General features: G+C 23.2%; 2 protein-coding genes across 2 annotated transcripts; both read left to right on the forward strand.

Moving 5' to 3' along the window:
- Positions 1–3561: 3561 nt before the first annotated feature.
- LOC145833324 (transducin-like enhancer protein 4) lies at positions 3562–18981 on the forward strand. Its single transcript, XM_082940511.1, has 8 exons — positions 3562–3646; positions 4729–4858; positions 7927–8184; positions 9419–9546; positions 15221–15418; positions 17726–17841; positions 17966–18042; positions 18868–18981. Exons 1-8 carry the CDS (start codon positions 3588–3590, stop codon positions 18970–18972), a joined length of 1071 nt encoding a protein of 356 aa, XP_082796637.1. The 5' UTR covers positions 3562–3587; the 3' UTR covers positions 18973–18981.
- Positions 18982–28853: 9872 nt separating this feature from the next.
- On the forward strand, positions 28854–69882 carry LOC145842844 (transducin-like enhancer protein 4). The gene is made up of 13 exons (XM_082950326.1): positions 28854–29009; positions 43023–43124; positions 46297–46391; positions 55048–55159; positions 55507–55597; positions 56282–56438; positions 57172–57301; positions 60573–60830; positions 62598–62725; positions 68197–68394; positions 68810–68925; positions 69058–69134; positions 69771–69882. Exons 6-13 carry the CDS (start codon positions 56287–56289, stop codon positions 69873–69875), a joined length of 1164 nt encoding a protein of 387 aa, XP_082806452.1. The 5' UTR covers positions 28854–29009; positions 43023–43124; positions 46297–46391; positions 55048–55159; positions 55507–55597; positions 56282–56286; the 3' UTR covers positions 69876–69882.
- The last annotated feature ends 74297 nt before the right edge of the window (positions 69883–144179 follow it).

Consider the following 144179-nt stretch of genomic DNA (forward strand, 5'->3'; position numbering starts at 1 on the left):
AGTTGTTTATGGAAATTTTGAGTTGTGTTTTCATATTATATGCTATTGTCTTAAGCTAGCAAGTTGTTAAAAAAAGTTTTTGTAAAAGTTTTCTTAAAGAAAACATAATGACGTTAATAAACATTTCAAATTAGATTACATTGAAATTTATGAGAATAAATAATGTATGGATGTATACAAAATTCAAACAAAATTAACAAAGTTAATCAAACTCATAGTTTTTTAAAACATAAAAATAAAATAATGATTTCAATTATAAAACTAAGTTTATGATTTAAGAAAACGTGGAACATAGTTTCATTTATTGAAAAGGTTTTGTTATATTTATTGAGTAGGTAGTAAAATGTTTCCTGTTTAAATATTACCATTAAAAAATCTATTGTATTTCTGTGAATATTTTTACAGTAAAACATTGCTGTTATAGTTTATACTGTATATAACTGTTATATTGTAAATATTTTTTCAAATAAAATATTTCCATTAAAATTTACATAGACTTATAACTGTTACTTCTGCGAATAATTTTAACAATAAGAAACACTTTATTGTGTTAGCTTTGAAAAACTTTTTTCTAAATAAAAACTAAGTTACAATTACCCAAATAAAACAAACAAAATTAAAAGTTTTCTATGTATTTTTTTTATTCTGACCAAGATCTGGTTTAATTTGATAAAGTGTATGAAAAATTATTTAATTTATATCAACATTTATTTTATAGTAGAAGTTTTGTTTAACTTATATTAGAAATTAGTTTAAAATGGAAGTTATGTTAAATTTATATAAAAAATTACTATTATGTGGAAATTTTGTTCATTTTCAATAGGAAATTATTATTATGTTGGAAGTTTTGTTCAAATTATATTAGAAATTATTATTATTTTGGAAATTTTGTCTAATATATATAAATAAATTTTATTAGGTTTGAAATTTTATCTAATTTATATAAAAAATTACAATTATGTTTGAAATTTTGTTCAATTTATAGATGAAATAGTTATAAATTTAGAAATTTTGTAAAATTTATGCTATGAAATTATTATTATATTGGAAATTTTGTTCAATTTATATAATAAACTATTATTATTTTGGAAATTTTGTTCAGTTTATATAAGAAATAATTATTATGTTGGAAATTTTGTTCAATTTATATAAGAAATTATTATTATTTTGGAAATTTTGTTCAATTTATATAAGAAATTATTATTATGTTGTAAATTTTGTTCAATTTATATAAGAAGTTCTTATTATGTTTGAAATTTTATTCAATTTAAATAAGAAATTATTATTATTTTGGAAATTTTGTTCAGTTTATATAAGAAATTATTATTATGTTGGAAATTTTGTTCAATTTTTATAAGAAATTATTATTATTTTGGAAATTTTGTTCAATTTATATAAGAAATTATTACTATTTTGGAAATTTTGTTCAATTTATATAATAAATTATTACTATTTTGGAAATTTTGTTCAATTTATATAATAAATTATTATTATGTTGGAAATTTTGTTCAATTTATATAAGAAATTATTATTATGTTGGAAATTTTGTTCAATTTATATAAGAAATTATTATTATTTTTGAAATTTTGTTTAGTATATATAAGAAATTATTATTGTGTTGGAAATTTCTTCAATTTAAATAAGAAATTATTATTATGTTGGAAATTTTGTTCAATTTGTATAAGAAATTAATATTTTTTTTGAAATTTTGTTCAAGTTATATAAGAAATTATTATTATTTTGGAAATTTTGTTCAATTTATATAAAAAATTATTATTATTTTGGAAATTTTGTTCAGTTTATATAAGAAATTATTATTATTTTGGAAATTTTGTTCAATTTATATAAGAAATTATTATTATTTTGGAAATTTTGTTCAATTTAAATAAGAAATTATTATTATTTTGGAAATTTTGTTCAATTTGTATAAGAAATTATTATTATTTTGGAAATTTTGTTCAGTTTATATAAGAAATTATTATTATTTTGGAAATTTTGTTCAATTTATATAAGAAATTATTATTATTTTGGAAATTTTGTTCAATTTATATAAGAAATTATTATTATTTTGGAAATTTTGTTCAATTTATATAAGGAATTATTATTATTTTGGAAATTTTGTTCAATTTATATGATAAATTATTATTATTTTGGAAATTTTGTTCAATTTATATAAGAAATTATTATTATTTTGGAAATTTTGTTCAATTTATATAATAAGTTATTATTATTTTGGAAATTTCGTTCAATTTATATAAGAAATTATTATTATTTTGGAAATTTTGTTCATTTTATATAGGAAATTATTATTATTTTGGAAATTTTGTTCAATTTATATAAGAAATTATAATTATTTTGGAAATTTTGTTCAGTTTATATAAGAAATAATTATTATTTTGGAAATTTTGTTCAATTTATATAAGAAATTATTATTATGTTGGAAATTTTGTTCAATTTATATAAGAAATTATTATTATGTTGGAAATTTTGTTCAATTTATATAAGAAATTATTATTATTTTGGAAATTTTGTTCAATTTATATAAGAATTTATTATTATTTTGGAAATTTTGTTCAATTTATATAGGCAATCGCCTCGTGACAACAGAGTAACTTCGAGCACTCAAAATGTTCCAACCACAACCAGAAACTCACCTGTAAGCCCCAAGAAGGAAGTACTGAACAACAAAATTAATGAGGTTTGAAAAGTAGTGCACTTGTAACTATAAACTTTTGATTTTCGAAACTAGGTAGACAGTTATTATATAATTCTAAACGTTCTTTTATGTTTTATTTTTATCTTAAAAGTTATTGAACATCATTCTGTCTAGTCTATTAAAAAAGTGATACAATATATTTTTAAGTTGAATTTTTAATTTACAGTAAAAGCAATACATTATCTATATCTTTAAAAAAAAACTGTATGATTCTCAAGTTGAAAGAACTTTATTTTAAAAGTTCTGATAGTAGTCTGGATTAAAACTATGCTGAACATTTTAAATCATAAAAAGCATTCGATCAACAAAATATTGTTCTGTTTTAGGGGATTTCACCTAAACCGCGAACGAATAACTCAATTGTATCAAGACCCAGTTCTGTGCACAATCCAACAATCAACCCAGATCATAATTCTGGTAAGATTAGTTTGTTGAAATACTTTTGTGAACTATTTTATAATCTTTCTATTACAAATTCAATATTTATATTTTTAAAAAACCTACAAGTTTTAACATGTTTTTTTTAATAAAATTATTATTTTATTCATATAAACTGATGTTTTGATCATAATAATTTCTAAAGGTACTAGCGCTAATAAATGCACAGGTATTAATAATTATTCCTGCCTTTTAAATTGAAATAGTTCAGCTAACTGCTTTAACAGTATATTAAGACATCGCGTTTAACCATACACTTTTTTGTATTATTATCAATTAAATATTAACAGGATTAACCTTATATTTTTTATATTATTAAAAATAAATATTTTCAGGTATAATGCAGCCAACAGCTTTGAATAGTAAATTGAGACATCGAATTTCTCCATACATGACAAACCATTACAATTACCCACACCAACAAAATAGTGGAATGAAATATAACAATGTTGATTTACAACACCATCTTCATATGAGAAGCCCTCAGAATGAGTTAGTTTGAATGTTTTAACTAATTGTTTATCATTATTATGGAGTATAATAATGTTAATCTACATAATAAACTTAAAATGAGATAGTTTTATAATACTTTATTATGCATAGTATTTAGGTACTAAGATATATGTATGTTTGTTTATCAATTAAGTTTGTTGTACAATTCAATGTCTTAACTTTTTCTGTTTGAATAATATTTTCTTTTTATATTATGAAAAACAAACTAAATTTTCGTCTGTTAAAGTGATACATTAATAAGTTTTAATACTTATTTTTGTTGACAGCGATTAGACAAGGCTTTCCCAAAATTATCATAAGGTCCCATATGAAGAAATAAAAAATTATACGGCCCCCTCCGTCAAGACTTCTCAGAAAACTTACTTTAAATAAGCCTTAGACTTTTTTTTTTTGCACTTCACTATCAACTCCAGAATATCTAGTGTAAGTTTCAAATTATGGCCTCATTGCCCCCTGTGCCCCCTTTGCTGATTATGGCCTTCAGGGGACCACATGACTTAAGGAGACCCCGGATTAGACGATACATTTTATTGGACCATGTTTGTATAACAAGCTACTTCTTATGTTTTGCTTATTTTTTATAAATTCCTTAATATTTCTCTTGAATACCTGTGCACATTGATTTAACAAAACATGTTAAGTAGTGAACTTTCGATTTGACACAAAGTATTTGCCATATAGATAAAAAATTTTGTTATCGTCAAATTTTTTTTATTACAATACAAATTAAAAATTGCTTAACAGTGTAGTTTCAATGTTTGTATACTATTTAACAGAGTTTTTTACGTAAAACTTAATTTTAAAATAAAAATAGACACAAAAGTATGTACTTTTAAAATCTTGGAAGAAATTTTGAAAACCTTGAGAAAATTTGCCCAGTTAACTACAAAACTTAATTTAATAATTAGTATAATACGTCTGTTCAAATTGATTTAACAAAACTTATTAGTATGATAACTCACAATTGTATACCAACAGAACGCCGTACTTGTTTAAATGTATTATATTATGATTAACTAACAACTTTATTTCTACAAATTACAATCTTTTTTTACCAACAGAACTCCGTACTCATTTCACAAGAGCGGTTTCAACGGTGAATTTAAACCGTTTCAATTTCCCCCAGATTACATGGCCGGTGGTGACATTCCTACTGGCTGCAAACCAGTAATGACACTTTTGCATGGCGAGGTATGTTCATGTTTTACTATTCAAATATTTAGTTTATGCAAAATTTGTTGTCATTGCTGTATTTGGTGCAGAAGAATAAATATCTTGCTACTTATAAACTAAGATATAAAATTTAATTATATTAGTATTGACATTCTATTTAAGTAAACCAGTAATGTCATTATTGCATGTTGAAGTATGTTTATACGTAATTGAAATGTCATCATATAATAACGACGAAGTTAAATAGTTTGCTACAACTAATTGTAGTTTATAACGTTATTGGTAATTTCTGTTTTACAGCCACTTTTTTCAAAAGTATGTTTAAAAGTTTTAAATACTATTCAATGATTGACTCACTTAACATTATTATAAGCTAAAGTTCTATAAACTTAATAAATTTAAATTTTATTTATTTTATAGCTAAAAAATATGATCTTACAAACGATTAGAAGCAGTTATCTTCGTTAGTGTGTGATATGCACTTTAAAGCTAGTGATAATTAAATAAAATATATTAATATTAATGTCTATATTAATTTAGATTTTATAAGACACAGATATAACTTGTTGGTTACTTATAACTAAAATGCGTTTCAAATTTCATTATTAAATTTAAGTTACTATCTATTTGTTTTGTATATTTCTAACTTAATTTAATAAGGTTATCACAAAAAAAAACATTTTTAAGATGACTGTATTGTAATGAACTTATTATTTATTGGCTTCCATTTATAACGTTATAATAAAATTGCCCTTTAAAGAACTATTTGAATAATTAATGTGCATTTAATAGCATTATAAAATTATAGCACCACTTTTTTGAAATAAAGATAAATCGGATTAGGATTATGTATAAATCTTTTGTTTTTATTCAAACTTTTCTAAATGTTTAGTTATTTCACCACTAAGTTGCTTATATTAAATATTTAATGAATAAATTATTGTTTTAAAAATTCATAAGTTTCCGAATTTCTTTTCAAGCAGTTTAATTCTGTCTTCGAAATTATAGGTAGGAATAGCTATATATTTTATATACAATGATTTCCAACAAATTTTGTTTTGTAGGAAACAAAACTAAAAATCAACAAACTAAATAGAAAAAATAGGATAATTTTAAGACGGTTTAATTAAGTTGAACGATTTGTTATCAAAAAACTTTTAATATTTAAAATTTTATTTTTTTAATTTCGGGCTATTTTTAAAACAACAAAAACAGTTTTGTTCAAAACTAGATTTTGTACCACAAAAATCATATTGTTCCAATTTCAACAACAATTTCAATAAATAGTTGGTTATTGAGGTGGGTACTTAATAGGTACTTGTTGAAACAATTCAATTAATTAAACTTTTTCAAATTATATCAAGAGTAGTTATAAACAACTATTACCTTTCGCGTATTGAAGCTTTATTATTTTGTAATATTTTAAATTTTAAAAATGAAAAAAAAAGTTCTGTATTAATGTTTAGGAATCAGTAATTCGTAAATAAAAAGTTTAAAACTTCTTTGCTAATTTACATTCTAATTATTGTAGATGTAGTAAATACTTTTAGATAAAATTTTTTATTCAATTTCGCTAGCCTATTTTATTTTTTTCTCCAAGTATGAATAAAATTAACCTAGGTTAAAAAAATATTTGAAAACTCATTTTTCAGACAAAATTCTTGATAAATATGTATATTTGAACAGTTTGTTTTGTAATTTGCAAACGTTTTTAATAAGAAGTATTATGTAAATGTTTATTTAAAAACATTATTAGAAAAAAATATGTTATGCATAATTCGCCGTGCTAAATTGATTTTAGCGTATATTATATATCAGTTTTTTATGTAAATTCTGAATCATCTTGTTTTTAAATTGAAGAAATAGAAAATTTTGTTTTTTAATGGTTTTTACTAATAAACAACTTTAAAAATAAAAAAAATTTAAAAGTATTTATTATAATATTATTTTAAAAAATGTCATCAAATGAAATTGCAGCTTTTTTTCTATGTTTTCTTATAGCTCTAGTAGTTATATTACTTTTTTAAACTAAATATTTTTTATTTCTACTTTATTTTGTTGTGACGTGTGAATTAACAAAAGTAGTCTGAGAAAAATAAAGTTATTAAACTATTGCCTATATGAAAGAAATAAAAATAAATTAGTATTTAAACTATAGTTTGTACATTTCTAGTTAGTTTTTCATACAAATAATAATTGAATTAGTTTTCTTTTTTAATAGTTTCCAAATTGGGTCACTTACCCTATATAAAAGTTAATAATCTTTTTTAAGTAAACAATTAAATTACATTGTTAAGTTCAAAGAAAAATGTGGTTTTTATTAGTATTTGAACCCATGAATAAAAAAAAAAACTTTCTAATAAACAATGTGACTAGCTATTATTTAGTGTATAATCAATAAAATAACAATTAACCTCATTATTAACTTTATTGTTTCCGAATTGTAATAGTAGCTTATTAAAAAGAAAAATAAAGGGTTAAACAGTATTTGAACTTAGTTCAAACCAAGTTTATTGCTTATTCAAATCCTATACGGTTACTATAAACTGCATCATAATATGTTTTGATAAAAATCTTCTAAAAGTTGGTATAGCTAGTTAGTTTCATTTACCTCAAAAACAATTACAAACAAATAATTGTGAATACACATAAATTAGTTTATAATTCAATTGTGAATACACATAATTCAATTGTCAATACTCAAGATGTTTTTTTTTCCTCTTCAAACAAGTATTAATCCAGCTAGTGGTTAAAAAAATCAATAATTAACTTACTGATAGATTGTTTTATTTTCTATTACTAAAAAGCACAGTTACAAGAATAAAAATAGTCCGAATTAAAATCGAAATTTACATTATATGTACAATTTTAATGGCTTAGAATCAATTAACAAAATTTTTACTACTTTATCAAACAGCTTGGCTCCTAATGACCTAATCTAATTATTACTTTTATGCTATTAATATTTAACGTTTTATTTAATTTAAATAAATTTTTATATCTTCATAACAGGTAGCATGCGCAGTAACAGACAACTGTTTATTATTTTACATACGTCATTTATTTATAATAATATTTTTTTATAGGTAGTATGCGCGGTAACAGTTACAGACAAGCACATCTACACCGGAGGTAAAGGAAGTGTTAAAATGTGGAACATTCCAACAACCAATCAGCAGCCGGCATCTGTCGTCAGCAAGCCAATCACAACACTGGATTGCTTGCACCACGACTCGTACATAAGAAGCTGCAAACTACTTCACGACAATCAGACGCTTTTGGTCGGCGGTGAGGCTTCCAAGTTGAGTGTGTGGGATCTTAATCAAGCTGGTCCTAGATTGAAGGTTATTATTACTTTATTTATTTTATATAATAATTAAATGTATGAAGCTTCCAAGTTGAGTGTGTGGGATCTTAATCAAGCTGGTCCTAGATTGAAGGTTGCTTGTTTGTTTGAATCATTAATAACTAATTAGTTTTTATTTTATCTTTATTTGTAAGACTAGCTTCTGAGTAATATCTTATACTTTTAAGTTATACGTTCAATTTATCAATAACTAAGTAGTTTTTATTTTAGGCTTTTTAAAATTGGCTTTTGATTCATACCTCATAATGAATTTTGAAAACAATATCCTAAGTTAAATCACATTCTGAGTTAAATATGTACAACAATTAACATAATTCTCATTGTTTATTGACCATTATCTATCTTGATCAATAGCTGCAACTTGTAACATTAACAATTGAGTAACTGTTTTGCTCAATTTAAAATGATTAGGTTCGCTGAGGTAAAAAGTAAAGTTTGTTAAATTCAAATTAGTCGATGAGTGATGTATAAATTTCCAGATTATCGGCTACTAGCGCATTTGTAGGTTAATCAGCTTTTATTACGTCATATAGAAAACTATTTAAACTTTTAAAGGCTACCAGTAATACCTTGAAGAGGTCGAAGTTTATATTTAATATAATATAAGTTAATAATTTTTGATTTTACAATTCTCGCTAACAGACCTAGGACATAAATTTATGAAATTATAATTAATAAACAATGTTTTAATAGTAAAATTTTCATTATGTTTTCCTATAACTAAGCTTTGCATTATAGTTCTTGATATATCTGAATGTAGACATTATTGTTATTTTAGTTAAATTAAAAAAAGGTAATAAAACAGTCTTTAACTTTTTAACTATAAAAATATGCCTCAATATTTAAAAAACGTCTATAATGTGTATTTATGATTTATATTTAGATTTATTAAATTACAGTCGTATGTATATTTAATTTTAGTGTTGTGCTAATTTCAATTTTTAGTTGTTTTCGTTTTTTTCTTTTATGATATCACAATCAAGTTAATGAGGAAATAACATCTATTTATTATTATTTATATTAATAGGAAAAACTTAAATTTTATTTTTACGTTAACAAAAAAAATCTTTATTATTATTTATTATTTCCAGGCTGAACATACATTTATTAATTATCATTTATTATTTCCAGGCTGAACTTAAATTTGTTAATTATTATTTATTATTTCCAGGCTGAACTTACATTTATTAATTATTATTTATTATTTCCAGGCTGAACTTACATGTACTGCACAGGCTTGCTACGCTCTAGCGATTTCAAAAGATTCAAAATTGTGTTTCAGTTGCTGTTCAGATGGTAACATTGCCGTATGGGATTTGCATAACCACAAAATTGTAAGGTGAGTAACAAAATTGAAAAAAAAGTTTAAGTTATATTGAATGAGTATAATCTTTAAAGATAGCGCTATAAAATTGAGAGTTATATCATTTGATGTAAAACTATTTTTCTTAGCGGTATAAACAATCATAAGATTGAAACGTATTACTGTCACATTTTAGATATTATTAATATGTATGAGTTTAAACTTGTTACAAAACTATATATAAATTGTCTTCACTGAAGGAAATAAAAAATTAGATATTAAAATTGAAAGTTTGTGTTGTTTTAGCTAAACTAACACTAAGAATTTGTTTTTACTTAAAAAGTGTAATTATGTGGTTAGTTTCCATCGGTGTAAAGAAACTTGGTTTAATATTTATAGTTCATTAGCAATAGATTAAAAAGCTTTACGTTTTAATGGCTGTGTAATTATATTTGTTGTTTTATCTAATAAAGTTTTGAAACCCTGTATATCGACAGGTGTTAACCAACTTGGTTGAATACTTTAATCCAGCAGTCGTTGTAATTCATTAAACAAAGATTAAATCGCTTTAAACTTTAACTATTGTTTAAATCTATACTTTTAACTAAACTGGTTTTGTGGTGCTTAATTGTTAGTGTAGAGAGCGATTTGTTTTGTAGTATGTAAAATGCTTAAAACTGTTCATTGGAATTTTTCATTTAAAAATACAAAAAAGAATTAAAATTATCAAAATTAGTTGTTTTATCGAAGGTAATAAATTAATTTAATCACAACCACAGATATGTATCAGTTAATTGCCAGTTATTTTTGTGGCTAAAATGTTCTTAGAGGTACCCATAATTTAAACCGAAATATTACCACAAGTGTATATATAAATATTTATTGGTGAACCACTAATTATTATTAACAATCATAGTTAATTACTTCTTAACAGGATTAGCTATAACCTCAAATAATTTTTAAACTATGACCGTAAAAGGTAATTATTTACTCATTAAAATGTAGGATTTTTTCAAGTTTATGTAAAAAATTGAGAGCTTTTAATTAAAAATGTGTAGAAAATCATCAAGTCTAACAATAAAATTATTTTTAAATTTAGTTTATTTTGTAAGGTTTTAAAATCTTTTCTGTAAGTAACTTGTTTATATTTACTTTCAATTGTTGTGTAATTATATCAGCAGTTTTTTTGTATAAAAAATTGTTTTAAGTTTCTAGCTTTTTTACAAATTTTTATGTTTACACATAGTAAACTTACAGTATTAATAAAAATACTCTTTAAACTTTTTAACTTAAAAAGTTTGTTAACTTGAATAAACTTCACGGTATATAATGTTATCTAAAATAAAAATAAAAGTAAAAAAAAATATTTTTAAAATGTAGTTTTAAGCTTTGTTAAAATTTATTTCAATTTAATATATAAATTAAAATGTACAAGCTATAAATAGTTATTAAAAAGTTTTAAATTAAAAACACAATTTAAAGCGTAATTTGTTGTTAAAAGGTGTTTTGTTAGCTGAACAAATATTTATGTTTAAAATTTATTTCTAAAAATTCACCTAAATATTTGTTAACTTTTGTTTTCGGTTAAATAATAAACATATGACAAGCTAAAATTTTTAAAATTTTACATTACAACATTTTTGTTGATTTTAAATATTTTAAATATATTATGTTCTGCATAGAAATGGTAAGTTAATTTTTCAAAACATTAAATTAACTTAAAATAAACTTAGCATAACTAGATTTTTATTAGTATCAAACAAAATAAAGTTTTAATCTTTTGGTTTTATAACAACTAAATAGAATAGAAAGTTAAATTAAGTTATTTTAAAGTTTCGATACATAAATACATGCAATAGTAAAATTAGAAAAAGTTCACAGACCAAAATTAAAAAATTAAGAATATATAAACTTTAAATTGATAAAAAAACTTTATAAGCTACTAAAATTAATACATATGATAGTGTAAAGTTTAGAAAGAGGTAACATAAGAAAAAAAAAGGTAAACTCACACAATAAATTTCAACTAAATGTGTTTGTTTTTACACAAAAGTTTAAAGAAACTAACTATCTTTGAGAAAGTTTATGTATAAATAAACATTTAAAATAAAAACACATCATTATTTGGTTTATTTACAGAAAAAACTGTTTTGTCCAGTGGGTTAGGAATTTTAGAGATATTTTAAAAATTTACTAAAATAGTAATTAGAGCAAAAAAGTAGTTATTTATACTCCAAATATTTTTATGTGTTTCTTAAAATAAGTATCCGTTGAACTTTTTTTTATGTAAATAAACAAATGAAAATATATTACCTTGTTTTTGTTTACCACTAAATATCAGTAGAAAATTTCGTATTGATTTTTCTTGTATATATGTCAAATAATGTATGCATATAAATATATTTATATTAATAATATCTGATAAATATATTTGTATTAATAATATCTGATAAATATATTTGTATTAATAATATCTGATAAATATATTTATATTAATAATATCTGATAAACATATTTGTATTAATAATATCTGATAAATATATTTGTATTAATAATATCTGATAAATATATTTGTTTTAATAACATTTATACTACTATCTTATAAGGAAATGTAAAAGGTAAAATAATTAAAATTGATAATGTTTTCATTTATTTGGTATCATATGTTTTATTGTGTTAAGTAATGTTTTTAGTCATGATAATCAGTAATTAAAAAATTATGAAAAAAAATGAAAGTAAAACCATTAGTTTTGAACTTATATATTGAATTTTTTAATATGTTGATAATAATATATTGATTAGTTTCAAACAAGCCAATTAAAATTAAATATTATCTACCTTAGGTTAATTAGTTTTGTATATTTGCTATTTTTAACAATATAACTTTACATTTATTTTAAAATATCCGATTTTTTACAATATTTGTTATATTTTAAAATATAAGATATAACGTCTTTTAAAATGCATATTATATACTCCACAAAAGAAGTTCTTGCTAATCAATTATACAGAATTCGAATTAGTTACAGAAAATAAATAATTCATAACAATTTTTATAGATGTGTTATACAATTTTTGTGTCTATTTTTAACCAGTAAAAATAACTTTAAATTTAACATAAAATAAACTTACCTATGTGATAAATTTAAACAAATTCTTTTTTCAAAATATGTTCACCAAACTAGAGTTTGAATAATTTATTCGCGTTTCAGAACAGTCATTAAATATTAATTTACTAACATCAAACACTAATCATAAACCTTGCCACACTTTGAATGTTTCAACAGGAATTTTATAAAATTAACCAAATATATTAAGTTTCTGACACAATTCATTACTAGTTTTAATTTTATAAACTTGTTAAACGCATCGATTATTTTATCGTCGAAGTTTATTGATCTCATTCTAAAGCTCTCTTTGGAGGGTTGCGGTTTTTTCTAATTTCTCGTCAATTTTAAGTCAATAAATCAATACACTTGCGACAAACTTCTTTCGAAATAATTCATTACGAATTTACACTTTTGTTTCAAATTGATTTCATTATTTTAATGGTATTATGTTATTATTTGTTTAACAATTGTTGAGCTGTATATATATTTTTTAAAATATATTTTTTAGAATTGTATTATTATTTTAAAACTTTGAACACAAAGTAAAATATTAGAAAAAATCTAGTTTAAAGATTGTTGTAATTAGTTAAACTTTGTATACATTTACTTCATTTTCTTTATCTAAAGTTTGAAATTTATTTATCTTTTGACAAATTTTTTTATGAAAGTTTTAACATTTTTATTATGACTCTTTACACATATTAATTAATATAAGAAGATAATGACATTTTTAAGGTCTAATTTGAAAACATTGAAAGCTTTTATTTTATTAGACACACTAATGGGTAACAGACGAATTAAATTAAATACCGCAAACATATGTAAATATTAAACATTAATACAAATTTGTCTGGTGCAAGATATTACAAATTTAATTTAATTGTTATTATTTAATTCTCCCTGTGGGGTATCAAGCATCTATAGTATAAACTGTTTTTTTAATTTTTATTAATGTTTTAAGATGTATTTGTTTTTTAATCGCATAAGGAAAAAAATAAGTTTTTGTTCTAGTAAAAAACTGTAAGTACTTTACTTAGTTCAGTGTGATATAGAGTTCGTTTAAAAAAAACTTGTTTAAAGTTTAGTATTTTAATAGACTAAATTTTTAGTATAAGGTATTATTTTTAAAATGAACATTTAACTTTAACAATTTAACAAAACAGATGTATTAACAATGCTATTCAATTTAAAACTATAAAAGCTCAAATAAATACATTAAAATATTTGAGTGATTATTTTATGAGTTTAATAATTTAAACATCAGGCTTAATTTTATAATTTTTTAATGAATAAAAGAACACTCAAATTTTTTCATTCCAATATATTTCGTCAAATTTTCTTCAGGGAAACTACAATTGAAACAATAAAATAAAACACAACAAGTATATATACAAAAATTTTTTTTTTTACAAATTAATTGACTGATCAATTAAGTAAACGTAAATGTAATCAACGAAAATGTAATCAACAAAGCTTTAAAAATCAACACAAAATGGTCTTAACTAAATAAGGCTAGGGTATAATAAAATTCTTTCTTTTTGCATAAATTTGGTTTGTTTAAATGTATTAAAATGGCTTCAAGTCTTATTAACTCCAATGTATTTGAACATTGTCGCATTACACTGAAATTAGATAATGCAAAATTTTTTCCACAACTTAATTTTATATTTAGATATATCTACTACTAACTGTGGCGACCAATTAAAAATTCTCTGCACACTAGATAATAACCAATATTTTTTCATCTAAAATACTTGTATATATTTATCTAAAATAGTTTTAATTTATGTTGTAATTATTATCCAAAATATAAATATAAAATTATAAATATAAAATATATTGCCTATTTTTAATATAGCAATATGTACAGTAAAAAACTTAGCACTCTGATAATCTAATAAAGAATATTAAGCTATTGCTGATTATTTTATGGTTTGATTCTGAGGGTATACTTATAATGATAGACATCTGTGTAATATGCTACTTATAAATTTATCTAATTATTATATGCAGACAATTTAGCTTGCTGGTTATTGTATTACTTGGATGAAAATGAAAAATTTAGTTAACGTATTTATCACAAGTGTGTAAAGTAAGACATCACATTTTATTTGTATTTCAACAGTTTCAAAGTATATTATATATATATATATATATAGTTTTAAAATAAACATCGGTGGCAAGACTTTCGTATCCCTTGTGGCAAGCTAAAGTTCACATAAAAGTTTGATAATAATTCAATCATCACACCACAACCTTTCAATACAGTGATACCTGAGTTTCGTTCTTTATGTTTTTTCATAAAGAACATTTTACATAAAGAGCGAAACATAAGTTTCAGTTTATTTAAAGGTTGTGGTCTGATAATTGAAATGGCTCAAAAATTTATGCAAACTTGATAATTTTAACAGTTAATTTTCGTATCCTACTAGCTTATAATATATTTATATTTATCATCCAAACAGACAATTTAGAGGTCATACAAATTCATGTATAGACATATCAAACGAATTATTATAAAATAGTATAAGTAAAAACATCAAGTATATTAAACAATTAAACATAAAACAATTAAAATAAAACTTCTACTTACTCAACAGGCAATTCAGAGGTCATACAGACGGAGCTTCATGTATCGACATATCGAACGATGGAAGCAAATTGTGGACCGGAGGTCTGGACAACACGGTCAGGTGTTGGAACGTTCAAGGAGACGACAAGCAAATATGTCAGCACGATTTCACAAGTCAGATATTCAGTTTGGGTTGCTGCCCCACACAGGACTGGCTCGCTATTGGGTTTGTATTTTATTTATATTAAACGATTTCACAAGTCAGATATTCAGTTTGGGTTGGGTTGCTGCCCCAGGACTGGCTCGCTATTGGGTTTGTATTTTATTTACATAAACGATTTCACAAGTCAGATATTCAGTTTGGGTTGCTGCCCCACACAGGACTGGCTCGCTATTGGGTTTGTATTTTATTTATATTAAACGATTTCACAAGTCAGATATTCAGTTTGGGTTGCTGCCCCACACAAGACTGGCTCGCTATTGGGTTTGTATTTTATTTATATTAAACGATTTCACAAGTCAGATATTCAGGTTGCTGCCCCACACAAGGACTGGCTCGCTATTGGGTTTGTATTTTATTTATATTAAACGATTTCACAAGTCAGATATTCAGTTTGGGTTGCTGCCCCACACAAGACTGGCTCGCTATTGGGTTTGTATTTTATTTATATTAAACGATTTCACAAGTCAGATATTCAGTTTGGGTTGCTGCCCCACACAAGACTGGCTCGCTATTGGGTTTGTATTTTATTTATATTAAACGATTTCACAAGTCAGATATTCAGTTTGGGTTGCTGCCCCACACAAGACTGGCTCGCTATTGGGTTTGTATTTTATTTATATTAAACGATTTCACAAGTCAGATATTCAGTTTGGGTTGCTGCCCCACACAAGACTGGCTCGCTATTGGGTTTGTATTTTATTTATATTAAACGATTTCACAAGTCAGATATTCAGTTTGGGTTGCTGCCCCACACAAGACTGGCTCGCTATTGGGTTTGTATTTTATTTATATTAAACGATTTCACAAGTCAGATATTCAGTTTGGGTTGCTGCCCCACACAAGACTGGCTCGCTATTGGGTTTGTATTTTATTTGTATTAAACGATTTCACAAGTCAGATATTCAGTTTGGGTTGCTGCCCCACACAAGACTGGCTCGCTATTGGGTTTTTATTTTATTTATATTAAACGATTTCACAAATCAGATATTCAGTTTGGGTTGCTGCCCCACACAAGACTGGCTCGCTATTGGGTTTGTATTTTATTTATATTAAACGATTTCACAAGTCAGATATTCAGTTTGGGTTGCTGCCCCACACAAGACTGGCTCGCTATTGGGTTTGTATTTTATTTATATTAAACGATTTCACAAGTCAGATATTCAGTTTGGGTTGCTGCCCCACACAAGACTGGCTCGCTATTGGGTTTGTATTTTATTTATATTAAACGATTTCACAAGTCAGATATTCAGTTTGGGTTGCTGCCCCACACAAGACTGGCTCGCTATTGGGTTTGTATTTTATTTATATTAAACGATTTCACAAGTCAGATATTCAGTTTGGGTTGCTGCCCCACACAAGACTGGCTCGCTATTGGGTTTGTATTTTATTTATATTAAACGATTTCACAAGTCAGATATTCAGTTTGCTGCCCCACACAAGACTGGCTCGCTATTGGGTTTGTATTTTATTTATATTAAACTATTTCACAAGTAAGATATTCAGTTTGGGTTGCTGCCCCACACAGGACTGGCTCGCTATTGGGTTTGTATTTTATTTATATTAAACGATTTCACAAGTCAGATATTCAGTTTGGGTTGCTGCCCCACACAAGACTGGCTCGCTATTGGGTTTGTATTTTATTTATATTAAACTATTTCACAAGTCAGATATTCAGTTTGGGTTGCTGCCCCACACAAGACTGGCTCGCTATTGGGTTTGTATTTTATTTATATTAAACGATTTCACAAGTCAGATATTCAGTTTGGGTTGCTGCCCCACACAAGACTGGCTCGCTATTGGGTTTGTATTTTATTTATATTAAACAATTTCGCAAGTCAGATATTCAGTTTGGGTTGCTGCCCCACACAAGACTGGCTCGCTATTGGGTTTGTATTTTATTTATATTAAACGATTTCACAAGTCAGATATTCAGTTTGGGTTGCTGCCCCACACAGGACTGGCTCGCTATTGGGTTTGTAGTTGATTTGAATAAAATTTTAAATACAAAAACACTTTTCTGCTTAATTGTACATATTATGTGCTATGGGGTTTGTAATTGTTTCGATGATTTATGTTAAAAAGTTGTTTTTTGCTATAAACTACTAAATTTATACTTTGTTAATAGGTCCACTGTTTTTTTCTTATTAGACAAAACTAAATAAATTTAAGCCTCTTTGAAATCTAAAACCATATCTTAAAGCGTGTTGGTTCAACTAATCCAATAAAATACTGAGGTGTCAAAATCTAATGTGTGTAAAAAAATTATTATTACGTCATAGCAGTTTTTAAAACATTATTACGTCATAACAGTATGGAGAACAGCACAATAGAAGTTTTAAATGACACACAACAACCCCACCTTGTGGAGAATTACCGAATGAATTTGCACCAATCTTGCGTTTTATCACTAAAGTTCGCTAATAGCGGTGAGTTCTAAATATGATGAAAAATAAATGTATATAAATAATGACAAGTTTAATTTATATAGAGGTAAATTGTTTTGTTTGAATGGCAAGGACATATAACAATAATAATAATATTATTATTCAGGTAAATGGTTCTGTAGTACAGGAAAAGACAATATGCTTCAAAGTTGGAAAACTCCGTATGGTGCAAGTCTTTTTCAAGTTTGTTTTGTTATTTATATTAAATTAATTTTACTATATTAAATGTTAAAAGAAATATATGGTGCAAGTCTTTTTCAAGTTTGTTTTTATTATTTATATTAAATTAATTTTACTATATTAAATGTTGGTAAAATATATGGTGCTTCATTGTTTCAATATGGTTTGATTGTTATTATCAATATTAACATGTTATATATTGTTCTTATAAAATTTAGGTTTATAACTAGATAACAATTAAAAATTTGAAGCTATTAAGTTAGCCATTAAAAGAAATTATAAAAATATTAGTTTAATGTCAAAAACAAATTCAAATCCTAAAGGGTTCAAAGGAGATTTTAAAACGAAAAAAAATGTTGAAGAGAACTTCTGCATAGTTGAATTATATGATATAGTTTGTAACAAACAGCCAACCTTAGCAAATATTTTTAATTTTATTGTTGTTGCTTCCTTGTAACAGAATTGTTCTAGAATATCTTTTATTACTTTCTAATCACATTCTTATAATTTACATTACTGAGTTATTTTACGTTTAATAAAGCAACATTGTGTATTAAATAGTGAGTATTTATAAAACTATATTCATTTGTATATATTTAAACAGACAAAAGAAACATCATCAGTACTTAGTTGTGACATTTCACTTAATATTTAATAATAAACTTTATTTTAAAGACTCAAAAAAAACATCATCAGTATTGAGTTGTGATATTTCGCTTTAACAATAATTAATTAATATTTATTTTATTTTAGACAAAAGAAACATCATCAGTATTGAGTTGTGACATTTCTCCTAATATTTAATAATAATTTTAATAATTAAAACAGACAAAAGAAACGTCATCAGTACTTAGTTGTGACATTTCTCCAGATGACAAATATGTAGTAACTGGCTCAGGCGATAAGAAAGCTACTTTGTATGAAATTATATGACAAAAAGAAGTTCAAAAATATAAAAACTTTGTATGAAGTTATGAAAAGAAACAACTTTATATCAGTTTGTGTGAAAAAAGGTGCTTTTTATGAGAAAAAACTGATTAACCATACACTTACTTAGTATTAAATTTATTTGGAAAAATACTTCGTTTTTGTAAGAATTTCAATATAATTTCTTTCCTATGTAATTTATGTATAGATGAGAGTTGTTTGTAAAGTGCAAAACACTTTCATTAATGGTGCAAATTTATGTGATTTTTTTTTCATTTAAAAATCAAATGACAATACTTTGTACAAACCTCTTTAATTCTGTCAGAAAATTTTACTTTTGACTAAAACAATTAATAAAAAGGTTTCAAATAATTCAAATTATATGTGTTTATGGTTATCATTCACATTAATCAATTTTCTTTTGCTAATAAAAACTTCTAAAGTATTTTGTTAACAATTTCTCATATAAATGTTTATAAAAAACTTTGATCTGACAAAAGCAAGATTGATTGTTTTTCCAATTTTCTTTTTGACTTTGTTAATGTTTGAGTATGTCATTATTTACTTGTGCTTTCAGTGAAAAAACTGTCATTAATTGTTAAACTTTAATAAACAAAACTTTAAAACATTTTTTGTATTAAGTGTTCTTTTTTAATCATTAATAAGTATAAAACTTTGTAAATAATCAAAACTTTTTGTAGATAACAAAGTGTTTGCTGTTTTATATTTCTTTTTAAACTTTTTGAATTATGGTTCTAAATTATTTTTTTTTGAATCGTGTCATTTATTATAAATTATCTCGTGTCATTTTGATATTGTGTCATTTAAGTGAAGCATCTATTTTAAAAGTTGTATGTTTATTATACATTGCACATTAATATAATCACTTCATGTTATTTACATTAATTTAATTTATCAATCTTGTATATTGAATTTTTAATTGTTTTTTATTGTAATGCATGTGTAGACGTAATTATCTGTTTATTTTTTTTTTGAACAAAACCTGTAAAATGCAAGCTATGCTTTGAACTATTTTTTATAATTTAACTAAATAAGATGTTTTTTTCAATTTGCAGTCTTCACTTTATTTCACTGTGTGTAAATAATATTAATATTTGTTTGAACTTAAAAAGTAACAAATTATTTAGTATTAAGCTAATTATTTATTTTAAAATGTGTACACCATTTTTATTATGTTTTTTTTTTGTAAACTACGACTTTTAAACTTCCAGTATTCCTAATAAAAATCGAACTTTGTAGATATTGTCTTTTAAATTGTTGATAACTTTGTCGATAAACATAAAGTTTATAAAAGTATAAAGCAAGTCGATTAAAAAAACACATTAATTCTAATTAAATAAACATTATTAGTTAAATCTGCTGCCCAAAAAAAAACATTTTGGTACTTTTTTTAGTCCCTTAAATTTTTTAGCAGAGCTTCTAATTATGTTTCATTCATTTTAATGTTTAAATTTCAAGACTGACAAATGTTTTTATTGTACTTTATTCTTTTGTATTCTTTATTTGAAAGTTTTGTCTTATAAAGCACCAACTAACGTTTAAGTTTTCAAAAAATTTAAGTTTCTTTGGTTTGTAAGTATAATAGTTTTTGAACTGAAAAGTTTTATTTCTTAAAACAATTAAATTTAAACTTTCTTAAAGTATTATGTTAATAAATCAACTGTTTAAATTGAAATTGATACTTTTCTTATGTTTTTTTCTTTTATATTAAGAACAAATGAATGTCTTTATTATTTGTTGATGTACTTATTATATATGTTGGCTTCATTATTTGTTTGGAATAAATTTGTTCAGAAATTTTGACTTACTTATAATTAAAGCTATTTAATGTTATAGTAAAATAAAAATATTTTTTTAACTAATTTTGGTAACAAAAGAATTATAAAAACAATTAAGTTTTGTTCAGCTACAATATTTTTATTCAGATATCTTTTTTATAAAACTTGGATAGGTTATTAGACAATTAATATAGGAAATAAGTTTTAAAACATTTAAACAGAAGTTAAAAAAAGTATATATATGTATTAATGCGCTAATAATATTGTTAAAAAAAATTAACTAAGAAAAAAGATTAGAATTATATTAAGAACTTCAATTAAACTATCCCAAGTAAAGATTTAAACAACTACCTTTTTATCAAAAATTTAGATAATCTATTTGTATGTTTTAGATAACCTTAAAAATTGTTGGTTTATAAGTTATAAATTTAATATCGATTTTTTATTTCAATATTTAAAGTATTAAAAAAACCAATAATTCAAAACAAGTAGATAATAAACTTTTAAGCTAGGAAGTTTAATACTTTTTGGAAATCTTTCATTAAAATTAATAGCATGTTCATGTCTCTTAAGGTTAAATAGCAATGTTCAAAGTAACATTTTTTTTCAAATCAGCAATTTAAAAGTAATACGTTTGGTGGGTAGTCAGTTTTTGAGTTGAAGTGTTTCCAAATTATAATTAAATTTGCAATATGCTTAAACATTACACTTTGCTTCGGATTTTTCAAGTCAAAATTGAATCATAGTTTTTTTTTTTTAAATCAGCGACGTTTGTGATAAATTGGATGGAAAGTAAAATTCCTTAATGTAATGTTTGAAAATGAAAATGCCTTTGCCATATGCTTTCAAATAATTTCCAAGATATTTGAAAAAAAAAGATAAACCTGATAGCTAAATCATATAAAAGTTATTTAGATGCTTATATTTACAATGAAATTACTGAAACCTCATAAATTACATATTTAATCTATATTGAATCTAGAGGTCGTTGTTTTGAAATTAGATATTTAGTATTATACATGAAACTATTGATGTGTTTTTGTTTATTGAAATTTATACCTAAGTGAAACTTAATAAACTATAGCCAAACCTGTATTACCTTCCAAAGTTGTTATTATGTGTGAAAAACAATTAAAATATTTAGTTTCAGATATTTGATTTATTTATTTAAGCTTATATACAAACAGTATTAAAAACAAAAATGCCTTAGTTACAGTTAATACAGCAAGATCAATATTTTATGTACATAAAATTAATCCTTTGAAGTGTAAATGTATATGTAAGTAAATATTTTGTTTATTAAATGCCAGGAACTCTTATATAAAATATATAAAACACAGGATGTACTTTTTGATTATGAATATATTAAAAATAAAGATGATGTTTCAAATATATGGTACAGTAATAAATATACAGGAAATAATTTTTAAATATTAGATGAAAAAATATTACATAGTGCAGGGTTGCCACTCGGTCAGGAAAAGTCAGGAAAATTCTAAAAAATGTCAAAAGTCAGTAAAAGTCAGGAAAAAATGGGGGGTTTTGAAAAACTGTCAGGAAAAGTCAGGAAATTTGATAAAATTAAAAAAGAGTCAGATTTTGTCAGTTTAAATTTCAGAATTCCTTGTTTTCCAAAGCCTTCAAAATGTAAAAATTAATAAAAAGTCCTTTAAAGTCAGAAAAAATTCCAAAATTTTCCTAGAAATTTCAAAAATACTTAATTTTATTTCCAATGCCTTTATCTGGTATAAATTAGTAAAATATCCTTTATAAAACTGCAAAAATTTTCTATTAACACATTGAACAAGTAGCTTACTTGAACAAGCAGATTTTCTAAGCTTTTTAGTATTGATGATCTGTAGCAAGGACACTTTAATATTGAAACTGTGATATATACACAAAAGTTTATCTAGCATAATTTTAGAATCAAAGTGTTTTTTGTTTAAGTTAATAATTGAGTTCTTTATAACTAATCAGTTAGATTAGTATTTTATGTAACTTTACCTCTTTATAAGTTTTAAATTTAGTGAAATAACAAATTTATAAAATAAGTTATAAGAGAGGTATATGTCAAGATTAAGTTTACTTATTGTTTGTATTTTTGTAGAGAAACTGAAGTTTTTAAAGTATATAAGAGTATATTTATTTGTTACAAATTTTATACTAAATGATAAGATGAAATGTTTTATACAACAGATATATAGTTTAGTTTTAAGGTTTCAACTGTAAAGTTTTATTGTTGCTTTAAGATTTTAGTTGTGAAAGTAAATTATTAATTCAAGGTTTTAATTGTAAAAGTTCCTTATATGTCATTTGTTTATCTAGATACATTTATGCTAGGAAATGCTAAAAAATTGTGTCTTTTTTCAGACAAGCTGTGTTTATAAGGTAATAATACAAGTATTTTGCTGATAGAGCTGTTTATTACAAACATCAAATGGATGGTTTAAGTGATGTACTGGAAGTTTGATGATAGAATTTAGCAATAAAAACTGTCTATTTTAACCTGTATTAAAATAAGATTGAAAGCTTTATTTCAAGTGTTAGATTATGTATTTTAGAATAGGTTTAATTAAAGAGTTCGATTTAGAAAAGTCAGGAAAGTTTTGATAAAAAGTCAGAAAAAGTCAGGAAATTTTTCTCAGCTTGATCAGTGGCAACCATGATAGTGTTTATAACACGCTTGGAATTAATGTGAATACAATATGCAGGATATCCTAGTTGTTTCTTTTTCAAAAATGGAAAAGATCCTTATATCTCAAGAATATTTAAGTCGTAATAGTAAAATGTTCGGGTCTTTTAAAATTAAAAAATGTATTTTTAATAATTGAATTTATTTCTCAGTCTGAAGTAGTGAAGAGATTAAATCAACTCTGTTCACAAATAATAAAAATAAACAAATATTTTTACACACTTATAATAAACTTGTTTTAATAATTGAATTTATTTCACAGTCTGAAGTTGTAAAAAGATTGAGTCAACTCTGTTCACAAATAATTCCACTTCTACCACCTGAAGTTAGTTTAATACAAGTATTTTTATTTTTTGTTTTAATTTACTTAACTGTATTACTTTATTAACTATAGAATTTTTGAATCTGTATCCATAGATCTCATAGTTTTTTTTTATCAACATAACTAATAATAAAGTGTGTGACTTTATTTATAAATAAAAGGTTTGATTATATCAATTCGATCATCAGACCACAAGCCTTCGGTAGACTGAGACCAAAGTTTTGTTTTTAACATCAGTCAGTCAAAACCGAAAAACCGTCAATCTACAAACAGTTTATTATATTTTACCGAGAAGGTTTGGTCTCAGTCTGCCGAAAGCTTGTGGTCTTATGATCGAATTGGTATGATCAAACCCAATTTAACTTTAGCTTGCTTTACGGCATATGAAAGTCCAAGCTTTGGCTTTATAGACTTTTGCTGATACTTTGTTCTGTGTATAAAGACATTCGTACACAACTTTGTTGAAAATTATTAAATTTTAATGTTTTCAAGGTAAGTTTTTTAAGGTAAATATATGTTTATAAAAGTGCAAACTGAATAAGATTATAGTTTATATATATATTTTTACAGCAACAACAACAGGCCGGGCCAGCGTTGGAAAGAGCAAAACAAGTTACTACAAATGAATTATCACATATTATTGGGGTATTTATTTATTATTTGTCAAAACAAGTTACTACAAATTAATTGAGTCATATTATTGGGGTATTTATTTTTTACATTAATAGTATTTTTCGTTTTTTTGTAATTAACACAAACTAGCACTTATGATAACATCAACCAAAAATTATATAAGGATTACTAGTAAAAACTGTATTACACTATATATACTAACTAATAACTCTCCATAGCAACAACTACACATGCACAATATGATGTCACAGCAGCCTCCAACCCAACCTCCCAGCAACCCCCCTCGCATCAGGGAAATCCCCTTCTACAAAATCAACCAATCAACATGCAGCATGCAATAAACGCAGTCATGCATGCTGCAGCTCTTCACAATGGGGGAATTCCCAACGTGCCGCTTTCGCTTCATCACCACGGCAACCACCCCTTGTTTCCGCCCCCTCACCCCCCATCGCTGCCCCCATCGCTGCCCCCACCGCAGGTTCAGGTCGGTAACCATGGTAACAACAATGTTGCCAAGCAACCAGTGAGACCAAACACTGCTGATCACACCACTGCACAACATGCTGGTTTGTTTGTTTATTTGTTTAATTAATATCAAAAAGAATTATATTAAATGTTTAGAATATTTTTTTAAAGTTGGTATACAAGTTATTTATTAACACTTTTTAAACTTAACTTATTTTATATTTCTTATAACTTTAACACATTATAAATATATTTTCAAGTTTCTAGATAACTTTCTATGTTTATATAACTAACATTTATATAGTTTTTAAAACATTGTCTTTAATAAAATAACTTACTTAGGTTTTCATAGAACACATTAAATATCTAATTCATCTGGGTAATATTTTCTCATTACTCATTTATCCGATTTAGACAATTTTATCCAGACATTTAAATCATCTTGTAATGGTTTCAAATGATTCATTAATTAAGAATGCTTACAGCTGTGAGCTATAAAAATAAATGTGGACACAACTTTTCTATTGATGAAGGTTTTAGGAAAAATGACAAGTTAAATATAAATACTTTTAGTCCAGAGTTATTCATATAAATTGCACAATTATCTTTCAAGTATGACAATTACTGTCACATAATTAACAAATTATTTAATTAGCTGTCAGCTCTTCATGAGATGAAAGTTTTAACTGAACCGCATCTTAAAATCATTAATCTTTAAACTTTTATAAATTCAAAGTTTTTATTTTCAAAGTTTCCATTTTCTTCATGAAAGCTTTTCAAAATTTTTTAAAAGAATAAACATAAAATATGTTCAAATATATTGAAGTTTACAATTATATTCATAGATCTTTTCGAAACCTTAAAAAAATCATATATGTAATGGTCATTGTCAAAATATATATTATAATATAAATGTTTGAAATATTCTTCCATTAAACTTAACGTGTCAATTAAGTAATAGTTTACCACATAAAGATAGTAAGTAGGTTCAACTCCAAATGAGCTGTAACATAATTTATAAAAATAAAACGTAAAAAAGTATTTATTTTGCTTGACTACTTTTACTTTGCTAATGAATGCTTGAACACTTTACAAGAAGCAATCATTTAATTAACAAGTTGCAGCAGCTTTTTATCGCTAAGAAAAGTTCAAAGTTCTGGTTAACTGACTATACATCTCAATAAACCTGAAATGTTACAACTAACTAACACTTGATTAACAAAATACCACAAGCTTTCTGTGGTTTATGAAAAGTTTAACTTGTAGCAAACTAGATCTGTCTAAGTTAAGTCTACAATTTAAAAAAATAGTATTTAACTAGTTGCAACAGTTTCAAGTTAAAATTTCACAAGTAGCGATCATTTAATTATCACCACAACTTTGTATGGTTAATTTTGTTGTTTGTAGAAGCATATGGTTCTTTATAAACTTTCTATGATGTTTTTAAAAACTGTTTTAACTTCAAACTTAACTTAGAAGAAACATAAAAAGCACAACTTTACCTTCAAATTAAAACTTTGTTCTGAATGACTTAAAAAGGGATTAAAAACTGTTTAAGTTTCAGGTTTTCAAGTAAAACAGTCTGTGTTTTTTCTATTTTAAAATTAAAAAGAAAAAACAATTCCTTGAAAGCCGCTAATTATTTGTTCAAATAAACTTGAAACTCAACAAGAATTGCCTGTTAATTAACAGAAACCACATTTTTAACCACAAATGTTCACTTAAAATGTTGAAAGCCTTACAACTTAACTGTTAAGTTCTTAATATATACAAGCTTTTACAAATCTATTGAAATTAAGTATTGGCTACATATGAATGCACACTTTTAAAATAAAATTGTTATCATTTTATTAAAAAGTTGCCACAAAGTTTTAACAATAAATCTGTGCAATTTTAAAAACCACAGAAATATCTGAATAGTATTCCTAGTACTTAACAATCACATCACTAAATTTTGAAATACCACAATTCTTTTGTAGTTTATTTCAAATTGATTTTATAAGCTAACCATCATAACTCTAATGTATTTCAACTTCTTTAAAAAGCAATTATCAAATAGCCTTGTATTAACCACAAAAATATCTAAATTAGACTCAAAATACTTAATAATCACATAACTAAACTGTTAAACACCACAATTTTTATGTAGTTTGTTTCAAACACTGTGATAAATCAATCACCATAGTAGACTTGCAATAACCACAAAAATATCTAAATAAAGTTCTAAGCAAACAGTTGCATCTCAACCCTTATAATGAACACTTCAAATAAACTTGAGATGTTTTACAAGTAGCAATTGCTTAATTGACAAGTAACCACACAACTTCAAACTTCACAAATAATATAAAGTTGTACCTTCAAAACGTTTACATAGTTGTATTCTAAAACTGTTATAAAAGTATATAAAACTAATAATTTCCAATTTTTTAACTGAACTAAATATTAACGCATGAAAGACTTACAGACTTTCCAAAATTTAAAACAAGTTAAACCACAATAAATAGTGAATAGAGTTTCATGTTTTAAATTGACAATGCTTTTCAATAAAAATGTCAATTAATTTTTTACACGGCTATGTTCTAATGTTGTTGTAAAAACATCAAAACCTTATAATTTTAACTGTTTTAATTTTAATAACACAATATTTGAGGTTTATTTTAAAGTTTTTACATTTAAACAATCTTATTACCTGAAAAAAATTAAGACGTTTACAAAACTGAGCAGTGTAAAAATACAATTTATGAGTTTCCTAAAGTAGCTTAAACTTAATTAAAAAACAAAAAAAAAATTCAACCAAGGAAGTATATAAAAAGTTTTAAGTTACTGTAAGCCTACTATTGATTTTTCAAATAAACTTTGAAAATTTAAAACTTTTCATAAGTTAAATAAAAAAACTTGAAAAATTTCTAGTTAGTTGAAAATTTAACCCAATTTTTATGACTAAGTTTCTTGTAAATTGCAAAATAAAATTAATAAAGATAATAACTGTAAACTTTTAAAGTTAAGTACTTTCAAAATTTTCACACATAAGTGGTTGTCACTTAATTAACAAGTTATAACAAATTTAAAACAAATTACAACATTTCAACCGATGTGTTGCGGTTATTAATGTCAACTCAGAGTAAATGTTGTTATTTCAACAAAATTTAATGTTTATATAATCAACCAAGTTGTTTTTATAAACTCTCATGTTGACGTGTTGAAGCTTTTAAATTTGATGGGAAATGTTTTAATGTGAAATTTTGTTTTAAGTTATTTAGTAGTTGTCAATGTGAATTTAAGCTAAGTTAAATCAGAATTTATGGCTTGTTTAAAACTGCTTTGTTCAATTTTTTTTCAGTATTTAAGTAGTGCACGAAATAAAACAAATTGATAAAAAATCACGTTTTCATACAAAGCAAAATATTTTTTACATACTCAACAAGACTTTTCGAAAGCAGAACTTATTTACATCTAAACTTCTTTATTGAAAATTATCTTATTTGTATTTTGCTTTAAATTGTACAATTATAGTTCGAAACTTAAAGTTTGGGAATACTAATATATAATTGACAATATATATATTGTTATTTTGTAATGTACTGTATTTCCAGGCTTCACTCAAAGAATTAATCAGTTATAATTCTAGATTAAAATATAGAATGCTGTTTAAATAAAAAACGTTTTGACGTTAAACTCACAATATTGAAAACACATTTCAGATACAAAATAAAAAATTTAAATAAATTTAAATAACATGCATTAAATATTTTCATTTCAAAGAATAAACGTGTTAAAATTACAAGCATGTAGTTACTTTTGCGGTACAAAACTTGATGTAAACTTTTTAGTGACATATTTAATTCATGTAAATGCGGTGACATATTTAATTCATGTAAATTCGGTGACATATTTAAGTCTTATAGTTGCGGTGACATATTTAATTTATACAATTCGGTGACATACTTAATTCATGTGAATGTGATGACATATTTAACTGGTATAAATGAGATGACATATTTAACTCATATAAGTTGTTGTATTGACATATTATGACATTTTTACCAAAACAAACTTGTATTTAGCAGCTGGAGACAAGCACAATTCTTTGAAAGACAACAGAAATATAAGAAGACAGTCATTTAATAGGCAGGTTAGTATTTGATTGTATAAAAAATAAACTTATTTTGTAACTTCAGTAAATTTATTATATCATGTATTTGGATTATTTTTTACTGTTTAGGTAAAAATTTAATTAATATCTGTAAAATAGCCACTTTATTGTAGTCATAATAGTTGTTATTAAATAGTTAAATGTTATATTGTATGTTTTATTTATGAGTCTTGAACATATTCCTTAGGATGTTTAGATGTTAAGTACAAGTAAAAATTGTATTCAAACTAATAAAGTTTGAACAAATGTTATAAATATGCTAGACAAAACTGTTAAGTTTTTACTTAGTCGGGTTATTGATCTTTTCAATTGCTTTAACGTATCATATTCCCAAATAACTTTTTATTATTGTGTTTATAAAACCATAATTGACATGTAAAAACTAGGTGTCTTCATATTAGGTTTTATACTTTTATATTGTTTTAAAGATAAATAAATAATTGCAATTTGTTCAGTGTGCTATAAGGAGACGGGTGAATTATTTATTTAATCAATAAATCATTTTTGAAACCACTTTTTCAAAAAGAGAGGCATCTCGTGTTTATAATGGAATTAATTTAAAAAATTTATTCCCATTATTGTTTGTTTGTGGTTTTATATTTGACTTTTAGTATTTTCTATTTAGTTTATTTATGGATAATATTAGTTTAGCAATTTAAAGGTAATAAATACTATGTGTTTTGTAATTATAAAATCAACATTTTGTTACAAAATTTGCAAAACAACAAGGACTTACTAACAAAAAAAAACAACAAAGAAACAACAAAAAAATATCGTAAAAACCGAATGCACTTTTTATTAGTACTGGTACACAATTTAAAATAACTATACAAACCCAGTATTTCAAAAAAAAACCTTAGTCAGAAAGCTTAGAAACATTTCAAAGATAAACATTGTAATGAGACTTAACAAGAAAGAGTTTTGAGAAATAATAATCAGATTAAATAACTGCTAATACCACAGACTACAAAAGACGGCTTATAAGATTTGGCGCAAAAAATCCGAATTAGTTTTTGCCATAACGTAAACTAACATTTTTGTTTTCAACAATGGCGAAAATGTATTTAATTTTGTTAAAAAGTTCTTAGGTTTTTTTTCAGATTTCATTGATAATGGTTTAACTATATTGTTATGTTTGTTATTGTTAGTACTTATTAGGGGGTTGTTTGAATTCTAAATAAATTAGTTTACAAGTCACTTAATTTAGTATCTTTGGTTTAATTTAAAAAGGCTTTAGAAAACATAATCTCTCAACACAGTTAATGAATTAAAGTTAAGTTTGAAATTTACTTATGAGACTAAATAATGAATATTTTATAATTTAGAGGATAATTTTACCATACTTAAACCATAAGTAACTTATAATTCGGAAGTCTAGCTTGTGTAATATAATGCGATTATATTTCACTTGTATCAAATTACAATGCTTCTGAGAATTGAAACTTTGACTTTTTACAACTTTGATAAAGTAGCATTTGTTTTAATTTTTAAAAGTGAAAAGAGTTTTTGATAGTTTTACTTCAAAAAATAAATCTTAATTTGCTCAGTTACACACTTATAAGAACAAATTTGAACAGAAAGTGATGTTTTGATTACAAAAAGTAATCATTAAACAGATTGAAAATAATTGTGCAGACTAATCTGTAAATTTACTGTGAACTTTTGCTACTTTCTAAGCGGATTAGAAAACACTGTTACCTCGTAAATCACTTTTTTCTGGAAAGTAGAAAATAAAGAACTTGTGCCAAATTTTGTTTCCTTAAAGTTCAAGTTAAAGCTTCTATCCAGCGTTTTGTTATTGAACAAATGTTAATTTTTAAGAAAGTCTGTTTAAGTTGCACCTAAAAAATTGGCTAAAATTTTGTGCCAGCAAATTATTTGTAATTTATTTTATGCAACTTTTAATTCTATTTTGCATTAAAATAACAATTTTAAAGCGCTATTTGGGTGAAAAAATTTAAAGAAAAGGTTTCATAAACGAAAATTATTTTCTTATCAATATTTTTTTTCAGGTTTTTTATTTTATTGACAACATGATTGTTTTAAATAATTAAAAATAATAGTGAACACTTATAAAAGTGTGTTATTATTTAAAGAGCAAAGTTAATAAGCTAATTAATTAAAAGTTTTCATTTTGGCAAATGGACAAAAACAAATTTAAATACTGATTGTGTATTGTAGACGCGTTTTAATTCAAAATTAGGCACAAACTAAATGTAGGTAAAAAGTTAACGTAAAACAATTAAAGTTGTACATTATTGTGTTACAATACTTCAGCCAAAACTCGTTTAAATAAATTTTAAATTTATTAAAACTACAAAGACCTGCTGAATTAGCGAAACCACTAAAATATATATATGTATATATATGTATATTCCTTTGAACATTTAAAATTTTGCACAATGTGTAAAAGGTCCTGCTTCAAATTGTTTGCAACAACATTCCTATGTTCCAGTGTCCATGTGTTAAATTTTTTAGGGATACATATATATACAGATTACTCTTTAAAAATATTTAGTATGTTAATAAGAGTCTACTGTCAAAAAAATCTAGCCTTTTAGAAGCTTAAGATATAAATTTTCAGCTAACGAAATTAAAAAAAGTTGCAAAACTGTTTAAAAGTTTTAGTTTGATTAGATAACCATTTATATTTAAGTCTCCACAAATCTAAAGCTTGACAGAAACTACATTATATACAATTAAATCTAAGTATTAAATCAAAGCTATATAACATTTAATGCTTAATATTCTAAAGATCGATTATTACAGAGCAATCTAAACTCAAAAAAAGTCTTATAATTTGTCAAATAATTATGTCTTTACCAGTTTCAGTTGACTAAGTAAATCTTTGTATAAAAGTGTAACTGGTAAACACATATATTTTTAAAAAAAAGTGCAATATGAAATGTAGTATATAATGTATAATATATATAATGTTAAACTATAAAATAATCAATGGTAAATGCGTTGTTGTTGTAGATTTATTTAGTTAGCAATTAAGTATCTTTATGCATACAACTACAAAGTTTGAAAATTTAAAAAAGTTGAGTTTAATTTTCCATCTACAGTGTTCTACAGTGCTGTGATTTTTATTTACGTATTTATGTACTTAAAGCTTTCAAATAAAAGCTAAAATTATTTTTTCTATCAAATGTGTTGGACCCCCTTCCCCCTATGGCCTTAAACCATAGTATTAAACAATTAAAAATTATCTGTATAAATAACTTTTTAAATAAGATTCAGTTAAAAATTTCAAAGTTGACTGTCAAATAAACTCACTGTAGAGATAGAGTTGTAAAAGGTTCCCCACAGAGAACAACAGTTGTTGGTGGAATCGATATTATTGATTATTAATCACTTTTCAATAACACATGTGTGTGGGTTTCTTTTCTGAAAAGTTTCACCAATGATTAATAATACTTGTCAATTTTCACCACAGTGTAACTTGTTACTTAATTACAAGATTTTAATTAGGTTTAAAATGTGTCTTTTAATTCGCTTTAAGTTTTTATTCAAAATTTTGCTGATTGTTTATTGAAAATATCTACTTTAAGAGTTATATAAAATAAGGGTGCACGACTATTCAAATTCGGACAATTCAAATTCCGACAATTCAAATTCTTAATAAAAAATTGAAACGGCTAAAAATAAAAAAGTAATGTATATTTGTCTAAAATAAAAAATGTATATGTAAATCATATTAATATATACAGGCCATTTTTTTCTTTTTGCAAAAAGTTAAATATTTTTTGAGATATGGCTTTATTAAACTAAAAAGTATAGTTATTTTTAGTAGTTTTAAAATACCTTGAAAAAAATTTAGATTCAAAAAAAAAGATAAAAGTGGCTTATAGATATTAATAAGATCTACATTCACGTTTTTATATTTTTTTCAAATTTATATTACTTTTTGAAATATAGTCTTTTAAATATTTTTTAAAGAATTTGAATTGTCGGAATTTGAGTTGTCCGAATTTGAATTGCCATGTAACCATAAAATAATATATTTAAAACTTGTTTTCAATTTACCTCTGGCCCACAGTGTTTTATATAGTATAAACCTTTATAAAATATTTAAAATGATTATAAAAAAAAATATTAAGTTATTTTGTTTCAAAGTTGTATTTTACAATTTGCTTATTTTATCTCTTTTTTTTCGAATTTAGCTTTCTAGTATAATAATTTAAACATGACAAGCGAATTAAACTTAGTTGACTTAATTAAATTGCCTCATAGACTTCTTATCTTCATAACTAATTAGCATCAATTAATACTTACCTTTCAAATATTATCAATCAAAATATGTTAATCTTTTAAGCGGCTATGTGGGGTTTGTTTTATTTAATTTACATTTTAAAATGTTAAAAAGAACTGAATCAAAGGTTTTTTGATAAAATTAGCAGTTTTTAAAGTTGTTAGTATGTATTTATTTTAATTTTTGAAATAAATACAAATTATAATAATAAAATTTAATTCAAAACTCAACACTTTTGTAAAATTATTGTTTTTGATCTATGAAGTCTTAAACTATTGTGAACTAGTATTAAATTATAAGAAAAATAAACTCTTGTAACAAAATATTAAATAGAAATTGTGAAAAATAATACTACTAGATATTATGCTGTTTGTTTTGGTATTATTTATATTGATTTTGAAATATCCAATTGTCCAATTAATGTTTATTACATGCAGCTTGAATTTATTATTAAATTACAAGGAAATATAAGCAGCTTTAAATTTTAACATGTCTCAATCACATTTGTGTATTATTTTCCAAATTGATAAATGTTTTGAAATTAATTACTACGACGCAATAAAATAAATTCTGTTATATATATATATTAAAGTTATAAAAGGTAACTTTAATGCGTTTCTAAAAATATTTTAAAAAGCTGTTCAAAGTTAATTGTACACAAACAACTTCATAATTGTTGTTAAAAACTTATTTTCGTTTACTGTTGGATCTCTATGTTTATTTATATATTTGTCTCGAAGTAAATGTTTTAAGATTTTATTAACAACATTTGTAACTGTAAACGTCTTGATTTATCTCTAGTAGCCATATTTGTTTAGTAAGTTTATCAATTATACCAATTAATAAGAAGTAAGCTGTATATACAAATGAAACCCAGAACCATAAAAAAGTGATAAATGATCAACATAAATCAAAAATATATTTTAAAGTTTAATTTCAGATCACATTTAAGCTATTTTAAGATTGTTGTTTTTAACAATTACCTGTAGGAATTATGAAGTATATACTGAAACCAGTAACAATTAATCAACATAACATATCACTTCATAAATACACATGTATATGCAAATACATGTCTGTGAAGTAAATTATGAACGTGCTTTGGTTAATTTGCAACCGGTAAACAGTAATAAATCAAAATAAAAATATTTTTAAACGTTTGTATATATCTGCCAAGTAATCTAATATAGCTCTTCTAGGAAGTATTAAAAAAAAATTAAGATGCGTGATTGGAGATGTATGTGGTGTAGATAATTAAATTAGTAATTTATTCAACATACAAAAGTTTAACTATCTATCTACATAATTTATATTTTATTGATTACAGAACAACATGTTAAAACAATGATTTTACTTTTCATTGTCTTAAATTAATAAAATATTAATAAAAAAAATTTTGAGCAAAACAATTAATCAAGTTGACCAGCTACTGGAAATAGTTTATCTAAAGTTAAGTTCACAAACAACAGTATATTGGTTTCTAAAAACAATTTATAAAAACAGCAATTAATCAAAATCCTCTTCAAATTTTTGACTTGTAAAAACAACATAATTACTGTGTGTTGGTTTGTAAAACACTATATTCCCTGTACTAACAGTTATGCTATAAACTCATTTTAAGTTTGAAATAATTTGCATATTTAAGATGATTTTTTAAGTTTTTTATCTTGTAACTAGAAAATAAACTAACAAAAATAAATCATAAATAAACATTACTTTTTTAAAGTTTACAAAAACAAATCATTATTCTGCTTACATATATAAGTTTTGTTTAAAGCACAAAATAATAACTATTTAGTTTTCAAATTGTCAACTAGTTTCACAACTTCTATGTTATATTGAAAATCTTATATATTCACCACTAGTTAACTGATTAACACTTTTAAGAACTTAGTATTTTTTTCGGACAACACAAGATTAAGACTTACTTATGGTTGTTGTATTGATTCAATTTTTAAAGTTTTATTATCTAATTACACAACATTATTTTAACTTTTTTGAAATATACATAGTTGCTGATCAAAACTAAATATAAATTTGATTTGTTTGAAACTACATTCTCGACTATTTTCTTGCCAACAACATGTTATTTGCATTAATTTCCTTTAATTGTTTATTACGTTTCAATTGTATAAAAATGTATTTACTGCTTTGCAACTGATAAATTAAAAGTAAATTAACAAAAATCACAATTTAACAACAAACTCCCTTTGCTTGATAATGTAAGAAGAATTTGCAATACTTGTTTCCGTATATTGATTATTTTAAATTGAAACTACATTCCTATCTCACACAAAATCTAAGTAGTAATCTTGTACATATTTGTTAGAACTGGCTAATAATCGTCACTAAAAACTTTAATTTTAAGCACTATCACTCCATAACAGAACATCAATGTATATATAAAATGTTGGTTTTTATAATTATCTGTTCAAACTGTGTTGGCTCAAGTGCTGATTGAAGCAGGTAGTAATAATGGGTTTTGAATCAGTGTATATTTGGTATTGATATAAATTATCAAATATTAAAAATCTTATCAGTTTCGTAGAATGTAATGATTATCGATTTCTGGTAATGATAGACTGATAATATTTGGTGAATCTGCATCCCAATAAGTACACACAATATTTCGCAAATTTGCCACGAGCAATTAATAAAAGTCACTAGCAAACAAGCAGAACAGAAACAGACTTGCATACAACTTTATAATACAGCATACTGAATTTCTACACTCTATTGATTTTTAGGTATTTTTTATTGATTCTCGTTTGTAAGTTGATTTAAGTGTTGATTGAGTGTCAACTTATACCCAAATAATAATATATAATATAAACTGATTTACAGTTTGTTTATAATAAGTTTTCGAAATAATAAAAACTTCACTTATAATTTTTTCAGTACTCAATTTTCCTGTGTAAAACATAACAAAATGTTGCGTTGCAGTTTAATATTTTTTATTGATTGTCAACTTTTACGGTTGCAATAGAATTTGTTGAACGTCTACTCATATCAAAACAGTATAAACTTAGAACATTGATTAAAAATAAAATATTAAAAAGTACACTTATAAGTTCTTTTGTGCTATTTTCCTATTTGAAATGCAACATACTGAAGTTTCTACAGTTTTTATTGATATATGGCTGTGACATGTTGATTATCAACTTAGATCAAAAAGTTACAAACTTACAATGTTGGTTGGATTGGTTGTAAGCTGTAAAATATTAAAAACTTGCAGTGTTGATTGAGACTTTCAGACTTTGCCATTTGTGAAATTATCCAGTTTCCTAGTGTAATGCAACATACTGCAACTTCTACAGTTTGGTTTCATTATTGATTGTCGGTTGTACGCTAGTGATTGTTGGTTCATTTATTATTCATGTTTTGGCTTTCTATTCGAAACTAGAACTGTAGTGTTGCAATTTATATTTCATATAGGTGTTTTCAAATTGTTTATTTCTCTGAGTTTACCTGTAAAACTGATTGGGTGTTATGTGAGCTACTTTGTTATACTATTATTCCTGACTTAGTTGTTAATAATAATAGTGATAATCTTAATTATGGGTTGATTTATGATTTTTGGACACTATTTGTAAAATAGAGCTTCTACACTTGTGTGTAAGATTTCAACGTTTGATGTTATATTTATTTTCAACGAAAAACACAACATTTTTATTAAAGATGTTGATCATACTATATAATACTTACCATATATATATATATATATATATTTAATTAAAAGGTTTATTTCAAGATGTAAAACAAGTTTAAAATAAAACACACAAAAGAAAGGTTTGATTTATCAAGTCAAATAACTTAATTCTATATATATATATTAATATATATATTACATGTAAATTATTTAAAATTACTTTGTACTCATTTTGTATAAACAATGATGCAACAATCTACATTAAATTGTGCGATGACCTTGAAGTAATCAAGGTTTGTTTTAATTTTATCTGTTCAAAATTTTAACTTAAAAGCAACTATAAAAAAATTAATTTACCGGCATTGCTGATAATCTATTTTAACAAGCAAGATAATTGAAACTGGATAATTGAAACTGGATAATTGATCTCATAATACCCTCTAATGAGCAGAACACATTTTCATTAAATTAACTTTTGTACCTGGTCTACCGCCTTGCAGTGTAACCGCATTTCTTGTAAAACAGAAAACTGCTTCATGTTGTTATCTTCCCTCTGCTGTCAAGATAAACATCTGAAGCAGCTTTAAAAAGTAAATTTATTTATAATGCATGGGTTCTACTGTGAACATCAACCAGAGATAAGTATCTAAAAATACCTTGCTGCTTTGATAATGACTTGAAGTTATTTGTTGGTATTGTTTTAAATATGCAATCTAATGTTTTTGATCAAATTATTTTATTTATACCACCTGTGTTGCTTCATAGTGCGAAAGTGAAGTGACTGTTTAAATTGTTTTTGCTCTTGAGATGCACATCTAAAAGTTTCACTCTTCAAATGAAATTTTTAAATTATAGTTTTGCCTGAGTTTTTTGATGTTAAACACTTAATTTTGAAGTTAATTTTAAATGAATTATTAAGTAAATTTTAATATTTTAAGTCAACATTAAATGAACTTTTTGTAAACCATTCTGAACATCAATATACCTTGTAAATGACTAGAACGTTTATTGATATTGTTTTAGAACCGAATGTTTTAAAAAACCGCTTCAACACATGTTTATACATATCAATAATGTGTTGAATCAAAACTACTTATTTCAAAATTCAATTTAACTGTCAATGTAATAATTTCAATCCAAAAAATCATCAACTAAAAACGTGGTAAAAAAAAAATTCAAAATGTTTTGTGTAAAACTTTAGTATTTAGAGCCACTGCAGTGAAAAGCCACATTTCAATGTTTGTATTGTATATTGGCGTGCATTTTAAATTACTACCATCTCTTCACAAAGTGTGTTATTCAAACTACTCTGTTATATGTGTGGTTCCTATCTGTTTGTATTGTAAACTCAACAGTTTGTTTATACTCTTCATAAAAAAGATGGCTATCTTGAACATAATTTTCAAGGTTGAACTGAAACCTGTGTGTTAGATGTAAACTGGATAATTTAAAAGGTTATTAGTAAAAGCTGTGTGTGACATATGTTTGTGTGGTATTTATGGTTTATTATGTGTCGATGGTTGTTTTTAACGTCAATATTGTTGCGAAATCGACCAAATTTGTTTTCACTCAAAATTTTACATGATTTATCATTGAGCACAGCTTTTAGTAAAAATTTTATTGTTTATAAAATAACTCATTGTTAATTTTTTCTAACCACTTATTTGTTTAGTTTAACCTTTTTATTGAATGAATTTGAATATATATTTACTTTAGAGTTTGTTGGCAAAATATTTGTTTTTATGAATTATATAAGTTCTGAAGATTTATTTCAAAAATATATTAATTTTAATAGTATTTGTATGTTTAATATAGACTGAAAATCAAAACTTTACTTTTGTGCTTATTATTAAGCTAGTGTTTTTTTTGGATTGAAAGACTTGTGGTTATCATAAACAAGTACGAACTTCATTATAATGTTTCAAATGTAACATTAAATCATGTTTCTTATGTTTTATAAATACATTTTAATATGGTAACATAAAAATGTAAAAATTAACATAATGATATTTGATGGCGAAAAAAACTTATGTTATCTTTAATATTACTACTGTATTTAAGTACTCTACCCACGAGGGTTGATTGATCAAATGATATCCTTGTTATAATATACATATAAGCAACAACATACCTTGTCAGTAAACCTACTATGCTTCTTATACTTTCTAATAACAAAAGTTGTTTGATTTATTTTTTTCAACTATATATATTTACTAAATACATATTTTTTAACACCAACTTTAACACATGCTTTCATTTAAAATCAAATCATTTTTTTCTTTATGTAATCTCATGATAATAGTAAGTCATTGTATGTTTTTAGCTGTAATAAAACAGTAATACTTTTCAATACAGTATCTATACTTTTTAATTTGATAAAAAACTGTTAAAATTGTTACATTATTCTACTAAAATATGTATACTCTTGATAAAACAGAATTCAATTTTGTTAAATTTTTTTAAACATGATATGTATTTCCTTACATCTACACAAACACGAGTATTAATCATATAGTTTCCTCATTTTAATATGTAAATTAACATCAATTATATTTGAATACTAGCCAGTATATTATGTGCGGTGTATAAAAAATGTTTAGTTATTTTTGTGCTATCCACTAAAATAAAATGATTATAAAAGTTATCATTTAATATAACTTGATTTCGGTCAATTGACTAATCGTTTGGTTCAGATAAAAAATGCTGCTATTGGCTTTAAATACGGTCTATCATTATTTTTTGCTCTATTGGTTTTTTGCAACTCTTAAGTTGAAAATAACTAAAACTTGATTTATTAACTTTATCATATTAAATATTGTTTTATATTAATTTGTTAAATAATTTTTATCTATTCGATTTTATAACCTTTTGTTCACAAACAGGTGATTAAAAACAGTGATGTAGGTTGTTGTTTAAAAAACACAAAACTTGTATATATATAACCAAGCACATATAATGTATATAATAAAAACACGCACATATTTGAAGAAAATCATTTATAATTTAAACTAACGTCATAACTGTAAAGTAATTATGAGTAAAAAATTGGATCAATATAAATCAAAACGTATATGTGATTCTCTAAACTTTAAAGTAAATTTACTTGTATAAGTAAAACGATTTATGAATTTTTTTTTTCAAGCTTTTTAAATAACTTTTGACTGTAATAAGTAGATAAATTGTACTTACTTATTAAAATACATCAATTATTTTTTATAAAAGTTATAAAAAATTAATTTAAACCGATGTTAGTTAAAATTTTTTAAATTCTTTTTTGTTTTTTATTATTTTTTTCCTAACTGTAGGTTATAAAAAGTATAAAACTTTTAAGTTTTAAGTAAACAAATGTTAGTAGTAATTAGTAATTAGGTCAATATATGAGTAATATGAAAGTTAAAGTTCTCAATACAGATTGTAAATAAGGTTATTAATAGAGGAAATTACTTAATAGAATGTTGTTTATTAAAGGGGTGTTTTTTGTTAGTACAGCTTAATTGTTAGTATGTAAATAAATGAATAAAAAAACATTTGGCATAACATATGACTTTATACATGTTTACAAATTTGTATTAGATTTAAAAATGTGTTACTAAAATATAAGAGTTTATTGTTTGATTTAAGTTTTATTAATAATTCTTTCAGAAAAGTTTGAATACCGAAAACTTATTCATAAAATGTTTATATAATTTTAAAATGATAAAAACTTGTTCTTTATTATAAATCTAAAACCGCTTTTAATTAAAATATTTCAAAATAAAAATTTAAGATAGATAAATAAACAAAACATTTACAATACATTACGACTCATTTATTAAAAAAAAAAATTATTCAGTTTTAAATAAGTAAAGAAAATTAATTAAAATAAATATTGTTCACGTTAGCAAAAGTCAAATATTACATTCATTTGGCAAATATTTGTTTTACTTCGAAGTTGTTTTAAACAACTTTTTAAAACAAGTCGAACAGTTTTGACGAATTTAAAACAACTTGTTCAAATAAATTTAAATCGTCGCAAACTTTAACATGACATGTTTAAATCAATAAAAACAATAAATTTAAAATCTCTCTAAATGTTAGGTTTCTAAACTTTAATTTATGTAGGCAAGGATTTATTTAATCAAATAATTGCAACTTGCAAAATGAAATTTTAATTTTTTTCTTTTTTAAACTTGCGAAAAACCGTAAAATTTTCAAAATAAAATGAAAACCGATCGATAAGCATTTACCATGTAAAAAGAAAAGGTTAAACATATTGTTGAAGAAACTGAAAAATTTCAAAAATCATTCATAATAAATAAGCACGTCAGCACGCTATATGTAATTGGATCAATAAAAATAAGAATCACACAAACGCTCACATATTAGAAAGCTTCGCATGCGAGCTCTAATCTAATTACCACTGAGAGTCTCATATGTGCCTTATATGAATTTGTTTTTCAAATATGCGCCTGAAACGATTCAATTTTCTCTCTGCGGTGAACATTTTGACACGGTGGTTTCTGAGTCGCGTATTTCGCTGTGAGTGTTGCGGTCTCTTGTATTTTGAAGCTGTATGTTGCAATTTTTCTCTGTAGTGTGGTTTTTCGACACTTTCTGAGGCGGATATTTTGCTGTAAATGTTGTTTTTGAAACTGTATTTTTCACAATTTTTATTCGATAAACATTTACATATCTGTATAAAGCGTTTATTTAACTAGTGTAATTGGTTTCAAATTCTATTTACTTTAGGGTATATAAATGTTCTTTAATTAACAATTCAGTTTGTTTTATATTTTATATTAAAAAATTGCCCTTATTTCAAAAACTGGTGTTTTTATCTATTTTAAATATTTTTGTTTTTTCTATAAAAATTTAAATTTCATTAAAACGTTGAAAAGTTTGGGTGAATATTGTGTATTTAATATTGTAATTGCATTGTGTCTGTTAACTTTTTTTTAATAAAAAGTAATTATTTTAATTAACTAAATGTAGATAATAATTAATTAATTTACATGATATAAGAGTATAAATAACTAAAAAATATCATTTAAAGTACCAGTAATAATATATATTTATTAAAGGTAAAATTCTTCTAAATTGAATCACTTAAACTGTTGAGTCATACTTAACATAAGTACACTTGAAATTTGTTGACGAATTTTGTTTGATCAAACATTCATTTAATTAAAATACATAAATTAAAAAATATGCAAGCTAAATTGAAGTAAAGTACAAAATATAACATTAACATTTAAAAAATGTTTATTAATTTGTGTAATGTACTTATTTGAAAGCTTGGCTGTATTATACATGGAGTATGTACTTGAACAGTTTCCTTTGTCATTTTTTATTTGAGTACTTTAATTGAAAGTTTCTAATTGTATCAAAGGCTTGTATCTGTTTATTAATTTACTCTTCAAACTATTTTATAGTCGTTTATTTTTATGTATTGAAAAATTGGTATTTTTAAATCTGTAAATTGAGTAAATAAAAAATCTAAAAAATAGAAAAACATTATTTTGGTTACATGTTTTCGAAATCTGAACTTACCAATTTTATACTTAAAACAAGTAATAAATCTAGCTGCTTCAAAATTTGCTAACTTTTATCTTTTATTAAGAATTAGTTTAGTAGTATTATAATTAGTAATTTATAACATGATTAAATTTTTCTTTTCAAAAAGTTTGCACAAACTTGTTAAATTTTTTAAGATTTTTTTGTCTCAATCCAACTTTTAATTTTTAATAAAGAAATAAATTCTCAGTTTTAAAAATAAAGTAAAGTTAATCTATTACTAACTGAAAATTAAATAGTTTTGTAAGGTACACAAATGTCTTCTAACTTAACCTTTAATGACTGAACTTATATATTATTTCAGCCACTAGTTTTATTAGTTTAATTCGATTTTGGTCGACTAAACCTTCAAAAAATATATTTTTAGCTTTTAGAAGTTCTATATTCGGTTTTATTGGTCCAACTTTACTTTTATCATTCACTTATTTTTTGGTGTTTATTAATTCTAGTAAAATGCAATAACAAACTTAATATTGTTCAATATAGTTCAGCTTAAAATAGATTTAATTTAGTAAAAAATAATATTTCTTAACAGAGTTCGGCATCTCCACACATATCAACAACAAGTTTAAACGATAAAAAGAAAACTTCACTAAATCCACCAAATAATAAACGTTTGAAAACTGATGATGCTAAAGTAAGTTTATTTTTACATTTACTTTAAACACTTATTGTTCTATTACTTTGTATAACTATACAACAATATTTGCATAGTTATATAGCTGTTTTGTGGAAGTGTTAGTATTTATTCGTTATTTATGAGTTATTTTAATTAGAATACAAGTAAGTTTCAATCACTTTAAAATACAGCTAAAAAACAACATTTACACGAATATATTGTAAAAATATCTTTGTAAATTTATTATGTGATAACTATTTATAATTAATTACTTTTTTTATAACCAGCTATTTTTGACAAAAAAATTGAAACACTTTGCATAATATTATTTAATTATATCTCACTTAGTTTTTTTAAGAAGTTTTTGAAAATTTAAATTTTTGAAACTAAAACTATCAAAACAAAATTCCTTTTTTTTTTGCAAACGTATACAGCTGTTAAAGCAAAGAAGGTATAGCAAATGCTAAATTATTGATGATAATCTTTTTTTTTCACTTCAAATAGCTTCAAAGACTTGGAAAGTTTTTCTATCTCAAAATTGTTTTGTAGATTTCACAAAATATTATTTTAATCATGTTTACAGTCTACATGAACTGGAAAAATTATATCTGTCTAAAAAGATTTTTTTCTCATGATAAAAAAACCAAAACATCAATAAAGTTGATAAAATAAATTTTTTTTTTGTGTGAGACTTATTAAAAGCTGTTTTAGAAAGGTTTCAGCGAATTACATTGTGTCAATTAAACAGATAAGATAACAAGTTGTTCCAAATATATAAAATAAATCAATTTAAAATGACAAGTTTATTTTGGAAAGTTTACAGATAAGAAATCGCTGCTGATAATATTGTAAGAAATAATTGAATGAAAAAAAAAACAAAGTAAAAAGCTTATTGAAAATAAATTGCTGTAAAAATGATAGAAATAAATGTTTTTTTTTTCAAAAATTACTTATTGTTTAAAAAACCGCTACTAAAAAAATAATTTGAAAATTAATTGAACTTAAAATAAACTTAAAGAAAAAAAATGTTAAAAATATAAATTATTGTAAAAAGAATGTAAAAGTATTTTTTTTTTGTAAGCTTATTATTAACTATGGTAAACACAAGATTTTTGATTTGTATAAATGTGATAGTAGTATTAAAAATATCAATAATTGTCCTTGGATTTTATATTAAATTTAATAAACTTGTTACAACTATAATCGTTTAATTGATCAGTTTAATTCGCTTATTTATAAGCTTGGGAAATAAAGGTCATATAAAATATTGAAACAAAAATGTGAGACTACCCTTTAATTACAAAAAGGTTTAAAACATTTATTTTTCGGTCATGATAAAAGTATTTATTTAAGTAATGTAAAACCGGTTTGACAGTAAGAACTATTTTAAAGCTTGAGAAAATTTAGGCAGTATTAATCATCAATTTGGACGAATAACTTTAAAAATAGCATTTAATTAAGTTATCACAATTAAATGTGATTCATCTGTTTTGAGGTTGTCAAAAAACGTTTTTCAGTAATAAAATCTAAAAAGTTGGGCCTAATTTGTAAAACTTTCAAAAAGTTTCAAAAAAAAAAAAAAGAACTGCAGTTTACTTAAGTAGGTTTAAAAATAGCCTTAAATTTAATAAATTTAATTAAAAGTGATTCATTTGGCTTCGGGTTGTCAAAAATAGTTTTCAATTAAAAAAAAAATTAACTTTTTTGTAAAGGTTCAAGATTCAAAAAAAGAGGAATTTCAGTTTACACTAAATTAAAAAAACTAGTATAAAGTGCAATAAAGTTTACTAGCTGTTAATTCCAACTGCCAACAATCAAACAAATCCTCATGGGAATTCCAATAATAAATATTATAATATGTTGCATTACTAATAGTTGGTCACTCCAGACTACAAACAACCCATTATAACGAGATTAATTTCATAATCTCACCGTACTTGAGTTTTAATTGACAACTTATTATTGGTTTAAATTCTAGTTGTGGAGTGTTAGTATGATTAAGAACGTTAGAAATACGAATTTATTTCAAAAACTAATTTTATATTAAAAAAATTGTTAAAGGTGCCTACGATTTTTTTTAAATGTTTTAAGTTTTATATAAAAGTGATTTCTTATTTATAGTTGATTTGTTTGATGTTTTAAATGATCTGACTTAAAATAATGTTTTTATTAATAAAAGATAATAAGTATACAATTAACTTTAAAAATTTAAACTTGTTTAATCTATTACAATATTTTAACCTCTGTGGCCAAATTCAGTAAATTGAACTTCCTCTGCAGACTAATACAAACATCAATAAATCAAATATAATTAAAATAAGTAGTCAGTACAACTATTTGCACTTTTATACCGATTATTTCTAATACAACTTACAATTATTTAAGTAGGTGATTAGTTTAAATTATACTATTTTCTTTGATAAAATTAAAATGATTTGTTAGTCTTACTCATGTTTTAAGTTCAAAAACTAAAACTAAACTTCCTTTCCAGACTAATACAAACATCAATACATCAAATATCAAAAAAGTAATACAATTAATTACTAGCTAACTTTATGGCAAGTACTTTAATAAGAAAGTACTTGAAACTGTTTAAGTAGGGGAATAGTTTACAGTACCTATTGGCTCTGATAAAAAAAAATCTGGTCCATTAATTTTACTCATGTTTAAGTTCAAAAATTGTAAATAACATTACTTAATTAATTGGTATAACTTCCTTTGCAGACTAATAAAAACAAAGTACATAATTTTACTGTTTACAAGTAAACTTTGCTCACATTACTTGAATGATTACGTTGATTTAAGTCTTAATAAGTTTTTAATGGTCTTATTCTTGGTCATCAAACTAATTAGTTTTGTAATTAAATAATTTTTTACCCTTAGTATTTCGTTTTATTAAACTTCTCAAATGTTGTTTTTTTATCTTTCATTTTAGCTACAAAATAAATTATATATTTTCTTTACAATCGGTAATGGACCTCAGTGTTTATTTTACGTCGAAATATGATTTGAACAGTCTTTTTTTCCTATATATCAAAAATTATTTTTTATTTACCAACAGTCGGTGAGCGACCACAGTGATGCGAATGACGTAATAGTTGATTATTTTTATTAATTTATATATATTATTTACTATTAAAACTTTTATCAATTTTCTATACTATTGAAATTATTAAAAAAAATTTTACAGTCGGTGAGCGACCACAGTGACGCGAATGACGTAATAGTTGACGTTGAAGACGACCAGCAAAAAGCCCCTAATAAGAAAATAAACGAGCAAGAAAGGTATATTGATGTCAAATATTAATGTATTAGTGTGTTAGTTAAAAAAAATCACTAATAAGAAAATAAAGGACTTATAGATATATATTGTTGTATATTAATAATGTATGATTATTTTATTTAATGTGCTAGTTAAAATTGTAGTTTTTTGAAATTAGCTCTACAGTTGTTTTAATTATTAAGAAGTTTAAAGTTTTTGTAAAGCTTCATCATTCAGAACCTAAAACATTCTCAAAAACTAGTAATTATTCAGAAAAACATATAAATGTATTACTTAAACGAGATTTCATTTAAATATTTATGAAGTGTCGTTGACAACAATGTACTGATAACAAATCAAATATAATTTTCACACATAGTTGAAGAATACGTGCACTTTGCAATTACTGAAAAATATATCAACTTTATTGTGATCAGCTTATCATGAACACAAAAGTTCAGCATTCAAAACAATATTGTTGTAGATAAGATCTGCACATGTTAAAAACGTGCTGTTTTCACATGTGCGCTTGTTTTGTAATAATATAAAATATATTCATTTTTATCACTAACCAGCCAGCTTGAATCAGATATTTTTATCTGATTTTAATTATGTTGTAAACATTAAATGATAACAATGTCGGTTAGAGTATTGTTAAAACCACATGCTTGTTTTATCAACAAATTTTTTGTAAAAAATGTCAATGATATACAAGTGTTGTTCAAATATTTTGATCTGATTAAAATAATGTTAAAGATCATTTTAGTTATAAGAAGTTTGAATTTTATAGTAGAACTCTAAAAGATAATAAGTATTCAACGAAATCAAAAACGAGTGTGCTATTTAAATTTTCAAGTGTAAATAATCATTTAGTTATTATAAAAAACATAAACTATTTAAGTAGTAAATAAAATTTTCAAACATTATAAAAGTGGTTATGTTGATATCAAGGTTTATGAAATATAATTTCAATCAAATTAAAAACGTGTAGTGGTAATCAAATATTATGAGAAATTTTCTCTTTATTTTATACTAAACAACACGTTTGTACTAATAAAATTTAAGATTTTAATTATCGAGTGTATAAAAAATTATAAAATGTATTAATTTTTAATGATATGAATGAAAAACGTGTTGTATTAACAAGTTAGGTGTTTTACCACTATTGTAGTAAATACAAGAAAAAGAGAATTAAAAAATAAATTTTCAGATACCAACTGTAGAATTATTGTATAAAACTTTGAAATAGAACAAAAGGTGTTTCTTAATATTTAGGTTTATTTTAATTTATAAAATTTTCAATCAAATTTGAAACGTGTAGTATCAACCAAATAATATGTTTAAGTAATAACAAAGCATTCTCTTTAAGTTTTAGTAAATAACACTTTCTAATCGTCTAAAAGATTTTTTTTAAGCTTTATTATAAAATCTAAATCACTTTTAAAAATAATAATTGTTAACATTTATATAAACATACATTTGTACAAGTATTTAAAAAAACTTTTACCAATTGTATAAACACAAAATTATTGTGACAGTAAATTTAAAAACCTTGATTTAAAATAAAAGTTTTTTTCCAACATGTAGAGGTGTATATAAACCTACATGTACTATACATGAGCATATAAAATTGAGTGTAAATGTTCAAATATTGTGGTGAACAGCAAACAAATACCAAATTTTATATTTGCAAACATGTATTTGCTTAAAGAGGCGTATTAAATCACCTCATACAATTTTGTACAAACATTTTAGTTGACTTTATTAAGTAAATTTAAAATATTGTTTTTTGTGGTCTCATGTTTGATTTTTATTGAAACCACTATGTTAGCTCAATTTTATTTCATATAATATTTTTAAGATTAAATTTTGATTAATTTTTGGGCTTTAGATGCGTTACAACTTAATTTGTTTTACAATTGAAATAACTTTTAATGTCTTTGAATCTTATCTTTAACATTTTATATTTTATAGAAAAAATTATGATTAATTTGCTTATTTTTTTTATCCACATTTTTTTTATTTGGTCGGGGAAATGTTTAAAATGGTTATTTATAAAAATAAATAAAAGGCTTATACAGATTGATATCTTACAGCTTTTATTTATCATTGTCAATTATTTAGGTTTTTCATACAATTTTAATGAGTTATAACTTTTTTTTAATCCATAACAAACAAACTTTAATAAAAATGTTGGTAATATTATAACTTTTATGTCGTTGGTTGGCTATTCAAATGGGTGATACAAATTGACGTTTGATTATTTTATTTTTCTGGTAGATTGTTTGATAAGCAATAACTTTTATTTAAATCATTTTTAAATGCATTTAGTTCGAACCATATTGATAGTACAAAATAAGAATTTAGAGATTGTTTATAAATAAGAAAAATTTAAATGAAATTTATATTAAATAAAAAACTATTCATACTACTTACTTAATTTTATCATTAAATTATTGTTTTGTCATTCATTGTTTTCTTAGTTAAAAATATAAAATGTTTTTGGTTTCATTTTTATCATTTACAAAACAAACTTGTATGTTAAGTTAAAATGTGTGTATTTAGAATTATAGTAATTTGAAACATGATTTTTGTAAAAGCTCTTGAAATGTGATGTTTGCCAATATATAAAGTAAACATTGAAGATTACTGTAAATAGCGATAGTACTAACGTAAGTAAATAAGTTCTGTGGTTTATCTTATAATATCAGTAAATAGCAACTAAAAATGTTGAAAAAACACGTGTAGTGTTAATAAAACTTTTAATACTCAAACAAATTAGTTTAATTTTTTGTTAATTGTCATTTAAACAAACTATGGTAGATTTTTTAAAGGCAAACATGATAAAATAAAAAGAGAAATAAATTGTTGATTAACTTGAGTTATAAGTTAATGTTTTTTAAAATTACTAGTAAAGAAAAATTGAAACACAGCATATAAAATTATTTAACGTTTTAACAAACAGTTCAAAACTACACAGTATGAAAGGTAAAATGTATTTGATCATAAAATAAAATTGAACTCACTGAATTTAATAATTGTTTGTTTAGAACGGAAACAATCAGAATAAACATTAATACTTGACTTTGAAAATTGGCATAAGTACAAGCACAACTTTTAAATAAGAAATAAATTATAAAAATTACTTCACCAACAAAAAGAAATGTATTTGTATCTGTGTAAAAATATTTATTGAGTTTTAATAAGGTAATTACTTACTATTTGTTTAAAAAGTAATTACATTAAAACTTGTGTTAATATTTAACTTTATAGTTTGTCACCAATACAGGTATATTTTTAAAACTAGAAATAAATTGTTATCACCAACATAAAAATTATATACATATTTATATCTGCGGTTCAAATCTTAATGAAGTTTTAAGCAGGTAATTACTAACTTTTAATGGCTTTAATTGTGACATTAAAAAGTATTTTATCTTCAACATCAAATAAAAAAAACAATTAATTAAAATTTACTGATTTCACACATTTTTGCAAAGACAGAACAATAATTAATAAACTTAATTATTTTGACACAAACAAATTTTACACGTTAAATCCTCTATTAATTAAAATTAAATTACAGGTTACCGAGAAATCCAAATTAAAAGTGCGAAAATAATGATCATTCATAATAAAAAATAACTACTAAGCTATTTACTAATTTCACACATATGTGTACATACAAAATAATATTTTTATATAATTATTTTGATATCAACAGGTTTTATATTTTAATCCTCCATCAATTAAAACTAAGTTATCAATTTAAAAAAACCTACAATTTTTTATGAGAATAATCCAGTACAGAGCATATTTATGCAATTGCACACCTAATTAAGTTTGTATACCAAACAAAATGTTGAAATCTTTGCAAATAATTAGGTCGCACCTCTAATAAGTGTATAATCAATTAAAAACTTTTATCTCGGTCGTTATCACCAATTAATCACGATTACTATAATCTTTTTGATGTAATCCAATTTATTTCAATTATTAAGTTGTATTTTTGTAGATTATTCTCATAAGGTATCTTTTGAACTTGTAGCAAAGTTTTTTTTAATGACTTCATTTGTTACATAGTATTTGTATGTGTAAAGTCGATTTATACATTTTATTTAGTTATACATTTTAAAATTATTTCATAAAATTATCACACTTATAATAAGTAAACTAAAAGACTAACATTTTTTACTGGAATAAAGGTTTTATTTAGGTTAGAGGTCACAAAAATCATTAAGAAATTTAAACTCATCAATTTTAAACCCATAATAACACAAAATTCAATGTAAATAAAACTCAGTATTTAATAAAAGCAGTAATTATTTGGTTTTCAAACTACGCACTTAAAAACCATTAATCCACCACTAATTACTACTGTGGTAAAAATTTGGTAGCACATTTAATTGAATTATAATTGCTGCTTGAGTTGGAAGGCGAATAAAGGTAATTTTAATTTGGCACAACATACTAAACAGGAAAATTGATAAAAAACAATTAATCTTATACAAACTTTATCTAACACAAAAGATTAAATCTAACAAGTTTCAATCAATTAAGCAATTAAACGAAGGTTAGTGTAAAATCAAACGTTTTTACTAGTAAAAATTTATTAAAATTTCTAAACAAAGTAGTCCATGTAATAGGTTTATAAACTATATTTTAAATCATACTACAATTTAGTATAATTAATATTTGTAAATTAAATTTTAATGCTTTCCACTTCCAAAAAACTTAGCAATTAGTGATTTTAGCAGTTTAACTTGTTATTAATTAAGACATCTTAGCTTATGAAATATACAGCAAATATATAATGACGTAAACTTAATATATCATCATATTTTAAACAAATATCTTCAATCTTTTGTGGTAGTAAACTAACTCACGTTTCAAAAATGTGTCTATTTTCTGTTTCATTTAAAATACAGACTTCAAACAAGTATTTACAGACGCAAATTGCATTTAAATATTGCATTTTTCTTTCTATATTACTAGTCTATAATGTTAAAAATTTATACAAACTTTATGTATCTTAAAAGGTAACACATTAAGCATATTAAGTTACTTCAGTCAAGCAATTAAAATAAGATTATAAAGGATACAAAACCTTTCAACTTGTAACAAGTCTAACAAATATTTAATCACGTACACATAATAAATCTTCATACAAACTTTTCTACATCACAAATCAATTTAATCTTTTGTGGTAACTGTGGTTATGTGTTGTTCCTATTTAAGCATACACAAGTTTTGGTGCCAAAAAATTATAGAGTTTAAATCAAACCCAAGAACATGGATCCACCAATTAATTTTTAGTACATTGCTAATCTGTTATATTAAAAAGCTAAATCCTTAGATTGAACATGTAAATTTATAATCAGTAAAGCAATTAAAAGGAGATTATTGTAAATGCAAACTTTAAACTTGTAACAATTCATGTAGAGTTTTAACAATCAACAAATCACGTACATGTAATAAATCTTCTTACAAACTTCTGAAAAATCTACTTGATCTGATGTGGTAGTAAATTAAATGAGACAGTCAAAATGTCTATTTTCTATTTCGTGTATAAGCACACAAATCTACTTACAACAAGTTGCTAAGTTGAAACATACATTCACGTAGATGTAACGCTTATCTTTTGTAACAAATCTATTTAATCTTTTGCGGTAATTTTGTGGTTATGTGTTGTTACTGCTTATTAAGTGTACAATTGTATGCAATGCCAACAAATTAGTTGTTGCAACACTACTTGATAGCTCTTTTGTAACTAATTTATTTAGTTCAATTAATAATTTTAGTTAAGGTTTTTGCTTAAGTTGTTTATAGAAATTATGAGTTGTGTTTTCATATTACATATTATTGTCTTAAGCTAGCAGGTTGTTGAAAAAAGTTTTTGTAAAAGTTATCTTGAAGAAAACATAATGACTTTATTAAGTGTTTCAAATTAGATTACATTAAATTTTAAGAGAATAAATAATGTATGGATGTATACAAAATTAAAACAAAAATTAACAAAGTTAATCAAACAACTAGTTTTTTAAACATACAAATAAAATCATAATTTAAATTATAAAAATAATTTTATGATTTAATAAAACGTAGAACATAGTTTCATATATTGAAAAAGTTTTGTTATATTTTTGAGTAGGTAGTAAAATGTTTCCTGTTTGAATATTGCCATTAAAAATGTATTGTATTTCTGTGATATTTTTACAGTAAAATATTGCTGTTATAGTTTATATTGTATATAACTGTTATATTGTGAATATTTTTTTAATAAAATATTTCTATTATAATTTACATAGTATTATAACTGTTACTTCTGTGAATAATTTTAAGAATAAGAAATACTTTATTGTGTTAGCTTTGAATAATTTTAAATAATAACTAAGTTACAACTTACCCAAATAAAACAAACACAATTGAAAGTTTTCTATGAATTTTTCTTTTTTGACCAAGATTTGGTTCAATTTGATAAAGTGTATGAAAATATATTCAATTTATATCAACATCTATTTATAATGAAAATTTTGTTAATTTTATATAAGAAGTTGCTTTTATATTGTAAATTTTGTTCAATTTATATTAAAAAATAATTATTACATTGGAAATTTTGTTCAATTTATATAAGAAATTATTATTATATTGGAAATTTTGTTCAATTTATATAAGAAATTATTATTATGTTGGAAATTTTTTTGAAACTATATAAGAAATTATTATTATTTTGGAAATTTTGTTCAATTTATATAAGAAATTATTATTATTTTGGAAATTTTGTTCAATTAATATAAGAAATTATTATTATTTTGGAAATTTTGTTCAATTTATATAAGAAATTATTATTATTTTGGAAATTTTGTTCAATTTATATAACAAATTATTATTACGTCGGAAATTTTGTTCAATTTATATAAGAAATTATTATTATTTTGGAAATTTTGTTCAATTTATATAATAAATTATTATTATTTTGGAAATTTTGTTCAATTTATATAAGAAATTATTATTATTTTGGAAATTTTGTTCAATTTATATAATAAATTATTATTATTTTGGAAATTTTGTTCAATTTATATAAGAAATTATTATTATTTTGGAAATTTTGTTCAATTTATATAAGAAATAATTATTATGTTAGAAATTTTGTTCAATTTATTTAAGAAATTATTATTATGTTGGAAATTTTGTTCAATTTAGATAAGAAATTATTATTATTTCGGAAATTTTGTTCAATTTATATAAGAAATTGTTATTATTTTGGAAATTTTGTTCATTTTATATAATAAATTATTATTATATTGGAAATTTTGTTCAATTTATATAAGAAATAATTATTATTTTGGAAATTTTGTTCAATTTATATAAGAAATTATTATTATTTTGGAAATTTTGTTCAATTTATATAAGAAATTATTATTATTTTGGAAATTTTGTTCAATTTATATAATAAATTATTATTATTTTGGAAATTTTGTTCAATTTATATAAGAAATTATTATTATTTTGGAAATTTTGTTCAATTTATATAAGAAATTATTATTTTGGAAATTTTGTTCAATTAATATAAGAAATTATTATTATTTTGGAAATTTTGTTCAATTTATATAAGAAATTATTATTATGTTGGAAGTTTTGTTAAATTTATATAAGAAATTATTATTATTTTGGAAATTTTGTTCAATTTATATAAGAAATAATTATTATTTTGGAAATTTTTTTCAATTTATATAAGAAATCATTATTATGTTGGAAGTTTTGTTAAATTTATATAAGAAATTATTATTATTTTGGAAATTTTGTTCAATTTATATAAGAAATTATTATTATTTTGGAAATTTTGTTCAATTTATATAAAAAATTGTTATTATTTAGGAAATTTTGTTCAATTTATATAATAAATTATTATTATTTTGGAAATTTTGTTCAATTTATATAAGAAATTATTATTATTTTGGAAATTTTGTTCAATTTATATAAGAACTTATTATTATTTCTGAAATTTTGTTCAATTTATATAAGAAATTATTATTATTTTGGAAATTTTGTTCAATTTATATAAAAAATTGTTATTATTTAGGAAATTTTGTTCAATTTATATAATAAATTATTATTATTTTGGAAATTTTGTTCAATTTATATAAGAAATTATTATTATTTTGGAAATTTTGTTCAATTTATATAAGAAATTATTATTATGTTGGAAATTTTGTTCAATTTATATAAGAAATTATTATTATGTTGGAAATTTTGTTCAATTTATATAAGAAATTATTATTATTTCGGAAATTTTGTTCAATTTATATAAGAAATTATTATTATTTTGGAAATTTTGTTCAATTTATATAAGAAATTATTATTATATTGGAAATTTTGTTCAATTTATATAGAAATTATTATTATTTTGGAAATTTTGTTCAATTTATATAATAAATTATTATTATTTTGGAAATTTTGTTCAATTTATATAAGAAATTATTATTATTTTGGAAATTTTGTTCAATTTATATAAGAAATTATTATTATGTTGGAAATTTTGTTTAATTTATATAAGAAATTATTATTATTTTGGAAATTTTGTTCAATTTATATAAGAAATTATTATTATTTTGGAAATTTTGTTCAATTTATATAAGAAATAATTATTATTTTGGAAATTTTGTTCAATTTATATAGGCAATCACCTCGTGACAACAGAGTTACTTCGAGCACACAAAATATTCCAACCACAACCAGAAACTCACCTGTAAGCCCCAAGAAGGAAGTATTGAACAACAAAATTAATGAGGTTTGTAGAATAGTGCATTTGTAACTAAAAATAGTTGTTTTTGTAAAATAGGTAAACGTATAAAATTTGAGACATTTTTATCTTTGCTTTATGTTTTCTTTTTTTAATCATGAAACTTATTGAATATCATATTGTTTTATTTAGTTTATCAAAAAAGTGATACAATATATTTTAAATGTAGTTTTGGATTATGACTCTTTAACTTATAGCATCATCTGTATCTACAAAAAAGCTGATATGAATACAAAAAGTACTTTCATTTAAAAACTACTAATAATACTCTTGTTTAAAACTGAACTGGAAATTTTTAAAATGTAATTCATTTGATCATTAAAATATTGTTTTAGGGAATTTCACCGAAACCGAGAGCAAATAACTCAATTGTATCAAGGCCCAGTTCTGTACACAATCCAACAATCAACCCAGATCATAATTCTGGTAAGATTAGTTCGTTAAAATGTTTTTTTTTAATTCAATTATATTAATTAATTCTATTTTCTTATATTCTGTTCTAATTCAAATTTAACTTTGTGTTTTCATTTAAATTATGTTCGTATATATATATATATATATATATATATATATATATATATATAATTTATATTTAAGTTTTGAATATAAGTTTGTTTTCTTTTTATCTTTTTGTGTGTCCTGTTTAAGTGGCTCAGGTTTTGATGCCTGAGTCCAACATTGCACAATAAACAATATAATAATAATAATAATAATATTTATATTTCAAAAAAATCTATAAATGCTAATACGTTTTTAAAATTAGTAAATTATTATTATTTATTAGAATATTAACTGGTGTTTTGATCATAGTAATTTCTAAAAATACTAGCGCTAATAATTGCACTGGTTAATGGTTAAAATATTTTAAAATGGAATAAATCAGCCAACAGCTCTGTATAGTAAATTAAAACATCGAATTTCACCATATATTTTTATGTAGTAGTAATAAATGATTATTAACACCGAATAAAATCTTATGTTTTCTATTTTATTTGAAAAATAAGTATTTAAACAGGAATAGTATACCATATGTTTTTATATTATTATTAATTAAATATTAACAGGATTGATCCTATATTTTTTATATTATTATTAATTAAATATTTTCAGGTATAATGCAACCTACTGCGCTTAATAGCAAATTGAGACATCGAATTTCTCCATACATGACAAACCATTACAATTACCCACATCAGCAAAATAGTGGAATGAAGTATAATAATGTTGACTTACAACACCATCTTCATATGAGAAGCCCTCAGAATGAGTTGGTATTAATATTTCATTTAATTGTATTTGTTATGGAATATAATAACGATGATCTATGTATAAGAAGTCCTTTAAAAGAATAAGTTTTAAAATAATTTCTAATGCATAATATTTAACTACTAAGATATATGTATGTTTGTTTATCAATTTAGTGTCTTAACTTATTCTGTTTAAATAATATTTGTATATGCTTTTTAAATGATGGAAAACACACTAAATTTATAAGTTTTAGCACTTACATTAATTGGTAGCGACTAGACAAGGGTTTTCCCATTTTTTTCTCATAAGAACCGTTTTAAAGAAATAAAAAAAGCTATGGTACCTCCGTCAAGATTTCTCAGAAAGCTACCCTTAAATAAACCTAATACTTTTATTATTATTTTTTGAATTTTGCCATCGACTCAAGAATATCTAGTGTAAGTTTTCAAATTTTTCTCCCCTTTACTACTCATGCCCCTTCCGGCCTCTTTGCTGCTTATGGCCCCCTAAGTTTCTGTAATGGCCCCTAGGGACCATGTGACTCAATTTTGGAGACCCCGGATAGGAATATTTTAACAGTACCCTCAATATTTCCATTGATTACCAATGTCCATTGATTTAACAAAACTAGTATGATAACTCACACTTGTCTACCAACATAACTAAGTACTCATGTAAATGTATGTATTATGATTAACAAACAACTACTTTATTTCAACAAACTGCATGTTTACAATCTTTATTTCCAACAGAACTCCGTACTCATTCCACAAGAGCGGTTTCAACGGTGAATTCAAACCTTTTCAATTTCCTCCAGATTACATGGCCGGTGGTGACATTCCTACTGGCTGTAAACCGGTAATGACACTTTTGCATGGCGAGGTTAGTGTATGTTTTAATATATAAATATTTAGTTTGCAGTAATTACTGTATTTGGTACAAAAGAATAAACAGCTTGCTACTTATAAATTAAGTATAAAATTTTAAGATATAAAATTTATTGTATTAGTATTGATACTCTACTTAAGTAAACCAGTAATGACACTTTTGCATGGCGAGGTTAGTGTGTGTTTTATTATTTAAATTTTTAGTTTATGTACAAAGTTTGTAGTCATTACTGTATTTGGTATAGAAGAATAAGTAGCTTTCTTCCGAGAAACTAAGATACAAAATTTAATATTATTAGTATGATTAGTATTTATATTCTAGTTAAGAAAACAAATAATAACATTATATATGGCAAGTAATGTTTATACAAGTTGTAATGTCATCATATAATAACGATTAAGTTAAATACTTTGCTACAACTAAATGTAGTGTATAACGTTTGTGATTTATACAGCCACTTTTTCAAAAAAATATGTTTAAAAGTTTTAAATACTATGCCATGATTGACTTGCTTAACATTATTAAAGTTTAAAGTATAATTATAAGCTAAAGTTTTGCAGTTTTAATAAATTTGGATTGTATTTGCTTTATAGCTAAAAAATAGATATTACAAACGATTAGATGCAGTTATCTTAGTTAGTATGTAATATGTAATTTAAAGCTAGTGTTAGTTTAATAAAATATAGTACAATTAATGTCTACATTGTTTAAGTTTCTATTAGACATATATCCTAAACTTCTAGGTTACCCAAAACTAAAATGCGTTTCAAGATTGTTTAATAAGTTTAAGTAACTATCTACTAGTCCTTCAAATTTCTATTATGAAGTTAGCTCACAAAAGAAAACATATAAAGCAAATTAAATGAAGCTATATTTTTTACACAAAAAAATAACAATTTTAAAGATAACTCTATTGTAATGAACTTATAATTTATGGCTTCCACTTATAAGGTTATAATTAAATTGCCCTTTAGAGAACTATTTGAATAATTAATGTGGATTTAATAGCATTATAAAATTATAACACCACTTTTTAGAAAGCAAAGATAAATCGGATTAGGATTATGTATAATTTTTGTTTTTATTCAAACTTTTCCACCTGTTTAGTTATTTTACCACTAAGTTGATTATATTAAATTTTTAATGAATAAATTATTGTTTAAAAATTCATAAGTTACTGAATTTCTTTCAAACAGTTTAATTTTGTCATCGAAATTATAGTTATAAATATCTTTATACTTTTTTATACTAAGATTTCTAACAAATTCAACAGTTTTAAAATCACAAATTTGTTCTGCGTTTTATTGATGTTCAGTTTTGTTTGAAAAAATAAACAATTACAAATATATAGGAGAATTTTAAAATGGCTTAATTAAATTGAACAATATATTATCAAAAACTTTTTAATATTTTTAATTTCACGAGCTTTTTGAAACAAAAAAAAAAACAGTTTGTATCAAAACTAGATATTGAACCACAAAAATTATATTGTTCCAATTTCAACAACAATTTCAATAAATAGTTGGTTATTGAGGTGGGTACTTAATAGGTACTTGTTGAAACAATTCAATTAATTAAACTTTTTCAAATTATATCAAGAGTAGTTATAAACAACTATTACCTTTCGCGTATTAAAGTTTTATTATTTTGTAAAATTCAAATTTTAATAATGGAAAAAAAAACTTCTGTAATAATGTTTAGGAATCAGTAATTTGTAAATAAAAATAAAAAGTTTGAAGCTATTTAGGTAGTTTAATTTGAGTTATTCTTAATATAGTAACTACTTTTTAATAAAAGTTTTAACACAATGTAGCTTGCTTTTTTTTCTCCAAGTATGAATAAAACAAACTTAGCTTAAAGAAATGTTCTAAAACTCATTTTTCAGACAAATTACTTGATAAATATGTATATTTAAACAGTTTGTTTTGTAATTTGCAAACGTTTTTAATAAGAAACATTATGTAAATGTTCATTTAAAAACATTATTAGAAAATATTATGTTATGCATAATTTGCCATGCTAAATTGATTTCAACGTATATTGTATATCAGTTTTAAATGTAAATTCGAAATCATCGTGTTTTTAAATTGAAAATAGTTAAAATTTTTGTTTTTTAATTTTTTTTACTAGTGAACAAGTTTTTAAATAAAAAAATTGTAAAAGTATTTACTATAAAATTAAAAAAAAAGTGTCATCAAATGAATTTACAGCTTTTATTTCTTTATGTTTTGTTAAAGCTCCATTATTTTTATTACTTTTTTAAAACTAAGTATTTTTTATTCCTACTTTATTTTGATCTGAAGTACGAATTTACAAAAGAAGTCTGGGAAAAATAAAGTTATTAAAATTTGAAAACTTGAATAAAAAGAAAATAAATTAGTTAAACTTTATTTTGTACATATCTAGTTAGTTTTTCATACAAATAACAATTGAAATAATTCTTTTTTTTTTCATTGCTCCCCAATTGGGTCAAATACCCGATATAAAAGTTAATAAAAAAGGTTGTTTTGGTAAACAATTAAATTACATTGTTAAGTTCAAAGAAAAATGTGGTTTTTATTAGTATTTGAACCCATGAATAAAAAAAAGACTTTCTAATAAACAATTTTACTAGCTACTATTTAGTGTAACAATCAATTAACCTTGTTATTAATTTTATTGTTTCCGAATTGTAAAAGTAATAGCTTATTAAAAAGAAAAATAAAGGGTTAACCAGTATTTGAACTTAGTTCAAACCAAGTTTATTGCTTATAAAACTCCTATATGGTTACTATAAACTACATCATAATATGTTTTGATAAAAATCTTTTAAAAGTTGGTATAGCTAAATATCGCTTACCTCAAAATCAATTACAAACAAATAATTGTGAATACACATATTTCAATTGTCAATACTCAAGATGTTTATTTTTGCTTCTTCAAACAGCCATTAATCCAGCTAGTGGTTAAAAAAATCAACAGTTAATTTACTGATAAATTGTTTTATTCTATTACTGAAACGCACAGTTACAAAAGTAAAAATAGCTCAAATTTAAATTTACAATAGATATACAATTTTAATGGCTCTGAATCAATTAACACAATTTTTACTACTTTAAAAAACTGTCTTGGCTTCCTATCTAGTTATTACTTCTATGCTATAAATATTTATTTTTTATTTTATATAAATAATTCCTCATATCTTCATAAGAGGTAGAATGCGCAGTAACAGACAACTGTTTATTTATTTTACATATTTTATTTATATTAATAATATTTTCTGTAGGTGGTATGCGCGGTAACAGTTACAGACAAGCACATCTACACCGGAGGTAAAGGAAGTGTTAAAATGTGGAACATTCCAACAACCAATCAGCAGCCGGCATCTGTCGTCAGCAAGCCAATCACAACACTCGATTGCTTGCACCACGACTCGTACATCAGAAGCTGCAAACTACTTCACGACAATCAGACGCTTTTGGTCGGTGGTGAAGCTTCCAAGTTGAGTGTGTGGGATCTTAATCAAGCTGGTCCCAGATTGAAGGTATTTTTTTACTTTATTTATTTTATGTAATAATTAAATGTATGAAGCTTCCAAGTTGAGTGTGTGGGATCTTAATCAAGCTGGCCCTAGATTGAAGGTTGTTTGTTTAATTAACTAATTAGTTTTTATTTTATGCCTTTTTTATAACTTACTAGCTTTTGAATCACACATTATAATGAATTTTAAAACAATATCCTAAGTTAAATCACATTCTGAGTTGATTAACCACTACAATTTTCATAATTCTTTGGTTCATTATATATCTAGATCAATAGCTGCAATTTGTAATATTTATAGTTGAGTAACTGTTTTGCTCAATTTAAAATCATAAGGTTCGCTGAGGTAAAAAGTAAAGTTTGTAAAGTTCAAATTACTGATGAGTGATGTAAAAAGTTCCAGATTATCGGCTACTAGCGCATTTGTAGGTTAATCAGCTTTTATTACGTCATATAAAAAACTATTTAAACTTTCAAAGGCTACCAGTAATACCTTGAAGAGGTCGAAGTTTATATTTAATATAATATAATGTAATTAATTTTTGATTTTACAATTCTCGCTAACAGACCTAGGAAATAAATTTATGAAATTATAATTAATAAACAATGTTTTAATAGTAAAATTTTCATTATGTTTTCCTATAACTAAGCTTTGCATTATAGTTCTTAATATATCTGAATGTAACCATTATTGTTATTTTAGTTAAATTAAAAAAAGGTAATAAAACAGTCTTTAACTTTTTAACTATAAAAATATGCCTCAATATTTAAAAAACGTCTATAATGTGTATTTATGACTTATATTTAGATTTATTAAATTACAGTCGTATGTATATTTAACTTTAGTGTTGTCCTAATTTCAATTTTTAGTTGTTTTCGTTCGTTTCTTTTACGATATCACAATCAAGTTAATGAGGAAATAACATCTATTTATAATTATTTAGATTAGTAGAAAAAACTGAAATTTTATTTTTACATTAACAGAAAAAACTTTATTATTATTTATTATTTCCAGGCTGAACTTACATTTATTAATTATTATTTATTATTTCCAAGCTGAACTACATTTATTAATTATTATTTATTATTTCTAGGCTGAACTCACATTTATTAATTAATATTTAATAATTTCAGGCTGAACTTATATTTATTAATTATTATTTATTATTTCAACGCTGAACTTGCATTTATTAATTATTATTTATTATTTTCAGGCTGAACTTACATTTATTAATTATTATTTATTATTTCCAGGCTGAACTTACATTTATTAATTATTATTTATTATTTCAAGGCTGAACTTACATTCATTAATTATTATTTATTATTTCCAGGCTGAACTTACATTTATTAATTATTATTTATTATTTCCAGGCTGAACTTACATTTATTAATTATTATTTATTATTTCCAGGCTGAACTTACATTTATTAATTATTATTTATTATTTCCAGGGTGAACTCACATTTATTAATTATTATTTATTATTTCCAGGATGAACTTACATTTATTAATTATTATTTATTATTTCCAGGCTGAACTTACATTTATTAATTATTATTTTTTATTTCCAGGCTGAACTCACATTTATTAATTATTATTTATTGTTTTCAGGCTGAACTCACATTTATTAATTATTATTTATTATTTCCAGGCTGAGCTCACATTTATTAATTATTATTTATTATTTCCAGGCTGAACTTACATTTATTAATTATTATTTATTATTTCCAGGCTGAACTCACAATAATTAATTATTATTAATTTCCAGGCTGAACTCACATGTACGGCACAGGCTTGCTACGCTCTAGCGATTTCAAAAGATTCAAAATTGTGTTTCAGTTGCTGTTCAGATGGTAACATTGCCGTTTGGGATTTGCATAATCACAAAATTGTAAGGTGAGTAACAAAATTAAAAAAAAAAGTATAAATTATATTGAATAAGTATAATATGTAAAGATAGCGCTAAAAATATGAGAGGTATATCATTTGATGTATAACTATTTTTCTTAGAGGTATAAACAATCATAAGATTTAACCGTATTACTGTCCACATTTTAGAAATTATTTATATGTAGGAGTTTGAACTTGTTACCATATTATAAAAACTATGTATAAACTGTCTTTACTGATGTAAATAAAAAATTAGATATTAAAATTGAAAGTTTAAATTTTTTAAGCTGAACTAACACTAAGAATTAGTTTTTACTTATAAGGTGCATTGTTTAACTATGTGGTTAGTTTCCATCGGTGTAAAGATTTAAAATTTATATTCAGAAAAATTTGAATTTAAATTACATTGCATTATAGTTCATTAGTAATAAATTAAACAGCTTTATATTCTAAGGGTTGTGTAATTATATTTGTTGTTTTATCTAATAAAGTTTTGAAACCCTGTATATCGACCGGTGTTAACCAACTTGGTTGAATACTTTACTCCATCTATCATTGTAGTTCATTAAACATAGATTAAATTGCTTATAATTTGAATTATTGTAAAAATGTATATTTTTTCCTAAACTGGTTTTGTGGTGCTTATTTGTTACCAGTGTAGAGAGCGATTAGTTTTGTAGTATGTAAAATTCTTAAAATTGTCACATGTAGTTTTTCATTTAAAAATACAAAAAAGAATTAAGATTATAAAAATTAGCTGTCTTATCAAAGGTAAAAAAATAATTAACCACAGATATGTATCAGTTAATTGCTAGTTATTTTTGTGGCTAAAATGTTCTTAGATATACCCATAATTTAAACCGAAATATTGCCACAAGTATATATATAAATATTCATTGGTTAACCACTAATTATTATTAACAATCAAGTTAATTACTACCAAATAGGTTTAGCTATAATCTCAAATAATTTTCTAAACCTTGACCGTAAAAGGTAATTATTTACTCATTAAAATGTAGGAATTTTTTAAGTTTATGTAAAAAATTGAGAGTTTATATTTAAAAATTTGTAGAAAATCATCAAGTCTAACAATAAAATTCTTTTTAAATTTAGTTTATTTTGTAAGGTTTTAAAACCTTTTCTGTAAGTAACTTCTTTATATTTACTTTTAGTTGTTGTGTAATTATATCAGCAGTTTTTTTATATTAAAAATTGTTTTAAGTTTCTAGCTTTTAAACAAATTTTTATGTTTACACATAGTAAACTTACAGTATTACTAAAAATACTCTTTAAACTTTTTAACTTTAAAAGTTTGTAAACTTGTTTATTTATTTTTATTTACGTCAGATAATTTGTTAACTTGAACAAATTTCACGGTATATATAGTTATCTAAAATAAAAATAAAAAGTTTAAAGGATTGTTTACAAATGTAGTTTAAGCTTTCTAAAAATTTATTTCAATTAAATTTGTTAATTATAATGTACAAGCTATAAAAATTTATTAAAAATTTTTGCTAAAAACACAATTTAAAGCGTAATTTGTTGTTAAAAGGTGTTTTGTTAGCTGAACAAATATTTATGTTTAAAATTTATTACTAAGAATTCACCTAAATACTTGTTAAGTTTTGTTTTCGTTTAAAAAAAAACATATGACAAGCTAAATTTTTTAAAGTTTTACATTACAAAATTTTTGTTGTTTTTAAATATTTTAAATATATTAAGTTCTGCATAGAAATTGTGAGTTAGTTTTTTAAAATATTAAATTAACTTAAAATAAACTTAGCATAACTAGATTTTTAATAGTATCAAACAAAATAAAGTTATAATCTTTTGGTTGTATAATAACTAAATAGAATAAAAAGTTAAATTAAGTTATTTTAAAGTTTCGATACATTAATACATACAATAGTAAAATTAGAAAAAGTTCACAGACCAAAATTAAAAAAATAAGAATATACAAACTTTAAATTGATAAAAAACTTAAAAAGCTACTAAAATTAATATATATGATAGTGTAAAGTCTAAAAAGAGATAACATAAGAAAAAAAGGTAAATTCACACAATAAATTTTAACTAAATGTGTTTGTTTTTATACAAAAGTTTAAAGAAACTGTTTATCTTTGGCAAAATTTATGTATAAATAAACATTTAAAATGAAAACACATCATTATTTGGTTTATTTACAGAAAAAACTATTTTGTCCTGTGAGTCAGGAATTTTAAAAATATTTGAAAAATTTACTAAAATAGTAATTAGAGCAAAAAAAGTAGTTATTTATACTCCAAATATGTTTATGCGTTTCTTAAAATAAGTATCTGTTGAACTTTTTTTTATGTAAATAAACAAATGAAAATATATTACCTTGTTTTTGTTTACCACTAAATATCAGAAGGAAAATTTCGTATTGATTTTTCTTGTATTTATGTCAAATAATGTATGCATATAAATATATTTGTATTAATAATATCTGATAAATATATTTGTATTAATAATATCTGATAAATATATTTGTATTAATAATATCTGATAAATATATTTGTACTAATAAGATCTGATAAATATATTTGTATTAATAATATGTGATAAATATATTTGTATTAATAATATCTGATAAATATATTTGTGTTAATAACATTTATACTACTATCTTAGAAGGAAATGTAAAGGGTAAAATAATTAAAATTGATAATGTTTTCATTTATCTGGTATCATATGTTTTATTGTGTCAATAATGTAATGTTTTTAGTCATGATAATCAGTAATAAAAAACTTATGATTAAAATGAAAGTAAAACCATTGGTTTTGAACTTATATATTGAATATTTTTATATGGGTGGTAATGATATATTGATTAGTTTCAAACAAAGTAAAATTAATTGTAATCTACCTAAAGTTAATTTTCTATGTTTGCTGTTTTCACAATACAAATTATCTTTTCCATACCTTTTTTTATAAATATTATCCATTTTATCATAGAATTAGTAGTTAATTAATTTTTTTTTAATTTAACTTTTTTCAAAATATTTATTATCATTTTTTTTGTTGAAATAAAAAAAAATTTAAAACTATACTTACACTAGTTGAATTAGTTACAGCATATCAAGGTTTAGTAATTATAACACTCTGTTATGCAATTTTTATATTTATTTTTAACCAGTAAGAAATAATTTGAAATTTACACAAACCACGAACTAACTTTATTTAAATAAACTTTTTTTTTCAAAGTATATTCACCAAACTCGAGTTTGAATAATTTATTCGCGTTTCAAAACAATCATTAAATATTAATCTAGTAACATAAAACACTAATCATAAACCTTGCCACACTTTAAATATTTCAACAGGAAAAAAATTAAACAAATAATTTCAGTTGGTTACACAATTCATAACTAGTTATAATTTTATAAACTTGTTAAAGCACATCATTTATTTTATCGTCGAAGTTTATTGATCTCATTCTAAAGCTCTCTTTGGAGGGTTGCGGTTTTTTCTAATTTCTCGTCAATTTTAAGTCGATAGATCAATATTCTTGCGACAAAACTTCTTTCGAAATAATTCATTACGAATTTACACTTTTGTTTCTAAATTGATTTCATTGTTTTTTCTTTATTGTCGTTTAGTTTTTATTGAGTTAAAAAAATTTAAAGTTGCTTATGTAAGGAATATTTTTTATTTATATTTTTCTTAAAGTTTGTTAAAAATTTAATAAAAAAGAAGAAAAATAATAAACTAATTTGTTATAAACTATAAATTTCTACTAAAGACAAATTTCATATAATGATAATGTTTTTTTAAGTTAGTTTTATGGAAAACATTAGAAAAACAATAATTTCTATATAAAAAACTTAAAAAATTGTTATACTATTGACTAATAAATTTAACAAGTATTTAAAGTAAAACTCAGTTTTAATGTAAGAAATACTGATATCGATTTATATACATAATTTGAAAGTTTTTTATTTTATTAGACACACTAATAACGAATTAAAATAAATACCGCAAACATATGTAGATATTAAACATTAATATTTGTCTGGTGCAACAAATTACAAATTTAATTTAATTGTTATTATTTAAATCTCCCTGTGGAATATCAAACGTCTGTAGTTTAAACTGTTTGTTTTTTATTTTTATTAATTGTTTGATATATGTTTTGCAATTGGATGAGGAAAAATAAGCACTTACCTTAGTATAATATAATATATAGTTAGCTTAACAAAAACTTGTAAATTTTTCATCTTTTAAGTACTACAATAGGTTAAATTTTTAGTGTAAAGTATTATTTGTAAAGAAGATTTAACTTTAACAATTTAACCAAACACAAACATTAATAATGCTAAAACCCGTTTTTATTTTCATATAGTCCTGTTATTTGTTTTGCTACAAATGGAAATATATAAAATTGATGTTTCTATTAGTGTAATAATCTAATAAAGAATATAAACCTGTTACTCATTATTTTTACTAGATTTTGAGAATATTATTTTAATGATATACATGTACAATATGCTGCTGGTAAAATAATTTAATTATTGTATTCAATTCAGATCGCTTACTGATTACTGTATTAGTTTGATGAAAAAAATAAAAATTAAATTAATGTACTTGTCACATGTGTGTGTGATAAGATATCATAGTTTATTTGTATTTCATACTTTGAAAGAAAACATTGGCGACAAGACTTTGGTATCCCTTGTGACAAGCTAAAGTTCACATAAACATTTGATCATAATTTAATCATCACACCACAACCTTTCAATAGAATGAGACTCGGGTTTCGCTCTTTATGTTTTTTCGTAATGAACATTCTACATAAAGAGCAAAACCCGATTCTCAGTCTATTGAAAGTTTGTGATGATTGAATTATGATCAAACTTTTATGCGAATTTGATAATATAACAGTTAATTTTTGTATCGTACAATCTGTTTATATATGTTCTCCAAACAGATAATTGTCATACAAAGTCATGTTTAGACATAACAAACGATTAAATACAAAATAATATAAATAAAATATTAACATTAAGTTTAAGCACTCAGTTCAGAACTATGAAATTAAAAATTTTATATATATATAAACACTACTTATTTTAAAACAGACAATTCAATAAACAAATGACTTAACATAAAACAATATAAATAACCACTATTTATTGAACAGACAATTCAAAGGTCATACAGACATATCATTTGACTAATTGAATTTAATTATGAATCAATTGAAATTAAAATTTATTCTTTAAACAGACAATTTATAGGTCAAACAAAATCATACAAAGAAATATCAAACGACTAAACATATTTTTTTAGAAAAGCGTTAACTATATTAAACAGTTAAGTATAAAATGCATTTATTAAAATTAAATAATAATATTTATTACAAACATAATAAAAACATTAATTATTACAAATATCAAATGTGAATTCAAATGACTAAACATAAAACAATATAAATAAAACTACTACTTACTCAACAGACAATTCAGAGGTCATACAGATGGAGCTTCATGTATCGACATATCGAACGATGGAAGCAAATTGTGGACCGGAGGTCTGGACAACACGGTCAGGTGTTGGAACGTTCAAGGTGACGACAAGCAAATATGTCAGCACGATTTCACAAGTCAGATATTCAGTTTGGGTTGCTGCCCCACACAAGACTGGCTCGCTATTGGGTTTGTATTTTATTTATATTAAACGATTTCACAAGTCAGATATTTAGTTTGGGTTGCTGCCCCACACAAGACTGGCTCGATATTGGGTTTGTATTTGATTTGAATAAAAACTTGAATTAAAAGAAAATATTATGTATATATGTGCTTTTGGGTTTGTTATTGTTTCGATGATTTATATTAAAAAGTTGTTTTTTGCTATAAACTACTAAATTTTTACCTTGTTAATAGGTCCACTATTTTGATTTTTTATCAGAAAAAACCAAATAAATTTAAACCTCTTTGAAATATAAAACCATATCTTAAAGCTTGTTAATTCAACTAAAGCAACAAAATACTGAGGTGTCAAAATCTAATGTGTGTTAAAAGATAATTATTACGTCATAACAGTTTTTAAATCATTAATACGTCATAACAGTATGGAGAATAGCACAATAGAAGTTTTGAATGACACACAACAACCCCACCTTGTGGAGAATTACCGAATGAATTTGCACCAATCTTGCGTGCTATCTTTGAAGTTCGCTAATAGTGGTGAGTTCTAAAATTTTTTGAAAAATATATATACATAAATAATGACAAATTTAATATATATACAGTTAAGTTGTTTTGTTTGACTGGCAAGGACGAATAATATCTAAGTAATAATATAATTGTTAATTTCAGGTAAATGGTTCTGTAGTACAGGAAAAGACAATATGCTTCAAAGTTGGAAAACTCCGTATGGTGCAAGTCTTTTTCAAGTTTGTTTTGTTATTAATTATATTAAATTAATTTTACTATATTAAATGTTAGGAAAATATATGGTTCTTCATTGTTTCAATTCGGTTTGATTGTTATTATCAATATTAACATGTTATATATTGTTCTTATAAAATTTAGGTTTATAAATAGATAACAATTAAAGATTTGAAGCTACTAACTTTGACAGTAAGAGAAATTATAAAAATATTAGTTTAATAAATTAGGATTATCAAGGAGATAATAAAAAAACAACTCAAAGAGGGGTTTCAAGGAGATTAATAAAACTGCTAAAAAAAGTTTTAGAGAGCCCCTGCATTGTTGAATCAAATGATATAGTTTGTAACAAACAGCCAACCTTAGCAAATACTTTTAATTTTATTGTTTTTGCTTCCTTGTAACAGAAATGTTCTAAAACAGAAATAATGTCTTTTATTACTTTATAATCACATTTTTGTTTTTAGAATCTACATTACTGTGATCATTACGTTAATAGTAGCAACATTGAATTTTAGATACTGAGTATTTTGATAACCATATTTACTTGTATTCATTTTTTATAGACAAAAGAAACATCATCAGTACTTAGTTGTGACATTTCTCCTAATATTTAATAATAATTTTAATATTTTTTATAGACAAAAGAAACATCATCAGTACTTAGTTGTGACATTTCTCCAGATGACAAATATGTGGTAACTGGTTCAGGCGATAAGAAAGCTACTTTATATGAAATTATGTGAAAAAGTATAAAAATTTTGTATGAAATTATGTAAAGAAACAACTTAATATGAACTTCTGTAAAGAAAAAGGTGCTTTTTATGAGAATTTATAAGAAAAAAGTTACTTTATAAGAAAAACTGTTCAATTATACACTTACTTAGTTTCATAACTATTTAGAAAAACACATTATTTTTATAGAACTTAAGTAAAATTGATTTCTCATGTAACTTATGTATAGATGAAAGTTGTTTTTGAACTACAGACTTTCATTAATGGTGCAAATTTATGTGATCTTTTTTTCATTTAGAAATTTAATTACAATACTTTGTACAGACCTCTTTAATTCTGTCAGAAAAAATTTACTTTTGATTAAAATGATTAATAAAAAGATTTCAGATGATTCAAATAATATCTGTTTGTGGTTATCATTCACATTAATCAATTTTATTTTGCTAATAAAACTTCTAAAGTATTTTGTTAACATTTTCTCATATAAATGTTTATAAAAAACTTTGATCCGACAAAAGCAAAGTTGGATGTTTTTCCAAGTCTTAATTATTTTGCTAAAAACCTTAATAACTTTTTTTGCTATGTTAATGTCTTATTGACTTGTGTTTTCAGTGTAAAAACTGTCTTAAATTATTAAACTTTTAAAACATTTTTTATATTTAGTGTTCTGTTTTAATCATTAAAAAGTATGACATTTTGTAAATAATCAAACTTTTTGTAGATAATAAAGTGTTTGCTTTTTTATATTTCTTTTAAAATTGTTTGAATTATGGTTCTAACTTACTTATTTTTTTCAATTGTGTCATTTCAAATTATTTCGTGTCATTTTAATATTGTGTCATCTAATTGAAGCATCTATTAAAAATTTGTATATTTATTAGACATTGCACATTAAAATAATCACTTTTTCATGTTGTTTACATTAATTTACCATCTTGTATATTGAATTTTTAATTGTATTTTATTGTAATGCATGAGTAGACGTAATTATCTGTTTATTTTTTCTTATTTTTTTTTTTTGAACAAAACCTGTAAAATGCAAGCTATGTTTCGAACTATTTTTTTTATAATTTAAATAAATAAGATGTTTTTTTAATTGCAGTCTTCACTTTATTTCACTGTGTGTAAATAATATTAATATTTTTTGAACTTATTAAAATAACAACTCCTTTAGTATTAAGTTAATTATTTGTTTTAAAATCTGTACACCTTTTTTATTATGCTTATTTTTTGTAAATTACGACTTTCAAACTTCTAATATTCCTATGAAAAATTGAACTTTGTAGATATTGTCATTTAAATTGTTTATAACTTTGTCGATAAACATAAAATTTATAAAAGTATAAAACAAGTCGATTTAAAACTTTTCATAAACATTAATTATAATAAAACAAATGTTATTAGTTAAATCTGCTGCCCAAAAATTAAAACATTTTTTGGTACTTTTTTTAGTCCCTTAAATTTTTTAGTAGAGCTTCTAATTGTGTTTCATTCATTTTAATGTTAAAATTTCAAGACTGACAAATGTTTTTATTGTACCTTGTTCTGTTGTGTTTACAATTTGAAAGTTTTGTTTTATAAAGCACCGTTTAACGTTTAAATTTCAAAAAACTTATAAGTTTTTCTTGTTCATAACTAAAATTAATAAACTTTAAACCTAAAAGTTGTATTAAAACAACTGAATTTAAACTTTCTAAACATATTATCTTAATAATTTGACTTTTTATTTTGAAAATTGATACTTTTTCTAATGTTTTTTCTTTTATATTGAGAACAAATGAATGTCTTTATTATTCGTTGATGTACTTATTCTATATGTTGGCTTCATTATTTGTTTGAAAGAAATTTGTTCAAAAATCGTGTCTTTTATATAATATTAATTGTTTAATGTTAGAGTAAAATAAAACAATCTCATATAAACTTTGACAACAACATAATTTTTACTGCTACAATATTCTTTTTCACAATCATATTTTGTAAGACTTGGTTAGGTGATTACATGATTAGTACAAGAAACAAGTATTTAAACATAGAAACATTTAAACAGAGGTAAAAAAGAAAAAGTTTATAAGTATGTGTGCGCTTATAATATTATAAAATGAAAAGTATAACTAAGACAACAGATTAAAATTGTAATAAAAGCTTTACTTAAACTATCCCAAATGAAAATTTAAACAGTTGTCTTTGTATCAAAAATTAAATGATATATTTGTATATTTTTGAATAGCTTAAAGATTGTTGAATTTCAAGTTATAAACTTAATTTTTATTTTAATCTTTAAAGTATTAAAAAACCTATCATTTAAAACAAGTAAATAATAAACTTTTAAGCTTGGAAGCACTTTTGGGAACTATTTAATTTGAATCAAAACCGTAAAAGCATGTTCATGTCTCTTAAGATTAAATAACAATGTTCAAAGTAACATTTTTAAATCAGCAATTTAAAAGTATTTTGTTTGGTGGGAGTCAGTTTTCGATTTGACGAGTTTCCAAATTATAATTAAATTTGCAATATGCTTGAACATTACACTTTGCTTCGAAATTTAATTATAATTTTTGTGAAAAATCAGCGACGTTTGTGATAAATCAGGTGGAATTCTTACATGTAATGTTTTGAAAATATAAAAATGCTTTTGTCGTATGCTATGGAATAATTTCCAGGGGGAATTTAAAATAAAATCTGATAGCTAAATCAAATAAAAGTTTTTTAGATGTTTATTTTTACAATTGAACTACTAAATTTTAATATACATTACATATTTAATCTGTATTGAATCTAAAGGTTATTTTTTGGAAGTTAATATTTTGTGTTATACATGAAACTTTTGATGTGTTTTTTGTTTATTGAAGTTTATTCTTTAAAAGTAACTTAATAAATTATAACCAAACCTGTACTACCTTCGGAAGTTTTTATTATATGTGAAAAGCAAAAAAATATTTAATTTCAGATATTTGATTAATTTATTTAAGCTTATATACAAACAGTTTTAAAAACAAAAGTGTCTTAGTTACAGTTAATACAGAAAATTAAATATTTTATGTACATTGAATTGTTAAATTAATCCTTGAATTGTGTATGTATATATAAGTAAATATTGTGTTTATCAAATGCCAGGAACTCTTATAGAAAACACAGGATGAACTTTTTGATTATGTATATTAAAATAAAGATGATATTTTATAGACATTGTATAGCCATGGGTACTGTAATAAGTGTACAGGAAACAGTTTTTGAGTATTAGATAAAAATATATACAGTGTTTATAACATGCTTGGAACTCTTTACAATGCAATATGCAGGATATCCTAGTTGTTTCGTTTTCTATAATGAAAAAGATCCTTTTATATCAAGAATATTTAGTTCGTATCATTATATTTTTGTTAACTAAGAAGTAATTTATTTGTATGGCATTGATAACATTCTCAATACAACAATTATACTTATTTTGGTAATCTTCTATTATTCATTTCAATTTTATAAAAATTAGCAGATAGTAGAATATTTTTTAAACTTGTTTTTTAAATGAAATAAGTTATTAAGCCGTAAATAGTAAAATATTCGGTTTTTTTACAATTAATAAAACTGATCTAATTACAAAATTTATTTTAAATAACAGTTTTTGGTTTAACAGGCTGATGAGTAAAAAGATTAAGTCAACTCTGTTAACAAATAATTAAAATAAGCAAGTACACACCTATTAATGTTATAACCTTGATTTAATAATTTTTTTCACAGTCTGATGTTGAAAATAGACTTGAAATACTTGTTAAACTTGAAATTAAGTGGAGTTTTGTATTGACTAGACATAGTTTACCTTGGGAAAAAATATTTATTTTTTTTTACCAAGTAATTATGCAATGCAGTATAGAATAAAGATTTTATTAGGTGCCATCCGATAGAGAAGGAAATTAGGGGCACAATTTAAACTGTGTATTGTAGAGTTATGAGTTCCTGTATTTAACTCCATAAAAATTGTTTTAGGCAAGTTCAGTTTAGAAAGTCCAATAGATATTACGGAAAAATTCAAGGGCGGGTTATTTTTAAACGTTAGAGGCCATAACTTTAAGAAAAGGTTACAGGGTCTTTATTTGAAACTTATACTATATGTTCTTAACTTAATGATGAATAATTAAGTATTGAGTCTTTTATGTATTGAATGATTATGTTGATTTTTTAGTTTCATCACACAAGGGTTTAGGAAACTTAGTGATAGATTATTACAGACACATTTTAAAGCAAGTCGTTTTTTTCTATGAGATTTATATATTAAAGCCCCCAGATAATCGAAAAAGGCGATATTGTCTACTTCAGGGTTTCTCAAAAAAAAAAAAATCAAATGTTCCTCTTTAAAAAAGCTATGGCCCCTTCCTACAAAGATTACCCAAAAACTACCATAATAAACACCTGAAACCTTTTTTATGCCATTAATCAGCATATCTTGTGTAAGTTTCAAGTTATGACCTCTTTGCACCCTGGAGGCTCCTTTACTGCTTATGTCCCCCAAAGGTGCCACTTGGCGCTTTTTGGGAAACCCTCGTCTACTTAAAAAACTTTAATTTCTAGACTTCGGTATTGCATACGATACATTTATTTAACTAAGGTCGGAGTAGTTTAAGTGTCACGCAAAGTTTTTAAAGTTTGCTGTGTGAGACATTGGTCAATAACGTTAAGGTATAAGGACTATCTGAACATTCAATGACATATCTACACATTCTGTCTGTATAAACAGGGCCTTCCGTATTTCATTAACAAAAGCACCATTGCACTTAATAATTACATTAAAATGATTACCCAAACTCATACAAATCCCAAATAATCATTTAAGTTTCGAATTTTACGTGAAATGCACCAACTTTACTAACATGGCTCCTCCATAACAGCTTATTGACTCTAACTTGCAAGCCATAACATCTTTCAAAAAACTCCGTGAAAATACTTTTTTGATAGTATGTAAAATTAAATCTTGCAGAAACGATTTCCGCATTGACTTCAGTTTGTAAAAAGTTTTTACTTTAAGTCTTGTTATTTAGGCTAACCTACAAGAAAAAATAATTAGAACTTATTAATACTACAAACTAGAATTTATTGGGTCAACATAAAATGATCCAGATTATACCCTGTTATATAATTGGGATTATTTCGTATTTGATTTCCATAGCCAACTATTCCTTAACCAGTTAACCTAAACAAACGAATTTCACGACTTAAAAATTACTCTATAGTTATATACTTTTGTGATAAATAAAAATACTTATCGTTATGAATACAACATTATTTTGGCCTAAATGAAAAATAAAGAACAACTTAGCGTCTATATTTTTACTCTTAAGTTACTCCTTTTTTTCCAATAACTTAAAATGTGACATTTATATTCAAAGAAGCAAACGTTCTGAACGATACAGGGTTGGGAAAAGTAATGAATACATTTTATAGCAAAAATTTTCAATAAAGTCACTAGCATTCAGATGCTGTCAATATAGTAATTATTTAAAAACATTTTTCATAACTTTAAGCCTTACTTACCCTTTTAAACTTATCTATCTAACTTACCTTACTTATAAATAAGTTATAAATATGAACAACTAAAAACAAAACTCAGGCGGATAAAAACACACAATAAACAAGAAATCATACAAAAAAAAAATCAGTTATAATACAGCAAGAAGCAACAAAAATAATTGTTGTTAAAAACATTTTGTTTTTATAAATAAATTCAAAATATTAAAATTACTACCTTATTAAAATAAGTAAATTTTTTTTTTTAATCTATAAATTAATCTATAGAACAGTGAAATTTTTTTAAGGTTTTAAACCAAATTGTTGCTGATAAACCACAACATATAAATCAAAAACTTAAAAATGTATAAAATGTTCGCTGAAATATTTTAATGAAAAACTGTTAAACTTTGCATTGGAGAAGAAAAATTCTTGTTTTAAAATTTTCTTTAGTTAAATACTTCAAAATACAGTTGATAATAAACTGCAAATCGATAAGAATGCTCAAAAAGAAGGCAGAAAACGTATTTTAGGGATGTATAGGAAGAATCTATTTATTTGCACCTTATTAAACTTACCAATTTTTATCCCTTGAATCGCAAAAATATTTTTAATTTGATTAAAATTTAGAATTAAAAACGTTTACAAAATTAAAAAAATGTTTGTAACATCAAAATGGAACCTTTATAATGTTAACTTATCAGATATTAGACTGTTCATCTGGATTAGAAGCTATGTAATACTTGATGTTTAACAAAATTAAAGCTATCAATTTGAAATAATGAACTGAAAAGTTTATAAGTTACAAAACTTTAAAAATTAACTTAAACTTGCAAAGACAATTACTCTTAAAGCCTCTTGCTGTAAAATAACAAAACTCAACTATGTACAACACAATAACAATAATGGCATGGATTGTTAAACATCAATCTCCTAAAATTGTCCTACTCCTAAATGTACTAGCTGTCAGTATCAGTTGTCTCTGGATCTCACACACAAATCATCTGCTTCTGACTACCAGCAAACGAATACCTGTAAAAAATTAATCTGAACCTTCAGACAAATGAATAAATTTTGTCATTTTGTCAGATGGCATTTGTATTTTATCTATAAAAGCTTTTTTATTTTTGCTAACAAAATTTTTAACAATACGTAAGGCTATAAACTTTATTTTTGTAAGTCTGTTGCATGTATACTATCAATGAAATAAATTTGTATTAGACGAAAAGTATCATGGTTGCCACACTTTAACAAAAACTGAGTCAGCCTGAGTAATGTTCTTTAAAATTGTTGCTTTATTTTAGACTTTTACATCAATGTATTTAATTTATAAATTATCAAGATCTATGACTGTAAGTTTGCCTTTTTTATGTTAACATAGATATATAAAACTAATTGAGCAAAAACTTAAAGTTACTTATAATTTTCAGAAAATTCTAAAAACTGCGGACAAAACTGGGACTATGCATTTTAAATTTTGGCATAATAAGTTTTAAAAAAGTTTTAAAAATTATAACAAACAACAACCCTTAATTAAAGATATATATATAGCTTTACACATACTCTTAAATTTATATAATAGTTTAGTTTCAATATAACTAAAGCATGCTACAACAAAATTAAAACAATAACTTTAACTTTGTATAATCTCATTTATTTATGCATTAATCACAGACCTTGGATTAACAGTTGAATAAAATTATGAAAGTTAAAATAAAGCAGAAGTTAAGTGCACGGAAAAAATTAAATAGTTAAAAAAAAAATGTTTTCTAAGATTAAATCATACATCCCAACTTAACTATAAATAAAACAACTCATTCTCATTTAAGTTATAACATAAAACTAGCTTCAATTAGAAAAAAATAATAGCTTGATTTTCTCAAAATATATAAATTTAACTAAATTATTAAAACACTTAAAACGAGGCTAAATGTGTGGCAACTATTAGTTATATATTTAAAACATAAAGAACTAAAATGGTCTAAACTTATTGAGAGAAATTTCAAAACTGGTTGTTGTTTTTAATTATATAAACAAGCTAAGTAAGCTTTAACATAAAAATATAAATTATAACAACGTTTGCCTAAGTTTGATATGTAATACTCAAAAGTTTGACCAGTGAGAGAAAATGCATTTAAATTTCCAAACTTAGTTTTTAAAAAATGTAAAAATTTTAGCAGTTACTTTTATTTGATTTAAGATAAATTAAATTTTAAAAATTTTAGTAAATTTATATTAGTATATTTATTTTCAAAGAAAAAAAAAACCAACCTAAAACAAAACTATTTTAAAATAATGATATTTACAAAACATAAAAAATTGTCTTGGTTGGTTACATCAGACAAAGTGATTGTAACATTATTATTAGAGTCACAATTTAAAGAAGTGCTTTAAAAGTTATACACAAAAAACTAGAAGAAAATTTAAATGCAATAAAAGTTATATATGCTTTATGCTCTGTTTACATTTACCTCAATCGCTTAGTTGCATGGATCAGAGATTGCTTTCTCTCAGTGACATTTTAGCACATCAGTGTTTTGCTCATCTATGTTGTCCCAAGCAGATTCCTCAAATAATGCCTAAATTCTCCATTCTTGACCAGCATTTGTTCGTTCAACATTAGTTTCTACAACGAAATGTAACTACTATGTGATTTGAATTACTATATGACATAACGTAGTTATCATATTTGTGATTTATAATTAAATACGACCTCTAATGATTGAATATGAGCTATTTTTATTGAAAACTATTTACAATATGAAAACATCTCAAAAATTTAATTTATTTTAACATTTAAGTCTTAATGTTATTATTTTAAGCTTTCAAAATATGGGCAATTTTAATCAATAGCCTTAATAAATCTAATCCTATGTACTTTGCCTTGAAAAATTAGAACACTAATTAGTTATAAGCAACAGTAAAAATCTTGATAAAAAATAAGTTACAAAAATTTACCTATTTATTTCAATATATTTGTTTAATTTATACTATAACAACTACAAGCCTGCAATCCATAAGACCTTATTATTTTGTTTTTCACAGATATGCAGTTAAAAGATGGTAAGTATCACTTGTTGCTTAAGTTAAATTAACTCATGAAGAACTTGAGAAAGTAGAAATTTTACTAAAAACTATTAAGTTTAAGGTATTTGAACTTCAAAAAACTGGTAAATTTTCCGCATAATTATACAGGATGTTTTTCAAGGGCAATTACTTTTTCACAGATAATCCTATCCCATTATATGACCTTTTAACTAATAAACTTTTTGACCTTCAACTACAAAACATATTAGGTAACAGTAGTAAATTTTCTTAATATAATCCAAAAGACACACTGTGAAAAAATAATCACCTTTACAAAAAAAACCTTATGTAAAACTTTTACTATGTGCAATTTCTTAGTTAGAATAATATGTAGTCAATCTTTAAAATTATATTTCACTATTTTCTCAAATTCTACATAAGTCAATTTGGTTTAGTTTACTTTAAAGCTTTTTGCTGTAAAAAAAATAAAACAACAATGACAATTACAAAAATAACTTAACAACAACTTGACATCTACTTTTGTCATCCCTTAATTAGTATTGAATTTCATAGATAGATTTGACATCAAACTTTGTTTAGAATTTCTGAATTTTCTGGAGTTCATTATAATACCTCTGTGTCTAAAAACTTACTTTCAATTCTAAAAACTGACTTTTAATGAAAAGTAATCAAGTATACTAAAATAAAATATGCGCTCGATTATAAAAAAAATTTAAGTATTTTTTCATCAAACAATGAGCATTAGACTGCACAGCACAATCATAAATAATGATTTATGTGACAACCCACGACCAAAATTACTTCTGATATCATAAAAACTAGCTGGTATATGTATATTGTTCCTGATTATTGTGCAGTGCAGTCTATTGCTTATTACTAATATTTTTTCAATTTTTTTAATCAAAATAGTATCTATAAAGTCATGAAAGTAAACAATTTTTTTTCGTCATATTTTTACTGTAAATTGTAATATAACTACTTACAATAAATTATATTAAATCAAGCAAGAAAAAGTTTCTCAAATTTTGAGGCTTTTACTTACAAACTCTTTAGAGAGCTGGACTTGCATTTAAATTTCCAAAAAAAACTGGCTATGTAAATACTTCCTCCTTAAATTTAATTATAATTTTGTTATAAAACTGACTACACCTCATTTTATTTTTACATTGTGTAAAAACTCATAACTTTTGTATTAAGCTTCAGATAAAATAAATAATGAATAAGTCTTCAAAACAACTTTAGGCACCCACCCATGGCTTAAAATTGTATCTACAATTATTTGCAAACTTAAGTTATTAATACCATAACATTATATATAGTACTAAAAACAGTTTGATAATGGCAATATATCACTCTCATTAAACATAAATATAAAACAACTACAAACTTATTCTACTAACGTCTTGTTTTTTTTTTCTGCCCAAGTATGAAGCCAAGAAGATAAATGTCATTTTTTAAAGAAGATAAATGTCATTAAAAAAAAGTTAAGTTAGTTTTTGAAGAACTGGAGAGAACACAAAAAAAAAACTTGATCGAAGACAACTTGATACAAAAAAAGACAATTCAAAAATGCAAAGTGAATTATTTCAGCTACACTTTTGTAAAGATTAATACATTTACACAGTGTTTATTTAATAGTTTCTAAAACTTAGCCCTGTTTGATTATAACAGTAGTATTTTTTTGAAATTTTACTACTAAATATAAAGGTTATGTGTACGAGATAGGAATGTCTTTGAAAATATATTACCAATAAAAAATTATACTCCTTTGACCTTCAACTACTAAATACAATCCAAAATACACACTGTGTAAAAGTTATACCCTTTACAAAACACACTCTGTGGAAAATATCAAATTAAAATTTCCTAGTAAATGCAATTGTTTAAATTTTTATTTACTATTTTCTCCAATTCTACATAATAAGTCACTTAAGTTCTGGCTTTTCTACTCAATCAGCTAATCACATTTACTTGAAGTAACTATTTTGTAAATATCTTTTAAATAAATAATTTTGATGTAAAAATTTAAGATTTTAGTTAAAAAATATTGTAAAATTCATTACACTCTAGGACAGGGGTCGACAGCCTTTTTTAACTCACGGGTCAGTTTTATAACATAAATTTACTTGCAGACCACATAATTTAGAAAAAAGTCTTTAAGGGCCACAGTTATTTAAACTAATTACAGTGATTTTAGAACTATTTCAAACTAAAAATATAAGCATATCAACGCAGCATAATAGCACTAGTAAACAGTATTAATTAAATTAAGAGCCTAATTATTGCAAAACCTTTTTGTTTTTTTATTATAACTAAAGATGATTTTAGCTGAAAAGTACCTTGCGGGACGCATATTTTAACTTTAAGGGCCACAGTTTGCCAACCCCTGCTCTAGGATATCACTGAAAAATAAAAAAGTTAACAAAAAATAATCTAAGATGGACAGTTAAATTTTTATCCTCTGTACAAACATTGCCCTAATTACTAATTCTGTAACTCAAAAAAAGAGTAAACTGCTGATTACAAATATTTAAAAGGATTTTTGTACACTTGGTCCTAGACCAAATATTATTTGCAACTTTTTATTATTTAATATATTATCTAACTAATTAGTACTTAATGATATACAAACAATTTCCTGAAACCAGTGAGTTTTTATATACATAGATGCATTTATATAGGTAGGTGATAGAACAAAGCAGCATTTTCACATGGGTGAAATTATAGCAAGGTGTTAGTTCTACACAAATAACTCTGACCTTTAATATAATTAATACTATACAAATAATTGACCCAATATTATCAATGGTAAGATTTTTGAATCTAACAACTAGGATACATTTGTTTTTTAACCCTTAAGTCCTATCTACAACCTCTAACCATAACATTAAAATGTCTAAACTTTATACAAAAGGCATCTTATATACAAGTGACAAACCATACAAAAATAAGGGTTAGAGTCACTAAGTAAAAGTTTGACAACTCTTGCAAAAAGGTCACCCATGCAACTCTGATGTGTTTTCAGTCAAGATATTCAGCAGGCCAGTGATTAAATTTACTTGTAATTTTATATAAAACCTGAAAAAATTCAATTTTTTAAAATATTTTAAAAAATAGTGATTAGTTTTCTTAAGCAGATTATTTGATGTCAAATATTGAAAACAATATCTAAAATAACTACTATTGATAGTTTCAAGTTACTATACTATAAAATTTATTTAACACTAACAAGTAGAACCTATCTATTCATTTCAATTTATTTTTGTTAAAATAATGTCACTCCACAACTTTACCGTGTTTTTTTTAAATTGTTATATAAAATAAATTTATTTTGTTTGAAATGTAATAAATATTTAATATAAATAGTTGAAATAGTCAATTTTATCAAACATATGCTTAAATTTGACTTGTTAGTTAGTTGTCATTGGGTTAAAACACATTTTTTTTTGTAATAAATCATAACAAAACAATAAAAAAAAAGTATTTTTACATTGTAAACAGGTAATCATACTATTTTCATCTATTTTTTTCATTATTAATATAAATTTTCTGTTTTAAAATAGTTTGAGAACCACTGGATTAGGAAAACATTACCTTTTTATAAGATCTTTAGTTGTCCTTAAAACAAAAGTGAACACCTGTTTTGCTATTGATTTTTCTATTTTTAAAAGCACAAAATTTAAACATACCTAGTGTTTTTTGAGTCTTAACTAACACCACAACAAAACTATGGTTTTCATGGTAAATTTGCACAAGCTATTATTTACTTATGATCCAAAATCTTAAAATATGAGATTTAGTACCAAAAACTTCAAGAATCATCTCAATCATGTTCACTTAGTACAGTTCATTTAGTACTGTGGCAGAAACTAGTAAACCTACAATAGTAATATGATTTCCTTAAAAATAAATAAACATGGGTGGTAGTTGTTAGGTAAAAATCACCTTATAAAAGTAATATAAGTAGTTTTAAATTTAAGAAAATACTTATACTCATATCCTAAAATGCAGCTTTGACAACTTTTACTTAAGCCAATTTTAGTTTATTAAAAATATGTTGGCATTCAAGGTGCATGTAAAAAAATAAAACTTGCAATTAAACTATTTGATAACTATAACCAAAGTGAATCAATCACTACCTGCTGAACTTATATTACAAGATTATTATTGTTATTTAATTTTATACACTATTTAAAATGTTAATAAAACATTGTCTTTTTGGGTGCCTATAAATATAGAAACATTTGAATACACAACTGGAAATTTAAATTTATGAAAAATCACAAAAAAACTTTAGAATGTTATAGATGATTTGAAGAAACAAAGATTAAGCAGGGTGCCACTTGTTTTTTCTAGGTTTTCAAAATTTCCTCCAGGTTACTAAAAGTACACATTTTTGGGTCTATTTTTATTATAAAGTTAAGTTTAAGGTAAAAAACAGTGTTAAATTGTATAAAAACATTGAAAAGATACTGTAAAGCTAATTCAAATGTGTTTTTTTAAATATAAAAATTTGACAATGACATAAATATTTAATTTGTATGGTAGGTTTAATGTGTCCAATCAAAATTTTTCTACTTAACATGTAAAAACTGTTTAAAATGCCAGGTTTTTTAGTTATATTTGTTAAAAATTCTAGGTTTTTTTTTCAAATTTCTCAAATTCCAGGTTTTTTCAGGTGTCAAGGTATAGTGGCAACCCTGATTAAGTCAAAAACCAACCCTAATGCAAATGGTATGGGGCCTTTAAAACTTGACCTTCGAGTTTTTGACTAAAATTTAAATCAAAATTACATGTAGTTATTATTACAAACACACATTCTGCAGAATTTAGACAACTTAATAAAGTTTAATGGAGGTACTTCTTACTTTTTTCAAAAAAACTAAAATTAACATAAACTTATCAAAAAATTACAGAATATTAAAAAAGGCCTATGTAAAATTTTAATCAATTTATTAAAACTTATCCAGGTAATTATTGCAACAATTTTCAAATACAAGGTTTATCACAGGATTTCAAGTTGAATAGCCAACCTGTAATTAAAACTTTTGTGCTGTCTTATAGAGATAAAAAAATTAAACTGTCTCAAGAATTCTAGTCATGTACTATTATAGTAAATTTTTAAAAGTGATGTATCTACCAGGGTTGCCACACACTCAGGGAACTCAGGGAATTTTCAAGTTATAGAAAATCTCAGTGAAACTCAGGGAATTTTGATTCTTTTTTTAACCTAGGGAAACTCAGGACAGTTTTAGTTTTTTTTTTTTTAATTTCAGGGAAATTTAAAGATATTTTAGAAAATTTCAAGGATTTTTTTTTTAGATCTAGAATGAGATTTAGTTAATCAAGTTTCAATATTTTCTTAAAAAAAGTTGATTTTATTTATATTTAAGTGCTTATTTAGAAATTTTTTAGCCTTGCGGCTAGTTTTTCAATATTCTTAAAATTAACATTGTAACTTTTTAATAAATAATAACATTTTTAAGGGCTTGAAAAGAAACTCAGGGAAGTTTCTGGTCACTCAGGAATATTTTTTGACTTAAAGAGTGGCAACACTGATCTACTTAGCAATCTGGCCTACATACATGATTTCTTCTAATTTTAACTTTTAAAAAATTTATACAATCTACTATCTTATTTCACTTACTACATCAAAATTGAGATCTTAATTGGCTAAGATTTTTTCTGGCTAAGATTCAAAAAAAGACTGAAAACGTTCTGCTTGAATAACTTCATCGCGGCTAATGTTGGCTAAAGTAAAACTTGGCTAAGATTTTTTTCTGGCTAATTTTGGCTAAAGTAAAACTTGGCTAAGATTTTTTCTGGCTAATTTTGGCTAAAGTAAGAATTCGAATAAGTAAGAATAAACTAAAAAAACAAATAAAAATTAATAAACTCAAGTTCAAAGTTAACAAAAAAAAAAAACAAAATCAAAAAAGTTAAGAAAATACTCTTGATTGTTAATATTTATTAAACAAAAAAAAAATTCAAAAATCTTTAAGATATCGAGTAATACATCATCATACTACAATACATTTTTTTATAATATACTTAAAAAGCTAATAACAATTTAAATTAATTAGAATAATAATAAAAACGTTATAGTCACGTACAAAATAAATGAAAAACCTTCTATTTAAACTGCGCGTTATTTGTAAAAGTATTTGTTTTCAGAGCTTAACACTATTTTTCCATAAAAATTTCCACAGTTAAACACAAATTTATTTAAAACTTTATACAAATATGTTGGATTAAAAAAATTAGAATTTTTAACAAATCACTTTTATATATTAGCTATTTTGACAAAAGAATAAACTTACAATAAAAATTAAACATTAATAACATTTTATTTATAAAATTAATCAGTTTAATTTGAAAAATGTTATTACTCAATGTAAACCTCAGTGAAAGAGGTAATCATGATGTTAAAAATAGAGAGAGTAGCTCTTTAAAGCTGTATCCTAAAATGGTTTGGAATTTGAAGAATCAGCAGAACAACAACCTAAAAAATATTATATTTTAAGTTGGTGAAACAGAATATAATTTAGTAAAGAATTTTAATAAGTAAAATAAATAAGTAATATGTATTAGAATTTTAATTTAAAACAATAAATAAAACTAATATAATTTATATACATTTAAAGTACTGTAACAGTAAAATTATAATTAATTTATACAGTTAAAAAAAAAAATTTATAATAGTCTCATAACCGAAAAAGAATAACTCTAGACCATTTCAAACGTTACATTAAAAGAGTGATAGAGTTAAAAAAGTACTAAGAGAAAAAAAAAATAGACTATGTCCTTGCCATAATCATTACTTTAACAGTTTTATTTAAAATCTTGTCAAACTTTGTAAAATCCTTTTTAAATGTTAACAAATCATCCTGTTTAAACAAAATTTGTATATATCATGTACTTAAAACGTTATTATTTTTTTAAAATTACCTTTTTTACGTAATGATCTGCTATTAAACTTAGCGCTGTAACAAAAAGCATATATTTAAGAACTTAACACTTTGTTTCTAGGGTTCATAACTTCTATGTTTTTACTTGAAATCTTGTCAAACTTTGTAAAGTTGTTTTTAAATGTTAACAAAACGACGACATTTAAACAAAATTTGTATATATCATGTACTTAAAAAGTTATGGTCTTTTTAAAATTAACTTTTTACGTGAATTATCTACTATTAAATTTTGCGCTTTAACAAAAAGCATATATTTAAGAACTTAACACTTTGTTTCAAGGGTTCATAACTTCTATGTTTTTACTTGAAATCTTGTCAAACTTTGTAAAATCGTTTTTAAATGTTAACAAAACGACCCATTTAAACAAAATTTGTATATATCATGTACTTAAAAAGTTATGGGTTTTTTAAAATTACCTATTTTACGTGAATGATCTGCTATTAAACTTTGCGCTGTAACAAAAAGCATATATTTAAGAACTTAACACTTTGTTTCTAGGGTTCATAACTTCTATGTTTTTACTTGAAATCTTGTCAAACTTTGTAAAATTGTTTTTAAATGTTAACAAAACGACCCATTTAAACAAAATTTGTATATATCATGTACTTAAAAAGTTATGGTCTTTTTAAAATTACCTCTTTTACGTGAATGATCTGCTATTAAACTTTGCGCTGTAACAAAAAGCATATATTTAAGAACTTAACACTTTGTTTCTAGGATTCATAACTTCTATGTTTTTACTTGAAATCTTGTCAAACTTTGTAAAATTGTTTTTAAATGTTAACAAAACGACCCATTTAAACAAAATTTGTATATATCATGTACTTAAAAAGTTATGGTCTTTTTAAAATTACCTCTTTTACGTAAATGATCTGCTATTAAACTTTGCGCTGTAACAAAAAGCATATATTTAAGAACTTAACACTTTGTTTCTAGGGTTCATACCTTCTATGTTTTTACTTGAAATCTTGTCAAACTTTGTAAAATCGTTTTTCAATGTTAACAAAACGACCCATTTAAACAAAATTTGTATATATCATGTACTCAAAAAGTTATGGCCTTTTTAAAATTACCTTTTTTACGTAAATGATCTGCTATTAAACTTAGCGCTGTAACAAAAAGCATATATTTAAGAACTTAACACTTTGTTTCTAGGGTTCATAACTTCTATGTTTTTACTTGAAATCTTGTCAAACTTTGTAAAATCGTTTTTTAATGTTAACAAAACGACCCATTTAAACAAAATTTGTATATATCATGTACTTAAAAAGTTATTGTCTTTTTAAAATTACCTCTTTTACGTGAATGATCTGCTATTAAATTTTGCGCTGTAACAAAAAGCATATATTTAAGAACTTAACACTTTGTTTCTAGGGTTCATAACTTCTTTGTTTTTACTTGAAATCTTGTCAAACTTTGTAAAATTGTTTTTAAATGTTAACAAAACGACACATTTAAACAAAATTTGTATATATCATGTACTCAAAAAGTTATTGTCTTTTTAAAATTACCTTTTTTACGTAAATGATCTGCTATTAAACTTTGCGCTGTAACAAAAAGCATATATTTAAGAACTTAACACTTTGTTTCTAGGGTTCATAACTTCTATGTTTTTACTTGAAATCTTGTCAAACTTTGTAAAATCGTTTTTTAATGTTAACAAAACGACCCATCTAAACAAAATTTGTATATATCATGTACTTAAAAAGTTATTGTCTTTTTAAAATATCCTCTTTTACGTGAATGATCTGCTATTAAACTTTGCGCTGTAACAAAAAGCATATAATTAAGAACTTAACACTTTGTTTCTAGGGTTCATAACTTCTATGTTTTTACTTGAAATCTTGTCAAACTTTGTAAAATCCTTTTTAAATGTTAACAAAACGACCCATTTAAACAAAATTTGTATATATCATGTACTCAAAAAGTTATGGCCTTTTTAAAATTACCTTTTTTACGTAAATGATCTGCTATTAAACTTAGCGCTGTAACAAAAAGCATATATTTAAGAACTTAACACTTTGTTTCTAGGGTTCATAACTTCTATGTTTTTACTTGAAATCTTGTCAAACTTTGTAAAATCGTTTTTTAATGTTAACAAAACGACCCATTTAAACAAAATTTGTATATATCATGTACTTAAAAAGTTATTGTCTTTTTAAAATTACCTCTTTTACGTGAATGATCTGCTATTAAACTTTGCGCTGTAACAAAAAGCATATATTTAAGAACTTAACACTTTGTTTCTAGGGTTCATAACTTCTATGTTTTTACTTGAAATCTTGTCAAACTTTGTAAAATCGTTTTTTAATGTTAACAAAACGACCCATCTAAACAAAATTTGTATATATCATGTACTTAAAAAGTTATTGTCTTTTTAAAATTACCTCTTTTACGTGAATGATCTGCTATTAAACTTTGCGCTGTAACAAAAAGCATATATTTAAGAACTTAAAACTTTGTTTCTAGGGTTCATAACTTCTATGTTTTTACTTGAAATCTTGTCAAACTTTGTAAAATCGTTTTTTAATGTTATTGATATTGGTAAGAATATGTATACTATTTTATTAGAAGTGTGCTTAAAAAGACAAGAAGAAAAAGATACCATAAAATTAGTAAGAAATTATAAAAACAAAGATTGTTAAAATATTTTTTGAAATATAACTAACGTCTAGGTCAATAACTTCACTAATGTTCTGTTTGATGATTTTTTTTGTTCCTAAAAAATAAAATTGATATGAATTAAGGAAAACTATTTTTGTTACAAGAGCTCAAAAAATTTTTAACCTTTTTCAGCACTATAATGGTCATGAATACTTGTGCTCGGTTTCACGTCAACATTGTATTCAGTTGAGTTTTGAACGGGAATAACTTTTTTGTTTTGTAACAAATTGGTTTTATACTTATTTGCTATGTTTACAAAATCTACTTTAAAGGCTTTTGTCATCCGAACATTGGTAACCTTTAAAACTTTTGACATAAAGTCTTTAATTGCAAAATGACTTGATTTATCTAGTGCTTTATATAAATTTGAAAAAGTAATATGCTGAGCAATAGATGATGGGTTTTTAAAAGCATTTTCAACTTGCTCAAGTTGATAACTTTTAGAATTTTTATTGACTGTAGACATCTTTTTAATAAATACTTCTGTAAAAGGTTTTGTAATATAATCAACATAAACATTAACTATGGTATTCTTAAGGATAACAATAAACAAACATAAAAATTTGATTTACTTGAATTAAAATTACAAGATTTTTTGTCCTTTAATAGCAATAATTTGGATAACCTGAAATGTACTACTAATACTATTTGATACTTTATATGCTACTCATAACTAGGTAAGACATGTAATGGCTATAAAACATAATAAAGAACTAAACAAAACATTTAAACTATTAAGCGTAGAAACTATAAAAAAAATTCAACTCTTGAACTAATTATGGAAGGGGTTGACTCAAATCTTATTGCAACAAAACTGACATTTTCTTAACAGACAAGCTTATGTATAGTATATCTTTCTTCATGGTTTTCAATTGCATCAGAAAATATAGAATATTTTTCTTCATGGTTTTCAATTGCATCAGAATATATAATATATCTTTCTTCATGGTATTCAATTACATCATGCGTTTAACTGCTCTTTTTATTCTCCCGTATTTTAGTTTCACCTTAACTACATTTTTTTAACTTTATCAAACGTAAATTTATATCTATTACAAATAAATAAAGTTCCAAAGTAATCATTGAACTCGAGGGTTTACAATCATAAATTTAACTACATTTTGCTAGGTTTGTTTATTAAGTTATGCATTTTTCTAAACCAAAAAAGCACTAACTAAATTAATATATCAAATAAAATAATTATTTTTTTTTTATTAGCCCATTACAAAAATTACTTTAATCATTGCATACGTTTAAGTTCAGTTCAAGATTGTTGCAGTCAAAACATAAATCTTTAGCCAGATGTTTTATTTAAATTTGATACATATATAATTTAAACAACTCATTGTAGTATTTCTTTAGAAAAAACTTTTAATGTAATCGATAATAAGCAGCAAAAAATGCTTTATTAATATTTATTTTTGTGCATACCTTCTTAAAGTACTATTTAATGTTTTTAATAATTTTCTAATAAAATGAGCCCGCGAGCAACGTGTATTTAAAATCGGCCCATTTAAAAACATTACCAACGGCTGTACTGAGTAGTGACCAAAAATGTATAACAAAATTATGTAAAATTTATATATATTTTTCAAATCTTTTAATATTTAATTAAAGCAGTTTTTAAGTTGTTTTAATTGGTTTAGAAAAATTAAGAATTGTGTTCAGTTATTCAACATAAACATTTATATAACAAAGATAATTTTAAAAACATCATAACTTTTTAACTACAAAATGTAAAGACATTTCGTTTACTTGGTAAATTTAGTTAACATTTAAAAAGAATTTAACAAAGTTTGACAAGATTTGAAATGAAAATTTGGAAGTTATGAACCCTAGAAACAAAGTGTTAAGTTCTTAAATATATGCTTTTTGTTACAGCGCAAAGTTTAATAGCAGATCATTCACGTAAAAGAGGTAATTTTAAAAAGACAATAACTTTTTAAGTACATTATATATACAAATTTTGTTTAAATGGGTCGTTTTGTTAACATTTAAAAACAATTTTACAAAGTTTGACAAGATTTCAAGTAAAAACATAGAAGTTATGAACCCTAGAAACAAAGTGTTAAGTTCTTAAATATATGCTTTTTGTTACAGCGCAAAGTTTAATAGCAGATCATTCACGTAAAAAAGGTAATTTTAAAAAGACCATAACTTTTTGAGTACATGATATATACAAATTTTGTTTAAATGGGTCGTTTTTTTAACATTTAAAAAGGATTTTACAAAGTTTGACAAGATTTCAAGTAAAAACATAGAAGTTATGAACCCTAGAAACAAAGTGTTAAGTTCTTAAATATATGCTTTTTGTTACAGCGCTAAGTTTAATAGCAGATCATTTACGTAAAAAAGGTAATTTTAAAAAGGCCATAACTTTTTGAGTACATGATATATACAAATTTTGTTTAAATGGGTCGTTTTGTTAACATTGAAAAACGATTTTACAAAGTTTGACAAGATTTCAAGTAAAAACATAGAAGTTATGAACCCTAGAAACAAAGTGTTAAGTTCTTAAATATATGCTTTTTGTTACAGCGCAAAGTTTAATAGCAGATCATTCACGTAAAAAAGGTAATTTTAAAAAGACAATAACTTTTTAAGTACATGATATATACAAATTTTGTTTAAATGGGTCGTTTTGTTAACATTTAAAAACAATTTTACAAAGTTTGACAAGATTTCAAGTAAAAACATAGAAGTTATGAACCCTAGAAACAAAGTGTTAAGTTCTTAAATATATGCTTTTTGTTACAGCGCAAAGTTTAATAGCAGATCATTCACGTAAAATAGGTAATTTTAAAAAGACCATAACTTTTTGAGTACATGATATATACAAATTTTGTTTAAATGGGTCGTTTTGTTAACATTTAAAAAGGATTTTACAAAGTTTGACAAGATTTCAAGTAAAAACATAGAAGTTATGAACCCTAGAAACAAAGTGTTAAGTTCTTAAATATATGCTTTTTGTTACAGCGCTAAGTTTAATAGCAGATCATTTACGTAAAAAAGGTAATTTTAAAAAGGCCATAACTTTTTGAGTACATGATATATACAAATTTTGTTTAAATGGGTCGTTTTGTTAACATTGAAAAACGATTTTACAAAGTTTGACAAGATTTCAAGTAAAAACATAGAAGTTATGAACCCTAGAAACAAAGTGTTAAGTTCTTAAATATATGCTTTTTGTTACAGCGCAAAGTTTAATAGCAGATCATTCACGTAAAAGAGGTAATTTTAAAAAGACAATAACTTTTTAAGTACATGATATATACAAATTTTGTTTAAATGGGTCGTTTTGTTAACATTTAAAAACAATTTTACAAAGTTTGACAAGATTTCAAGTAAAAACATAGAAGTTATGAACCCTAGAAACAAAGTGTTAAGTTCTTAAATATATGCTTTTTGTTACAGCGCAAAGTTTAATAGCAGATCATTCACGTAAAAAAGGTAATTTTAAAAAGACCATAACTTTTTGAGTACATGATATATACAAATTTTGTTTAAATGGGTCGTTTTGTTAACATTTAAAAAGGATTTTACAAAGTTTGACAAGATTTCAAGTAAAAACATAGAAGTTATGAAACCTAGAAACAAAGTGTTAAGTTCTTAATTATATGCTTTTTGTTACAGCGCAAAGTTTAATAGCAGATCATTCACGTAAAAAAGGTAATTTTAAAAAGACCATAACTTTTTAAGTACATGATATATACAAATTTTGTTTAAATGGGTCGTTTTGTTAACATTTAAAAAGGATTTTACAAAGTTTGACAAGATTTCAAGTAAAAACATAGAAGTTATGAACCCTAGAAACAAAGTGTTAAGTTCTTAAATATATGCTTTTTGTTACAGCGCAAAGTTTAATAGCAGATCATTCACGTAAAAGAGGTAATTTTAAAAAGACAATAACTTTTTAAGTACATGATATATACAAATTTTGTTTAGATGGGTCGTTTTGTTAACATTGAAAAACGATTTTACAAAGTTTGACAAGATTTCAAGTAAAAACATAGAAGTTATGAACCCTAGAAACAAAGTGTTAAGTTCTTAAATATATGCTTTTTGTTACAGCGCAAAGTTTAATAGCAGATCATTCACGTAAAAAAGGTAAAATAAAAAGACCATAACTTTTTGAGTACATGATATATACAAATTTTGTTTAAATGGGTCGTTTTGTTAACATTTAAAAACAATTTTACAAAGTTTGACAAGATTTCAAGTAAAAACAAAGAAGTTATGAACCCTAGAAACAAAGTGTTAAGTTCTTAAATATATGCTTTTTGTTACAGCGCAAAGTTTAATAGCAGATCATTCACGTAAAAGAGGTAATTTTAAAAAGACAATAACTTTTTAAGTACATGATATATACAAATTTTGTTTAAATGGGTCGTTTTGTTAACATTTAAAAATGATTTTACAAAGTTTGACAAGATTTCAAGTAAAAACATAGAAGTTATGAACCCTAGAAACAAAGTGTTAAGTTCTTAAATATATGCTTTTTGTTACAGCGCTAAGTTTAATAGCAGATCATTCACGTAAAAAAGGTAATTTTAAAAAGACCATAACTTTTTAAGTACATGATATATACAAATTTTGTTTAAATGGGTCGTTTTGTAAACATTTAAAAAGGATTTTACAAAGTTTGACAAGATTTCAAGTAAAAACATAGAAGTTATGAACCCTAGAAACAAAGTGTTAAGTTCTTAAATATATGCTTTTTGTTACAGCGCAAAGTTTAATAGCAGATCATTCACGTAAAAGAGGTAATTTTAAAAAGACCACAACTTTTTAAGTACATGATATATACAAATTTTGTTTAAATGGGTCGTTTTGTTAACATTTAAAAACGATTTTACAAAGTTTGACAAGATTTCAAGTAAAAACATATAAGTTATGAACCCTAGAAACAAAGTGTTAAGTTCTTAAATATATGCTTTTTGTTACAGCGCTAAGTTTAATAGCAGATCATTCACGTAAAAAAGGTAATTTTAAAAAGACTATAACTTTTTAAGTACAATATATATACAAATTTTGTTTAAATGGGTCGTTTTGTTAACATTAAAAAACGATTTTACAAAGTTTGACAAGATTTCAAGTAAAAACATAGAAGTTATGAACCCTAGAAAAAAAGTAGTTCTTAAATATATGCTTTTTGTTACAGCGCTAAGTTTAATAGCAGATCATTCACGTAAAAAAGGTAATTTTAAAAAGACTATAACTTTTTAAGTACAATATATATACAAATTTTGTTTAAATGGGTCGTTTTGTAAACATTTAAAAACAATTTTACAAAGTTTTACAAGATTTCAAGTAAAAACATAGAAGTTATGAACCCTAGAAAAAAAGTAGTTCTTAAATATATGCTTTTTGTTACAGCGCTAAGTTTAATAGCAGATCATCCACGTAAAAAAGGTAATTTTAAAAAAACTATAACTATATTTAAGTACATCATATGAAAACATTTTGTTTCTTTGGTAAAGTTAGGTAACATTTAAGAACGATTTTACATAGTTTAACAAGATTTCAAGTATAACTGTGGAAGTTATGATAATGGCAAGGACAGTGTTTAGTTCTTTAACAAATTCTTTTTAATACAGCACTAAGTTTTAAAAGCAGATTATTCATGTAACAAAAGTAATTTTAACAACATATTTTACAAAATCGCTTTATAAATGTTTTAAAATACTTTAAATAAAATATGCCTGCGATTGAATTTAATTAAATTCGTCGAATTTAAATTTAAGGATGTCAACGGCTGTACTGATTAAATAATGTAATTTAAATTTATGTAACAGTTATATATTTTTTTTTCAAAAGTTTTAATGTTTACTTAAAATAGCTGTTAAGTTGTTTAGAAACTAAATTATGTGTTCACTTATACAAGATATAAAGAGATTTAAAACCTTAACTTATAAAAGTTAGGTAATCAAACAAAGGATACAAGTATATGTAGCTTAATTTATAAAAAATGGCGTATGGAAACAAATTATTTTTATTATTTTTACTTTGATATAATTAACCTCTTAAAATTTAGAAAAAAAAACTTTATTATCTTAAAACAGTATTTTGTATAAAGTTCTTACTTTTTAAACTCTACATGCAAGAACAGTTTTATGCTCTAAAACATATACTTTTACAGATATCGCGAAGTTTTAATATTAGATTTTTCATGTATAAGAGGTACTTTGTATAGTACTTTACTTTTTAAAATACTATTTTCAAATTCATCAATTGTGTATGACTCGATTGCCTAATATACAAGGTTCTTAAAACAATTACTCGCGAAGTTTTAATAATAGATATGTAATATATAAAAGGTACTTCGTAAAATACTTTACTTTTATTATTACTATTTTTAAAATCGTCAATAGTGATATGACTTTTCTCAAAGCTTTTTTTAGTTTAATAAATAATAACCATCAACAGTATTTATATTTAATAAGGTTAAAAAACTTAAGTTTTTTTGTTTAGATTTTTTTTAAATTGTTATGATTCAATTTTTTTAGTTCGAGTTTTAAATTAGTTAAAACTGATTTTTTTTATTTATGTTTTTTGCTTTTATTTTTTCATCAGTTTGTAAGCCTTTTTATAGTTACTTTAGCTTTTTATTAATTTTATTAATTTTTTTGAATCTTAGCCAGAAAAAAATCTTAGCCAAGTTTTACTTAGCCAACATTAGCCAGAAAAAAATCTTAGCCAAGTTTTACTTTAGCCAACATTAGCCGCGATGAAGTTATTCAAGCAGAACGTTTTCAGTCTTTTTTTGAATCTTAGCCAGAAAAAATCTTAGCCAATTAAGATCTCAATCTACATCAAAGACATATTATTGCAAGACAGAATAAAGTAGTTATTGAAAGATCAACATTTAGATATTTCCATTCTGTCATCAATTAAGCTGTCACTATGCAAGTGTTGTTATGATTTGAATTTGAAAATTCAAAATTTGAAATTTCGTTGCCAAGCAAAAAAAATCATATTTGTATCAAGTCTTAAAAGCACTAGGGTCAAGTTTGTTAAACATGTTGTATGAATAGTAAATGAGATATATGTTTTTAACTGATTACCTTATTTTGAAATAAAAACATGTATTTATCTATAGAATTTAACAAATTTTACAAGTAATTTATAATAACTTTTTACATACTTTGATATAAATCAAAAAATTATCTAGTAAAGATAAAAAACTAAATTTTAGTAACCAATACTCTTGTTTTACAATTATGCAGCTTGATGAACTTGAGTAATGGTTATAGAAATGTTAAAATATTTACGTTTTATATTTCTATACAATAAAAACAGTAAAACATTAAGTTAGTGGTACAGAATTACAAAAGTTTGTTAATTTAAGATTTATTATTGTACTGTGAGAGAAAAATAAAAAAGTCGTAACTTTTGAGTTGCGACATAAAAAAAAAGATACATTTTCGTAATTTTTTTTTTAATAAATATTTAAAACTTTGTTAAGTATCATTAGAAATTTTATTTATTAATTAATAGTTATTATTTTACAAATAACATTTGTTTTAAGAGTTAAGTTATTCCTTTTCAAGCATTTTAGTTTTAATCAAAAAAGTAAGTTATTGTTACTATAAATCTTATTAAAATAATTGATTGAATGAGTGAAACATTGATTTACAAAAAAAAATGTGTCTCAACTATATCGTATTTTTAATCATACAATACAACAAATTGAAATGTTGTTATTTAGTAAATGATATTAGACTAATTAAAAGCTGTTTAAACCTTGTTTAAATTAAACTAGGACTTATACAAAATTTTACTAACTATTGTTAAGTCAGTCTCTTAACACAACTAACACTTTTTAATTAACTTTTTATTTAATTTTTTATTAGTTATATTAGCATAATAGCTTTCATAACTGCTTTAAGATGAAGTATAAATGTTAAATTGACAATTAACAAATAGTTGTAAAAGTTATTTTACTTTATACAAATCTTTTTAAAGCTTTCTAGTTCTTTAAAAAAAAATTAGCATACTATTTCAAAAGATTTTCTTTTCTTTTAGTATCATTATAATTTTCATAATTGCTTTAATTATGTATATATGATGCGTTGGCAACTCTTAAAAAAAATAGTTTTTATTGTGCAAGTAAAAATACAATTGACGTAACAACCTATTTTTTAAAATGTTGTAAATATATTAGTATAAATACAAGAACAATATGAAAATAATCATCCGTTTAGTGTACGTCCGAAGTACTTGTCACTGATTCTTTACAGCCTACAATTGGGCTTTAATTAAGTATGTAGTTTAAAAAAATCTAAGTAAGATAAGTTATTTGTTAAAGATTCTAAAACAGTATTAACAAAACTCTTTCTCATAAGCATGTGGCTAAGATACAAAGAATGATCGCTTTTGATTAAAAAACCTTTTTCAATTAATTTCTAGTTGTCTGTCCTTTATATCTAAAATTTCCTTAAAAAGCAACATTTCAATTTTTTGAAATTTTGTATTAAAACTGATGTAGTATACTTTTTTTTATTTTATTTTGCTTTTAAAACAAAAGATAAAAACGACATCGATTGGCTATGAAATTGTCCGTACTCAATCAAAAACAAATTAGTAACAAAACACAAAAACAAATTTCTTTAAAATTTGTCAAGTTGTTAAGAGATTTGAATTTTTAATTAAAAAAAAAATACTTGTTTTTAAGCTTTTAAAAACTTCTGATTTTATACAAAACTTATTTTAAGCAAAAAATTTTGAAAAGTTTAAGTCACAATGGTTGTTTGATAAAATATTTGTATACAAACAATTAAATAAGTTTTGAAACTGTTTTACATGAAAACATGTAAATTCAATCATATGACTTTACAGACAATTAAGTTTATATTTTTAGAAATCATTAAAAATTATGTTGTAAAAACAAAATATTGTATAACATAAAACTTAATTAACATGACACACTTTCTTTCTAATGTAATAATTTCATATAGTTTCCTCAAAAAAAAAAAGGTTTTGCTAAAATTAAAGTTTTAATACTTCGATGATTTATTAATATTGTAAAAAATTTATTAAAATGACATGACAAGAAATCTAAAGATAAATATTTAGTAAAAAATAAAAGTTAGGTTTTACTTTATAAAATTCAAACATTTTGAAACAGTTAAAAAAACTTTTAGTTCAAAAATTAAAATTGTTAACTTAATCATAAAAAGTTTAAATAGACAAAATAAAATTCAAAAAACATAGTTTAATGCTTATTGAATTTAAATAAAATATCACTTGGAAAATTTGTTTTGAACTATAATCAATTATTTGTAAACGATTAAACTGAAGTAAAAAATAATTGCTTTAAAAACTTCACTTTAAAATAAAAATTCAAAAATACTTTTTTTTTACCGCTAAAAAATAAGAACCATTTTTTTACCAAAAATGAAAAAATACAAAAAATCTTTTGATTTTTAATCATCTTCCAAGTCAATTAGATATCTTTTAATTTTATTGTAATACAAATTGTAAAAAATAAGTACAAATTTTAAATAGCTAAACGTTTAATACAATAACAACATTTATTTAATTTTTAAATTAAATTTCCGAACAAAATTCAGTAAAAAATACAGTTGGCGTCACGAAAAATGTTTGTGACAGTTTAAATTTGTTTTTGTATAAGTATAAACTACAACAGTATAATAAATTAACCGAACGCTTGGTCTTGTACAAACGAGTTTATTCTTTTTGTAGTCTACATGTGGGCTCTGTAAGAACATTGTAAGTGTTAATTTACATATAGAATTTATTATATAGAATAAATAAATATTTATAGTTTTTAAATTAAAACTATTGTAAATGATCAAAAAATCTGAATGTATGTAGAAAACTTATGTGCTATAAAAATATATATAAGTAAAAAAAAAGATCTGAAAATCTTTAGTGCTTACTTTATAAATTATGAACAAATTATTAGTTAAGAAAGTAAGGAAAAAATTTAAAAATTAATTCTGAACAAAATCAAGGTAAATATTAAAAATATATTCCAGTCAATTTCTTAATAAATTTCTGATTTAAAATATAACTTACTCGTAGCTTATAACGTTGTAACAAATGTAGTTTTTAAAATATAAATCCTAAAAATAATGACAAGTAAAGCTGTTTGTTTACAAACAATCTAGCAAGTTTTTAAAAATGTTTACAGACAGTAAAATCAATTAAATTTAATCATATGATTTCACAGGTAATTAAGTTTATATTTTTAGAAATGTAAACAAAACTCATGCCAACATGAAAACAAATAAGTTTTTTTAGATTTCGGAAAATATTTTGTTTATTTGTAAATTGGTCATTCATTTACAGCATTAACTTAAAATAAAATTAAATTTTTTGATTAGTTTTATTGAAGTATAGATCGGAATTTTATTTAATTCAATTAAAATTAAAAGTAAGTTTTGATGAACTGTGTTATTTGTTGAAGTATTGTTATTTATAATTGTATAAACATTTAATACAAACATTTGAATTATTAACAAACAAAAATAATGTACTACAAATTTTTATACTTATAAGACCTTATTTTCGTTTTGGTGCGCCTATATCACCTCTACAGCATCTATACCATATCTAGTTAAAATGTCACAGTAAACAAACATTATTAATACTTGTGTTAATCTTTTTTTGTTATTAAAAACTTACAAAAATCCATTGTTTTTTAATTATATTTTGATGGATTAAAAAATGTAAAGTTTACTTAAAAAGAGTATTATGATTTAAAGAGAAGATGCAAAAAATTAAAGAACTAAAAATGTTTGATAAAATCATGAACTTTTAGAAAACAAAATAAAAACATTATGAATTACTAATGAGACTCAATAATTAAAAAAATACAAAAATAAGATCAGTTAAATTTAAATATATAAGTCTCACGGTTGAATACAAGTTTTAAAAAAATTGGGAAAACGCTTAATAAAAATTACCGATTAAATAACCAAACAGTGTTTTTTACATTAGCATCATTTATAATAACTGTAAGAAGGAGGTAACATAATTTATGAAAACATTGGTGAAGCAACTACTGTACTTAAAACAAGGGTAATCAAATTGGCTATGAATTTTCGTTTTTTGAAGTTAGAGTTTTGATTTATTTATAAAAAAAAAATATTTTAAAATAATACATAATTAAGATATTTTAAGTAAACCGTTTTTAAATTTCTAAAATAATATAAATTATATATTTCATTATTCTTTCTAAGAAATTGAACCATAAACAATTTTCTAAGGTTCTAATTTTGTCATTTAAGTCTTAAGTTTTACTTCTATACAAATTTTATAACTTTATTTACTTATTTAATATTCACAGTATATAAAATGTTAAATAAGGAGAATATAAGAAAAAAATGTACTTTCTTTGCATAAACTGTTTTTAACAAAATTTACATAACTTTCAAACTGTTATTAAAAAAATGAATACTTGTTTATAATTGAAAAAATAGTATAAAAATAAAGTTTAAAAACTTTGAGAACTTCAAAAAATCCATGATCACTGTATTATAAAAAAAGTAGTTTAAATAGTTATTATACAATAAGGATAAGTTATTAGTTTTTATTTTGATAACATAAAGTAAAGGACTTTTTTTCTAAATCTAAGTATGTAATGCAACGACGAGACACTAGAACATTATACATTAAATGTTATTAGAATATAACATCAAATATTAGGTCTTTTTGTTATTAAGTGTAAAACTTATTGAAACTATGGATTAAGAGTACAGTCGACGTAATAAATTGTTTCATGTAAATTTGTATTTCTCTATGTATGGATATTAGAGACTAGTAATTATTTATATGCAGAACTTTTATTTTTAGTGGTCGATTGTTGGGCTACAAAAACATTTAACTTCGTTATGTATCCCATGTAACATTTTATAAATACTATGCTTTTTAAATATTTTGTAAGATTTAAAGGTTTCACTTTGATAAAAAAATATAAATAAAAATGGTAAGAACCATTAAAAAAATCAGTCACAGTCTTATACAACCACTTAGAATAGATCTTTCGTTTATTAAAAAACAAAGATTTTCAATTCTGTAGAAAACAAAAAAATATACTAGCAACTAGAGAAAGTAAATAAAATATTTTAGCAAAATTTAAAATAAAAACTAAAAACTACCATATTATTATTATACTGAATTTCATACTTTTACTTTAAAATTAATGGAACACTTATATTTGAGATTAGTCAGTAAAGTTTGATATAATTTTTCAATTTGAGAAACTGAGAAAAAGACACTTTGGAAAACTATTTTTGTTTACTGTAACTAAGATAAACTATTTTTATAAACAACAAACAATTAAAAAAATCCCCTAGTATTTTACTTGATAAAAAAAAAAAATTTTTTAATGACATTTTCAATTTTTTGTTAGTAAAACTATTCCTTAAAAACACTGTTTAAATTAATTTTTGCCTTAGTTTTTTTAATCCGACATTGTTCTGTGTAGTCTAAATTAGTTCTTATAGGGCTTTCTAAAAACTGACTTGGGCAACCAGCTTTAAACAATTTATAAATTTTAGCAAAAATGAACAATGTTACAGTACAGAATTATTAAGATTAACTTATAATAGACCAAAAACACTGAGAAATATATTAATAAACAAAAATAATTTTACAAAAACAGAAAACAACAAAACAGCTGAATGTGGAAAGTGTGCTTTGTGTGGAAACTTTGGAAACTATAATAAAAGTATGATAAGTAATAACAAAACAATACAAAATATGAAAATTAAACAAGAATTAAATTGCAAAAATTATGGAATTTATGCAGCTACATGCAATATATGCAAAAATTTATACATTGGACAGACTATGAATAGCTTTACTATGAGGTGGAATGCCCACAGAAACATATGGAAAAAAAAAACTGAACTAAACCATGAAATAAAAGACCAATTTGCTCTAATTATACATTATAATAAATTTCACAAAAACAATATACCAGAAAAGATAGAAAATGCCTACACAGTCCAGTTTTTAGAAAGCCCTATAAGAACTAATTTAGACTACACAGAACAATGGTGGATTAAAAAAACTAAGGCAAAAATTAATTTAAACAGTGTTTTTAAGGAATAGTTTTACTAACAAAAAATTGAAAATGTCATCAAAAAAATTTATTTATTTTTATTTTTTTTTTTAAATACTAGGGGATTTTTTTAATTGTTTGTTGTTTATAGAAATAGTTTATCTTAGTTACAGTAAACAAAAATAGTTTTCCAAAGTGTCTTTTTCTCAGTTTCTCAAATTGAAAAATTATATCAAACTTTACTGACTAATCTCAAATATAAGTGTTCCATTAATTTTAAAGTAAAAGTATGAAATTCAGTATTATAATAATATGGTAGTTTTTAGTTTTTTTTTTAAATTTTGCTAAAATATTTTATTTACTTTCTCTAGTTGCTAGTATATTTTTTTTTGTTTTCTACAGAATTGAAAATGTTTGTTTTTTAATAAACGAAAGATCTATTCTAAGTGGTTGTATAAGACTGTGACTGATTTTTTTAATGGTTCTTACCATTTTTATTTATATTTATCTAAAATTCAATCCTGTCCGGTCTTTAAAATTAAAAGAGGAAGACTACCTTCATCCCATTTTAATTTCTAAATTCAAACAAAGAGTAGTCCCTTGTTTTTAACATCATGAATACAAACACATTTTTGAAAACATACTGCAACATAGAGAAAGAGATATTTTTAAGAAGATGCATATACTACAATATAATACTACCCTCACTAGATTGTAAAAAAATTGACTTCGACTTATTACTACAACAACAAAAAAGAATTTTAAATAGGCAAATTGTACAACTCAACTCAGAAACTAAACTGTTTTATAAAAATATTTGGTTAAAACTTGATGAAAAAGAAAAAACTTTCTTTTACTATAAAAGACTAGAAAAAAGATCACATTACATGAAAAAATTTAACTGGCTCCAAAACAAACAAAAAATTAGAAGAAAAAATTTCCACAAACAAAACAGCAAAAAACTAAAAAATAAAAACAAATATGACAGAAACAGGTACAGATCAAGACAAAAATTAAAAAAAACAAATAACCTTATTGACTCAGCAAAAGAAAATGTATAAAATAAATCAAGTATAAACATAACAGATAACCAACTAATACTACTAAACCATGGACTAAACTTTGTCCCAACACCACAATGGACAGAAGAAATAGAAAAAAAAGAGTTTAAATTCCTCACAGAACATATAAGAAGAGCCCAGTGGAAAGATTTTTATAAAAATAAAGACATAGAAGAAACAGATCAAAAAACACATATTCCAACGAAATTAAAAATTCCCACACTTTCCTTACCCCCAAAAACAGACATAAGCAAAGAAATAAAGGATTATACAAAACTAATACACAGAAAAATGGAAGACTTAAAAGAAAAAGTAAAACAAAATTTTAAATTGAAAAATAACTTGAATAATGAAATGAAAATAGCATTAAAAGAATTAAAAAAACTAGTAAACCAAAATAAAATAGTTATAACTAACTCAGACAAAGATGGAAAAATTTTAATACTAAATTTTGAAGACTGCACACACATAGTTTTTGAAGAACTTAAAAAATTTGAAGAAATCAGGACAAATACATCTTTAACCAATTTTATAAATCAAACCCAAGTAAAAGCAGAACTTAAAGTAGAAAATTTAAACAAAATTAATGTAATAGATGAAAACATATTATTCCACACCATAGGAAAAAAAGTTAACAAAAGTGGAATACTGTCGAAAATTACAGACCCAAAAGCAAAATATTTCAAAAATGACAACCCAGGACATATATATCCAACATTCAAAACACATAAATTAAATCCAGAACAAAAGAAAACAATAAATATAAGAGAAATACCTACAAGAATTATTTGGGCTATAGGCAACAGTTTTTTATCCAGAATTACCACCATGCTCCAAAACCTTATTAAAAATATTGCAATAAACTATTGTAAAACTGAAATTAATGAATATTGCAAAGATAGTGACCAATACCTAGAAGAATTATTTAGTTGGAAAAAAAATGAAATTAAAGAAGAAATTAATATAATCACAGCAGATGTTAAAAACCTATTATCATCCCTCGAAAGAATTCTGATAAAAAACTCCCTTGAAGATTGCCTGAAAGTTTGTACTCATTATAACTGTAAACAAAATAAACAAATAGTAGAAACAATAATGTTCTGCTTAGAAAACAATTATGTTAGTTTTAAAAATAGTCTATACAAAAATAACCAAGGGATACCTACAGGAGAAAATTTCAGCGTCTCACTGGCAAATATTGCCCTCCACTTTATAACTAAAAAATTAAACTTTTTAAAATTGTGTTTTATTTATAAAAGATATATAGACGACATTATTTTTTTGTGCCCAGCAGATAAATCTATTTTTATTCAAGATGAACTCACCAAAAAATTTCAATCTCATGATCTAAATTTACAATTTAAAAAAATCTCAAATACAGAAGAAGGAAAACAACTGGAATTTTTAGATATTTTACATATTATAAATAGCTCTGAAATAAACGGATTCAAAACAGTAAACCACACCAAACCCACAGCAAAATTAGCAAAATTTTTAAATGGCAATTCTTACCATCCAACACACGTTTTTAGAGGAATAATTTTATCAGAAGCTAATAGACTTAAAAAATTAAATGAAAAAACAGAAGATTATGAAAAGGCACTAATTAACTTAAAAATTAAATGCAGTAGATCAAGTTTCAGTAAAATATTAATAAATAATACCTTTAATGAATTAGATGAAGTACGTAATAAAGATCCTAGTACAAATAACATAAAAAAATCAGAACAAAGTGAAAAAGTGACTTGGGCAACCAGCTTTAAACAATTTATAAATTTTAGCAAAAATGAACAATGTTACAGTACAGAATTATTAAGATTAACTTATAAGAGACCAAAAACACTGAGAAATATATTAATAAACAAAAATAATTTTACAAAAACAGAAAACAACAAAACAGCTGAATGTGGAAAGTGTGCTTTGTGTGGAAACTTTGGAAACTCTAATAAAAGTATGATAAGTAATAACAAAACAATACAAAATATGAAAATTAAACAACAATTAAATTGCAAAAATTATGGAATTTATGCAGCTACATGCAACATATGCAAAAATTTATACATTGGACAGACTATGAATAACTTTACTAAGAGGTGGAATGCCCACAGAAACATATGGAAAAAAAATAAAACTGAACTAAACCATGAAATAAAAGACCAATTTGCTCTAATTATACATTATAATAAATTTCACAAAAACAATATACCAGAAAAGATAGAAAATGCCTACACAGTCCAGTTTTTAGAAAGCCCTATAAGAACTAATTTAGACTACACAGAACAATGGTGGATTAAAAAAACTAAGGCAAAAATTAATTTAAACAGTGTTTTTAAGGAATAGTTTTACTAACAAAAAATTGAAAATGTCATCAAAAAAATTTATTTATTTTTATTTTTTTTTTTAAATACTAGGGGATTTTTTTAATTGTTTGTTGTTTATAGAAATAGTTTATCTTAGTTACAGTAAACAAAAATAGTTTTCCAAAGTGTCTTTTTCTCAGTTTTTCAAATTGAAAAATTATATCAAACTTTACTGACTAATCTCAAATATAAGTGTTCCATTAATTTTAAAGTAAAAGTATGAAATTCAGTATTATAATAATATGGTAGTTTTTAGTTTTTTTTTTAAATTTTGCTAAAATATTTTATTTACTTTCTCTAGTTGCTAATATATATATATATATATATATTTTTTTTTGTTTTCTACAGAATTGAAAATGTTTGTTTTTTAATAAACGAAAGATCTATTCTAAGTGGTTGTATAAAACTGTGACTGATTTTTTTAATGGTTCTTACCATTTTTATTTATGTTTATCTAAAATTCAATCCTGTCCGGTCTTTAAAATCAAAAGAGGAAGACTACCTTCATCCCATTTTAATTTTGATAAAAAAAAACTACAGTAAATTCCTTTGATATCTTAAAATATTCAACCAAAAGAAAAATGTAGCTAATCTTAATGACTAAAAAATGAATTACAAAACTGTTGATACTGTTATCATTATTTAATAAAACTTGATTAAAAAATAGAATTAACCATTCGTGTTGGAATTTTTTATAATTCTGAAGTTAAACTGTAAAACAAACTAATTACAAATAAAATACTATTATTTTAGTAGTAATAACAGAATTAAAAAAATACATTTAATAAATAAGTTGAATTAAAAGTATGTGTTTAAGTTTCTTTAATTACAATAAGGTTTCTTTTTATTCATGATAAATAGTTTAGGCAACTTCTATGCGAGAAAGTAAAAATCTATAAAGTAGTATATATATAAGTCAATTACTTATTTTAGTTTTTTCTGAATTTCAAACAACCAGATTAATATTTTTTATTAAAACAACCATTTTATTATTATTAAATTAACGTCACAAATATATTTAGAATCAGTGAAAGTATTTTCGTACAAATATAAGTATAATATTGATATACATTCGGATCATGAACTAATGTTTAGCATTAGGTATATTTTCACAGTTCAGGATAGGACTTTTAGTTTATTATGTGAGTGCTTATATACAATAAAATCAATTGAATATTTTTTTGGATTAGCTAAAACATTACATTTAACAAAAAAGTTTTAGAAGTTTTCTTTTGACTTGTATGAAAAACTAAATGCTCAAAAGAAACAACACAAAAAAAAAATATATGTATAAGTGTACTTTAAATTAAGATAAATTTGATATTTTGAAATCACTAAAAAATATTCTTAATGTTTTTATTTTACAACTCTTGTTTTCTGTATGAATTTAACTTGTTTTTTTGTGAAAATGTTTTGTTTTGAACATATGAAAAGTTTTTTACATATGTTTAAAACTTCTAAGTTCATACAAAATATATATTTAGCATATAAATTTAAAAGAGTTTTATTCACTATGGTTGTTGTAAAAAAATATTTGTATAAAAACAATCAAACAAGTTTTTAATATGTTTACAACAAGTAAAAACATGTTAGCCCAATCATATGACTTTATAGGCAATTAAGTTTATATTTTTAGAAAACATTAAACAGTATTCTTGTGCTATAAAAACGAAGTGTTGTATAGCATTAATTATTTTTAACATTAAGTAATAATTTAAAAACTTTTTTTAAACTGTATTTAAATGAAAATTGGAGACATAAATTCATTTTTTGTTATTTTAAATTATTTGATATACGCTTGTCAAAAGTTCATGTAGATAACTAAACAGACTTGTGTAATACAGTAAAATTAACAAAATTGTAAGATTATGCGTCCTAATAGGTAAATAAAATTGTATGTACAATGCATTGCTATTATAAAGTAATTTTAAAATTACTAATTAAAAACTTTAAAATACAAGACTAAATTATCAGATACTAAGCAAGTTATAAAGTTAAGACAATTTATAAAAAAAAATCTAACATAATGTTATGTTGAGACTAGGGTTTTAACAGCGAAAACATATTAAAAAATATAACTTATTTAACAAAATTTAAAGTATAAAACTTAAGTACTAGAAATTAAAAGCCTAAGTAACAATTTTAATAAGAGGAAACAAGCTTGCTTAAACTTTCTTTAAAGATATTAAACAACAAAAACGAAACTTAGTTACAAAAATTACAATAATTTAAACAAAATTATGTTTGCATAAATTTGGCTTGATAGTTTTTATAAATGAAGATTCCAAAATATTTAAATGATCCATTTTACGTCCTTTACAAACAATGGCAAGTATATTACCTTTATAGTTTTTTGAGCATTCTAAGTTATTTAAAAATGTTCATCTATTGCTGATTGACTTTTTATTGGCTTGTTTGACCCATAGGTCATCCAGTTTTCTTAAGGCGTTGGTAACATGTTGGTCCCTTCTTATCTGGAATGGTTGTAAAGTTCTCCCAATATACACTTTATTACAGTGCAACTGTTTTATTACTAGTGTTAAAATAACTAAAGGCTCAAAAAGTTTGATTATAAATATATCTTATTAATGTAAAACTTTTATCTAAAACTTATACAACTTATTCACAATAGTTATTTTTCCAGTAGGTAGTTAAGTATTATTTATTAATTGATAAAAAAAAGCTTGCAAACAGTTTTGTCCAAAAACGTAGTGTACGAAAAAACCTTTCGGTTATAAACTATTAAACGTCATTTCCAGGACAACTATTATTTTGTAGTAAGTGCACTCTTGGATCGAGTTGTGAAAATCCTTCCGCATCATATGATATAAAAAGCAGTAAATTGTTGGAAAAAGCAAAATGTTACAAGTATTTGTAAAAAAATATCAGAAGAAAGCGTAAACTTGTATTAAAAGGATAAAATTTAATTTTAAAAGGCTTTTATGTTAAGATTAATAATGGGACCAAGCTATCAAATGTAATAGATGATTTAAAACATATTTTTTATATACGTTTGAAATTAATTCTAGTATAAAAATACTTCAAAGTTAATGACTTTATTAGCTTTAATAAGGTATGAACTAATTAAAAACTATTTTTAGGCTTAAATAAATAAAAAAACTTTTTTTAATGTATAATAAAAAACATTCAAAACTTGTATTTTGTATTTTAATAAAAGAAATACAAAATAGTTTTTGTTTAAAAATTAAAAGTTCATAAACATAATTTTAAACCTGTTTGTTAGGTGCAATCAGATTATTACTTTATCATAAATTATAAAACTCTTTTTTAAAACACATTTGTGAAAGCGTTTTCTAGTTACTTAATGAAACAAAGCTTATCTTTATTTCTTACCTAAGTTCTAAAGACAATTTCTGTAATAAAATGAAAGTTAGATGAAGCCAATATTTTTTAGACTTTTTTTTTAAATTATTAGTAACTTTTTAATAAATTGAGTTTAAAAAAAAACTATATATAAAGAATACAGTTGACGTCACGAAAAATATTTATGATTAGTGAAAATATTTTTGTATAAATATAAGTATACTAATGTTATGATTGTTTTTGCTGTCCAGGATTGGACTTTTTATAAACTTTAAAATTTCTTAAATAGTTACTTTCACTTGACTTTTTATATCAAAGCTAAAGTTATACATATCTCTAAGGTTTCTAAACATTTACTTTTTAGTAATTTAGAAAACGTTTTTTGCTGCTGTTAAATAAAAAAGTAATAAAAATTGTCGTATACTTTACGTTACAAAGTAAAAAAAAATTAAATTTACAGGAAAAACGCTTTTTAAATACGCTTTAAAAATAAACGCTTATTTTACAACTCTTGTTTTGTATAATACTTTAAAACAATTTATGTTGTGTTTTTTTTTTAAGCATGTCTAAAGTTAATCTATATTTACATCATACTACAGGTTTGTTTATTTTTGTTTTATTTTCAGTTTTAAATACTGTTGTAAATAGTATTTATAAATAAACAATCAAACAACTTTGAAAAATTTAAAACCAGTAGAACCAAAAGTACTAGAATCAAAAAAATTGCCTGAATTTCCAGGCAATTAAGTTTGAAACTTAAAAACAATGCAAACTCATGTGATATAAATGCGACTGAAGTGAAATAAAAACATAGTTTTTTTTTCACACAACTTAAAGCCCAACCTCATTTTTTATTAAAACATATTTTAAATAATATTTAAAAAAAATATAGTAAATATAGTTTAAAAAAATCACACACTCTATATTATTGTTTTCAGATCGTATTTTGTTTTGTAATTCTAAAAGAAAAATAAAACCAAGTAGCTTTGATTTGTTAATGTTAAAAAAAGTAGTTTTTTTTGGTATAAACATAATAAGAAACTTTATTATAAGTAGTGGTAACGTGAAGTACAGTGTTTGATTATTTAACCATTAAATATTATTAGTACTTTTTTACATTTTTCTTATTTGTATTCAATTATGGGATTTTATATGTAAACTTCACTGATAACGTAAATTTTTAATGATTAGCTTCAGTAATTCTCAATTTTCAATTTAGGATTTTGTTTATTTTCATTTAATCTTAAATAAATCATACAAATAAATACTATTTTATTGAAGCTTAGTATTTAGGAATACTGTTTCCTTTTTTCAATTTAGAAAACACAAATTGGATAAAATAACAAATTTTTGGATAAAAAGTACAAACTCAAGAGGAAAACTACTGTACATAGTTATAAACTTTTTTAAAACCTTTTTCCATTTATTAAATATTAAAACTTTGTTGTTCTAACATAAACGTAAAACTAGATACGTTATAAAAGTATCAAAAGATTTTCATAATTTTGGTATTTTTTCATAAAATAAATGATTCAAACTACCAAGTTCATGCTATTAGTAAGAAAAGCACTGTACTTTTTCACGTTTTAATTGTTCTGAGTTTATTTCAAGTTATCAATAAAAAGTTCAAACTTATGAATAAAAGTTTAAAAACTTTTTTTAATATTCATAATCAATGGCAGTAAAAAAAGTTTTGTTGTATATAAACAACTTAACAACTTTACAACGTTTTACAATAAATTAGTAAAAGATAAGAATCAAGTAAGTCCAACAACATCAGTAGCTGTACAGTGTACAGTCTCATTAGAATAATTTAAACTTTATATACAATCTATTTTTCTAGGAAAAAAATTTCAGCAAAATATAAAATGATATTAATTTAAATACGGGATGTAAACGTCTCTTTTTTGAAACTATTTTCAACATAGAAGTAAATATATACTTGACGTGATAACTAATGTTTTTAAAAATTGAATAAATTGTATAAATACCAGTATAACAGGTAAATAAACCTACGTCCAAAGTATTTGTCCCATGCTTGTTACAGCCCAAAATTAGGCTTTAAATAAATATGTAAATTAAAATAATTATTCCAAGTAAAATTGTTTATTTATTTATAAGTTTAAACCACATTTTCAATATTTAGGATAAAATATCTATTGTTTTAGTAAAATCAAAAAGTTATCGTGACATTTAGAAAATATTTAAAATATAACTTTTCTTTAACTTCTTTTTAATGAATATAAAGTAATCTGTTAGATATCATTGAAACAAAGTGTTCTTAATTATTGTTTGTCATATTGAAATAATTATCTTATAAATTAAACTGAAGCAGTTAAACTTGATCTTTTTACTGTAAAGTAATTCTGTCTGAATAAAAAAACTACAGTAACTGTGGAGCTCATTAAAATCATTGATTAAATAAGTAAAGCAATACTTAATCAATAATTTCTGTAAACTATATAACTTGTATTTTAAGTCGTACATCTATTTGAAATGTAGTTAACTTATAATAAGTAACAACAGAAATATTAAAAACTAATCGAAAATTGTTCAAAATCAACATTAAACTTACTTAATAATTGTCTTATTTAATACTGTTTAAATTAGTCTATTTAAGGAACTCACATTTTATTTTTGCTTTTATTAGCAAAAAAGTTTTATAACTGTTTTATAAGTAAAATATATAGATGTACTAGTATATTTTTAAGTAAATAAATTTATGTGCAGTTAAAGATATAGTTGACGTAACAACTTGATTAAAAGAGATGTAAGCATCATTTATCTCTGATTTTTTACAGCTCACAATTGGGCTTTAAATAAATAATGAATTAGCTTTTTGCATGTATTTAAAAAGAAAAAAAAAAAACTTCAAGTCAAATAAGTTACTAACTTAAATTTTCAAACTGGTATTAATCATTTTTATTATTGCCCATTTGGCAGAAATTAAAAAAAAACTTTCTTTTATAATAGTGCCAATCTACTTATTATTTAATTTAAAGTTAATTACTTTAATATAATTTTTTATCCTCATTACTAGTTATTGGCCCTTTATATTCGAAATTTCCGTAAAAGAGCAATATTTTCTATTTTCTATTTTAAAAACTGTTTTGACTTTCTATTAAAGCTCCTGCTGTAAACTTTATTTGATGTTATAAGTCTAAAAATTAAAAACAACAGCAAAAGGCTATTTAGTTTTTATGTCTTACTTAGTCACAAATTTATTGGTTGTTGAACAAAAAAACAAACTGTTCCAAAAAGTTGTCAAGTACTTAATATATTTTAAATTAAAACTTTAAAAGCAAAATGAAACACTTTATTTGTTATTGGAGCTTTCAAAACATTTTTATATAAAATTAATAACGAAGTTATAAACAATTCTAACTTTATACAAAATTTATCTGAATCATATAAATTTGAAAAAGTTTTAGTCATAACGGTAGTTGTAAAAACACTTGTATGAAAACAACCAAACAAGTTTTTATAATGTTTTACAAGTAAAAACATGTTAGCTCAATCATATGACTTTATAGGCAATTAAGTTTATATTTTTAGAAAACATTAAACAACTTAATAAGTTATAAATACAATATTTTGAATAACATGAATTTTTTTTGACATTTTATTACAATATGACACAGTATTTTTCAGTCTTATTAGTTCTTTATAGTAAATATCTGTTGTAAAATCTATAGCTCTAATACTTCGATATTTTGTTGATATACATATTTTAAATTAATAAAGTTGGTATTATTAGATAACTAAAGAAAAGTAAATCTAAAGGTCAGTCTGATTTGAATATATTTTTTTTAACGTTTTTTGTAAACTTTTTAACAAAAATAACAGCAGTTTTGTTTTTACTGACTCGGCAAAAATTAATAACTATTATGGTCACGACTTACCTTTTATTTCAGTCAATAAGCCTAAATAAGAATATTTAAATGTAAAAAAAAAAAGACTAGTTGTACAAGAGTAAAGCTTTTGAAAACAAAACATTGGTTTAGAAATTATAATAGTTAAATTTTTCGTAATGAGTTTAAATTCTTTAGCCAATACAAAACAATTAAAAAACTGTCAAGTTTAAGCCACAAGATAACTTTGTTAAAGACATTACTATTAAGAACTTTTCGATTATGCAAAAAATTAATTAAATTTGTTAATTTTGTAATTTCCTTTGATATTTTTGAATAGTTAACCAAAAAAAAGTTGCTAATCTTATTCTGTAAAGCACTATTACTACTATCATTTTATCAAATAAAAATTACTCAAAGTATAGAACTAATCATTTGTGATCTAATATTCAAAATTCTAAAGTAAAACTGTAAAAAAATATAATTACAAATTAAGTGTTATTATTTTAATAGTAATTAAAAAAAATTAGGAAAAAGTTTATTTAATAAAAAGTTGAATTTAAAATATCTGTTTAAGTTTCTTATACTAAAATAAAAAACACTTTTTATTCATAACAAAAAGTTTACGAAACTTCTCTGCGAGAAAATAAAAATCTAAAAGGTATTATATATAAATGATTTACTTAGTTTAGATTATTCTAATTTTTAATTTAAAAGATCAATATTTTCTATTAAAACTACAATTGACGTCACGAAAAATATTTACAATCAGAGAGAGTATTTTCGTATAAATATAGGTATAATATTGAAATATTGCGTCATATACAATTTTTAGCATTAAGTATTTTTAAGCAGTCAGGGATTGGACTTTAAATTATAATTTGAATACAATTAATAACAATTATTATTAATTATTTAATTTTCATTTATAACTTATGAAATTAAAGTTAATTGTTTTTTTTTATTAAAACCAACAGTTTTACATATTTTCTTTTAACTGGTATAAAAAACTTTACACACTTGAAAAAAAAATGTTTAGATTAAAATAAAATAAGTATTTCAAAATCAAAAAATAAATTCTGATAGTTTTTTCCTACAAATCTTGTTTTATATATTATTTTAACTTGTTTATATATATTTTTTCTGTTTATTGAATATATGTAAAGCCATTTTATATCTACATAATCTTTAAAAATTAGTAACGAAGCTCTTTGAAATTTTTAATTATTTTTATTAACAAATGCATTTTTAAAAAGTTTTGTATAACAAATAAAATTAAAAAACATGATTTTACAGACAACACTTTAAACTTTCAAACTCATGTGATGCGATTTCTTGCATAAAAAATCATACATAATTCAAATGTACCCAACAACTACTGTGAAAACATTTAAAGGTTCAAAATAAAAATAAAAAGTCCAAATAAAGAGATTTATAACAATTCCATAAACTTTTTCTCAAAAAATTAAACTTTGTTTATTCAAAATGGTTATTTTTAACATTACATTTAGTAAAATAAAGTTTAAGAAGTTTATTCGTTGTTTTATAATTTGTATTGTTAAAACTAATAGTACAGTAACCTCTCGCATCTTTACGCACTCGTGACGTTACGCACTCTCGTTTACTTACGCATTTTAGAATCTAAAAAAAAATCAAAAAACAATTTTTTTTATTTTTTTTAAATATTGCACAAATTAGGTTTATTGTATATTTTTCATTTTAAATATGTTTTTAAATGCTAACTCATCTCTCTATATCTTAAAACTTTGTAAATTTATCTTCCTTGACTATATGATAAACAATTATACCTCAGTTTATTAGAAATTTCGTTAACAATAAAAGATTAATAAATTTTTTTTAATTACAATTATATTTTTATTTATTTACAATTAAAAAAAGTTGCAGTAACATAAACTATTTTTATTAAATATTTTTCATATATTTTTGTTCAAAAGAACAAATTCATTACAGCAGCAAATACATGTTTTTGTATAAGGCTATAGAAACAAGTTTTATTATAGACACCACACCATTTCTTAATTGTAAACAAATGCTTAATTACAAATTTAACTTGCTAAGTAGTATAGAATATAAATGTAAAATATCAAATAAGTCACATATAAATAAAGAAAAAGATAAAAGCTACTTATTATTATATTGTTAAAATTTTTCTACAAGTATTCTTAACTTGTTAAATTTAAATATTTCTTTTTTATGTATAGTTTTATCTTTTGTTTTCATATTTTTAAAGAAAGTAAACAATTGTTAAAAGTGGGAAAGTCCCCAATCTGCTTTTAACTAGAAGCAAAATCAAAAAACAGCCATTATTGTAAATATATTTGGTACCTCTCGTATCTTTACGATCTCTCATATCTTTACGCATTTTTTCTGTTGACACAATGTGCGTAAATAAGCGAGAGGTTACTGTAAGTTTTATTCTACATAGTATGTTAGAAATCGATAATGATAAAAGCTAGGTAGCACAAATCTAATTATTAAACTTTTTTCACACTTTTAGTACTTATTTAGATATGTATTTAATTTAGATCGTTTGTTCATATGTTTATACAACACTATTTTAATAAGATATTTATACAGTAGAGAAGATTTTTATGATTAACTAAATAATGAGAATTAAACTACAAAGTTATAAATAATCAAAAATTTTAATTTTCATAGTGTTAAGATTTAAATGAATAGTTTTTAAAGTTGTGTGGACATTTAGTTATTATTTTTTACTAGAAAAAATTAATAAACAAAAATTATAAACTTTTTCTGTTGGAGTAATATTGTAAGTTTGTTTGGGTTTTTCGATGTAATACTTTAAGATAGCTATTATATTAATAGCATCTTATAAAAGAATAATAGTACGAAACACTTTAAATATTAGTAAATAAAAATAAAAGTTAATAATAACAAAATTATTTTAAGTATACTTTGTTTTTGACAACGTGCAACTAAATTGAAGTACAATATTATATTTTAGCTTTATTCTAAGAAAACTTTGTTTAAAAATTAGATAAATGTCATTTTGAATAAGTTTAAATTAGTGAAACTTTTGCTTAAGTAAACTTAATAAAACAAAATTTTACAAAATTGAAATATATTTACTTATTATCAAAAAAGGTTAACCTAAAAAAATAGATTATTGTCTTAACTTTTTAGCAAGCATAATTTAAGTAATTGATTTTCAAATTACTAATTTTTTAAAAATGAAAATAGATTTTCATTTTTTCTTGATTTAAATCATACTTTTATATATTCAATAACAGCAAATTGAAATTAATCTTTTTTAAAGCCTATATATCAAATGAATTAAAATATTATTTTTTGTATGTCCTTTAAATAAATTGTTTAATATAATTAGTAAACTTGAAAGTAGTTTATTACTCTATAAAGGTTTAATTGACGTAAAAAATTATTTCCGGCAATAATATTGTACAGACAAATTAGTATTAATTTTTCTGTACAAGTATCAAAATATACGTGTCTTTTTGTTGAAAAACACTTCCAGTCTGTTTTATGGACTTTGTATTATTTCAAATCTTCTTGATGCATGTTGTAGTAAATTAAAAAAAAAAAAATTGTTAAATGCTAATTTATTTTATATGATTTTAATTTATTTTTAAAACCCTCAAAGCCTTTAATTGCTTCAAAAATATAAAATACAAGTTAAACTTATTTGTTAACAGCTAGTAGTTATAACCTCTATAGTTATTATAGCATTTATATTTTATTTAATAGAACAAATAATTACAATAAATTTTACAAAAAAATCTAGAAAAAATAATGTACTTCTCTTGATTAAAACTTAGTAAAAAAGCTCAAAGTACTAACTTAAATAAAATAGTTTTAGTTTTAAAACAATTTTGCAATAAGATACTAAATTAAATAATATCTATATTTAATAAGATTATCATTTTTCTTTGAATTTGAAAAAAGAGTTATTAAAAATAGTTCATTTAACAAAAATATTCATGTTATTTCTAAAAAAAACTACACTAAAACTTTAATTTTTAGTTATTTGATATGAAATATATAACAATTTTCAAACACTTATAAAGTCATTGTAAAACCTACAATTAATAGTACAACTGACATAAGAATCAGTGTTTATGATCATTAAAAATATATGTTTAACAATGAACAAAAGTTGTGTTAGTTTGATTGAAAAAGTTAAACCTATATTAACTTTATTTAAGTAGTATTTTACTGAAGCAAAAAAAAATAATTATTAATCACAGCCGTGTTAGTAACGGCTTACAAACTAAAGTAACAGCGTGAACGTTTATTTTTATTATTTTACTCAAATTTATAAAAACTATAAAAACCTTATTTCGTGGTATTTTAAAATCAACGTCATGAAAATATTTATAATAAAATAATATTTTTAATTGTTTATCTGTGATTTAAAAAGTATCTTGTAGTAATGTAGGTGGCAGCATGAAATTCTGCAATTAAAAGTTTAACAATAAAAATTAAAATTATTTTAAAGAAGCAGTAGGTTCTTTAAAAGCTCAGAAAAGTAAAAAAAAGCATTTCACTACTAAAAAGCTTAAAATGAAGATAATAAAAATAAAAACAATAATAATAATGTTAATAATGATAATAATAAACTTTAAAAGGTGTTTTTAATATAGAAAGACAAAAAAAATATCGTGATTTTCTTGTTTATAATAAGGTTAGTTTAAAGTATATCTTACTCTTCTTAATATTATGAAAAAATTTAATTTGTTTTTAATAATTATTCACAATTATAAATGTTATTTAAGTTTATATAAATGTTTGTTTGAAATATAATGTTTAAATAAAAAGTTTTAGCTTTTTTTTATGTAGTAGGTTTTAAAAAAAACTTATTGTTTATAGTTTTTTTTTTACAATACACCCCTGAATGTTGAATATTCTTTTAAACTAAAATTCTAAATATTTGTATTACTTGTATAAAAGTATTTTAACACCTTGAACTAAATTTAATCAACAACTATTATTATATTATTGTAAAAAAACTGTGATGCATAACAAGTATAAAACATTTTCCCAAGTTTTTTGGTGATAATTTAAAACGTACTTCACTAATTTTCGTCAGAGCCTATTAATAGAACAAAATAGAAAGTAATGAACAGTTTTTCAATAAATAAACAAAAAGTTAAAATTAACGAAGAAGTTAGCGCAATAAGTAATCAATGTAAAGTAATAATTATTTAAAGTCAAATACTACTAACAAAATTAATAATTTAACTAAATATAGACACTTTTTAATCAAATTCCTTTTGTTTGCACAATTCTGGTTTCTCTAAAAATATAGAGATAGCCTCCAACTTCACGAGATCAATTACACCATTGTAATGATGGATCCTTTTAAATCTAGATATGTCATTTTCCTAGCACAATTAGATGTTCTTCAACTAAAGATCTTTTTGCTGAGTTTTTGGTTGCGGTTGCATTTCTCAAGCTGATAAGTATTTTTTATCTTGCTTTTTAAATGCCTCGAAGTCTTACCGATATAGCTCCTTTAGGAGGAGCGATTAAACTTGTACAATTTTTGTCTTGGTCTGGTATCGGATCCTTCAACTCCTCAATCTGACACAAAACTAAGTTTATATACATAAAACTCAATGAGTACAAGTGATTATGTATGCAGCTGAGTTTTATGCCGTTTAACTTCATAGTTTTCTGATAATTTTTTAAGTAAGAAATTTCGTTAGTACAAAACAATTGGTATTTGTTAACTTTATAAACATAATAAAAACATATAAACAAAAAATGGTTAAAATGAAAGTAGATAAAACAAACAATAAGATCATTAAATAAAATGCTACATAATAATATAAAGAAGTATAATAGATATATTTGACTTAAAAGTAAATGTGTACAATCCTCGAAAAGATTTTAAATGCTTATATATTAAATAAAGCTGTAAAACCAAGTAACTTTCGACTTAAACTAAAAAATGATATATGTTGAAAACTTTCGAGGCAACGTTCTTATAATTGTCAAAAACAAAAGTTTTTATTGTTGTAGTAACAAAAACAAAGAAATAAAGTTTTTTTTTATTGTCATAGAACAAAAATGGTTTCAAAAAAACAAAGTTCAATGTATTTTAAGAACGTTAGTGCATATATGTACTTTTTTTAATATTACGTGTGTTTTGGTTAAATATTTCAAAGATGTAAAAATAAATGTGATGTAAAAAAATAGCTGATTGGTTTAATTTAGTTCAAAAAATTATGTTAACAAAATCAAATAAGTTTAATTATATAACCATACAGAGGAGAGTTGCAAGAATGCTTAATGTTAACTGAATTTGATAATTGTTTGATTATGGGAAATTAGTAATTGGCTATTTAAAGTTATAATGTTTTAAAATGCCACGCCCGATTAACTTTTGTAAACAGCTTAAAGACTGTTGGGTTGGTTGCTTGGCTTCTAAATGATTGAAATCTATAGACTAAACTGCAGAGTAAGGATAAATACCTTTTAATTTTAGAAATGTAAACTCATGTAAACAACAACTGACTGTAAAACATGACAAAAGTTAAAAATTCGGATAAAACTCGCATAAAACAAATGTGCAACTGTATCAAAATTTCATAAAAAAAAATTGATATATTATTAATCCTGCATAAACTTTACTATGTTAATAAGATAATTTTAAACTTAAAAAATGTTAAGTCTACCTTATTTGTTATTGTTCTAATTCTTTATCATATAAAATAATTCTCTAATATCAAAATTTTAAATAAAAGAAAAAAGAAAAGACTTGATACGGACAATGAGGCGAATTCTAACTTGTTACATATAAACGACTATTATTAAAATAAACTAACAAAGCGAGTTCTAACTTGTCGTATCTAAACGACTATTATTAAAATAAACTAACAAAGCGAGTTCTAACTTGTCGCATCTTAAACGACTATTGTTAAAATAAACTAACAAAGCGAGTTCTAACTTGTCGCATCTAAACGACTATTATTAAAACAAACACATAAAGAAAATTCTAACTTGTTACATATAAACAACTATTGTTAAAATAAACTAACAAAGCGAGTTCTAACTTGTCGTATCTAAACGACTATTATTAAAATAAACAAAAAAAGCGAGTTCTAATTTTGTGTAAAAGTCTTAGTTTTAGTCAATATTATTTTAGTTTGAAAAACAAAAGTATTCAAAAAATTAAAAACTACTCTACAATAATAAATCGCTGGTGGTTTAAATTTACACTGTTGATTTAAAGTTTCTTAAAAAGAAAATAAACAATATCCGTGGCATTCAATTTAAGTTTAACAATCTAATTTAACAATCATTTTTGTTTGAAAATAAAACTAAAACTCTTCGCATTTACGGCTAAAAGCTTTAGTGACATCACCAAACAATTTCTAGCTTCAAATTAAAATATTTATTAAAAATTCTTATTCCAAGCTTGCTAAATTTCTGTAGTGTTGCGAAATACTAATTTGAAAGCCACAGGAATGTGGAAAAAAAGTATTTAGATAAATTATTAAATAAAAGTCAAATATTTTTAGTTTAATAACTTTTTAATGAGTTAAATTTTTTATTAAATTAAGTTCAACAAGATTTGTTTGCAGCAAACTTTTAATGATTTTTTTTCATCTGAAAACTTTTTAAAATAACAAATATTTTGCTAGATCTAAAATTTCATTAGTTTGGCCTAGTAGAACTTTTATTAAAACTAATACAACTTTTTATTTTTTTAAATTAGTTTACTATACAAATTTCTAAAATAAAATGTTTTTTTTATAATATATAGCATTAATAAAAATCAACAAAAAAACTTTAAGCCACTGGTGAAAAGTTCAGTAATATTTATAACGTTGAAAATTTATGCAAAGGTAAAAAAAAAATTATTTTACCCATCGTATGTAAATAGTTAATTGGCATTATTTTAACTGCTTTTTAGAAAAAAATAAATTTTCTAGTTAGTATAAAAGTTTGAACAAAACACTACTTATATATTAAAGATTTAGCTTGTTGTACAAGTAAAAGCATTAAATACTTGAGAAACAGTATAGTTTAATATTTTAATTAGGACTCATTTAAAAAAGATTAGTTAATAAGGTTGAATGTTCTTTAGTTTGGTACTTGCAAAAGTTTCAGTATTTATTTTACTATACATACATGCCTTAAATTTATAATTATACAAGTTATAAAACCTAAAAGTTTATATATAAATTAAGGTTTTATTTTCAAACCGATTTTTGATTGTATTAATAGTTTTGATTTTGAAATACTTGATTATAAAAGGCTTACTAAATTATATTTTAAATCAAATAAGACACACTCAGCAAAGACGATATATATTTTTGATTATTAAATATGAGCTAGACTAAATCGTACAATTATTAAAAAGATTCCATTTAATTTATTGTAAGCAAAAATTTAAGAAAAGTAAGTGTAGCAATTTCAAAATAACGAGAAAAATAAGACTGGGAATGATATTTTTATTTTGCACAAATTCGTATTAATAAGTTTCATTTTTATCGTGTTAGAAGTTTTTACTCCAATAAAAATACTTTACTATGATAATTTAATAGCTACTAAGATTTACCAATTATTTATAAGCATGTGGTGTATGACTTGATAACCAAAAGGTTTTTTGAACACCAAGTCCTTAAACCAAACTTTTTGAGGGCTTTTTTTATTGTTTAATAAACAATAAACTAGTGGTTTTCTAAAACTTTTATACGACTTTTTTTCTTCATCGAGTAAACTAAAAACAAAATTAAACTAATAAACAAAATACAACATATATTTCTTGATACACAACTATCAAGACTAATACAGTAGATAGTTTTTAAATCATTGAAATATAAAATTTGTGTTTATACAACTTTAATTCTTATGTTTTACGTTTACTGTAAAATAAAAGTTTAAGTTTGCTTGAAATATTTTAGAAAAATATTATATAGTAACAAAACAGATTATATTTTTTTATGTGAAGTATCTGATCCTATGCTTCAACTGAGACGTGATAACGTCATTAATTTATTTTCCTTGGATTAAGAAAAAGGTATGTAAAAACAAAGTTTTTTACAGTATACCTTTACTACATGAAGTATTAAACTTTATTTCTTTGATAAAAAATTAGAAAAAAAAATGTGTTGGAAAAGTTTTAGTTAAACTACATTAAAAGTATGTAGTTACGTGACGTCATATAACTTTATCGCAATAGTTAGCTTCAAAAATTATATATATTTGTGTAAGTAGGTTCCAAACTATGTTTTCATTTTATAATCCTAGTTTAAAACAACTTGCAAAAGCTGTATAAAACTTCAACATACTAGCTTTTTTACCCAAAAATGATCACAAGAAACTAAATGTTGTACATATGTTATTTATTGTGTATTATTACAATTTAAAAATATTTTATGACAAAAACTTACTAGTTATTTGAAAAGTATTTCTTAAATTTATAACATAACAAGTTAGCTTGATAATAAATTTGGAATTTAATTTACTAAAACAATTTGAGAAAATTTGAATCTTATGTACTATTAATTAAAAGTTTTTATATTAGATATTAGCTTATAATTCGTTTTTAAAGTTAAAAACGCATTACAAAAGTAACAGACAATGTCACTAATTTCTTGTTGTCGATTTTTATAACTAAAAAAAATTAAACAATATTGATTTTTTTTTATCGTTTAGTACATGAAATAGATAATTTTAAACTATTTCTCTTGCTACTAGTTATTTATAGCATTTGTAAATAATATTTTGTTTAGACTTTTAGTTTTTGATATATTGTTTGACTTGTTTTAACAATTTAATATTTTATTATTAAACTAAAATATATTTAATTAAAAGTAGTTAATTAAGTTTTATTTAAATCCAGTAAAATAAAAGTTAGAAACAGTATTGTAAAATTTATAAAAATCTCATTTAAACAATATTTAGTTTTTATTTAATCAAAATTAATCTACTTTAGGTTTTATAATAATTTTTATATGACCAATAGACTACTGACAAACTACAACATTTTCTTTATCAAATAAACTGTCAATAAAATTAAATTAAGAATTTACTAATAACTATATTCTTAGATATAAAACTAGCAAGACTATTACAGCCGATGGTTTTCAAATTATTGATATATAATAACTGTGTTGATGAAACTCTAAAATGTTACCTTTTTTAAGTGTAAAATTATCTCCCAAAAAGTTAGATTACAAAAATTTTTGTTAGAAAAAATTTCAAAAATGCATGACGTAATTTCACTTAATTGCAATAATTAGCTTCAAGAAGTCTTATCTAAATAAACAAATTTATAATCATTATGGCAAATATGTATTTCTAATTTGAAACAGCTTGCAAAAGTTGTACAAAATATTGTAGTCATTTTAACTGATCTTTTTGCCGTGAGAGATCTATTATAAGAATGTTTCACGAACCGTAATCAATAAAAAGAACTTTATACCAGGTTTAATGTGAATTAACACAGCGTACCAACATATCATTTTAATTGTAATAAATTTAAATTTATGTTGTCCCACAACATTAGTTTCCTGGCTAAAATTTTTAAACATTTTGTTTTTACTATAGTAGAAACCTTTATTTGCTGTTTTAACCAAAAATAAAGAAAACAAAAGAGCAAAAAAATTCTTAAACTAAAAACGTGCCACTAAATTTACGTTTGAAATATGTTTTGATGTGTAACAATTTGAAATTTTTTTATTAAACTTTGTTCCTTTATCACAGAAAAAAGGTTAAAATTTAAACAAGTTAGAAAATAAGAGTGTTATTTATATGACTGTTGTTTTATTTTAATTAAGGGTAATTTTATAGACAACTAACTTTAGCTTTAATTTGTTTACTCAATCAAATTCTTTTTTACGAGCAGTTAGAATTTTTAAAATAGTTTACATACAAGTCAAACAGACTCAATCAAGTCATTTCAATTAAGTAAGTTTGATCATATGACGTTCTAGACAACTAAGCTTAAAAATATTTAATGCTATAATATATAGTATATCTTTTAGTTTTAAAATTCACATGAGTGTTGTCTAAATACTTTAAATCAAAAAGAAAATCTTTTAAATTACTTGCTGAATGTTGCTTTAAAACATGTTCATAGAATGCTCATAGTTAAAAACTTCATGTAGGTTGATCATTATGATACCACACATACACACAACTGTTCTAAAGACTTTGAAATTCTAAACGTATTCGCAACAACTAAATATAAAACATGAATAAAAATTGTATATTTTAAGTTTTTGACATTTTGATTCTAAAAAAATCACTTTTCAAATGTTTCAGCTTTTTAAATAAATTACCAGCTCAATACACATTTTGAAAATATCTTAAAGATTGTAGTTTTGAAATAAGTAATTTTAAATCGTATTCTGACACGGTAGGAAAGTAGTTAAGAGTTGTTTTCAAAACAATAATAAACTAATAAAATTATTATTAAAGTCACATTATTTCATTAAGTATATTTTGATAGTCACTAAACAGTGAAGTTTAAAATCACATTAAAAGTGTATTTAAGCTTTTTCATAAAAAAAAATTAAAGATAATTTATAACAAATTTAATCACCTAAAAAGTTACTATTAATTGTTTATGAATATTAAATATCAAGAAATCTTTACGATTTATAAATAAGAGAGTAACATACTAGGTATTATTTAATTTAAATATTCAAACACACTTATATAACAAAACTATAATGTTATATAAACGTTAAGTTTGAAATTAAAAAAAAAAAAATTTAAGTTATTATTGTAATACTCAAAAAATATTTACTAACTATTCGTATAGCAAATCCCTATTCAATTCTAAAACTAAAAGGTCTTAAAAACTATCAATTATTTCTTAATATTTCAATATTAATTTATGATTGTAAATAAACTTTCTATATTTTGTAAAATAAAATTTTTATTTTGTATCAATTTACTTATTCATTAAATAATATTTTTTTTATATAAACTTTACTAACTAAATTAAATAGCTTATTAGTTGATATTGTTTCACTTTTGATAAAAACAAAAAAATTAGATTTAATAAAAGTTTTTATTTCTTAATTTTCAAACTAGATTCAACTTAAAATATGTACTTTTATAAGTTATGTAGGTTAGCTAACAAAAACATATAAGTTAAAAATACACTCTAAGCGTTTTTTAAGTTACATGTTTATGTTCGATTGTTTTACTAAAATGTTTTGTTTGAAATAGAATGTATTAAAAAAGTGCATGTAGTCAATTGAATGCGTAAGAGTTTAAGTTGTGTTGATATTAAAAATAAGTTTTAACATAGTCTTGAAATACTTAGTTGACGTCATATAGGTTTTACTCACAGCAGCTGTTATCAACTGTTTGTAAAACTTCATGATGTTAAATTATTTGAAAGAAAATTACTTACAACGATAGTTTCTACCGACGGACAATTCGGTTTAAAGAAATTAAAAAGTTTTTGGCATCTTTAATAAAAACACTAGCTTATAGAATTAAGTAATTTACTGGTAAGTAGTTTGCTTATTTATTTTTATGTGATTTAAAATGATTGTTGACATTAACAGTTTAGTAAAACTGTTTATAAAACTTTAAATGACGATAAGACGTTTAAAGATTTAATAATTTTATTTATCCACTTATTGCAGCTTATATTTTTGCTATTACACTTTAAAAGTTTTTAAAATATTGACTGGGATTCTATCTTTCGATAAATGTTTAGTTACATCTGTTTTTCTTATGTAAGTTTATTAGTATTAAAGTTTTTGAGTTTTGACTCATTTTTTGTTTTTTTCACAATTAATGTGGTGAGTTTTTTTACCGTTTAAATTTTGACTGTTAAGGTTTTTCTTATGTATTTAGCTCATTATAGTTTTAAATTCAGTCTGTTGTCCGACGTGATGATCGAATGTGCTAATTTTACACGCTTAGATCAAAATGTTTTCAGTATCTTGGTTTTCGTTTTTGTTCAAACTATCAAGTTAAAATGGCAGAACTTTGAAATTTCTATAAATTAAAAAAAATCTAGGCTTAAATTGTTACTGATTTTTGCATCAATTTGTGACAACAAAAACAAGAATTGGTCATATTTGTTAGTAATCAAAAAAAAAAAAAACTATTTTTTCAAGAGTATTAGAAGAAAAAATTATTAGGGGATTGTAACACTTGTTAAAATGCTGCTGTTTATTTTAACCACTAAATATAATGTTTTTTACTTAATAAATATTCAAAATAAAATGTTTACTTTAATAAAATTGCTTTACTAGCTGTTTTCTAAAACATTTCTACGACCAAAAAAACTAATTGACAAATTAAAAAGCTTTCTACATCGAGTAAACTAAACACAAAGTTAAACTAATAAACAATATACAACATATATTTCTTGATATACAACTATAAATACTAATACAGTAGATAGTTTTTAAATCATCAAAATGTAATATTTGTGTTTGTTAATCTTTTAGTCCTTATATTTATAAATATATAATTATGATTCGAAAAGCAATATTTATTCTATAAAACTCAAAATTCTTATGTTTTACGTTTACTGTAAAAATATAAATTAAAATTTGCTTGAAATATTTTAGTATAATATTATATACAGTAACCTCTCGCTTATTTACGCACATTGTGTCCACAGAAAAAGTGCGTAAAGACATGAGAGATCGTAAAGATATGAGAAGTAAAAAATATACTTACTATAATGGCTGTTTTTAATATTTTTTCTAGTTAAAAGCAAAATGGGGACTTTTCCACTTTTATTAATTTGTTTACTTTATTTATAGACTTAAAAACAAAAAATTAAACTATACATATATTGAAAAAAAATATATAAAATAATAATACTTATAAAATTTACTACTTTTAATAATAAGTAGATATTATCTTTATTTGTATGTGATTTATTTCATATTAAACATTTATATTGTATTATACTCAGTAAATTCAAATTATTAATAAGTATTTGTTTACTTCTAAGAAATGGTTTTGAGTCTTTATTAAAATTTGTTTCTATATCTATTCACAAAAATATGTTTTTGGTGCTGTAATAGATCTCTTTTTTGAACAAAAATATTTTAAGTAGTAGAAAAATGTTCAATAAAAATTGTTTATGCTTAGATTTTTCATTTAATCTCTTATTCTTAACAAAATTTGTGACACACTATGGTAGAGCTAAATGTTTATCAATTAGTCAAAGAACACAAGTTATAAATTCTAAAGATATAGAGAGATGAGTTAGCATTTAAAAACACATTCTAAATAAAAATATACAATAAACCTAATTTGTGCAATATTGAAAAAAATTAAAAAAATTTATTTAGAATTTTTTATAATTCTAAAATGCGTGAATATACAAAAGTGCCTAACGTCATAAATGCGTAAAAATGCGAAAGGTTACTGTAATAGTAATAATATAATGCCTTACATTTTTTTCATGTGAGAAACTATGCTTCAACTGAGACGTGATGACAAAACACGTCATTAATTTTTTTTCTTAGGTTTTAAGAAAAATATAAAAACAAATTTGTTTTACAGTATACCTTTATAACATGAAGTACTGAACTTTATTTCTTTGACAAACAATTTGAAAAAAATGTATAAAAAATTTAGTTAACCTACATTAAACGTGATTACAAATAACTAACTCGCAAAAATTAGCTTCAAAAAACTTTATATTTTCGTTTAAATAAGTTACATCTTTATTATCATGATTTAAAACACCTTTGACAAAATGTATATAAATCACTTTAGTTATAGTAACTATTTTTGCATCGGGTTAGATTTACCTTACAAAACATAAAAATCATGAGTGACGTCAAATCACTTATTCGCAATAACTAGCTCAAAAAATTATATATATTTTTGTAAGTACGTTCCATCATACGTTTTCATCCGATTGTCCTAATTTAAAGCAGCTTGAAAAAGCTGTATAAAACAATAACATACTAGCTTTTTTACCCGAAAATGCTCACACGAAACTAGATGTTGTACATATCTTTTTTATTTTGTATTATTATAATTGAAAAATTTATGACAAAAACCTACTAGTTATTTGAAAAGTATTTTTTTAACTCGTAACATAACAAATTAGTTTGATAATAAATTTAGAATTTAATTTACTAAAACAATTTGAGAAAATTTGAATTTTATGTAATATTAATTAAAAGTTTTAACATTAGTTATTAGCTTATAATTCGTTTTTAAAGTTAAAAAACAAAAGTAACAGACAATGTCACTAGTTTCTTGTCGTCGTTTTTATTAGCAAAAATATTTTAAAACAATATTGATTTTTTTTGAACAACTTTGTACATGAAATAGAAAATTTTAAACTATTTCTCTTGCTACTAGTTATTTATAGCATTTGTAAATGATATTTTATTTAGAATTTTAGTTTGTGATATATTGTTTAACTCATGTTTATAGTTTAATATTTAAATATTAAACTAAAATATATTTAATTAAAAGTAGTTAGTTAAATTCTTTTAAATCCAGTAAAGTAAAAGTTAGAAACAATATTGTAAAATTAATAAAAAAAATCATTTAAACAACATGTAGTTTTTATTCAATAAAAATTAATTTGCTCAATAAGTTTCGTTTCTAAATAATTTGTTTATGACCTAAATACTTTTGACAAACTACACTTTTTTCTTTATTTAATAAAACTGTCAATAAAGTTAAACTACTAATAGATTTATTAATGATTATATTCTTAGATATAAAGCTAGCGTGACTAATCCAGTCGATGGTTTTCAAATTATCGATATAAAATAACTGTGTTGATAAAACTTTAGAGGTTTACCTTTTCATAAGGGAAAAATTATCTCTTAAAATATTTGTTTAAAAATTATATTTTCTGAAAATACTTAACAAATGCATGATGTCATTGCATTTAATTGCAATAATGAGCTTCAAAGTATTTTATATAAATAAACAAATGTCTAATCGTTTGACTAATGATGTATTTCCAATTTGAAACATCTTGAAAAAGTTGAACAAAAAAATTTTATCAATTATGCTGATCTTTTCGTTGGAATTTTTGTTTTTATCGGAAGAAATTTAAATAAAAATTATAATTAGGACTAAAAATCTTACTGGGTAACTTAAAGCTCTTTTTTACTTTAAACTACATTTATGTTGTCCACTTCAGTTTCCTGGCTAAAATTTCTAAACTTCTTGTTTTTTACTGAAGTTGAAACCTTTATTGCTGTTGAAACGAAAAATAAAGAAGACAAAAGAGTAATAAATTTCTAAAACTGAAAACGTACCATTAAAATTACGTTTGAAATTTATTATAATGTGTAACAACTTGGGACTTTTTTTCTAACCTTTGTTCAGATAACACAAAAAAAAGGTTAAAACAGAAATAAGTTAAAGAATAAGAGTGTTATTTACATAATTGTTATTTAATCTATATTAAAGGTATTTTTACAGACAACTAACTTTAGCTCTAACTTTTTTTTTTACTCAAATTAAATTTTTTTAGAGCAGTTAAAATTGTAAAAATAGTTTACTTACAAGTCAAACAGATTCAATCAAGTTATTTCTAAGTAAGTTTGATCATATGACGTTCTAGACAACTAAGTTTAAAAACATTTAAAACTATAGTATATAGTATATGTTTTAATTCTTATATCACATAAGTGTTGACTGAATAATTTAAACCGAACTTAGAAAAAACAGTTTAAGTTCTTGCTAAATGTTGCTTTAAAACAAGTCTATAGAATGCTCATTGTTAAAAGTTCAAAATAAGTTGATCATTATTATCACACATATTCAGGCAACTGTTTTAAATACTTTAAAAATTCTAAACGTGTTTGGTAGACCTACAACAACTGAAAAAAAACATGAAAAAAAAGTTGTATATTTTTAGTTTGTAACAGTTTGATTATAAGAAAATGACTTTTTAAATAATTTAATTTTCTAAAAAAATTACCAGCTCAATATTATTTTGAAAAGTTCTTAAAAACTTTAGTTTCGAAACATGAAATTTTTAATGGTATTCTGACACGGTAGACAAGTGGTCAAAAATTGTTTCAAAACAATTAAAAAATAATAAAATTTTATTTTTAAAGGTATAACATTTCATTGAATATTTTTTGATAGCCACTAAACAGTGATTAAAGAGAGCTTTGGAATCACAATTTAGTATATTTCATTTTTTTTATAAAAAACATTAAAAGATAATTTTAAACAAATTGAGACATCTAAAAACGTACTATTAATTGTTTAGGAATAATATATATTAAGAAATTTTTACGATTTATAACTAAGAGTGTATAATACTAGGTTTTATTTTATTTCTATATTCAAACACACTTATTTAACAAAACTATAATGTTATAAAGAACCTAAATTTTTAAAATTACCAAGAATAATAACTCTAAATATCATTGTAACACTTAAAAAAGATAAATTTACTGATCGTAGAGTAAATCCTTATTCAATTTTAAAACTAAAAGTCTTAAGAATATCAATTAATTCTTAATAGTTCATTTGTAATTTATGGCTGTAAATAAACTTTCTATAATTTTAAAAATAATATTTTTTCTTTTGTATCAATTTACTCATTAATTAAATAAAAAATGGTTTGTATAAACTTTACTAACTGAATTAAATAGCATATTAGTTGATATTGTTTCACTTTTGATATAAACTAAAGAACTGCATTTAATAAAAATTTAGGTTTTTCTTTTTCATTTTTCAAACTAAGTTCAAGTTAAACTATGTACATTCTATAAGTTATGTAAAAGAGCAAATTTATATACGTTCAACGTAAACAATGGACATGTAAGTGTTTTTTAAGTTACAAGTTTTTGTTTGAATGTTTAACTAAAATGTTTTGCTTTAACTAGAATCTAATAAAAAGTGTGTTTAGTAAATTGAATGAGTAAGAGTTCAAGTTGTGTTTATATTAAAAAGAATTTTAAAATAGTCATGAAATACTGAGTTGACGTCATATAGGTTTTACTCACAACAGCTGCTATCAACTGTTTGTTGAAATTCATGAAGTTAAATAATTTAAAAGAAAATTACTTACAACGAAAGTTTGTACCGACGGATGTTTCGGTTTATAGAAATCAAAAAGTTTTAGTATATGTAAAAAAACACTAGTTTAGAGAAAAAAATAATTTACTAGTAAGTAGTTTGCTTATTTATTTTAAGTTATTTAAAAGTAATTGTTGACGTTAATAGTTTATTAGTTTAAATCAACTGTTTATAAAACTTTGAATTAAATGGCGATAAGACATTTAAAGAGTTAAAGATATTTTTTTATCCACTTATTTCAGCCTATATTTTAGCTATTATACTTCAAAAGTTTTTAAAATATTGACTGGTATTCTATCTTAGATAAATGTTTAGTTAGATTTGTTTTTCTTATGTAAGTTTAATAGTATTATAGTTTTTGAGTTTTGATTTATTATTTTTATTATTTTCTCAATCAATGTAGTGAGTTTTTTTTACAGTTTTAATTTTGACTGTTAAGGTTTTTCTTACGTATTTAGCTCATTATTATATTAATTCAGTGTGTTGTCTGACGTGATGATTGAATGTGCTAATTTTACACGCTTAGATCAAAATGTTTTCAGTACCTTGGTTTTCGTTTTTGTTCAAACTATCAAGTTGAAAGAGTCATTAGAATGCAGAACTTTGATTAAAAAAAGTCTAGGCTTAATTGTTAATGAATTTTTGCATTAACCTGTGACAACAAAAACAAGAAATGGTCATATTTGTTAGTAATCAAAAAAAATCTATTTTTTCAAGAGTATTAGAAGAAAAAGTTATTAGGGCATCGAAACACTTGTAAAAATGCTGCCTCTGTTTATTTTAACCACTAGCTATAAAGTTTTTTACTTACTGATTATTCAAAAAAAAAATTTATCATTGAAGTTCAGAGTAACTTTTTGAACAATATCAGGACTTTATTAAAATTTTTGTACCTTTATAACCATTTTAAAGTTTACACGAAATTTTTACATTATTTTATCTAATATAGTTCTTAAATAAACAATGTTTACGTCAATTAAATTACGTTACTAAAATTTGCTCACAACTACTGTTGTTTAAAAACTGTTTAAAAATAAACAAGCTAGAAAAAATATTGGGGTTGTTTATTATTGGAAGTTTGTACCGATAGTTATATCGGATACTATTTTTATTATTTAATGCTAAAGTGAACTAGTACCTTTAAAAAGAAATATATTAAGTATTCAAACTAATTTTCATATATTTAAGTTATGTCGGTTTTTAAAATTAATTTTTTCAATTAGTTTTGATTAAGATTATTAAAAAAACACTTTTTTGTTAGGAATAGCGTTATATCATTAATAATTTAATTTTGAAACTTTTTAACATATATAACACAGGTATGATATTGAAATAAACGTTTTTTCTTTTTATTTTCTTTAAGTTGGATTGTTCTAGTTACAAGTATGTTCATTTTATAAAATGAATGCTGAAATTTAAGATATGTTAGTAGTTTTAAACAATTAATCAAAAAATATAATTAAACTAACAAAATTATAAAATTCATTTAAAAACCATACAATTTTAAAAACGTATGTAGGATTTAAACACTTTTTTCTTATGGTGGATTTAAGCGAAATTAATATGAAATTAATATATACATTTTTAGAAAAAAATACTTTAATTTATTTTTAGCAAAAAAAATTCAAGATAGAAGCTTACTCATAATGAAAAAAAAAACATTCAATGTTTTACAAAACAATTTTTATATGTGACACAAATAAATAAGCAACGTGCATTAACTTATTCTTTGGTAATTTCTAACGATTGGAAAAATTAATTATAGTCAAAATTGTTCTTAACTTACTGAATAGTATTTCTATAGAAGTTTTACTTCAATAAAGTTGCTTTACTAGTAGTTTTTTAAAACTTTATCGAGTATACTAAAAACAGAGTTAAACTAATAAACAAAATACAATATATATTTCTTGATACACAACTATTAAGACTTATACAGTAGATAGTTTTTAAATCATCGAAATATAATATTTGTGCTTTTACAACTTTAATTCTTATGTTTTATGTTTACTGTTAATAAATAATTCTGAAAAAAATGGCTTGAAGTATTTTAGTAAAAAAGAATGACGACATACTGATTAATCGTTCTGATTATCTTGAAAATGTCTTATAAATAGAATACATAAAAATAAGTTTTATCTGTTATTATTAATATAGTTTGAAACAGCTTGGAAAAGCTGTAAAAACCTTTTTAGTCAAAAACATTTGTTTGTATCGGACGAGATTTGTTAGAAATGCTACTTCAAGAACAAGAATTAAAAACAAAAATCACAACATGTTGTACAAAAATTAAAATCCATAGTTTATTGGTCGACAAAAAAACGCTCAATATGTTTTGTCGTAGGACCTGGTGCACGAAAAACCTTTTCGGTCTACCTTACATTTTACTCGTACTACAATGTGCACAACAATAGAGTTTATTTTATTTTTCTATGTACAGTATGGCAATAAAATTTTATTTAGGTTTAAAAATCTTACCGCTTAACCGAAATGTGTTTATTGAATTAAAAATATGAAAAATTAGTTACATAATTAAATTAAATTAAATTTTTAAACCCATTATAGAATAAGTGTAATCTCAAATAAACTACTAATCTGTCGAGAAGCGTGTTGTTTTGTAAAAAGGCGTGGAAGTTTTACAGTTATTAAAAAAAATATTTTATGGTTTTGTAAACTATCTTAGGAACATAACAACTCACTTGTAAACAAAAGCTCGTTAGAAAAATTTATATTAATAGTTTTATAATAATATATTGCCTTATACATTTTTTACGTGAGTATCTGATCCAATGCTCCACGTGAGATGCGATAACAAAAAACCTCATTAATTAATTGTCGTTTGTTTCAAAAAAATATAAAAACAATTATTTTTACAGTACACATTTATCACATGAAGTACTACACTTTATTTCTTAAATAAACTGTTTAAAATAATTGTGTTGAAATTTTTTTGTTAAAATACATTAAAAATAGGCGTAATGTCAAATCACTTATTCGCAATATTTAGCTTCAAAAAATTTATTATTACCTTATAAGTAGGTTTCGAAATATTTGAGTTATTTATTACAATTTTAAACAGTTTACAAAGCTGTATAAAAAACTTAAGTCAATATTAATTTTTCTTGCATCGGGCGAAACATACCTTAAAAGCTCACACACAGTTTTATGAAGATGAATAAATTTTAATTATATATTTTTTTTTGTGTAATTTATTTTGTGATTAAAATTTTTACTACCGAACTGAACGGAAGTTTTTAACTTCAAAAATAACAAACTAGTTTTTATCAATTTAGGAACTAATTTATAATCACAATCTCAGATAGTTTAATCATTATGCACTATAATTTAAAAATTATTCATATTAAATCGTAAATTATAACTTGTACTTTAAATAAAAAATGTACCACAATTGTCACAAACAATGTAAAAGCTATTTTCTTGTTGTTAATTTCTTGTCATTGGTTTTAAGAAAAAGATGAAAACAATGTTTTTAAGAGTATACTTTTAATAAATGAAACACAACAATTTATTTCTTTGATTAACAACTAAAAAAAAAAGCAGTGTTAGAAATATTTTAGCTAAAAAAATACTAAAAACATGTGTGACGTCGAATATTTTGTTCGCAATAATTAGCTTCAAGAAATTTATCATCAACTTATAAGTAGGCTTCAACATATTTGAGTTACTTATAACAATTTAAAACAGTTTACAAAGCTGTATAAAACACTTATATCAATATTAACTTTTCTGCATCTGTCGAAACATACCTAAAAAGCTAACATCAAGTTTTATGAAGGATGAGCAAACTCTAATTATTTTTTTATTCTTTAATTAAATGTTTACTTGATAATTCAAAGGATGTTTTTAATTTGAAACATAATAAACTATTTACATTCTAAATTAGGAATTTAACATACAAACATATTTTCAGATAGTTTAATTCTTATGCTAAATTATTTAAAAGTATTGATAATAAATCTTAGTTTCTAACTTTCACTTTCAAGTAAAAAAAAAGGTACCACAAACGTAACAGACATTTTAACTAACCTTTTTTGTTGAAACTAAGAAAAAATTCTTACAAAACAATGTAATTCAGAATAATGTTATTTACGTGTAATAGATAACTAGAAACTATTTCTTTTGCTAGTAGTTATTACAACATTTATAAATGTTGTTTTAATATAGATCTTAGTTTGTGATATATTATTTAAGTTTTGTTAACAGTTTAATATTTAAATATTCAACTAAAATACATTTAATAAAAATAGTTAATTAAATTTTTTTTTAATCCATTAAAGTAAAAGTTGAAAATAATATTGTAAAGTTAATAAAAAAATTCATTTATGCAATATATAGTTTTTTTTCAATCAAAATTAATTTACTTAAAGTCTTTAATAGTTTGTTTATGACCGATAATCTTTTAACGAACTAAAACAATTTTTTTATTAAATAAACTGTCAATAAAGTTTTTGTACAAAATTTACTAATAGTTATATTCTCAGATATAAAACTAGCAAGACTAATACAAGCAAACAAATAGATAATGGTTTTCAAGTTATTAACATATAATAACTGTGTTGATAAAACTATAAAGTTTTACCTTTTTTTAAGTGCAAAATTATCTCTGAAAAAATTGGTTTAAAAACTTTTGTTAGAAAATATTTAAAAAATGCATGACGTCATTGCACTTAATTGCAAAAATGAGCTTCAAGAAATTTTATGTAATTAAACAAATGTATTATCTTTATAATTAATTATGTATTTTAGTTTGGAACAGCTCGCAAAAGTTGTACAAAATATTTTAGACATTGTATCTGATCTTTTCGTCGGGAAAGAATTTTTTAAAAAATATTTGACGAACCGTAATAAATAAAAAGAACTTTCTAACAGGTTTAATGCAAACACAGCCTACAAGCATATCGTTTTTTTTGTAATAAAACTAAATAAAAATTATAAAACTTAATGAATAAATTAATATTCTTTTTCAATTTAAACTACATTTATGTTGTGCCACAACAGTAGTTTCCTGGCTAAAATTTCTAAACTTTTTTTTACTGAAGTACAAACCTTTATTTGCTGTTTTAACCAAAAATAAAGAAGACAAGAAAAAATTATACAACTAAAAACGTATCACTAAAATTACGTTTAAAATTTATTTTGATGTGTAACAATTTGGGATTTTTTTAATAATCTTTGTTTATTAATCACAGAAAAAAGGTTAAAAGTATAAACAGTATAAAAAATAAGAGTGTTATTTCTATGAATTTTGTTTATTCTTAATAAAAGGTAATTTTATAGACAACTAACTTTAGCTTTAAATTTTTTGTACTCAAACAAAAATTTTTAACGAGCTTTAGTTTTATTTTACTTAATCAAACATTTTTTTACGAGCAGTTAAAATTGCAAAAATAGTTTACATACAGTCAAACAGATTCAATCAAATTATTAATTTTACGACGTTCTAGACAACTAAGTTTAGAAACATTTAAATGTAAAAACTATAGTATATATGTTTTAGTTTTCATATCACGTGAGTTTTGACGGAACACTTTTAATCGAAATTTAAAAAAAAAATTAAAATTGTTCTTAAATGTAGCTTTGAAATAAATCTATAGAATGCTCATTGATAAAAGTTTTATATAAGTTGATCAATATGATTCCACTACTATTCTAAAATTTTTAAAATTCTAAACGTATTTGAAAGAACTACAACAACTGGATATAAAACATGAAAAAAATAGTATATTTAGCTTGTAACAATTTGATTATAAAGAAATGATATTTTAAATATTTCAATTTTCTTAAAAAACTACCAGCTCAATACATATTTTTAAAATATCTTAAATAGTTAAGTTTTGAATTAATCAATTTTAATGGTATTCTGAGACTATAGACAAGTGGTTAAAGTTTGTTTCATAACAATTACAAACTAATAAAATTTGATTTTAAAGGTACAACATTTCATTAAATGTATTTGATATCCTTTAATGAGTGGGTGAAGAGAAGTTTGAAATCATAACTTGAGTATATTTCAGTTTATTTTACAAAAAAAAAAAAAAAACTTACCACCAATTTAAACATTTCAAAAATTAAAAAAAATTGGTTTATATAAACTTTACTAACTAAATTAAATAGCATACTAGTTGATATTGTTTCAGTGTGATAAAAACCAAATAATTGCATGTAATGAAAGTTTAGAATTTTTAAACTTATAAACTAAATTCGAGTTAAGCTATGTAGCTTTATAAGTTATGTAAGATAGCAAATTTATATGAGTTAAAGATAAAAGTTAAAAGTACACACTTAGCGTTTTTTAAGTTACAAAATTTTGTTCGAATGTTTTAATAAAACGTTTTGTTTGAACTAGAAGGTAATAAAAAGTGTGTATAGTAAATTAAATGAGTAAGAGTTTAAGTTGTGTTAATATTTTAAATTAGTCTTAAAACACTGAGGTGACGTCATTTAAGTTTTACTCACAATAGCTGTTACCAACTGTTTGTTAAAATTCATAAGTTAAACTGTTTTAAGTAAATTGATCAGAACCTTAGTTTTTAACGACGAACAATTCGGTTTATAGAAATTAAAAAGTTTTTGGTGTCTGTAATAAAAACACTAGTTTAGAGAATTAAATAGTGTGCTGTAAGTTGTTTGCTTATTTATTTTTAAGTTATTTATTTAAGTTAACTGTTTTCAATGATAATCAAACAGTTACAAAGTTAATTTTTATTATTTAAAGTGTTTTTAAATATTATAACTAAAATATATATTCTAGCTCTTGTATATCATAATTATTAAAAATTTGCATTATTTTTTATCTTTCAATTAATTTTACTTAGATTAATATATTAATAAAGTAATTTTGAGTTTAGATTAGGTTGTTATTTTCACAAACCTTTAGTTTAGTTTGTTTTTCTTTAGAAGTTAATTTTGACGGTTTAGTTATTTCTTTTATTGTTGGCCGATAAATGTTTTAGATTTAATAATTCAAAATTCAACTTTCGATCAGTTTTTAGTATGAACTATTTTATTTATGTAAATGTGGTAATATGCCAGTTTGTGAGTATAAATCAGCTTCTTTTAATTTTATTTTCATAATCCTTTGTTTTAAATTTATTTTTTACTTTATCTTTAAATGTTGACGGTCAAGTTTTTTTTTTATTTAGTGTTAACTGTTTTTAATTCAGTTTGGTGTACAACTAGATAATTGACTTATATAAAAGCTATTCTTACACCGAGATCCTTAAGTTAAAGTCTTTTGAGCATCTTTGTTTGATCTAAAACATCTAATTTGAATTATGGTTTTTAAGCATCTTGGTATTCGTTTTTGTTCAAACTACTTAGTCCTTAGAACAGAAAAATTATAGAGATTCTAAATATTTACATAGCATAAAATAAAAATCTAGGCTTTAATTTCTAATGAGTTTTAGCATTTGCTTGTGAAAATAAAAACAAAAGTCATCCATATTTGTCAGTAATCAAAAAAAAGTTGTTCAACTTTTCTATTAGTAAAAGAAGCATAAATTATCGGGAATCGTAAAACTTGTATAAATCCCGCTCCTTAGTTTTAACCTCTAGCTGTGCTGTTTTTTACTTATTGTATATTTTTTAAATTGATGTTCATTTTCAAAAACAAATTTTTATTCATTTAAAGTTTAAAGTAATTTTTAAGCACTACTATGCTCTACTAAATTTGTGTACTTTTATTACCGTTTTAAAATCGTCATTTAACACTCGAATCACTGTTTTTTTTTTCTAAACGAACAATGCTAACTTTGTTCAACTTGCGTTCTTACATTTAGCTCACAACTACTGTAGTTTAAAAACTGTATATCAAAAAGCAAGTTAAAAAACTGTTGGCGATTAGGACTTAGTAAGTTTGTACCTATTCTTAAATCGTAAAATATTTTATTAGTAAATTCTAAGGTAAACTAATAACTTTAAAATGAAATATAGTTATGCATTTATTATAGTATTCAACCTTAGTTTCTATATTAATGTTATATTGATTTTTAAGTTGAAATTTTAGTCTAGTATTGATGTTGTTTTATTTTATTAAAAATAAATTTTTTAATAAGAGTAATGAAATAATTTAAAAAAACATTATTAAAACATTCTAACTTTTATAATAAAAAACAGGTGGGGATACTGGAGTTTTTAAATACCAATTCAGTAAGAAACACATTCTACGTTTAAAATTTATTCGCATGACGACGTTTCGACTTTAAATAAGTCATTATCAAAAAAATACTGTGCAAAAATAAATAAAATTAGTGATAAACAACTAAGTATACAAAAAAAATTTTTCTTAGTGATACATTATATAAAAATTTTATAAATTTAGATTATAAACTCTAATAAAATAACATTTTACATAAGTACTAACTAATTGTCAAACTAATATATATCAAACTAATCAAAAATTCTTAATGTATGGGTAATACCCGGTTTAATTAATTGTTTATTTAAAATTGGATTATAGCGTTTAATTAGTAGAGCTTCACTTATCAGGGTCTCAAATTTATTTCTACATTCTTTCAAAATTCCAAAATTATTAACAGTTATTTTTTCATTTTTACAAACATTACAATTGCTATTATGGTCCGATACCGATGTTTTGTCTTTTAAATGTTCTTTAATTCTTTCTACTAATGGTCGTGAAGTGAATCCAATATAATGGATACTCTTATCATAAGAGCATTTATACTCATAGACCACGTTTGATTTTAATTCATGGGGTGTCTTATCTTTATTACTGAAGTAATTGCTTACTTTTGTTGTGGTAAAAATTACTTTGAATTCTTCGATGTAATTATTTAGAAGCTTTTCTAGTTTCTTTTTATACTCTATACTAGGTTTTCCAATATACGGTACCTTTACAACATTTTTGAAGTCTGAGTTACTTAGTTTTTGTTTAGTGCAGTCTTTATTAACATTAAGAGAACTTTCAATTATGTCATCAACAAATTTCTTTGGATAACAATTCTTAAAGAATTTTTCTTTTAAGCTTGTGATTTCTTGTTTGTAAATGTTATGCGTAGAAGCTATAATTCTCGCTCTGTTTACAAACCACAGTATTAGAGCTCTTTTCCATTTGATTGGTGCCACTGCACTAAAATTTAAAATGACATCTGTATCAATTTCTTTTTTGTGTACCTTTGTTGTAGTTTCTTCTCTCTTTAGTTTGATATTAATGTCCAAAACTGGGAGTTCGTTTCCACCTAATTCATATGTGAAGTTGATAGACTTATGTAGTCTATTTAACTTTTTGTGGAATTTTTCGAATGAGACATCTTTTCGGAAGATACAGAATATGTCGTCGACATATCGAAGGTATAAAGGTATTTATAAAATTAAAATCCTATTTTTTGTCATTGTTATTTGTTTAAACTATTTTGATTACAAAAACCAGCTATGCAAATAAGTTTGATTTGTAAAAAAATTGTTGAAATTAAAATTCGGTTAGTAGCTATAATTAATTAATTAAGAAATTTATTCAATTTAAAGAAAATATAAAAGAAACTTAAATATCATTCACGTATAAAACATTTAGACACTTACTTTTTATTGTAATTAAAACAAAATTATTTGAAAATTATTATCGAAATTATTAAAATAAAACATTTATTTAAAAATTTTTGAAAATATAATCTACTTCATAATTACAAACATTTAATGTTTTAAAACACAAATATTTTTCTTAACGTGTCAGAATAATCAAGCAATGTGCACTAATTTCTTTTTAGGTAAATTCTAACAATTGGAAGTTTTATTTCTAGTCAAAACTACTTACTAACCGTGAAAAGTATTGAAGTACTACTAAATCAATAATATAGTAGTAAAACCTAAGATACTTTAGTTTTTTAACTTTGTTGTTAATGTAATGAAAAACAGATAAACTTCCTATTTCATTATAGTTACCTAAACTAGTTCTTTTGACTTAAACTAGAACTTTTACAATTAAAATTATATTGTTGAACTATTTAGCGAACTAACGCTTGAAATTAATATTTTTTCAGGTTGAACTTTTCAGTTAAAACTTTTATATATAAAATTTTTTGCAACTAAAATCTTTACACTTATAAATAATACAATTAAAACTTTTTAATGCTAAAAATTTTACAACTAATACTTATACAATTAGAACGTTTTTCAAATAAAACTTTTTACAACTAATACTTTTACAATTAAAACGTTTTCCATATAAAGCTTTTCATTTAAGATTTATACAATTAAAACTTTTTGCAACTGTATTTAAAAGTGCAGTTTTGCAGAACAGGCAGCAAACAATCTGAAACAATTATTTAACTTATAATCAAAAATAATGTGTCTAAACAATGATTTTCACCAACAAAACATTTTTATATTAATGTAAAGTTCTTGTTTCAAACATTTATAGAAAAAAACAGCTAAGTTTTTAAACATTTCAAAGTACAAGATTTATTTCTTAGTGTCTGATATTTAAATTTTCGAGTAATATAAAAACTGCTTTATTAAGCGTAGATATTTTTGTTTTGAAAATTATAAAAAAATTATTTTGTTTTTAAACAACGAATACGATTTTAATAGTTATAATATTAAAATTTGCTTAAAAAACATACAAATCATTACCTTTTGCACTAATAGTGGCATCAAATTAAAAAAAAAATCATTATATTTAGATTTTTGTGAAAGTATAAAAATCTTAAAAAACTCGCTTTATTCAGAATATTTTAACTATAAATCTTTATAAATAACTTAGAAATGATTTTATTGACTAGCAATAATAGTTAATTAGTTTTTTTTTCTCTATAGTTTAAAAAAAATTGTGTCTGTATATACTTTTTTTTACATAATTTATTTTTTCTACGAATAAACAAATTTATTGATTTTATTTGAATAACTTCCTCTTAAGGTCAGCAATGGCGTCTAAGTAAAATAACCTTAAAAAAACTAGAAATTGTTTTAAACACAAGATAAAAAAGACAAAACTAAGACTAACAAATTATAAATTTTTAAATAATTATCGTTGTACTATATAAAGATAAAACAAAATATATTTAAGTACAGTCGTATAGTAACGACTAGCAAACTAAAATGGTCAAGTGTAATATGAAACCTCTCATATGTTTATAAAAAACAAAAAAACAAGTTTTAAGATTTTTAAAACATACGTCATAAATATATTTAAAATAATGTATATGTTAGAATTTATTTTTAAGTTTTATATTTATCATTTGAAAAATTGTCTTGTTTTTATCAAAGGTGGAAGCACAAAATGTAAATAAGTTGTATTAAATAGTGTAAATAACTTTTTAAAACTTGTATTAAATCAAAAGAAGTGCAATACTCATTTGATAAACAACAAATATCTAAGTTTAATTACGAATTAAAAAGGTTTTTTTACACAAAAAAAAAGAAAAAAATGTATTTTTAAAAAAAAGCGTATAATAATGAATACTTTTTAGTCTTTTATTCACTTTAAAAAATTAATCACATTCCTTACTTTAGTTTAACAACATCATTTTACAATTTTTTTTAATACTGTTTATAAATCGTTTTTAGTTTTAAAAATATTTTTTTATGCGAGTAGTTTTTATCAAAATTTAAATGTTTAAAGTTTTGTTCGTTATAAAATTACAATCTTAAATTTCAAGTATGCAAGTATTTGCTTTCAAATTTTAGTTAAAACTTATTTTTAACTAGAGTAAATTTATTATACGAATTTGAACTTGTTGTACTTCTATATCTAAATATTGGTTCATCTAAAACTAAACTAGTACTAATTATTTATAAAAACTCTCATTAAACTTTATAGATGCGTCATTCCAATTTAGCTGTCACTGGTTGACTTTGATAAGTGGAGTTTTACCAGAAACTTAGTAACGATCTATATTCAAATTGAAATTCACATTAATAGTATTTCGGTAAAATAGTCAACTTATTTAAAATCAACTACTTATTTAGTGTAATTCTAAAAAAACAGTTGGTTAAATGAGAAGTATTAATATACATATTAATATTTATATTAATATTAAAATTATTTTTCGAACAACAGGTCTTTAAACATTTGGTCTACTAATTAGTGAGCAAATAAACCTTTTAATTAGTTCTCCACACATCTTATTTTGTTTAATAATACTAATTTAGATTAACTTAAACTTAAAATTCGTATTTAAGCTAAGGTTTTGGTACCAGAACGTTTTTTATACTAATAGTGTAATGTTTGAAAAGTTTGATTATGATAGACTAATTATTTTTTCTAAAATAAATTATATACTTTTATGTTCACCAAAAATATTTATTTTTGACCATTTTATCATTCAACCAAGTTATTTACATATATAAATCAAAAAAGTTTTCTTTTTAATGTAAATTATCAACAAATTAAAACTAAAAAAATTTTTACTACCTTGTAGCTTTTTTTTCCAGCATAAAACTAGCAAGACTATAAGTAATTTTTAAATTATCGACATATAGTTTTTATATAACTCTTAAATAATTAGTGTCTGATTACTTGTTTGAATATATTAGAAATAGGTATGACATCATATAATTTAATCGCAATAACCAGCTTCAGAAAATTTTATAAATGCTAACAACTTAAGTTTTGAATAGCTTTAGAAAATATGATAACAATTTAATCGAGCTTGCTAAAAGCTGTAAAAAATTTTTAGACGAAGTAACAAATCGTGTATTCTGAAGAGATTTACTATGACAGTTATTAAACAAACCATAAAAAAAAACATAACGACAGATTTAATATAACAAAAATATATTACGAAACTTAAGGGTCTAAAGAAATATTTATTTGTTATTTGTACTACGGTCAATTCTCAATTATTCATAAGCAATGTATTTTTATAAACAGTTCATCTATATTTTATTAAAAAATTTATTTTGTTCAATATTGCTTAATCTTATAAACTAAAAATCAGTTAACTTTGAAAAAAATTGTCAATTAATCAAATATTTTCTAAATCAAACTAGTTGGTAATGTTTAACTTTTTATTAGTTGTCACAAATTTGCATTTAATAAAAAATAGTTTAGTATTGTGCAAACTAAGTTTAATTAAAACGTTATACTTCTTAAAGTTATGTAAAATATTAAATCCTTATTGTTAAATATACAAGTTTCAGATACACCTGCAAGCGTTTGTTAAGGAATTACATTTTCTTTAGCTAATTAATGTTATAAAAATTTTATGTGGTAAAATTAATAAGCAATTTTATTACAACGTAAAATTTCAGTTAAGCTGTTTTAATTTCTAATAGATATGCAAAACTGTAAATTTCTTGATGTTTGTTACATAAACTTAATACACACGTGTTATTTTAAGAAAACATTCTTTTGTTTAATTATTGACTAGAAAAACTTTTTATAGCGAAATAACTAAGTGAAAGTATGTGGTTTATTATCTTTTAAGTTCATATGAATATAGTCATAGAGTAATAAGTTGACTTCATATAGGCTGTACTCACAACAACTGTTATTAACTGCTCATGGATATTCACAAAGTTTAATTAAATGAAGACAATTCTTAGTTTGTAGTAGTTTGTACCGACAAATGAGTCGGTTTATAGAAATCAGAACTTATTACTAGTAAAAAAACTAGGTATAAATTGAGACAAAAATAATACGCTGGTACGCTGTTTGCTTATTTATTTTGCTATTAAAGTAATTTAAACGTATTGTTGACATTGTCAGTTAAGTTGTTTGAACCAGCTGTTTTAGAAAAGTTTAAACTCAAAGATGTGAAAAAGTTTGTAAATGATTTTCTTATAAAAAATACAAATGTTTTAAATATATACACTAATATCAATCGGTATTCTAGCTATTGTTTTAAAAAGACATTTAAAAAATTTATTTGCTATCTTTTGATTTATTTTTCTTTAAAACTGTTTTATTTATATAAATTTATTAATTTACTACTTTATGACGTTAAATTAGTTTTTTTTCACAATCCTTTGCTGTGTTTTTTTAGCTAAATATGTTTTAAATTTAGTGTACGACTTGATAACTGAGAGGGCTATTCTTACAACCACGTCTTTAGATCAAATTTTTTGAACATCTTGTTCTTTTTTTTTGTTCAAGCTACTAAACTAAAACATTCTTTAGAAAAAAATACTATAGAGTTTTTTAAAGTTTAAAAAACATAAAATAAAAATTCTAAATTTAAAATACTGATGACTTTAAGCATTTGTTTGTAACGTAAAACGAATTAGTCATATTTTGTAGTTGTCAGAATAAAGTTATCTAAACCTTTTTATTAGTATTAGAATTAAAAGTAATAAGGTTATCAAAATACTTGTAAAAATACTGCTGTTTATTTTTAACTGCTGTTTTTTTTTTACTGCTGTGCTCTTGTTTACTTACTGAATATTCAAAAATAAAAAGCTTGTTATTCATTAAAAGTTCAATGTATTTCTTTGTAATTTTAAGACTTTATACAAAAAATTATTTTTGTAAACCTTTTAAAATAAAAGTTTATTTTATTTGTATGTTCTATTTTTATTAATA

The sequence above is a fragment of the Thalia democratica genome, chromosome 1, assembly GCF_965202585.1.
Source record: "Thalia democratica chromosome 1, ktThaDemo2.hap1.1, whole genome shotgun sequence".
Taxonomy (NCBI): Eukaryota; Metazoa; Chordata; class Thaliacea; order Salpida; family Salpidae; genus Thalia; species Thalia democratica.

Coding starts and splice junctions, on each gene's coding strand:
- LOC145833324 (XM_082940511.1), top strand. CDS start 3,588: ATGAAATATAACAATGTTGATTTACAACACCATCTTCATATGAGAAGC. Junction 4,859..7,926: donor TGACACTTTTGCATGGCGAG/GTATGTTCATGT, acceptor ATTTTTTTATAG/GTAGTATGCGCGGTAACAGT. Junction 15,419..17,725: donor CAGGACTGGCTCGCTATTGG/GTTTGTATTTTA, acceptor ACGTCATAACAG/TATGGAGAACAGCACAATAG.
- LOC145842844 (XM_082950326.1), top strand. CDS start 56,287: ATGCAACCTACTGCGCTTAATAGCAAATTGAGACATCGAATTTCTCCA. Junction 56,439..57,171: donor ATGAGAAGCCCTCAGAATGA/GTTGGTATTAAT, acceptor TATTTCCAACAG/AACTCCGTACTCATTCCACA. Junction 62,726..68,196: donor CATAATCACAAAATTGTAAG/GTGAGTAACAAA, acceptor CTTACTCAACAG/ACAATTCAGAGGTCATACAG.